The sequence below is a fragment of the Lissotriton helveticus genome, chromosome 2_2 (genome assembly GCF_964261635.1).
Source record: "Lissotriton helveticus chromosome 2_2, aLisHel1.1, whole genome shotgun sequence".
In the NCBI taxonomy this organism is placed as follows: domain Eukaryota; kingdom Metazoa; phylum Chordata; class Amphibia; order Caudata; family Salamandridae; genus Lissotriton; species Lissotriton helveticus.
The window spans coordinates 370,986,256-371,130,434 of NC_136060.1; positions in this window are offsets into that span (position 1 = coordinate 370,986,256).

Below are 144,179 nucleotides of genomic sequence, written 5' to 3' on the forward strand. Positions count from 1 at the left end.
AAAAGTCACCTGTGGTGATCGAAGGAGGTCGCCGTCATGAGATGAAGGAAAATGGCATCAGAAATGTTCCATGAGAGCCGGTGATATTACATGCGGCAAAACGCACACCTGAGAGAAGCGCCGGAAAGAAAACAAAATGGCGGTCGCGGCCGGGAAGAGCCGCGACCGGAGTTAAATCGGGCGCTTATGGGCAATGTCGGCTCTGTTGAGGAGCGGAATACTGCTCGGGTGCTGCCTGATTAGTTCCGCCGTCGGGAACAGGTCTCCATGATTCGCTGGAGTGACGCGAACCGCCGGTAATCTCCGGTAGGGACGGAGCTCCTACCACTGTGCTGCCATCCGCGTCGGGCGCTTAGCCACGCCTTCCCCCCCACATCATTGTCTCTTAATCATTTCTAAACATCATCCTGTGGCACCCTCCTCCATTTATAACAACTTTTATTTCTCCATTTATTTATTCTCTGTTGCACTTGCACGCCTTATTATGCCCTGTATGAAAAAAAAATATATATATATATATATATATATATATACACACACACAAAAAAGGAGAGAACTCTGGGTAGTTCTCAAGTTTAGGTGGAAAGCAGCTCTTGTTAGAGCACTCTCAACACCACCGACACTCTAGATCTGCTCACTTCAAATGTCTGTTTTTCTATCAAAGTCTTTAAGCATAGGATTTAGCACAGTGCCATCCACGCCGAGATAGAAAAGGACGAAGACTTTTGCCATTTCTACAGCAAAGTCTTTAAGCATAGGACTAGCACAGTGCTGTCCTTGCCGAGCTGTAAAATGACAAAAGCCATTTATCACTCCAGGCACAGTATTACAGCTTTGAATTGGTAAAGTACCAACTCAAGCCAACCTGAAATGAGAAAAAGCAACCCCTGACAGTGTTGGCGCTCCGTCCGCATTCCAAGATATCACTGAGGAGGCCGGCCCGACTCAAAGGTGTAGGCTGCAGGGGGGAGAAGAGGGGCTGGACACTCGGAGCCCTACGTGCCAATTGTTGAGGCAAGCCTGGACTTGGCGGCAGATGCGGCCTGCCCCTCCCCCCCACCCGAGGCTCTGCCATCTTTTGCTGACACTTGCTAGAAGGTGTGGCTGGGGGCCCCCTACGCAGTGGAATTGTTGGGGTGCCCGGAGGTCCTACCTGCCGCAGGGCCGCTGCAGCCACCACGGCCCTGCTGGCGTCCTGAGACTGGCTGTGTGTGACCTTGCTGAGCTCCGCCGGGACTGGCCTTCGAAGGGTGACACATCAGGAGGTGCTGGGGCTGGGCCACAGCCCCCAGAGGTGGGCGCTTGGCGGTGGTGATAGCCTGCACAGTCATCAGCTGTCCTCCTACCCATACCGGCCTGCGGTGCTTCCCCCGTCCCCCTACCTCGTAGTTGCATTTGTGTAGCCAGATGGGCCCAGACCGGAGCCTCCCACAGTATCCTGCACCCGAATCTCCTGGCACGGCCGGCTGAGTCTCACCTGGACCCGGGGGGAGAGGGGGGGGCTAGACTAAGGTGTATGCAACCTGGTTGCCACCTGATCGGGCGAAGGGACCTCAGCCTGCCCGGAATCCCCTGGGTACTGCGCCCGGCGGGTGGTGGCCTGGAGGGGACTCTACTAGACTGGCATTTTCTACAGCGTGGTGCCCTCTGTTGGACGCCCTCACGCCAAGGCATACGACCCCGCATGTCTCGTAGTCTTTCCATATGTTGGGATCGTCAGGTGCGCCCATCGCGGCCCTCACTGAGTAGGTGGTTGCTTCTTCGTTGGCCGGTACCTATTGCTAGAGGAGTGAGTGTGCAGTGATAGCTTTGGGGGCTTGTACCCCTCTTCTGCAGCATCAGGCCTGGGGCGAGACATACCCCGATCTAACAGATTTTCTCCTACACTGTGGCAGTACTTCCCGGGCTACGCGTACGGCCCTGCTTTACCGGTCCATATCCCTTGAGCGACTGAAACAAATGTGGACTTCCTCCACGATGGGCAAAGATAAGCCCAATACACCTGGGCCAAGCAGGGCACCCTGGACCAGTACACTAGGCCCACTGGGGGCACCACGGGCGGCGAGCAGACCAGTTCGGCACCTGACAATGCAGCCCTCCTAGCAGCGATAAACAGTGCTAGAGATATGCTGAATGCCAAGATCGGAGCAGTAGGGTCGAACGTCTCATTCCTACATCATGATCTCCGTAAGGCTGTTGATCGCATCACAGGGGTGGAAACGAGGGACTTGACAGTGGAAGATACGGTTTCCACCCTCCAGAAAAAGGTAAACAAACTCACTGTGGTGTTGCAGGAGCTTGCCTCCAGGGTGGAGGATGCGGAGGGCCGAGCGAGACGCAACAACTTACGCTTTGTGGGCCTGCCGGATGGCTGTGATGGTGCTTCCATGACCGGCTTCATCACTCTGTAGCTCACGGACCTCATGCCAAAAGATCTCCTGTCCTCGTCCTTCCTGGTGGAATGTGCCCACAAGGCCTTCTCAAAAACCTCCTGGAGCAAATCCCAGGCCGGTGATCGCCAAAATCCTGAACTACGCCAACCAAGATGTAATCTTGCGCTGTGCCATGACACATAAGGACACAGTGTCCAACACGAGTCTCGGTCCATCAGGGTGTTTCCGGATAATAAGCACTTGGTACAGCAGCAACGACAGTCTTTCACCGCTGTGAAGGGCAGGCTGCGAGACTTCAACATACATTACATGCTGCTATATCCAGCCAGGATGCGAGTGATCTACAACTGCAAGTCGTTCTTCTTCGACATCCAGAGGCCGTCTTTTTACTTGGACAGACGAGCGCCTCCAGCTCCGGTCAGGTTCACCACCATTAGTGGATTCAGACTCTTGACGCAGCTCACAAAGTTATCGGCAAAAGAGAACCAAATCCAAGAAACTGCAGGGTTCCGGATCGGACAGGATGTCTGCGAGCCCAGAGCAGCACCCCTGAACTTTTTGGAGCATTGCAGGTAGCCAACAGCAAGTTGACATTGATTGTTGTTTATTAAGCCTCTCTGTAGGAATCTTCCTCTGGGGGGGGTGGATGCTAGGCTATGGGACTACCGAGCCACAGTCTTATTGTACCCCTCTTGTTCTCCTGTTTCTTGGGTGGGTAGGGTCCTTTTGGTGTGAGGGCTTAGGGTTCCCCTGTTGGGAGCCTGGTGTGCCTCCCACCACGACAGATACTCCTAGTTTCTGGCAGTGTCCGGGTGGTGGTGGGGTTTTAGGGGAACATAGATTTAGGATGTTGGGGTTTTTATGTCATATGCAAACAGCCCATTCAGGTTTTGATCTCTTTGCTGCTATTGTATTCAAGTCAAGAGAAAATGGTGCTAGGTGATGTATCCCCTCTCGGGGACCTTACTGTGGTCTCATCGAACGTCAGGGGCCTCCTAAACAAAGTGACACGAGGTGCTGTTTTGCGTCCGGCAAAGAGGTATGGGGCAGATATTCTACTCTTGCAGGAAAACCACCTCCTGGGTACCAAATCCCTAATATCTAGCCCACTTTGGCTTTTATCATGTGTATCATGCCGGGGTTCCAGGGGGGGTGGCCATCTTAATACATCGCAGGGTCCAGTTTCAGCACGTAGTACACAAGACAGATCCTGGGGGTCAATTCCTCTTTGTCATGGGCACGCTGTACAGGAAACGGGTTACCATAGGTAGCATTTACGCCCCTCCCCCGCTAGGGACAGCCTTCATTGATAAGTTTTCGGGAGTCTGGGGCGATATGCCTGAGAGTTTCACCCTTCTAGAGGGAGACTGGAACAATACAGTTGGACCGGCAACGCAGTACTGACAGCCCACCACTACTGGGCCCTACTAAATTGAACACATTGGTTTCTTCCCTGGGTTGGGCTGACGTCTGGCGAGAATACCATCCAGCAGAACATAGCTACACATATTTATCCGCAGTCCATGGGTCACAGTCCCGTTTGGACTATTTCTTTGCCCCTCGCATATTCCTTCACAGATTCTCACAAGTCCCCGGTGCCCCTACAATTCCACACATGCTACAGCAAACCCCCGCCCCCTTCCTTTGGCGCATGTCTCCCTGGCATCTCCGGTGCTCAGATTATCAGGATATTGTTTGCACGGTGATCACCACGTACCTAGACGATAATGGCCCCTCCGCCCCATCCCGATGTACCCTATGAGAAGCCCACAAGCCTACTGTTCGTGGTACCGAAATCTGCTCTTGCACCAAAGAAAAACGCTCACGGCGGGAGCAACTGGAGGCATTAGAGTTCCGCCAGACCGCCCTGGTTTCGCAGCTTAACCTAGAACCTAGCGCTATTATACGGCACAATCTGATACAGGTGCAACAAGAATGCAGCAATATCTCATGGGTGAAGCCAAGGAGATTTAGGAGGCGTCACAACATCTGATTTATCAATGGGGCGACAAGTCAAGCAGAATGCTCCACCGGCTCTGCCAGGCAGATGACTCCCCGGCGATTGTCCCCACTATTCGCACTGTAGATGGGTCCTTTATATACGTCACTGGAGGGCGTTGCCAGGGAATTTGCGCACATTTTACAACTCTATGCACGACATGAACAGATCTCGGCTGAACTAATAGCGAATTCCTTATAGACATTCTGCAGCGGAAGCTCCCTGATAATTTACACAATTGGAGCCCCCAATTACAGTCGACGATCTGACAAGTGCCCTCAACGCGATACACTGCGGGCGCGCCCCCGGTCATAATGGATTCCCTATGGAATTCCTACGGCCGAACGTACACCTCTTAGGCCCCCATCTGTTGGCGGCAATCCAGGAGGCCACGGAACAAACCATTTTGCCCCAGGATTGGCGACACGCGGAAATATTGTTATTTCTCAAGCCCGACTGCCCTCCAGACGATCCCTCCTCTTACCGGCCCATCTCACTGTTGGGGAAAGTCCTTGACGATCGTCTACAGGCGTGTCTCATAGATCTGATACATCCCAGCCAGTCAGGTTTCATGCCTCAAAGAGCTACCCGCCAACAATATCTGGAGGGTACATAATGCTATGGCAGCGGCCCCAGCACTCGGCCTGCCGGCCGCCCCGTTCTTGGCTGATATTGACAAAGCTTTCGACTCGCTGAGTTGGGTATACCTCTTCCAATTGCTCGAAGCAATCAATTTTGGGACAGGCTTCATTGCGTATGTGCACCTGCTCTGCACCGACCTCACGGCGTCAGTGCGCATTGCGGGGTGCCGCTCCCACCCCTTCCCTATCCAAAGAGGCCCTCGACAGTGCTACCCACTGTCCCCTTTATTGTTTACCCTTGCGGTTGAGCCCTTAGCTGTGTGGGTTAGAAGCGACCCGGTAATCCGTGATTTTCACTGGTCTCAGTCGAGATCGGACCGTATCGCATTATACACAGACACTGTCCTCTTTTTTATAACAGATGCCTGGTACTCTGGGCCCCATATACTGAAAATCCTCAGGGTGTTTGGGGAAACTACAGTCTTACACCCGAATCCTGCCAAATCCGTGCTGTTTCCGGTGTGCGGTCAACCGGGTCGAAATACGTGGACTTTACAACTCTCCCAGGCAACTGATGATACATTTTGGTGTCCCTGTGCCCCAGTCTCCTGGGCACATAATATGACCCCATTGCTAACCTTTCTCAATGGGAAAACGGCAATATGGTCTTCTCTTGCCCTGTCCTTATATAGGCGCTCAGCCATCTTTTAAGATGGTGTCACTACCCTGGGTCTTGTATCGCCTCCAAAACTTTCCTTACCCTATTCCATGCTCCTGGTTCGCACAAGTCGACGGCATACAAAACAAATTTCTATGAAACAGTGGCGCAGTTAGGGTCACTCTCCGCACGTGTGCACATTCCACATACTGTGGGGAGATCGCAGCAGCAGACATCTACTCATATTATGTAGCGTCTCATATACTCGTGAATGAATGGTGGAATAACTCCCCCACAGACCCGGCATACGCGATCGAGCACGCAGCGATGAAACTGGCTCCCCTCCTTCACCTTCTATATAGTACCATATGCCTGGATTTTATGCCACCTGCCAGCAAAGTCGTGATACAGCTGGGGGAGGGGGATCTCTATCCTCGGCGATGTGATATGGGGCACCACACTGAAATCCTCCCAGCAATTACAGGCTGAATTTGACCTACATAAAACACAATTCTATAAATTCCTTCAACTTCGACATGCACTCACTTCTCTGATTCGCACGCTGGAGGCCCTTCCAGAGTTCCACCCCCTGGAGCGCCGCCTATTAATGGGCGACCTTGGCCTCTACAAGATCAGGTCCTGACGACCCACACAACGACAACACTTGACAAGACATGACTTGCGTGGCAGGCCGACATTCCAGACTTGACAGATGACTGGGCTGAAGCCATCGCTAGCCCGCGGGGTTCAGCAGTCTCCACGCGATACCGCCTGATACAGTTCAAATACCTGCACCGGGCTTACTATACTCGGAGTAGACTGGCGGATGGGCGTTATCCAGTTCCCTACATGTTTGCGGTGTGACCGGGAAGAGGGTACATTCTTGCACACAGTATGGAGTTGCACGGCGTTGCAACCCTTTTGGAGCAGAATTCGGTCCTGCCTAAATGAGGTGTTATCGTGGGTGCTCCCGCTTGACCTGCTACTATGGAAAGCGACATCTCCCCAGACCCTAGGCAAATGGAAGACCAAACTAGATAGATGTATGGGGCCAAAATAGCTGTATTTCTAGCTCGGGGTTGCCCTACAAAACATCGGAAAATCTGGACTCAATGGGCGTCATATCGAGGAATCGAGCTTTCCCCCCTGCCGTCAGCAGACCCCTGAGTGGTGCCCCATACTCTCAACTACACCTTGACCAGACTTTCGTGCACCGTATGTATATGAATACCTATGCCAATGGCCGTGTTTTCTTGTCTTGAGATCGAGAACTGTCTGCATTTTGATTCTGTTGTTTGGCAGGTGTTTGTCAATTGTAGAAATACGATTATTTACATGAGTTTAATCCTTTTTCTCCTACAGGTCATTGTAAGGCTATCGCCCATCCTCTCGACAAATAACCCAATAACATTTGTTGTTAATAAAAAAAAAAATTAAAAAGAGAATATATCATAAAGTGCTTTTTGTGGGCCAAGATCACGGAGCATGTCCCAAAAATGTTTTTTAACAGGTCACATGGCATCTCTTGTGTGTGTGTGTGTGTGTATGTATGTGTGTGTATAGATATATATTGTTTTAATTGTGACAACACAGTCGAATGTACAGTTGGCTAAGTTAATTGGTCACAAAGATGCTGAATTTGAAAGTATCTCATGGGGTTATGGCACCTGCAGCAGCAAACTTTGTGTGCTAGCAATTTTTTAGAGGACAGTAATAAGGCTTAGATAACTAATGGTCAGAGGCAACCAGAGCTGAACTTCGGGGGGGGGGAGGCGGGGGGGGGTACACAAAGCAGGAGGAAATCGCTAACACGCCAAGGAATAAGGCAGAGCCAACAATCCTAGGAATTGGAAATGGTTACCCATTGCATATCTGATAAGGAGTGAGAATGCATCCGTTTATCCACTGCTGAGTCAGTCTTACATTCACCTATTTACCCCTTTGTAATAAAACAGACACAAACTCAGCAAGCAAAGGAAGAATATAAAAAAGAATGTCAGTAAGGTGAGCAACCATGTCGGACTACCTGGGGAGCTGCCATACACCAAAATACTTGTCTATTACAGTAATCTGGAGATTCTGTGTTCCACAAAAACTGTGTACAGGCTTTAACGCAGAAGAATCTACCTTTAAAGGTCTATGGGCTTTAGCATTTAAGTTGCATCTGTTGTCATTTTTCATAATAAACAGATTGAACCTATGGCACTGGGCATTACGTTTTCTTAATGAACCAATCAGGCCTATAACCTTTATCATTGGGTCATCACCAAAACCAACTCTGACCCACCATAACAACCATAAATAACCCATCTCACTAGGCAGCCATCAGGCAGAGTCAGCAAAATCCACCCTAAAGGCATATTTGCTTTGATAAAAGTATTTCACGTTAGGTACGTCAGGTCTCATTCCTTTAGAATATGTTTAACATGCTTTTTGCAATAAGTAAATCAGGCATACTGTCTTTGTTGTACCTTAATAAACAGATCAACTCACACCAGATAATTTCTCAATGAAACATAAGGGATCTTCACCCACCGGCAGTGTGGGGATTCCCCTCCGTAGGAAGTAGCGCTGTGGATGGGGTGTTGCTTCGGCCCGCCAACTCTGCCCAGCCTCTGTAACCCAGGGGGGACCTTCCGCTCCAGGTGGGAGGCTCTCACTGGCACTGAGGAGGGTTGTCTAGGGAGCAGGGCTCAACATGGCTGAGCAGCGTGTGCGGACCTCTTCATCCCAAGTCGGGACGGTGGCGTCACCATCAGGAGGGTTGAGAGATCCAGGGACCCCCTCTTTGCTGGCTAGATTCTCTAGGAGTGCATAGGGCGCCCCTCTTTGTTTCATCAGGGGTGCAGCTCTTCCCCCCCAAGCCCCAGTGGACCCTCGTTGCTTGGTGTCGCAGCACTTTCCTGCTCTAAGGCTGGAGAGTCTCTCCTGTCTTAGGTCAAGCCGGTATTGCCATCGCTGGATGCGTTGTGTGCTGTATTGTGGTCCCCCTAGTAGTGCCAGCTGGTCGTCGGGTCTGGGAAGGACAGCGAGAGCTAAGAGCCTCCAGTCTCGGCCCCCTCACCACGTGCAAAGCAGGTCCCTGGCTGCCGCCATCTTAAGGTCAGGCAACCTGTGGTTTAGCTTTATTCGGTGGGGCCCCCCCCTCCTCACTGCATCAGCCGCATGCCCTCTACTGGTTGTTCACTCCGGATTGCGGTGTCAGAGTACAGGTTCCCTCGTGGCCGGTGCTGGTGGATCCGGGTAACGCCACTCCACGGGTGCGCTTTGCTCTCGGGAGTAGACTTGCATACTCCCTGCAATCCTTGTTAGACTTAGTACCCGTGAGGGCTGTCGCTGAGTACTCCGCTTCACTTTTTGTCTCCGCGGGCGAGCGGGGAGGACTTCGCCATTTTGGAGAGCATTGCAGGCTCCGGCGCACCGAGTCTTAGATCCCTCATAGCATATCTCTCCGAAGCCGCTCTCGCCCCTCATCATACACTGCAGCTCTCAGGAGTCTCGGGCAGGTAGGCGCCCCGAGTTTGGGGCATTTAAACTCCTCTAAGCTACTAGTTTAGCTGGGCCTGTCGCGGAGCCGAACAAAATTACTTTCATTCAGCCATGTTGGTTAGCCACGCCCCCCCATATTGACAATTTTTAACATTACTGCTGGCAACCATGTCTGATTCACTCAGGTGATCGCTAGTAGTAATCCTGCATATGGTGGCAACTAATGAAATCTTGCCTGATGTGGTCACTATTAGAACACAAATAATATTAGTAGCTCTCTGTGAGTTTCATTGAACATAGGTAGCACTTATTAAAGAAAATATTGGCAACCCCTGCACTAAACCATATCTAGCATTCATAGATTTGAGTTGCGGGTGAAATACAAAAAGTTGTTTCCTTATAAGTGCTGTAGCATTGGAGACATCTTGGGAAAAGGAGATTTTGCTCTGTGACCAGTACAAATCAATGTCAGGACCCGGAGGCGAGGATTAGGCTTTTCTTTCTTTAATTTTAACCAGCAGCCTTTTAAACAAACAGTAAATCATCAAAAGGAATTCATTTCCCATTAAGACTAGAGACAAAACCATCAAGTTCATAACAAGTCCATCAGCCAAACCGGCGCTTCCTGGGACGATTACAGTCAACGATCCCTGCTGGACCTCCTCTTTTTTCGGTGCTGGCTGCCTACGTCAGTTAAGTACACTTCCCTCAGTATTTTTGCTGTGTGGGATTTAGTTTGCTTTTATTAAGTTACCTTGGTTTGTTTATTGCCTTTGTATCACGTTTTTCTCATCAGAGCCTCAGCTCCTTGTACGCGGCCGCAGGAACACTCTGTTGCTCCTACGCGGCCGCGATCATTTGTTTACCTTCCCGGCGGGAGTGCGCAGCGGTCCGCCGACCGCCACAGGGTTGAAGGCACCTCTGTGCCAGGTCTATTAATCTCTTCTCCACAGGGGCCACCACCACTGATGCGGTCCTGACAATGGAGGTCCTATCTAGTTGGGTCCAATGGGCGATTATGTTTCTAGGGAATGCGAACTGCGCCATCTCTATGGAGAGGTGCAGGTCGCTTCTCATCAAACTGGACCCGAAACTCTGCAAGGTCAGGTGGCTCAGGGCAGCCTGTTCGGGGACACATTTGTGAAGGAGCTGAGCTAATTTGTCTCCACGTTCAACTCCTTGAACTAAGCACAATCCACCGTTAAGCGTATTGTCAATGCGCGGGTTTTCGGCGGGGCCAGTCATGGCAGGGGGCGCTCGGCTGGCCACTTCTCACAGACAGCCTCCGGTAGAGGACAGCAGTCGCAGAGGAGAAAATATCAGTACTGCTCGCGCTTCAGTGGGTTCTATCCCACCAGGGGTCATTCACGCTGCAGAGGCTAGCGCAACGTAGCACACGGTGGAGGTGCTCCCCCTGCTCACGGTGAGTTCTTTTATCATCTAATGTCATTGGTTGGGGGGGGGTAGATTGGCCCACTTTATAGACAGTTGGCGGGCCCTTACAAGCTCCGCATGGGTTCTCTAATCTGTGCAGGGTTTCCACATAGAGTTTTTTTGCCTCCCCTGTCCAGGTCTCCTGTAGACACCAATCTGTTTCTCAGACAGGGAGGCGGTACTGATACAGCAGGAGGTCCAGGAACTCCTAGACAAACGGGCAATTTGCTACGTTTCCCCCCGCTCAGGGGCTTTCTTAAGCAATCTTTTCCTGATCCAGAAACAGAACGGGCGTCAGCGACCAGTGATAAACCTCAGAGACTTCAACGAGTGGCTGGTCTATCGCCACTTCAAGATGGAGGGCATTCACCTTCTGCGAGATCTGTTGCGTCCCAACGACTGGATGGTCAGCTTGGATCTCAAGGACGCCTACCTGACAGTCCCCATTTTTCCTCCTCACCATCGTTTCCTGCAGTTCTAGTGGCAGGGCCAAACTTTCGAGTTCACCTCTCTTCCCTTTGGCCTGTCATTAGCACCCTGGTGCTTCACCAGGTCCTGCACCCGGTGGTTGAGAGTTTAAGGTCGCAAGGCGTCAAGATGATTGTATATCTGGGCGACATGCTGTTCATGCATCAGTGTCCGCGTACGTTGTCGCAATAACTCCAGTCGGCAGTACTTCTTCTTCAGTCACTGGGTTTTGTAATCAACCAGACAAAGTCTTGCCTCCTTCCCACTCCCTCGATCACCTTCCTAGTGTTCGTGATCAACTCTGGAAGCAAGCTTAAGTCTCCCTTCCAGGAAGATGGCGAAGATTCGCCACGAGATACGGCAAATTCTTCGGAAGTCTGACTTCTCTGCAAAGCATTGCCAGTGTGGTCGGGTTGTTGTCAGCCTCGATCCAGGCCATCTTTCCGGGTACGCTACACTTCCGGGCCCTCCAGAGACTCTAAGTGTTTCACCTGCGCAGGAGTTTGTCCTATGCTCAGCGAGAAACTCTGAGGAGGCCAAGGAGGAGCTCCAGTGGTGGCTTTCCTACATGGAGGCATGGAACAGGCGGGCAATCTTCGGATCCCTCCCGAACCTAGTGATTGAGTCGGATGGCAGTGGTTCAGGCTGGGGGGCACGTTGTGGGGAGTTCCCCACAGGAGGAGGTTGGTCCGCCGCAGAGCGAACCCTTCACATCAACCGCCTAGAGATCATGACGGGGTCCTTCGCGGTCCGTTGTTGGACCAGGGACAGAGCTCACTCATGCGTCCTTCTGAAGATGGACAACGCGGCAGCTGTGCACTACATAAACCACCTGGGCGGGACCCACTCCAAGGCACTAGTGGATTTGGCTAAAGACTTTTGGGAATACTGCCTGTCTCACCAGGTGTCGGTGATAGCAGAACACCTTCCGGGAGTTGCCAACCAGGTGGCAGATTGGCAATCCAGACATCTTTGATACTCAAGTCTATGGAAGCCGTTTCCCCCGATGTTCCGAGCCTTTCAGGTTCGGTGGAGACCTTTATCTGTCAACCTATTTGGCTCTCGTCTCGACCACCAGCTTCCCAGGTACTTCGGCTGGAGACTGGACCCGGGGGCGACAGCCACCGACGCATTCCTCCAGGATTGGTCGCTTTCCCCCCTTCGCCATGATAACGCGGTTGACAATGCAGGTCCGGTGGCAGAATTGGTGGTGATCACCCCGGTCTGGAGAGCGCAAGCTTGGGTTCCAGTTCTGATGGAACTTCTTGGGCTTCTCCAATCCGTCTACCCCAGCTCCCTCATCTCCTGCTCGATCCAGCGGGCAACCCACATCCCCTGATGGTATACAGGATTGCTGGACTCAATGGAAGGTCCTGGTACTTTCGGGACACGCTGCGGAGCTCCTCTTCCGGGTATGGGCAGACGGTACTGATAAACGCTACCGGTCAGCCTGGTCTCGATGGATGAATGGGTTGGTGTCTGCAGCGGAGTCTGGATCCCGTAGGGGCAGATGTTGTCCACATCCTCAACTTCCTAGCCCATCTGGCTTCAGTGGGCCTTGCTTACAGAACAATTAATACCTTCCGGTCCGCAATCTCGGCCAACCATACAGTCGTTACAGATCATCCGGTGGGAGATCATCCGCTGGTAAGGAAACTTCTTCGCTGTATCCAACTTTCTCTTCCCTAAGAACCGCGATATTGGGATGTAAATAAGGTCTTGCGCCTACTATCTGAATGGCCCAGTAACAAGTACTTGACGCGCAAGCAGCTTTCTTCGAAGCTGGCGATGTTGCTATGCTTGGTGTCCTTATACGGGTCTCGGATGTCAGGGCTCTGGACATCTCTGGGAGGTCCTTCACCCCGGACGGGGTCACCTTCCATGTGTCCCGACGTACCAAATGTCAGCCACGGGTTATTTCCTATCCGGCCTTTCCTGACTCACCCAAGCTCTGCTTTGTCAGATGCATCATGATTACGAGGCCATGACGGCGGAGGTACGCCCGCATGGAGAACTTCTACTCCTAATTGCCTTGAGGAAACAGTTTCGAGCGTTCTCATCCCCAACCATTGCACGAAGGGTCTGTTGGGTGAGGCTGGAGGCCGGCATCAATACAAGAGTTTTCGGGGCAGACTCAGCAAGAGGTGCCATGGCATACAAGATTTTCATGCTGCAGGCTCGCTTGGAGGACATTTTGAATGCGGCAAACTGGTCGTCGGACTCAACCTTCAAGAGGTTTTACTTCAAACCAGTCTCCTCCATAGCGGCCCAGATAGTAGATAAGCTTTGAACTAGCCTAATCCTCACCTCTGGGTCCTGACATAGAATGAAACATGTCCTAGCTCTCGTAACGGAAAGTTTCAATTATATTAAGGACACAGAGGTGAGGATTAGCCCTCCCTCAGTAAGCACCTGGACCTGTCCGGGTTGATCAGACATGCATCAGACGTAAGTTAAGCATTTTCCTGGTCGGTATGTGTGTTGCTATAACGATATGTTCGATAGCCTTTTCGCATGCAGGTTATTATGACTCCTGTTTCTGCCCGCAGGGACAGAGTCTTCGAAGCAGGATTAAGGATCTTCCGCAGTCTGCTTTGTCGCAGGAAGAAAGAGGAGGTCCACAGGGATCGTTGACTGTTATTGTTCCAGGAAGCAGCTAATTGGCTGATGGACTTGTTATGAACTTGATGGTTTTGTATCTAGGGCTCATGGGAAATGAAGTTCTTTTGGTGATTTACTGTTTGTTTAAAATTGGTTCAAATTAAAGAAGAAAGAAAAGCCTAATCCTCTCCTCCGTGTCCTTAATAGAATTTAAACTTTCTGTTACGAAAGCTAGGAAGTTTTTCATTCTCTGATTACTTTGAGTTGCTGAAAGAACATCTGTCAATTTTGTGAACTTCAGAGAGAAAATGATGATGCCCGTAGGCCTCATGTTAGACAAGAGATTTTAGGGCCCAAGCGATGAGCCCTTTTGATGCGGAGTGGACCATGATCTCCCAGGTGAACAATTTAGGGTATAGCTTTTTGTAAAAATGATATCATGTTGAAACCTTCAAATCCCTTTGGTATACTATACAGACGAAGACTATTTCTCCAGTTTCTGTTTTCCAATTATTCAGTTTTTTCGTTTAAGTAAGTTGTTTAGTTTCTTTGCCCATAAGGGAAACATCTGGTATGGAATCTTAAACATCACTCACTCTCTTTTCAATGGCTGATATTCTCTTATTGCGAGAAGACCATTTTTCCTCAATGCTTTGAAAAGCTGAATCGGTTTTTCAACAAAAAAAGGTTTCAGAGCTCTAAGGTGGAAAGTGATTTGGAGGGAGAGTCCACATCCTTTTTGGGGCTTTTAACAGAAGTAAAGCCTCAGGCTTTTTTGAAGCTGCCCCTGAAACTCTAGAAGTAGAGCAGCTAAGGACAGAGAAAGGAAAAATGAAATAGTGCCAGCTCTCCCGTTACGATCTCTCTGTACAATCACAGGAGGGAACAGCATGTGCCAAACCCCTAAAATATTAACAGGTAAATAGTGAAGCCAAAAAGATTCAAGGTAAGGGCTCTCAACCTGGATTTGATAACCGTTGTCAATAGAAGAGACAGGATCAGTCTTAGGAGGGAGTGGTATCCAGTAACATATAGGACCATAAATGACTTCTCAATCCGGAAATAAAACTGCTGTAAGGATAACCCTTGCAGGGGAAACAGCATTTTATGTCTCCTTTTTTCCTTATTTTGCTCCTATATTCTGCTTTGGTTTGTATTGTAATGTCTATCTCTCATATGACCTCATCGGTGTAGTCTGTTATTTGGGATGGTTTCTTATTTGCTTCTTATCTTTTACTTGTTTGTTTTTTCTTGTTATTTGTATATTCAATAAACAGATTCGAAAATAAAAAAACTGCTGCCAGGTAAGCACAAATATTCCTCAAACTGTTGCCAAGTAGATGTCAGACGAAGTCTTCCTCAGGATCTGATGTGATGATATAAGGGCCCACCTCTCGATACCTCCAATTCTGATTGTAATAAATACACAGAATATTGAAGTGATCAAGCGGGGGGGGAAGGGAATTAGGAAGGGAACAGCTGGGAAGGAGATCTGAAAAGGAAAAGTTATTGTTGCACGAATTCTATAACTTCTTTTGAATCCAAGAAATTATATTAACACAAAAATTATACCAGTTCTAAAATGAAATCTACTTAGTTTTCAGTAGAAAAAGACTAATCACATATTTTTGCATACGTATTATTATTCCTTTCTTTCTTATCTTGTAAACCTTCTCAAACAAAGATATTTTCTGAAGTAGACTCCCAAGAATTAACTCACACGAAATTAGCGACTTTAGAATCTGTAAATATCCTCTTTACATTAGTCACCATCACTTGAAGCTTGCGTTTTAATTGTATCAGTAAATGTATTCTTTACATAATACTCTATACTTCGGAAATATTTCACTTTGCAACAATGTCAAGATAAATCAAAATGCTCAGCGATATTATTGGTAACCTTGAAGGTTTAATGCACCACAAATATTCAAAAGTCATTGAATTGTAGCAAAATGCGGTTTAAACCTGTGCACAATTCCTAGAGTTTAGCAATATCTTTCAACTTTAGATTTTTTAACTTTGAATTCTATTTTTTAACTGGAGTTCCTCCTACCTGTAGAGTGCGACCTACTCTACAATACTGAAAGGGCGTGACAGCAATTCTGGACTCTTGAGATGTTTCTCCTTGAAGAAATTTGACCCGAATCAGCTTCTCCGCCTAGAAACTCGAAGAACACGAAACGAACACGCCCACTGGAATGGCCTGCTCACCGTTGGGACTCCGTTCTGAAATAAAGGCAAAAGAACCCAAACCAAACTGGAGCAACTGGAACAGCCTGCTACTCCCTCGAAGGATTCAGAATAGTGAGCACGGACAATAGGGCGCGGTCGCGTACATTGACGTGACTGCGCCCTTGCTAAATCCCACGCATGCGACCAATATGTTAAACCTCACGCATCCGGCGGACGCAGCAAGGATGCAAAACCTCACGCATCCGGCGGACAGTACATAAATAGGTGTTTGAACACATACTAGAACAAAAGGCTTTTGGACAACATCACAATTAAAGCCCCTTTGTACATTTATGCCACCAACGTCCTCCCAGATCAAACTGGTGCATTTTCCCACATAAAGGCACCAGACATGGCGGAAGATAGTTACTTCTGCTGAGTGGGGCGGGCCCTAGACCGCAAGCCACCCTAGTCCTGACAGTACTCCCCCCTCCCTGGAGCGGTCTAGGGCCCGGCTTCGAAGGGTGAAGGAGGTGGAATCGTCGCAACAAACGAAAGGCATGAATGTTTTCAGCTGGTTCCCAAGAGTCATTCTCGGAACCATATCCCTTCCAAGACACAAGATACCACAGTTTTGTACCTCTCCGTTTAGAATCCAATATGTTCCGTACTTCGTATTGCCATGGACCAGGACCGGAGCCGGTCTGGGCGCTAAGTTTTGTCTAGCTGGTTTCAACAAGGAAGTATGAAACACGGGATGAATTCGCAAGGTTTTGGGAAGCTGTAATTTGTATGTCACTGGATTGACTTGACGGAGTACTGGATATGGGCCGATAAATTTGGGATGAAACATGTTTTTGTGTTTGAAATGTAAGTTCTTTGTAGACAACCATACCTTATCACCTGGAACATACATTGGTCCTGATCGATGATGTTTATCATATTGCTGTTTGTATTTTTCTTTACTTTGCAATAAACGTTTGAGGATTTGTTGGTGAACAATTTGCGTAAGTTGAACAGTGTCTTGCACAGCAGGTGCGTTACTCTCAATTTTGGGCAAAGTTAAAGGAATAGTATTAGGCAAGTAACCATAAAGAGCTTCGAAAGGAGAAGATCCTGTAGATGGATGAGGTGATGTATTGTAAGCTATCTCAGCAATCCAAAGCAAATCTAACCAGGATCTTTTGGAATCCGCAACATAACATCTCAAGTACTGCTTCAATGTCTGGTTTAACCGTTCAGTTTGACCATCCGTTTGTGGATGATAACTAGTTGACATATTTGAAGTAATTTGCAAGCTCTGACACCATTGTTGCCAAAATTTGGATGAAAATTGAGAACCACGATCTGACAGTAGTACTGAAGGCAATCCATGTAGACGTACTATATTTTTCAGAAATATTAGTGCTAATTGACCATCTGTTGGCAATTTTTTACATGCAATGAAATTAGCATATTTTGTTAGGCTATCTACCACAACTAAAATCACTGAATGTAGATTGATTGGTGGTAAGTTTGTAATGAAATCCAAAGAGATATGCTCCCAGGGTCTAATCGGTGTTGGTAAAGCTTGTAATAAACCTTTTGGTTTACTATGATCAGTCTTAAATCTTGCACAAGTTTCACAATTTTGAGCCATCATCGAAACATCTTTCTGCAGAGTTGGCCACCAGAATCATTTTTGTACTTTTTCTACAGTCTTTTTTGAGCCTGGATGTCCTACCATTGGATGGGAGTGTAACCAATCAAACACAGTTTCTTGTAATTGTTTGGTAGGAAGATAAACTTGCTTTCCATGGAATGGTATTCCTTCTTTGATTGTTTGATTTTCTTCTTTGTTCTCCCATCGTTTCCATTGAGATGGAGGAAAATTTTCATGAATGTTATCTAAAAATTGGTCTGCAGTCAATAAACAGATTACTTTGTCTGGATCTATTATTGCTTGTGGAGCTCCTTCAAATCGGTGCAATGAAGAGTCTTTTCTAGAAAGAGCATCAGCCTTTTTATTATCTTGTCCTGGACGGTAAGTTACTACGAAATCATATTCTGCAAAGAACATCATCCATCTTAACTGTCGAGGAGTTAACATTCTGGCAGAACTCATGAATTGCAAATTCCTATGATCCGTATATACAGCCACAGTAAATTTTGCTCCCATTATATAATGTCTCCATTCCTTGAAGGCTTCTAGTATAGCAAGCAATTCTTTCTCTGCGATGATATAATTTTGTTCTGCTGAGTTCAGTTTTCGAGACATAATAGCAACTGGATGCATTTGACCCGTTTTGTGGTGTCTTTGAGATAAGATGGCTGCTATGGCTACATCTGATGCATCAGCTTCGATTATGAAAGGTTCATTTACATCTGGATGCATTAAAATCGGAGCTTCTGTAAAGGCTTTCTTCAAACTCTGAAACGCATCATTGGCTTCTGAAGACCATTCAAATTTCACTTTTTTTCTTAACAGACGAGTGATGGGAGCTACCACTGCTGAAAAATGGTCAATAAACCGACAATAAAAATTCGCAAAGCCTAAAAAACATTGTACATCTCGAACTGAATTTGGAATGGGCCATTATGCTACTGCCTGGATTTTTCTTTCAGTCATTTTCATGCCAGATGGTGTGCGTAAGACTCCCAGGAATTCAACTTCAAAAACATGAAAGTCACATTTAGATAGTTTGCAGTACAGATTATGCGATTGTAGGGTTCTTAGGACCTCTTTGACATGTCCCTCGTGCTTTGCCACGGAATCTGAATAAATTAAAATATCGTCTATGTAGACGATAACAAAAAGATCCAGAAATTCTCTTAAAACGTCATTTAGAAAAAACTGAAAAGCCGCTGGTGCATTACAAAGGCCAAATGGCATTACTAAATATTCAAATAGTCCATATCGAGTCTTGAATGCAGTTTTCCATTCATCTCCATGTCTAATGCGCACCAAATGATAAGCTCCTCTAAGATCAAGTTTTGTGTAGATTGCAGCTGTTTTTACTTGATCCAAAAGGACTGGGATCAGCGGCAAAGGATATTTATTCTTGATTGTAATTTTATTCAACGCCCTGTAATCAATACAAGTTCTTAGTTCCCCATTTGCTTTTGGAAGAAAAAACAAAGGGGAGGCGGCTGGTGACTTAGAAGGGCGGATAAAACCATTCTCCAAATATTGATTCAGGTACTGCCTCAAATGTTGGTTTTCCTTTTCGGACAGGGCATATATTCTGCAATTTGGTACACAAGAACCTGGTATGAGATCAATTTGACAATCATAACTACGATGAGGAGGAAGAACAGCTGCTTTTTTATTTCACTGAATACCTCTTGATACATTTCGTAATATGTGGGTAAAATTGTTTCCTTTTCCTCTGCAGTTGCTATTTGACTAACTGTTGATGTGAAAGACTTTAAACAGGATGAATGACAAAAATCAGAGAGGAATACAAGTTCTCTTTTTTGCCAATCAATTAAAGGATTGTGCAAACAAAGCCATGGCATACCAAGAATAAATCCATACTGAGGTGCTTGGATTACATCAAACTGAATTTCTTCCTTAGGTTTTTTCTTTTTAGAATCTTCACAAAGCATAGTCACTTTTGTAGTTTGCATAGTTACAGGGCCTCCAGACAATATTTTTCCATCTACTGCTTGAACAATTTCTGGAGTTTCTTTATTTTCACAGATTATACATAATCGTTGTGTGGTTTCCAAATCTACAAAATTTCCTGTGGCACCTGAATCAATTAGAACTTCCATTTGCCAAATCTTTTGAGTTAACTGTATTTGAACTGCTAAACGAAAATGAGCTTTGTAATTGGTCACACAAGAGTTTATTGAAGGGAAGGCGATGGTTCCCAAGAGGTCTCCCTCTAAACATCTTGGGCATGTTAGTTTCCCGACGTTTGCTCTGTTTTTTTCGATAACTACTGCCTTGTTGACATTTGGAGACTTGCCTTTTGGTTTCATCATACAGTCTTTTACAAAATGTCCTTTACGACCACAATAGAGACATTGTCCACTTTTACGTCTGTTGTCTTTTTCTTCTTTAGACAATGGCTGTCTAAGAGTTCCAATTTCCATTGGTTCAGAGTTTGATTCGGAATGGGCAAATTGAGTTCGAGATCTTTTTTCGATTTTCCAATTTGGTTTATCACTTCTTTTTTTGTCCGTTCTTCTCTCAGAAAGCCTGTGATCTAAACGTAAGGTTAGATTTATCAAATCCGAACAAGCTGTCGGTTGAGGGTCAATTTGAGCTAAAACATCTTTTAAATCGTCTTTCAGTCCCTGATAAAAAAGAGTCGCTCTCTTCTCTTCCGGCCAAGAGGTTTCTGCAACAAGTCTATTGAAATATGATAGGTATGTAATAAAATCTCTATTTCCTTGTTTTAACTGTAACAACTCACGATCTGCAGATAAAGTTATTGTTCGTCTATCAAAAACTTTCTCGAATTCCTCAACAAAGCGTCGCCAGTTATACAATAGAGCGCTGTCTTGTCTTACAAACGGGACTGCCCAATTTGCAGCATCTCCAGACAGATAAGAAATTAAAAACGCTATTTTAGACTGGGGAGTAGGAAAAGCTGCTGGTCTACAAGAAAGATGTAACTCTATTTGTGTTAAAAAGATTTGCACCTTAGTAGGATCCCCTGAAAAACGCTCTGGTGAAGCCAAAGGAATTTGTGGTGGAACAGTGACTGCAATATTTGTGGATGTCCTAGCGCCAGTGTCCTGAGCGTCATCAGGAAGAGGAGTGTTCAATAGCTGAATATGATCTACCTTATCAGACAGTAATGCGGTAGCATTCATAGTTTCATTTAAATCAGCCTTCATCTGAACAATTACCGTCATCAAATCATCGATGGTAGCCATTATGACAGCACAATCAGATCGGGAAGAAAATGATTCGTGGGCTCACTATTCTGTCAGACGAAGTCTTCCTCAGGATCTGATGTGATGATATAAGGGCCCACCTCTCGATACCTCCAATTCTGATTGTAATAAATACACAGAATATTGAAGTGATCAAGCGGGGGGGAAAAGGGAATTAGGAAGGGAACAGCTGGGAAGGAGATCTGAAAAGGAAAAGTTATTGTTGCACGAATTCTATAACTTCTTTTGAATCCAAGAAATTATATTAACACAAAAATTATACCAGTTCTAAAATGAAATCTACTTAGTTTTCAGTAGAAAAAGACTAATCACATATTTTTGCATACATATTATTATTCCTTTCTTTCTTATCTTGTAAACCTTCTCAAACAAAGATATTTTCTGAAGTAGACTCCCAAGAATTAACTCACACGAAATTAGCGACTTTAGAATCTGTAAATATCCTCTTGACATTAGTCACCATCCCTTGAAGCTTGCGTTTTAATTGTATCAGTAAATGTATTCTTTACATAATACTCTATACTTCGGAAATATTTCACTTTGCAACAATGTCAAGATAAATCAAAATGCTCAGCGATATTATTGGTAACCTTGAATATCAAAGAACCACAAATATTCAAAGGTCATTGAAATGTAGCAAAATGCGGTTTAAACCTATGCACAATTCCTAAAGTTTAGTAATATCTTTCAACTTTAGATTTTTTAACTTTGAATTCTATTTTTTAACTGGAGTTTCTCCTACCTGTAGAGTACGACCTACTCTACAATACTGAAAGGGCGTGACAGCAATTCTGGACTCTTGAGATGTTTCTCCTTGAAGAAATTCGACCCGAATCAGCTTCTCCGCCTAGAAACTCGAAGAACACGAAACGAACACGCCCACTGGAATGGCCTGCTCACCGTTGGGATTCCGTTCTGAAATAAAGGCAAAAGAACCCAAACCAAACCGGAGCAACTGGAACAGCCTGCTACTCCCTCGAAGGATTCAGAATAGTGAGCACGGACAATAGGGCGCGGTCGCGTACATTGACGTGACTGCGCCCTTGCTAAATCCCACGCATGCGACCAATATGTTAAACCTCACGCATCCGGCGGACGCGGCAAGGATGCAAAACCTCACGCATCCAGCAGACAGTACATAAATAGGTGTTTGAACACATACTAGAACAAAAGGCTTTTGGACAACTTCACAATTAAAGCCCCTTTGTACATTTCTGCCACCAACGTCCTCCCAGATCAAACTGGTGCATTTTCCCACATAAAGGCACCAGACATGGCGGAAGATAGTTACTTCTGCTGAGTGGGGCGGGCCCTAGACCGCAAGCCACCCTAGTCCTGACAGTAGGTAAAGGAGTCAAAAAACCCACACCCTACTGTGAAGATAGAGCCTTAAAGAGAGGGCATGTCAGGCCATGCACTGAGGTAAAACCACACCATTGCAGGAGCTTCATTGAAAATAGGCAGAGCAGTATTTTTTCAGTTATAAATAAGCAAATAACAGTGTTGGCCTTGAGCGCATAAAGAATCCTAAGAAGAAAAATAAGCAAGCTTCAAGATTTTTTTCCCATTTATCAAATGACCTTATCCAAAGTATGCTGCATATATAAATGTTCTTGTACCTTTCAGAAGGGAAACAGCAACTACAACGCGGCCGTTTTCATGCTATACTTAACCACGCATGCTTTACAAGTACAACGCATGCGTGGTTACCACGTAAAGCCTTTACCACGCATTCCTTTACTACGAAATACGTAGTGAAGGAATGTGTGGTACAGGTAGAATTAAAAAAGGGGGCTGGGGCGTTTGGGGGGGCCTCCCCCCCCCAAAAAAGTGAGTTTAAAAAAACAAAAGATCTCTTACCATAAAGACGATCATCTGTGCCTCGTGTACTTCCTGAAATAAGCCTCCCTAACGACGTAATAACGTACGTGCGTCTACGTACTGCCATTTCACAAAAAAAGAAAAAGGACCACTTAACTTTGAAGAAGAAGTCCGTCCATAAACTGAGTATTTTTTTTTAATATACTAACTTTTAATGAATTTAGAGAACATATAAGGAATTGGGGCAGGGATCGAAAAAAGGATTTACAATGAAAATGCCATTATCATACATAGTTATACAACGAAAAATGTTGCAAAGGTATGCGTGGTAAAGGCATTTTCGTTGTAAAGCATATTCGTGGTAGTGGCATTCACGTTGTAACGCATGCATGGAAAAGGCATGCGTTGCAACGGAATGCGTAGTAACATCATACAACCCTTTCAGAATTGGTTCAGTGTGCTCCTTGTAATAAAAACCTCCTCCAGTATCAGAAAAAGAGCTTTTCATTCATTTCAGAAATGGTTTCAAGTGCTATGCTTACTTAGCAGATGCATTTAGTTGAGGGGCGGAGCAGTATTAATTTAAGTAATTATTATCCCTGTCCTGCTATACAGCAAATTTAATCTGTGTTAATGAAGCCATTTACATCAAGTGAGAGCGTGAAAAGCACACAAATCACCTCAGCACTTATTCCAAAATATGGCAGGGTTTGAGGCACTCATAAAAAGAAACACATAGCTTCTCCATAAAAGTATTTCACATTTCTGTAGAATAAATAAACTTGTGCCGCCTTTAGTAAATCAACCACTACATGTTTATTTTAATTGTTAAGTCATAAATCTTCTCCGCATGTCTTGAAATGCAGACTGGAGTAATGTTTGTACCTTATTAAAAGGAAAACATCCTGTCTCTTCTTACATCTCACCTAAAAGGCTCGAAAAGAATCATTTTGTTTAAGGAAACTGCTGCTACAAGTTGCCTTGTTATCTCGTTCCATTATGTGCAGTCACAAATCATTCTAATGCCACTTTATTCAGAAGGTCCTCTCCAATCAATCAATCAATCATGCTATTTGTATAGCGCACTACTCACCCGGGAGGGTCTCAAGGCGCTTGGGGGGAGGGGTATGCTACTGCTCGAACAGCCAGGTCTTGAGTTGTTTCCTGAAGGCGAGATGGTCCTGGGTCAGCCGAAGGTGGATGGGGAGGGAGTTCCAAGTCTTGGCAGCCAGGTAAGAGAAGGATCTTCCTCCGGCGGTGGCTCTTCGGATGCGTGGTACGGCTGCGAGGGCGAGGCTGGTGGACCGTAGCTGGCGGGTGGGCGTGTAGAAGGTCAGGCGGTCGTTGAGGTACTTGGGGCCCAGGCTCCCTCACAGCTGGAGCCTCACAGAGCTGCGTCCGCCTTATTGGGCTCCCAATCCATAGTCTTCAGTATACGGTATTTTGATCCTAAAAAGTCGCTGAAGACACAGGTAGCAAATAGAAAGGTAAATGATCTGGGGCTCTCCTGGTCAATAAAGACGACTAAGTCTGCACATAATTATTTGACATGAAATACACCTTAAAAACAATTGATGGCAAAATAGACATACCTACTGTCTGACTAGACCACATGAAGAAGCAACTAGATAAGTGTGTTTTATGGCGTCATGAAGTCAAACGCTGGATATTGAATATGAAACATGATGCCTCACCCCCATTCAAGAAAATGAAGAAAGCGACAGAAGTTGTCCATAGCAGAAGTGAGGACCTAGGGGAGAGGTCTAGGCAAAACAATGTCTGAATTGTAGGTGTATCAGGTTTGTCCCACAAATATGGACAGGCTGGAAACTTTTGTAAATGATAAACTGACAGAACTATTTGGAGGGATAACTTCTCTCTTCTACTGGCTGTGAAGACAGCTAACATACGCTGGGCTCCTGACTAGCCTCCACTCCCGCCAGATAATTGTCATACTACTAAACTATATAGACCTCAACATGATTTCTACTGGCCAGAGAAAAGATCTGGACTGTTCCTATTGGAGCCAGGTAAGAACTGATTTGCATATGGCTGAGTCCCAACTGAGGTGACATGGTGTGCAAAAGAATGATGGGTTGGAATGCTACCCCAGCGATTGCCAGTGGTAAGACTTATTGCAAGCATGCCTTCCATCACCTTTTGTGGGTCAGAGAAAACGGTAGCTAGGTGTACAAGTGCCAAGATGGTCTTCTATCAAGATTTTGTGATGACAACTTAGAATGCAAGGAAAGCATTCTCATAAGTCATGAAGAAAAACAGGTCCAGGTGATCCCATATCCCATATGCCATGCTTTAACCTGCTCGACTGCAAATAACAATGGAAGGCAAACAACATCTGTTTACTAACCCAGTGTATGTAGCTACATTCATAAAAGCCTTACATCAATGTAGCAAAAGCAACCAGGACACTCGAGAGAATCATGGGAAGGCACTAGACCCCGAGACAATGACGAAGGTGACAGATACTGATCAGTACAGCATTATGGTTGTAAGTTGGTGGGCACCATACCACACTCTATTGTATAAAACACAAGTTAAATGTTCTTGTTTTGGGAGGTTTGAATTAATTGGCACTCGGGTCGATGTGGGTGGTGGAGTGGTAGCAGGAACTTTATCCTAAAAGGTTACAAATCAAGAACAGAATGAACAGACAGTGATTAGTACACTTGATTATACGGGAAAATGTGTTTGGCAAGTTTATTACATACACAATACACATGCCTAGATGGAAGTACATGGACAAATGGTAAGAAGTAATGCTTTTCCACCTGATGAGCTGGAATGTAAATGGCTTAGTAAGCCAAAAAAAATTAAGGCCTGTCCTAGCCTTCTTAGAAAGGCATAAAATAGCAATATCACTGTGACCGGAAGCACAGCTGCACCCCAAATTGATTTTTTCTTGATTGTCCTTAAGAGCCCTAACTTGAGATAACTGACTCAGTTTTAAGTCTTCCTCGTGACAATTTAAGAACATCTACCACAGTTCTGAAGAAACATTATCGGCCACATGCATCAAGCGATTTTGGAGTCGCAAACGGTGCGAATCGCAAAATTCGGCCGTTTGCGATTCCAAAATCACTTTTTGGGACGCATGAAACAATTGTGTGAAAATCACAATTTTTTGCGATTTCTAAAAATGCGATTGCATTTAAGGAATCGCATTTTTGCGATTCCTTAAATGCAATGCATGAATGTTTTAAAAATTGCGAATTCGCAAATAGGGGGAGCAAATTAACACAAGGTTGAACCTCGTGTTAATTTGCGAAATCTTTCAAAAATGCTCAAAAATGCCTTTTTGAAAGTGTCATGTTACACACACACATGTCCTTTGGACATATGCGTGTGAAACTTGCATTTACAAAAACATTTCAAGGGTGCGGGGGGGGGTCCTTTGGACCCCCCTCAGCACCCTTATAATGCATTAACAAATTGCGATTCGCAAAATGAAATTCGCAAAATGTTAATGCCTTCCCATTGATTCCTATGGGCCTTTTGGCCCATAGGAATCAATTGGAAGGTTTTCCTTATTTGCGATTCGCAAAATGTGAATCGCAATTAAGGAAAATTACCGAATCGCTAAAAATATGCGAATTAATCATGCATTGCCGTTTGCGAATCCTTAATTGCGATTCCTTAATTTTCGCAATTAAGGATTCGCAAACGGCAACATTGATGCATGTGGCCGTATGTTACTGTACTTTCTGTTTTTCAAATTAGTTATTAACTCAATATCAAAAATAAGTTTTTCTGGAAAATGCTTTATTCCTGCCAAACGGTGTATACATAAAGTGGACAGGTAGACAGCACCACAGTAAAGAGAATAGGTGGTCTGACAGATACTCTGATGGCTCATGCATTGAGGGAGGGTGATAAGTAAACATTCATACCTGTTTAACCATCATGTATACTGCCCCCTGCTAATCAGGATATCTCAAGCCACAGCTGAGTGGGATTAACAGAAGGTCGAGCGCAGCTGAACTAGTGTCCCATTATAAGCAGCAATCATCCAGTACGGTCTAAACTGGTGACCTTGACATCCATTTCATCAACTCCTACCCAGATGTACTTATCCCAGTGCCTATGGTAACAAAAAAGGACCTTATGTTTAACTAGCATATACAAAACAGACTCTTATTCAATGTTACAATTGTGAAATTTGGCTATCCTTGTCCTCATCCCACTTATGGCACTCCTTGTGAGGTAGAGTGGAGAACCAGTCCTGCCCCAGCTACTGCTCTCAGTCATATTGTTGCAATTCCTAGTTAATGCACTAAAAATGTGGAGGAAAGCTTCAAATTCAGACTACGGTTGAGCTTGAAAAAACTAGTGTAAAGCACGGAAAAATTGAAGAAATTCAATTTATCTTTATTTGATCACATCATTGATCATATATATATTTTATTTTGAGTTTTGTAAAGCGCATAGCTGCCCCAGTGACGGGGCGTCCCTGCGCTACCTAAGCAAGGGTAAGACCACTCGAAAGATGGAGAGCATCCTACGCTGGAAAGAGCCAGGTCTTTAAAGCCTTTCGAAAAGCCAGGTGGTTCAGAAGTCCTCTAATAGGGATCAGAAGAGAGTTCCAGAGGCGCGCCGCCTGAACTTTGAAGGAGCGACCGCCTGTTCTGGCTCTGTGAAAACGGGGAGTACAGACCAAGCCAGAGTTAGCCGAACGCAAAGGGCGATTCGGTACATATTGGACCAGCAGGTCCGCTAAAATCGGCTGTCCTTGAAGAGTCAAGATTTTATGGGCCACACACAAAGACTTAAAATTAATTGTTTTCGCTATCGGCAGCCAGTGCAGCTTAGGCAAAAGGTGCGCAACCAAACATGATTTAGGCAGTGCTAGCAGGGCGCGAGCCGTCGCATTCTGGATTTTTGGGAGGCGAGCAATACAGGATTTGTCGGTGCCTAGATGGAAGGAGTTACCATAGTCCAACCTCCATAAAATTGTGGCCTGAAGGATGGTTTGGCGGACTTTTGGTGCAAAATAGCCCAGTAAAGGTCTCAGCCCTCGTAGGAGACCAAAGCAAGATCCGGCTAAGGCCTTGGATTGTGCATCGAGTGAAAGTTCACTGTCAATCCATAAGCCTAGATTTTTTAATGCCTTTTTTGGCAGGGGCACAGGTTTTAGTTTGTCAGGCCCCCACTGTTCAGACCAAAGGGCACTGTCTCTCCCCATTACTAGAATTTCTGACTTGGCCGCATTCAGCTGTAAACAATTTGCTGCCATCCAGAGATGGCTACCAGGTCCTCTTTAAATTTAAAAAGATTTTCTTGGCATTTTATTGAGAACGCGATGACTAGCTGGGTGTCATCGGCGTAAGAAACCAATGACCATCCGCTACTTTTTGCCAGCGTAATAGAGGCAAACAAAAACACATGGCAAATAAAGGATTGAAAACCATTGCATCACATCATAAAATTAGACAAAAAGTTTCATGATTACCATACATCAAAGTAAAAACACACCGTACACAGGTTCATGTTCCTTATACAGACACAGAGGACCTCTGCCTAATAGCCCTTTGAATGTAGGTTGAAGTTAAATGCGATATCTGCAAATTTGGCAGTGACTGTAGTTAGATAAAAGCTGCCTTAGTCAGGCGACCATTAGCCTGATTTAAAATAGGTACAAGAGGAAACTTCACCAAAGGAGCATAAAATGTACAATAATAACATAAAGTGCAATATGCTTTGCTTCTAGAAGCCATCACAGGGACATGCAGATACATTTTTAAAATTGAAACCCTGAGTGGGAAAGGCCACCAAGAAATGAACCTTTGCCAAGCCTGAGTCTGACCAGAAGAAAGATATGGCTTTGATTTCCCACCCACATTATATATGTACCAGGATTGGAATGGATCTCTAGGACTGCCTGACACTTTGCCTATTGACCTCCCTCTGCAGTTTGTGTTCCCCACTGTATGTGAGAAATTTAGTCTCAGTGTGGTAGCAAAATTTGCTGTAACTGGGGGACCAAAGAATTCATCTAACTCCAGGCCCAGGAACATTTGGTGGCTGTACTTCAGCCAGGGGATGTCCAAACAGTGTTCAGTTGCAAAGTCTGTAAGGATTGCCCTTATAAAGGCAGTGTGCTCCTGTGTCCATAAACAGAGCTACACTGGCCGCATTTTAATGATCTCTACTATGTGATCCATTTCCACCTCTAGGTGGCAAGTAAAATAACTTTTTGCTCATAGGAACAGGCAAAAGCCTTTTCAGGAAGCCGTTCTCCACAACATCAGGTCCACGTGGATCACCAATGCCCCAGGACCCTGTCCCATAAAATGCAACCACACAAAACATTCCCTATGAATTGCTATGAGTTCTTTGACTGGATTCCGTCCCACTCTGCTGGAAAGACTGCCTCCACCGTTCTAGAGAAGGTGGCAGCTCTACTGGTCTTCAGAGGTCTCCTTGAGAGATGTTTATTAAAGAGAACCCCTAGATAAGCAAACGAGGGAACAGTACAAACTCTGTCGCTGTTAACTATGAACTTCCTTTTCGCCACATAGACCATGATGTGAGTTTTTGTCTGATATACCTTTAGATCAAGGCTCGTCATGAATTTACAAAAACAGTCCAATAAACGCTGCAGGGCATTTGCGGTCCTAGCAATTAAAGCAGTGTTGTCTGTATAAATTAGAGCAGGGACACTGCAATGACCTACCTATGGGCAATCTGCCCCACAGATCCACCAACTGCTTCTTTAAGCCGTTAACATATAAAGAAACCAGGAAGAGAACAGAGCTCCGGCAAGGCTAAAGGATGCCATAATTTCGTCCCCAGGCCATATCTCTCGCTAGCCGTGACTTTGTTATGTAGCTGCCTCAGGAAATCAACTATGCACAGTTCCACTCCAGTGTCTAACGAGATGTCCCACAATTTCACTCGGTTGACAGTCAAATGCGGAGCTTAAGTACATAAATGGAAGGTAAATTCTGCACTTCTGAGCCAGAGCATACTTGCTGAATAAAAGATAGAGACTTAAGGCCGGCTCCAATGTTCCCAAGCCAATCCTGAAGCCAAAGTGCAGGTCAGATAGCACATCATGTTCCTCGGCCCATGTCTGCAGTCTTTCCAGCAGAATTCTCCCCATGACTTTAGTGGTGTAATTAATCAAAGATATTGGACGGTGCTGCGTGAGTTACTCTTGGAGTCCTTTTTAGGTTTCGCCTGGCGATCCGCTGCGCAGCAGCGTTCGCGCAGGCGAAATCTTTTGAGAACAGTCTGTGGGCTTTGTCCCGCCTCTCTGTTCCATTGGCTGGCTCCATAAATGGAGGCTAGCCATTGGAACAGAGATGCGTCAGTCATTGTGGGAGCAGATTCGTGGGCGTTCCAGCGATTTTTACTCATCCCGCCCCTTTTAGAACAACATTGCGGCGGTGGGCGGTGGTTTATTTTTTTTTCTGCAAAGGTTTCTTTTTGTCATTCCTCCAGGCCGACCGCCGCCGGAAGAAGTCCAGGTGAGTGCTGCCTTTTGATTGTGCCCGTTCCCGCCCCCCCTCCCGCTGTCCGTGTGCCCGTTCCAGCCACCCTCCCGCTGTCCGTGTCTCCGGCCCCTTGTAAATGCTTGTTATGTTTGTTGACGCTTCAAGTCATGGGAGGAGGTGTGGTGTCTTTTCCCCACTCGTCTACGGAATGTTGTCTCTGTTTCCTTGAATCCTTCGTCTGTTTGCATTTGTCAGTTTATTTATGTATGTTTTAGAAAAGGGCCATTCAGCGCCGACATACCACTTCCACCGCACGGTGAGTAGATTGTAAACCAAGTTCCTGCCCCCCCCCCCTCCCGCTGTCCCTGTGCCGTTCCCGCCCCCCCTCCCGCTGTCCGTGTCTCCGGCCCCTTGTAAATGCTTGTTATGTTTGTTGACGCTTCAAGTCATGGGAGGAGGTGTGGTGTCTTTTCCCCACTCGTCTACGGAATGTTGTCTCTGTTTCCTTGAATCCTTCATCTGTTTGCATTCGTCAGTTTATTTATGTATGTTTTAGTAAAGGGCCATTCAGCGCCGACATACCACTTCCAACGCACGGTGAGTAGATTGTAAACCAAGGCAAATATTCACATTGCAGGGCAAACCCCCTGCTTTCCTGTCCTCTCTTCCTCCTTTGCTGATCCTTCACCCTAACCAAACTATCAAACGTTTGTTGTCTCCCTGTCCCCCCTGCTGCTCCTGGCCTTTCTGCCTCGTTGTAAATCTGCATTACAGTAAAACAAAGTAAGGTGTTAAGTACACCCACTTTATCAGACAAAGCTGCTGACATTGGATCCGGGTAACAGGATCCTCAGCCTGTGAATCTGGAAAACTCACTTACTCTCTCTCCATCACCCGCCCCACCTCCCCTTCCCCCCCCCTGCCTAAAAAAAATAAATTTGTCCTTGTGCAATGTAACTGGCCTTAGCGTCGAGTTCGCGCTGTCTAAAACTGAAAAAAAAAATAACTTTTCACTCTGAAATCTAATAATACCTAGTCCATTTAGCCCCTCCGTTCATCTCTTCATAAAACTGTATGATGCCATAAGGCCCCTACTGTCATATAATTCCTTTTCATTTATCTCAAGAAAACAGAAGAAAAAGCATATAATTACTTCCAGGGCTTTACGTGGGATGACAAAACTGGGGGAGTGTGTGTGTGTGTGTGTGTGGGGGGGTATTTTTCTTGCCTCCCGCTGTCTGTGTGCCCGTTCCCGCCCCTTCTCCCGCTGTCCCTGTGCCCGTTCCCGCCCCCCCTCCCGCTGTCTGTGTCTCCGGCCCCTTGTAAATGCTTGTTATGTTTGTTGACGCTTCAAGTCATGGGAGGAGGTGTGGTGTCTTTTCCCCACTCGTCTACAGAATATTGTCTCTGATTCCTTGAATCCTTCGTCTGTTTGCATTCGTCAGTTTATTTATGTATGTTTTAGTAAAGGGCCATTCAGCGCCGACATACCACTTCCACCGCACGGTGAGTAGATTGTAAACCAAGTTTCCGCCCCCCCCCCCTCCCGCTGTCCCTGTGCCCATTCCCGCCCCCCCCCGCTGTCCCTGTGCCCGTTCCCGCCCCCCCTCCCGCTGTCCGTGTCTCCGGCCCCTTGTAAATGCTTGTTATGTTTGTTGACGCTTCAAGTCATGGGAGGAGGTGTGGTGTCTTTTCCCCACTCGTCTACGGAATGTTGTCTCTGTTTCCTTGAATCCTTCATCTGTTTGCATTCGTCAGTTTATTTATGTATGTTTTAGTAAAGGGCCATTCAGCGCCGACATACCACTTCCAACGCACGGCGAGTAGATTGTAAACCAAGGCAAATATTCACATTGCAGGGCAAACCCCCTGCTTTACTGTCCTCTCTTCCTCCTTTGCTGATCCTTCACCCTAACCAAACTATCAAACGTTTGTTGTCTCCCCGTCCCCCCTGCTGCTCCTGGCCTTTCTGCCTCGTTGTAAATCTGCATTACAGTAAAACAAAGTAAGGTGTTAAGTACACCCACTTTAACAGATAAAGCTGCTGACATTGGATCTGGGTAACAGGTTCCTCAGCCTGTGAATATGGGAAACTCACGTACTCTCTTTCCATCACCCCCCCACCTCCGTCCCCCCCCCGCCTAAAAAAAAATTTGTCCTTGTGCAATGTAACTGGCCTTAGCGTCGAGTTCGCGCTGTCTAAAACTGAAAAAAAATAACTTTTCACTCTAAAATCTTATAATACCTAGTCCATTTAGCCCCTCTGTTCATCTCTTCATAAACCGGTATGATGCCATAAGGCCCCTACTGTCATATAATTCCTTTTCATTTATCTCAAGAAAACAGAAGAAAAAGCATATAATGACTTCCAGGGCTTTACGTGGGATGACAAAACTGGGGGAGTGTGTGTGTGGGGGGTCTCTCAAAGGCGCGTGACCAATGTAATTAAGGGCATGGCTTAAAACACGTAAGCTAAAAATCTGTGCTTAGCATAGTGTGCCGCCCAACTTGAATTTTGCTGTTTCTGTCATTGCATCCAGATATATGATACAACAATTAACAACAGACCTACAAGAAGTCAGGACTATTGGTTTTGTCAATACTTGTTTGTTGCATACGATGAATAAGCAGCAACTATGGCTTGTATATAATATTGAAAAAGCTTCCACTTAAAGCCCTGGTGACCTCATGACAATATTGCTGCTCTTGACTTTCAAAAAGAGAAGGGAAATCCAGAGAGAAAATGACTCTTGTTAAAGGATTTCCCTTCCCCTACAACGCTCACCTGGCATGAGGTCATGCCGTAGCTTCTACACTAGTGAGAAGTGAGCAGTGTGAGCACGCGCACATCTATGTGCCTACTGTCACTGCAGTCCGGGAAAAAACGTACCACCTGTGCTAGGACACAACATGAAGCCCAATAGAGACCCGTTTCGAGGCCCCCTTTAAAAAAAACTGCCGGTAATCAGCACCGGTGAGACACGGGCTACTTAAAGCCCTGATTACTTCCTTGAAAGCACAAGGCTAATCCTAATGACCAATAATGTACTCGGCTAACCAACAACCTTGGTTTCCAGTAGAACTGCGTAATTCAGCTGAAGACCTCATCAGGGGTAGTAGGCACTATATAAATGCAATACAATACATTTGTTTCATCAAAAAAAGTGTCAATGATACAATTTTGAGACGAAAAAGGTTAAAAAGCACTGAAACAATTTTTAAAATGCTTTTTTATTTTAAAGACCTAGAGCTATACAAACCATAACTTTTCCTAAATAATGTATGATGTCATGTTACTTGTTGTGAATATTCAACTGAAATGTGTTTATTCAAATGCACCATAAGTGGTGTGCTACTGTCTTACTGCACTACCAGGAATAGGGCTCAAACAGTCCCATATTGCAGCAGGAAGCTGAAAATATACCCGTCTTGAGGAGTCCACATCCACAAAACGTTTGCCAGTGGGTCCAAAAATCCTTGCACTATGCCTTTCTCTTAATAGAAACTTTGGGCCTTATTTATGAAAACTGTTGCTCCACGCTGCCCACCGACTACTGGAAGGTGTCGAGCATCGACTGCTCGGTCATCACCACGGCCTCCTTCTGGTCCAACTTGTGGAAGATCTGCATCACCGACTCCACCGGCATCTCCAACTACAAGGACTTCCCGTCCATGCTGGCCCTGGAGGGTGCGTCCCGACGGGGCTGTTTGTGTCTGTGGCTCTGTGTATGTGTGTGTGTGGCTCTGCGTGTGGCTCTGCAGGTATGTATGTGTGTGGGACTCTGTGGGTCTTTGTGTTTGTGTGTGGCATTTGCGAAAGATTAAGCTATTGGCATTGTAAATGACAGTGCCATTTATTTATCTGTTTTGAAAACCAACACATAAATAAAAATGTTGTCATTTACAATGCCAATAGCTCTAACTTTTTCAAAGGCGAAACCGTTGCATTGTAAATGCTTGTTAAATATGGGAACAATGGTGGCATGGGCCCAAGTTTGTGTCTAGAAACACATGAAAAACGTTTGTCAAGAGAGGGCCCCACAAATCAGTACTAGCCTTGAACAGGTCTATGGGGATCCCATCTGAAACTGGCGGCCTCCCACCTGGGCAGCTATTTAGAGCCACCAAGACTTCACTAAGCCTAATCTTTGGACCAGCATGGGGTGCCAACCAAGGCAGATTCCATGAGAGGGACCTGGTTTGGCTGCCTGCTGCCACCTTACGTGTGGCTTGGGCCCCGTCATCCGGGTTCGCATACAATCCTGCGAAACGAGCAATCCAGGTGTCAGGGGGATTCACATAAATCCCTGTGGCATTGGTGCTACAGGAATAGGTGCGATTTACTGTCACCCAAAAAGCCTTAGTATCCTGTGACTCGCTAGCCTGGAGCAGGAAAGAGAAAGCTTTCTCACTAATAGTAGCTTCCTTACTCTCAGAACATGCTTGTAGCAGGCCCTATGTTTCTGCTCTTTCTCTTGATCTCCTGGCTCTCTACCCAATGAGTTTACTTGCCGGAGTTTGAGTAAATCACACATTTTTCCCCAAATACTGAAGTTTCTGGAATGGGTCTCAAGTCAAAGAGTTTCAATGCTACAACAAGCAGGTAGTTAGCTCATGAGAATGAGGGCAGGCCACCTTCAACAATATCAACATATCATCATCATTTCTGCAGAAGCGGGAACATTTTTTAAATACTCATCAAGGGTGCAAGGGATGCTTCACATCTTGGAGCGGAGATGGGGGCCTATAATCAAGCATTATACATTGAAATGTCACAATTATTTCAATGACGTTAATGATCGGATATGGCTAGGACTTCTACCTTTGCACTTAGAAATTATTTGGGAAGAAGAAAAATGCAGGCTATGCCAACATGGAGGCTGTATCTGGCTGTCTTCTAGGGATGGTCGAAACCAGAAAGGGAAACACTGAGAGAGTGCTGGTTGTTGTGTGGGAAATTCTCTGAGTGTGACAAAGAGACCAAGTTACGTCATCTGGTTGGATCAGATGTTAGTTTGTCCCAGGAGTTGATTGCAACATTCTTAATGAAGTGACATTTTGGAACCTCTAAAATGTTACACTTTCAGACACAAACTTTGTACGCTGCAAGGGCTCCTGGGGGTCATCTTGGCTTGGAACGAGACTTTGGTGACCTGATTTGCAAAGAAAAAGGTACTGCTATTGGTATGGGGCAGTGTAACTAGCTGACTATATTGCATCTTGGACATACAGATGTAGCTGTTTCTTCCCCTTCTTCTGAACTCCAGAATTGTTCAGTCTTTGGCAAATTTAAGTCCCTGAAAAGGGCTTATTCTGCAGTGCTTTCAGTAGCCACTTTTCTCCTGAGATTAGTTGAAGAGGCCTGCCCACAATTATTGCCAGACTTCCAATCTTCCCAAAAGTTAATTGGGATCCTGTGAACTGGCCATCAGCCTGCTCTGGTTCAGAATCTTCTCCAATATCTTAAGCATCTGGCTGTCCAAAAGCAAGTGCCCTCCTGTGGTAGTCTGCTGTGCCCAGCAAGGTTGATCTAAATAGTGTTGAAGCCCAGGTAAATAATCCATGTCTGCCAGTTCTTGAAATCAGGGAAATTTAAGGAGGGGCAATGTACCAAACCACGCAGCAAAAAGTCTTCTTGCAGCCGGTTCTTGTTTTTGAAGATGTTTAAGAAGTACAGCAGGCCAATGATTGATGTTTAACAGAACTAGCTTGAAAGTTCTAGGTAATTCTAATTCAACCCACACATTTTTTCCAGTTTACCACAAGAGCATGATGTAGGTCCCATTGTGGGAGTCTGCTGTGTGACACAAAAATCCCCTGTAAGTAAAAATACAACTCTGAGTGCATGAATAGGGCTAAGACGCTACCTTCTACCCACTTAAAAAAAACTCAGCCTAGTGCAAACTAAAAGCATTTGAGCACAGTTCAGAGGAAGAGGAGGAGCAAGCTGAGAGCGAGGAGCAAGCTGATACCGCAGAGGCCCCCGACGCCGCAGACCGTAGCAGACCGCAGCCGGGGGAGAAGCCGGGGGCTAGCTGACACGGCTGGACAACCAAGCGAGCAGCCTGCAAGCACCCCGCTGCCGAGGCAAGGCAGACACCGGTTGCTAGTAGACGCCGCGGACAGAAAAACATACAGCAAACTGAGCCGCAGCCTGTTGCAGAGGACGTTGGGAGCCCCCGGGGTGCTGACGAGGAGCTCCGTACTCGCTACCATTTTTTTTCAAAACGCTTCCTCCGTGCCCCGTACCCCCGTGCCACATTAGTTCTGGGCTGCCGACGAGCAGTGTGGGCTGCGGCAAGTAGTGACTAACAAGCAGTGATTAACAAAGGAGTCACAGAGTGGGACCCAGCGAGACTCAGCAAGCCGTGCTGCAGAGAGGCTGGGCAGGGTGAGTACCTGCCTAGTGGGGGTTTAGGAGCGCTGGGCGCAGTGTGCCGCCTACGCCTCCCCCACACGCCACAGCAAAAGAGGAGAGGGGATGCAGCGGTGAGCAGAGGAGACAAGTGGCGGAAGTGCGCTGGGAGCCCGCAGAGAGCCAGGAGCACAAGGAGCCAGGAGCAAGGAAACTGGGCCCAGATCGCCAGAGAGCCAGAGTATCCAGAGCTCTGAGTGCCCGAGAGAGTCCGTTGGAGCCCGTGTACCGAGCCAAGGAAGGCCGCCTGGGGCAACGTGGTAAGGAGAGGCATCGTAATTCTTGTTACCTTGGAGGGGGCACACACATGACTTGTATGACTGGCCGTACTCTTTCTCCTCCCCCCCGATGACCCCCCTCCCGATAGCCGGCTGGGCCGTCCGCACAGCTACGTACAGCCACGCACTCTCCACACCTGTCTACACTGTCTACATCAGTCCACCCTGTTTGCATCCTAGCCGACCACGACCAGTTCCTGCCTGAGCCCATGCACATCCCCGTTGAAGACAGTTACAAATTAGCACGATCAGATCCTCAAGACAGGGTCTAAAGGATCTAAAGGAGTGCAAGATCTCGACCAGGGAAATGAGATCGGGGGAAATGCGCCAACCTGCGGAAAGTAAAAATTCCACCAAAAAAACGAGAAAGCCAACCTTGGAAGCCGAAAAGCCACCGGAAACAGGGCCAGAATCAAATTCCAGGGAGAGGTTGGTATCGGCACCAACCCCCGAGTTAACATCAGACTCCAGACGGAAACCCGGACTCCTAAAATTCTTTTACCTTAAGGACCCAATGGCGACGATCTACGCACCAACTGTGGAGGCTTCTAAAGTAAAACTACCAAGCCCCATTGTGCCACTAAACATGCCAAGCACCAAACCAGAGTGTCTAACCCCTCCGTTGTGTTCGGGCCCCTCACTCCAAGGCAAACTGGCGTTGGCAACCCCACAGGTGCACCGTCCTAATACTCCCGCAGCTACAAACGAAATCAAGGGAGGCAGAGCCGTAAAGGACATTTCAGAAAATTGCCCCGCAAAGGGCATCAGGGCGTGCCAGAGTAAAAGTGCGACATGTGCGGAACTAGTCTAACTCAGGGACCATGCAACAGCAACCGAGAACGTCCAGGAGGGAAATATAGGTCACAAAAATCCACTCACCACTTCAGAGCAAGAAGGGGACTCATGGCTAAAACCCCTCTTCCTATCAAATGACTCCCAACTCGAGGAACTTACCGAGAGGATTACAAAGTACATCGACTCACAAGGGAGAGTACCACGAGCAGAACACTGCTTTGGCGATCAACATCTGAGTCCGGTTATGCTGGTCTCAACACCTCGTGGCCCCGAGCCAAAAAGAGACAAACAAAAAGCAAGCATAAACAACACCATGTTTATGCAGGCAAGCCAACCACACCCCCCCCGTTCTGCGCCAATCACAATCTCATCGGGGAGCACGTTGAATCTAGAACCCAAGGACCTGAGCAAAATCGAAAAAGACGAGCCCTCCACGCCATGGACCCAATCTCTGTTAAGCACTCTAGAGCAAGCAATAAGGGTGCTGAACTACCAATCCAATAAAATGGAAGTCCAGATCGACCTTATCACACTAGTGGCTGGGCACATCTCGGGTATAAACGCAAAACTTGACTCCCTATCAATGCTCTTATCAACTCAAGGGAAATTAGAGCCCAACACAAGTGGGAGTAATCCAAAACAAAACTGCAGATGTGGAAGTATTATTGAAAAGCTAGCAAGCCTCCCGGCCATTTTGATGGACATCCTAGGGGAGGTAAAACAATCACGCAGTCACAGTCAGGCGATAGAAACTAAGCCTACTCCTGAGAAATCACAAACTCCTAAGCAAAAGCCTATTAATGGCCCCACAACAAGCAAACAAACAACGGACCGGGATCAACCATCAAAGGAATGCGGTCCAGGTAAAACAGACTCAGACACTGAAGAAATACAACTTATCCACCAATCCATTACCGAGGACAAACCAACAAAGAGAGAAAGGAAAAGGGCAAGGAAGGCCAGGCTTAAGTACAAGAAACGATCAAATGTAGACCCGGACAAAATCTTCCCCATATTTAATACAAACACCCATCACGAAAACAAATCAAATCCTTTGAATGGGTCGACTGCGGGCGAGGACACTTCTGCAGACCCACTCGATAAATTAAATCCATCGAATACATCAAGCGGCGAAGGCCCCAGGACAGGAGTCAAGCCTAGCCCATCTCCACCCATCACAGTCAATTGGACACACGTTTGAACCAGCAATCACAAGTACAAGTGCTGGGAAGTGAAATAACAAAGCCAACACAAGCAGGCGAATATGGAGTTTGTGAGCAACACGACCCGACACCAGCCCTGGAAAATAACAGTTTGGGCACAAAATACAGCCACAAAGGCTCTAACCCTGCTATAAATTTTTTTATCGCGCAACAACCATCCGCAGCATCTGAAAGAAATGTATACAAATCGTGTGGTCCAGCAGTAGCATTCGAAACCAAATCTGCGCCAACCCCCATGAGAATCACTGTCCTGGATAGGGACCACAAATGTTCGCCATTGCAAAGGGAGCAAAGTACGGCCCAAGCGAAGTTAACGATCATAGCCCCAACCTAGAAAAATAAAACAATAATCGAGGCAGTACAGAAAGAGCAAGAAGAACAATCAACCTACCCCGGTTGTGACAGGATTCAATCTCACAACCTGTCTTCTCGTAAAGCAGGATCAATACATAATGAGCTGAGGAAAAATTCAGATTCATATGACCTAAAATTAACATTTATCCCCGAATATCCAACAAGGGGGACGCAGGACATTCTGAACCAAGGCAACTTGTTAAAACTCTTTAACGAAGTACCGGACCTAAAATAAATCACTTCCCCGGACCTCTACTCTGTCGTATTCCAACAAAACATAAACAATGCGGCCATAGAAGAAACAGTTACAACTTGGGCCTCAAAGGACCTGGTAGAAAGGATATACCTCGCCAGACCTCAGTTTGAAACATGGGGAATATCCATAATGCGACATACGCGTCCGAGGTACGCATATCCCTTACTATCTAATACACGTGACCAAATAAAGGGGAAAGAGAGCAGAGGTCAACGTATCTCTTGTCTACGTGGCACCCGGGCCACCACGCCAGGGCACTCAAGCGCAAGTCGCAACCTACAAACAACTGGTCTCCATCACGCAGACAGAACGAACTGGTCTTGGATACCTAATGTCCTGAGCAAGAAAGCTACCTAACCCAGACTTGAACCCCTTCGCAACACCTTGGAACGAGACGCCCCCCCAGAACCTAACAAAGAAATCTACAGTCGCAATCTGCTCGTGGAACGTGCACGGCTTTCGAGAAATGGCCCATGATTACGAAACCCAAGCATTCTTTCTACGCCAAGATATAATTCTGATCCAGGAGTCATGGAAATTACAATCGACTCCAATTCTAGGCTTCAAAGAACATCAAATATATGTAGAAAGCTTCTCCACGCATGGCCATCCCCGTGGCGGATTATCGACATACGTTACCCATAAACATAACTGGGCATCTGAGGAGATAGATGTGGGCCTGAAGTGGATCCAAGTGACCAGAATCATCGGACACCCATCACCGGGGACAGAACCGTGGAAAATGATAATACTTAACATGTACATCCATCCAGACAGGAAGTCACAAAAATAAAAACACGTGATCCTGCTGTCACTCATTAAGGTCATGCAAAGAATCTATTCGCAATACCCATTGGTCATCTCCGGGGACTTCAACAACGCCCTCATTGACCAAAACAAGGCGAAGGTGAAGGTGAAAGCAATCAGCGGCGGAAAAAAGTTAGTATCCAGCTTAAATGATTACGGCCTGTCAATCCTGAATGGCAACACAAAGTGGGATAGCCCGGCAGCCGTCACATATCTGAGCGGCAGGGTACACTCTATAATCGACTACTCTATAGTAAGTGACAAATTAATCTCTAGCATTGAATCATTTGGTATAGAACATCGAGTAAAAAGCGACCATTTCCCCCAAATAAGTCTGAAAATTGCACCAAGCATTGCGCCAACAACGACCTCACTACTGCAACACGCATCTAAGTTCAACCTGAGAAAACTAAAATGGCGCGGAGAGGGGCTGGGCAAAATCATGAACTTAGTTAAAGCACATATGGCTAACTTAGGAACACAAAAGGAGGAGGACCGTGTTCCCAACTAGGAGCAAATGATTCAGGTCCTGCAGCAAAAGTTCCCAGCAAGGTCAGGGAACCACAGACACTTTTACAACAAGAAGGAGCCATGGTTCAGCATGGACCTAAGCGCTAAAAAAAGAAAGGTTGCCAAGGAGGTCCGGGCCCTCGCAAGCCAAAAAACATCGGGGTCAGCGGCAAACAAATCTAATCTGAGGAGAGCCAGGAGCACCTACAGGAAGGCATTGAGGGCCGCACAACACTTATATAAAGAAACCATCTGGAACAAACTGCTAATCGCAGGAAAACATCCTAACACCCGGGACTTCTGGGGTATCATAAATGAGCTCAACCAAGGGGCAAAACTCCAACAAGAAGCAGGGGTTGGCGCAGAAACCTGGATCAGACATGTGCGAACCCTATACAGTAACACAGATCCAAGCCACGCAAAAGGCTCAGGGGTAGCCAAGGACAACACGGAGGAACCAAAAGGAGTGAAGAACGAGGAATACTGGGATTTCGAGCAGGAAAAACATCAGGAGGGGCCAATAGAGCCAGACGACCTAACCTCCAAAAATGAACTGCGGACGATAATCTCAAGACTAAAGTCAGAGGGTGCAGCAGGGCCGAACGGGTTGCCAAACGCGATCTTTAAGCATGACCCGGATCTGTGGTCAAAGACCCTAACACCTCTGTTCAATCGAATATACATACAAGCAGAGTTACCCGCCTCCTGGAAAGGCAGTATCATCCACCCAGTATTCAAGCACGGCGATCACTGCAATCCAACAAATTTCAGACTGATATCGTTAATAGATGTAGGGGCCAAACTCTACGCGTCCTGTATCCTACTGGAACTACAAGCCTGGATAACAGAAACAAAGATTATGCTAAAATTTCAAACAGGATTCAGGCAAGGAATGGGAACAATAACTAACCTAACTTGCCTGGCTATCCTAACAGATCAAGCGGTAGCAAAGGGCACCCGCCTGTATGCTTGCTTCATAGACATCAAGTCTGCCTTTGATCGGGTGAATAGAAAGCGCCTGTGGTGAAAATTGGAGAGCTGGGGGTGGCCACATCAACTTCTAATAGCTATCAAAGCCCTACATTACCACACCTAGGCAAAAGTGAAATTGGGAAATGGAGGCAGTACTACCAGGAGCATCCAAACGCACCAAGGCCTAAAACAAGGCTGCGTATTAGCCCCCACCCTCTTTAATCTTTTCCTTTCCGACCTCACAAGCGCGATTGAATCAGCAGACAGTCACCCACCACACCTGGTAAATAACCCAATACACTACCTACAATATGCCAACGACATTGTACTGTTGAGTAAAACCCCAATCAGCTTACAAAGAACTATCAATAAATTAACATCGTACTTAGAGCGGGAAAGCCTGGACCTAAACAAAAAACCAAAGTGGTCCGTCTAGTTGACCCTCAAAAATTAAAGTACAAATGGATGGCCCAAGGGACAACAGTGAAAGAACAAGAGTATTATAAGTATTTGGGAATAACAATCACAAAAGGAGTAAATCACAAGGACCACAAAACAGCATTAAAAGCAAAGGCACAATATTTAATTTTTGCATACCGTTCCCTTAAAGGAAAAATGGACTGCCCCAACTATAACCATCTATTAAAGTAATGGCAGCGCAGATAATGCCCACCCTATCTTATGGTCTAGTTACATGGTGTGGCAAGGAGGCCGATCTTTTAAACGACTTACAGATTAAAATTTACAAAGCGGTCTTCAATCTGCCAAAATCTGCCTCAGCCTCACAAGTCAGGCTTGAATTCGGCCTGCAAAATCAGAAGTTCTGGAGCATGAGCAGCTTCGTGAAACTCTGTTACAAACTTCGATCTGCAGACCCAGACACACTGGACCGGCTAAGTTGAGAGGAAATTATAAAACGGGGGAAACCGAAACCCCGAACAGCTGGGGACAGTATTTGAAATTGTGTGTGGAAAAATTGGAGCTGGAATCAGCATGGAATCCAGGGACAGATAAGGCAACGCTAAGCAAACGAGCCAACATGGTAGCAAAAAGAAAATCCTTTCTGGAGGATAAAGACACTGGCAAAACGACGGCACGGCTGGACCATCATGAACTCCTTTACAACCCTAAAACCACTGGCATATCTAGTATCCCACTTTAGCGGTTATCTCAAAAAGGCTTTCATAGCCTATCGGATGGGGATGCATGTCTCAAAAGATCTACTACCATCCTGGAAACCGTCCCACCAGACGAAACAATGTCGCCTATGTGGGTATAAAACAGAAACCCTTGTCCACCTCTTCTGTATATGCCCGGCCCTGATAAACCAGAGACGACTCTTATTGAAACTCATCCTCAACGCGCTAAACATTCGTTCTTGCAGACATCCAGTCACAAGCTGGCTCGGAGGTTCCTCCATAATCTTGGCATGCCGTGTAGTCAAATTCCTGGAAGAAGCAAGGAAATGTTTAGAACAAACTGAACAGGAGGGCTACCCAGGTGGCGGGCCAGCAGGGACACTCTAATCCCCGGATTTATACACATTGTCTCAAATAGAAATGGAGGCCGAGAGACAATCACTCCAGCATTTTAACAAATTTTGCATTGTAATTTTGTCATGAGAATTTTGTAACAATTTTAACTAATTATGCAAATAAAACCCTTTGAGTGAGTGAGGGCATTTGAGCACCTTTTACTGGCAGGTTCCCTCAAAACAGTGGCGGCAGAAACTTTCTTGAAAAGAACAAGATCATAGCAGTGCTACTCACTGCATATTTTCAAGGTAGAAATCCAGTAATAGACTATAAGGTAAATGAACAGGATATGAGTTGGAGAGGCTGCACATCATCACTGACAACTTGATGGTTAAGCTAAATGACAGACCCATCATCCACATATGTGACATCGAAGTTTTCAATTCAGTTACAACTTGTCAATATAATGCTCTGGAATGAGACAGAGACTACATAAATGGCATCACCCTGAAATACAAGTGGTCATCAGGAGTTTAAATATTGAATATTGGCATCTTCAGGGAGAGAAATCTCTCTGTAGCCTGAACGCTTAATCCAATGTACTCATAAACGTATAGCATTTGCAAAAGGTAAGGGCCACCTTGGTATCCCAGCTGAAGCCTATTTAATTGTCACATCACCTGAGTTCTGCTCTACCTACTTTAGGAGGGGGTCTTTGACGCCAGAACCACTGACCACAATCACTCCTAGGTCATACATCTTTAATATTTTCTCCTCTACACAAGACCTAACATGCTCTAACATTCTGTACAGATACTTTTTACCAGGCAACCTTATACAAATATATAGTATCGTAGACACTATTTCTTTTAAAGTTTAGAATGCTTTATTTTAGATTAAATACGAAGTAGAACATCTATTGTACAAGCAGAGGTAAAAAAGTAACATTAGTGGAAAAAGGAATAACAAATTAGAACTATAATAGGAAATATGCAATTAAAACTATTTTTAGTGCCAGCCTGAGGAACAGACAAACACTGAGGACAATTCAGAAAAGGGGGTGGTGATGAACAGAGTGTCTGAATTAAGCAGACCACTCTTACCCAGTCCAAAGATCAGGGCTTGATCCATCACCGTTATTTATCTCACTGCCCCATCCCAGCTCAGAACCTGGCTATATGCAAATTAGTCTGTCCCTGGCCCAGTGCATCATGGGAACAGGGCAGACCAAACTACCAAGCCAATTCTTCACCAGAAAGGAGACAAGCTACCGGGGACCGGTTTCTGGCATTTCAGCCTCTTCGGCCCGGCTTGCTTGAATCCTGATGGAGCAGTGAGAAAGGGACTCATGTCTGAGTATACCCTGCCACACCTATAGTGGCCAAAAACAATTCAGAAAAGAGGGTGGTGATGAACAGAGTGTCTGAATTAAGCAGACCACTCTTACCCAGTCCAAAGATCAGGGCTTGATCCATCACCGTTATTTATCTCACTGCCCCATCCCAGCTCAGAACCTGGCTATATGCAAATTAGTCTGTCCCTGGCCCAGTGCATCATGGGAACAGGGCAGACCAAACTACCAAGCCAATTCTTCACCAGAAAGGAGACAAGCTACCGGGGACCGGTTTCTGGCATTTCAGCCTCTTCGGCCCGGCTTGCTTGAATCCTGATGGAGCAGTGAGAAAGGGACTCATGTCTGAGTATACCCTGCCACACCTATAGTGGCCAAAAACGATTCAGAAAAGGGGGTGGTGATGAACAGAGTGTCTGAATTAAGCAGACCACTCTTACCCAGTCCAAAGATCAGGGCTTGATCCATCACCGTTATTTATCTCACTGCCCCATCCCAGCTCAGAACCTGGCTATATGCAAATTAGTCTGTCCCTGACCCAGTGCATCATGGGAACAGGGCAGACCAAACTACCAAGCCAATTCTTCACCAGAAAGGAGACAAGCTACCGGGGACCGGTTTCTGGCATTTCAGCCTCTTCGGCCCGGCTTGCTTGAATCCTGATGGAGCAGTGAGAAAGGGACTCATGTCTGAGTATACCCTGCCACACCTATAGTGGCCAAAAACGATTCAGAAAAGGGGGTGGTGATGAACAGAGTGTCTGAATTAAGCAGACCACTCTTACCCAGTCAAAAGATCAGGGCTTGATCCATCACCGTTATTTATCTCACTGCCCCATCCCAGCTCAGAACCTGGCTATATGCAAATTAGTCTGTCCCTGGCCCAGTGCATCATGGGAACAGGGCAGACCAAACTACCAAGCCAATTCTTCACCAGAAAGGAGACAAGCTACCGGGGACCGGTTTCTGGCATTTGAGCCTCTTCGGCCCGGCTTGCTTGAATCCTGATGGAGCAGTGAGAAAGGGACTCATGTCTGAGTATACCCTGCCACACCTATAGTGGCCAAAAACGATTCAGAAAAGGGGGTGGTGATGAACAGAGTGTCTGAATTAAGCAGACCACTCTTACCCAGTCCAAAGATCAGGGCTTGATCCATCACCGTTATTTATCTCACTGAAATGGCAGAAACCGGTCCCCGGAAGCTTGTTTCCTTCCCAGTATAAGAATTGGCTTGGTAGTTTGATTTGCCCTGTTCCCATCATGCACTGGGACAGGAACAGACTAATTTGCATATAGCCAAGTTCTGAGCTGGGATGGTGCAGTGAGCTAAAAAACGGTGATGGATCAAGCCCTGATCTTTGGACTGGGTAAGAGTGGTCTGCTTAATTCAGGCACTCTGTTCATCACCACCCCCTTTTCTGAATCATTTTGTCCACCATAAGCGTGGAAGGGTATACTCAGATGTGAGTCCCTTGCTCATTGCACCATCAGGATTCAAGCAAGCCGGGCCGACGACGCCTGAAATGGCAGAAACCGGTCCCCGGAAGCTTGTTTCCTTCCCAGTATAAGAATTGGCTTGGTAGTTTGGTTTGCCCTGTTCCCATCATGCACTGGGACAGGAACAGACTAATTTGCATATAGCCAAGTTCTGAGCTGGGATGGTGCAGTGAGCTAAAAAACGGTGATGGATCAAGCCCTGATCTTTGGACTGGGTAAGAGTGGTCTGCTTAATTCAGGCACTCTGTTCATCACCACCCCCTTTTCTGAATCATTATGTCCACCATAAGCGTGGAAGGGTATACTCAGATGTGAGTCCCTTGCTCATTGCACCATCAGGATTCAAGCAAGCCGGGCCGACGACGCCTGAAATGGCAGAAACCGGTCCCCGGAAGCTTGTTTCCTTCCCAGTATAAGAATTGGCTTGGTAGTTTGGTTTGCCCTGTTCCCATCATGCACTGGGACAGGAACAGACTAATTTGCATATAGCCAAGTTCTGAGCTGGGATGGTGCAGTGAGCTAAAAAACGGTGATGGATCAAGCCCTGATCTTTGGACTGGGTAAGAGTGGTCTGCTTAATTCAGGCACTCTGTTCATCACCACCCCCTTTTCTGAATCATTTTGTCCACCATAAGCGTGGAAGGGTATACTCAGATGTGAGTCCCTTGCTCATTGCACCATCAGGATTCAAGCAAGCCGGGCCGACGACGCCTGAAATGGCAGAAACCGGTCCCCGGAAGCTTGTTTCCTTCCCAGTATAAGAATTGGCTTGGTAGTTTGGTTTGCCCTGTTCCCATCATGCACTGGGACAGGAACAGACTAATTTGCATATAGCCAAGTTCTGAGCTGGGATGGTGCAGTGAGCTAAAAAACGGTGATGGATCAAGCCCTGATCTTTGGACTGGGTAAGAGTGGTCTGCTTAATTCAGGCACTCTGTTCATCACCACCCCCTTTTCTGAATCATTTTGTCCACCATAAGCGTGGAAGGGTATACTCAGATGTGAGTCCCTTGCTCATTGCACCATCAGGATTCAAGCAAGCCGGGCCGACGACGCCTGAAATGGCAGAAACCGGTCCCCGGAAGCTTGTTTCCTTCCCAGTATAAGAATTGGCTTGGTAGTTTGGTTTGCCCTGTTCCCATCATGCACTGGGACAGGAACAGACTAATTTGCATATAGCCAAGTTCTGAGCTGGGATGGTGCAGCGAGCTAAAAAACGGTGATGGATCAAGCCCTGATCTTTGCACTGGGTAAGAGTGGTCTGCTTAATTCAGGCACTCTGTTCATCACCACCCCCTTTTCTGAATCATTTTGTCCACCATAAGCGTGGAAGGGTATACTCAGATGTGAGTCCCTTGCTCATTGCACCATCAGGATTCAAGCAAGCCGGGCCGACGACGCCTGAAATGGCAGAAACCGGTCCCCGGAAGCTTGTTTCCTTCCCAGTATAAGAATTGGCTTGGTAGTTTGGTTTGCCCTGTTCCCATCATGCACTGGGACAGGAACAGACTAATTTGCATATAGCCAAGTTCTGAGCTGGGATGGTGCAGTGAGCTAAAAAACGGTGATGGATCAAGCCCTGATCTTTGGACTGGGTAAGAGTGGTCTGCTTAATTCAGGCACTCTGTTCATCACCACCCCCTTTTCTGAATCATTTTGTCCACCATAAGCGTGGAAGGGTATACTCAGATGTGAGTCCCTTGCTCATTGCACCATCAGGATTCAAGCAAGCCGGGCCGACGACGCCTGAAATGGCAGAAACCGGTCCCCGGAAGCTTGCTTCCTTCCCAGTATAAGAATTGGCTTGGTAGTTTGGTTTGCCCTGTTCCCATCATGCACTGGGACAGGAACAGACTAATTTGCATATAGCCAAGTTCTGAGCTGGGATGGTGCAGTGAGCTAAAAAACGGTGATGGATCAAGCCCTGATCTTTGGACTGGGTAAGAGTGGTCTGCTTAATTCAGGCACTCTGTTCATCACCACCCCCTTTTCTGAATCATTTTGTCCACCATAAGCGTGGAAGGGTATACTCAGATGTGAGTCCCTTGCTCATTGCACCATCAGGATTCAAGCAAGCCGGGCCGACGACGCCTGAAATGGCAGAAACCGGTCCCCGGAAGCTTGTTTCCTTCCCAGTATAAGAATTGGCTTGGTAGTTTGGTTTGCCCTGTTCCCATCATGCACTGGGACAGGAACGACTAATTTGCATATAGCCAAGTTCTGAGCTGGGATGGTGCAGTGAGCTAAAAAACGGTGATGGATCAAGCCCTGATCTTTGGACTGGGTAAGAGTGGTCTGCTTAATTCAGGCACTCTGTTCATCACCACCCCCTTTTCTGAATCATTTTGTCCACCATAAGCGTGGAAGGGTATACTCAGATGTGAGTCCCTTGCTCATTGCACCATCAGGATTCAAGCAAGCCGGGCCGACGACGCCTGAAATGGCAGAAACCGGTCCCCGGAAGCTTGTTTCCTTCCCAGTATAAGAATTGGCTTGGTAGTTTGGTTTGCCCTGTTCCCATCATGCACTGGGACAGGAACAGACTAATTTGCATATAGCCAAGTTCTGAGCTGGGATGGTGCAGTGAGCTAAAAAACGGTGATGGATCAAGCCCTGATCTTTGGACTGGGTAAGAGTGGTCTGCTTAATTCAGGCACTCTGTTCATCACCACCCCCTTTTCTGAATCATTTTGTCCACCATAAGCGTGGAAGGGTATACTCAGATGTGAGTCCCTTGCTCATTGCACCATCAGGATTCAAGCAAGCCGGGCCGACGACGCCTGAAATGGCAGAAACCGGTCCCCGGAAGCTTGTTTCCTTCCCAGTATAAGAATTGGCTTGGTAGTTTGGTTTGCCCTGTTCCCATCATGCACTGGGACAGGAACAGACTAATTTGCATATAGCCAAGTTCTGAGCTGGGATGGTGCAGTGAGCTAAAAAACGGTGATGGATCAAGCCCTGATCTTTGGACTGGGTAAGAGTGGTCTGCTTAATTCAGGCACTCTGTTCATCACCACCCCCTTTTCTGAATCATTTTGTCCACCATAAGCGTGGAAGGGTATACTCAGATGTGAGTCCCTTGCTCATTGCACCATCAGGATTCAAGCAATCCGGGCCGACGACGCCTGAAATGGCAGAAACCGGTCCCCGGAAGCTTGTTTCCTTCCCAGTATAAGAATTGGCTTGGTAGTTTGGTTTGCCCTGTTCCCATCATGCACTGGGACAGGAACGACTAATTTGCATATAGCCAAGTTCTGAGCTGGGATGGTGCAGTGAGCTAAAAAACGGTGATGGATCAAGCCCTGATCTTTGGACTGGGTAAGAGTGGTCTGCTTAATTCAGGCACTCTGTTCATCACCACCCCCTTTTCTGAATCATTTTGTCCACCATAAGCGTGGAAGGGTATACTCAGATGTGAGTCCCTTGCTCATTGCACCATCAGGATTCAAGCAAGCCGGGCCGACGACGCCTGAAATGGCAGAAACCGGTCCCCGGAAGCTTGTTTCCTTCCCAGTATAAGAATTGGCTTGGTAGTTTGGTTTGCCCTGTTCCCATCATGCACTGGGACAGGAACAGACTAATTTGCACATAGCCAAGTTCAGAGCTGGGATGGTGCAGTGAGCTAAAAAACGGTGATGGATCAAGCCCTGATCTTTGGACTGGGTAAGAGTGGTCTGCTTAATTCAGGTACTCTGTTCATCACCACCCCCTTTTCTGAATCATTTTGTCCACCATAAGCGTGGAAGGGTATACTCAGATGTGAGTCCCTTGCTCATTGCACCATCAGGATTCAAGCAAGCCGGGCCGACGACGCCTGAAATGGCAGAAACCGGTCCCCGGAAGCTTGTTTCCTTCCCAGTATAAGAATTGGCTTGGTAGTTTGGTTTGCCCTGTTCCCATCATGCACTGGGACAGGAACAGACTAATTTGCATATAGCCAAGTTCTGAGCTGGGATGGTGCAGTGAGCTAAAAAACGGTGATGGATCAAGCCCTGATCTTTGGACTGGGTAAGAGTGGTCTGCTTAATTCAGGCACTCTGTTCATCACCACCCCCTTTTCTGAATCAAACACTGAGGACAGGCCCACAATCACAGTGGATGCAATAGGAGAACAAAGGCACACTGTTTTAAGGCAGTATATAGGACTGAGGCCTGCTCAGCAGTGTTTGTGGAGGTCATTCTGCCGCGTGGTTTACTTTCCAAGGTGAAAATGAAGATAAACTGATGGAGTCCAGCTATGCCAATGGGATTTTATACAAATTTGATAAAGAATTAATTAAGAGAATTGCTTTATGGTTGGTAATACAATTTTCACATAAATAAAACTGACAAACATTGTTATCTCTGTCATGCCAGTTGTGTAAATTGGGAGATGTATCAATCAAAGGTTCAGATTGGAGTGCTTTTTCACAAGAGAATAATTTTTAAACACCCTCTTTTGGTCAAAGTATTTAGTTCTATCTCATCTTCAATGTCTTTGTATGTTACAAGAGTTAGAAGAATCAGGCGCATGTTGGGTCAGTGTAGACAGTGGTTTTATTAAATACTAGAACATGGATTTTGGCAAGTCGTTTTACCTGTCTATTCACAGGGTCACGTCTGATAGACTACTATTGACCTTTTCTCTCTTCAGGAGCAGTTCAGTCATCAGTGTCTTACCAAGGACCCCTCATTTCTCAAAGAATATATCAAATATACGTATTAAGGTCTTGCTTTCTCCCTCAAAGAAGCAATTGGAGATGACAATTACTGTAGCAGAGCAGCTTCCCTTTCCGTTGTGGTATGAAACATGAATAGTGGTAATGAAAGGAAAATCTGTTAGATCCGCTTCCTGGTCTAACACATTTTCTTTCCACATTTATGGACCTCAAGTCCATAAATGCAGAGCGGAAAATTAATAGCCATGTTTGCATGCAGTTTCGGGCAACAGTACTTAAGTAGAACCAGTGAAGTGATGCAGTGTGTTGGTGACAGGGGAACTCACGGTGTTGTGAGGTGGGTTTGTGGTGGGATGACAACTGTGTAGTGGGGTTGGAAGTGTGCTGCCGTGCAACGCTATAGGAGGTGTTTTGCATGCACTGTGGTATAGTAGAGGGATGGTACTTACATCATGTAATTGGTAGTATGATTGTATGTAGCGGTCGTTGAGTGCTAAGAGTTGGTAGGCTTATGGGGGTAGAGTGGTGCTATGCAGTGGGAGTGTGATACTCTGATGGGGTGGTAGAGCAGTACATTCAGGTGCTAATGTATGGAGAGTAGAGGATAGTACAGTATTGTGTGGCAGCCTCAGGGTGTTGGGTGGAAGTGTGCTGCTCAGAGATATGTTTGTAGGGCACGTGGATTGTAGTGTAAGGGTGCTGAGTTACTGTGAGGTGGAGGGCTGGGTCAGGGTAGTAGTAATATATTTTTGAAGGGGTCATATTTATTTATTTATAAAGCACACCTATTGCCAGGGACATCTTGACAGTAGGACAGCAGCAGACAGAAGCGCGAAAGAAACAGGAAAAGAAATGATCCACAAAATAGCTTAGCAGAAAAGGTGGATTAGCAAATGTTTATGGAAACGTGAGTGCGAGGTAGTCTTTTCAATTTCAAGAGGCACCTTGTTTCACAGAGTAGGGGCCAGGGAGCTGAAAGAACTGCCAACTATTCAGGTCTGGCGAAATGGGGCACCTGATGAAGTGCCAGAGAATAGCTAATGTGATTTGACCGGGTTGTGATAAGAAATCAGGAAGGACACCATATGGGCCCAGAGTTATAAAAGGCTCTATGGGTAGTACACACAGCTTTGGGATGGCAGAATGGTAATATGAGGTGTCAGCATGATAGCATTGGGTGGCAGTGCATTGGTCGTAAGGTAATACCACAGTGAGATTAGTAATGCTGACCTTTGCAGTAATAATATAGTGGACTGAATGCCACACAGTGTAAGGATTCAGTATACTTTGGACTTGTAAACTAGTTCATGTCTCTGCATTAAGCATTGCAATGGAAGTACTCAAAGCAGACTGATATACCTAACAGTAAGTAGCATGTATTGAGAGGGACGTACTCCTCCGAAACCCACTTATAAAAAGCTAATAGCTGTAGCAAACAGCTAATGCTGCCTGTAGCGCGACCTAAAAACACAGCTGGAAATTCAGTGAACAAACATCACCAGAGGGAAAAATACTATTAAAGCCCTTATGGGAGATAAGCAAGTGCGCTAAATACTGACAGCTCTCTCAAACCCCTCACAGGTTACCAGTACTAACGGAAGCATTCTTACACCCCTCACATCTTAGTAGTCTTGCATTACTGACAGCCCACGTATCAGAGTAGGAGCTGCACTCTACCAGCAGCACTCTCACGCACCTTACATGTTTGCAGTCATGCACAACTAAAATCACTCTCGCATCCCTCATTGTAGCACTGCAGCCCCTCACCAGCGACAGCATTCTCACACCTCTCACATACGTTATGTTATAAAGAATTTGTATCGCGCACTAATACTCTGGAGTGTCCTGGCGCGAAAGTGAACTGGGGTAAGGGTGGGAGCCAATCAGACGGTCTGACTAAACAGATGTATTTTTTATTGTTTTTTAAAGAGTTGAAAATCTTGAATAAGCTGAAGGTCCGCGGGGAGCGAAATCCAGGCCACTGCTGCTTTAACAGAAAGTGACTGGCCTCCCAAGCGAGCTCTGTAGAAACGCGGAGTTGTCATCCGGCGGAAAGAAGCAGACTGCAGAGGTCGATTCGGCACATAGAAAGTAAAGCGCTTCCTAAGATAAATGGGCCCCAGGCCATGAAGGGCCCTGTGAGCTAGGGTAATGGCTTTGAACTGTACTCGCTGAGCCACCGGCAGCCAATGCAGATCCCGCAGATATTGCCGATCACTGGATCTCCTCGAGGCGTTAAAAAGGAGTCTGGCCATGGCCTTCTGTATAATTTGTAGTTTTTGTAGCAAAAAGCCAGGCATGCCGATGAACAGAGCATTGGCATAGTCTAGCCGAGAGAGAATCAGAGTACGGGCAACCGTCTCTTTGGCCACTCTTGAAAGCAGAGGAAAGATCTTTCTAAGTGCTTTGAGGGTGCCAAAGCAGACCCCCGTCAGTTTTTTTACATGGTCAGTAAACCGTAGATCCTCGCTAAACCACACCCCCAAGTTTTTTGCTGGTCCTCCCTCAGAGTAAGGGCAGGGGAAGTTTGGCAGCCATAAACATTGTCTGAAGTCCAAAGGGAACTGGCCGTACAGGAGAACCTCCAATTTATCCTCATTGCACTTCAGAGAGGCCTGGGCCAGCCAGCAGAATACTGATGCTAGGCACATCTGGACGATGTTAGTGTCCAGATCCGAGCACCTCCAGGTAAATAGCAGCTGGATGTACTCAGCATACGCTATAACTTTTGCTCCAAGCTCCTCTGCCAGATAAACCAAAGGGGTTAAATAAATATTAAATAGCAGAGGGCTCAGAGTGGAGTCCTGAGGAACCCCCGTAGCGAGGTTCCTAACAGAGGATGACCAGGAAGCCATGCAAACCTGCTGCAAGCGGGAATCCAGAAAAGATTTAACCCACTCCCAAACCGGGCGCGAAATGCCAATCACAGATAGCCGGGCCAGGAGCAACTGGTGGGGCATCGTATCGAAGGCGGCAGAGAGGTCAAGTAAAATCAGGGCCGCCCTGCCGTCCCCGTCTAGACACTCCTTGATTGCCTCCGACATCTCCACCAGAGCGGTCTCCATGATGTAAGCAGATCTAAACCCCGACTAAGCTGGATGCAAAGCACCTGATGATATACAAGCAGCCATACACTAGTGGAAGCACACTAACATCCCCACAAACATTCAACAAAGCCATTGGGCCCGGCTAGTGAAATAAGTGTTGCTTCATTGACTCATGAGTTTGTGTGTGGATAGGTGAATACAACAATCTGTCAGTGGGTGGATAAACAGATGCATGAGCACAAGACTGAGTGACTGATGAGTGATTGAGTACATGAATGGATAGAGGAGTTACTCAAGGGATCGAGGCATCAATGCACTTTCAGTTATAATGGAATTGCCATTGATTGTTTTCTGTTGCCTTCCAATCAGATCACCACTGATGGAGCCCACGTTGAAGCAGTTTTTTGTTACCCGAATGCCTATGTCCTCGTAGATATATTCTGACTTTGAGTGCATGGCCCTTGAAAAGCCAGATTGGGACAGTGCAGTCTCAAACACATATTGATCCTGCTCTGAATGCCAACCATCCTACAAGGGAGACGGATACCTGGGAAGCCTTAAAATACAAACTCACAGAGGCGGCCCTTCTACTGAGCTGCTCGCCGATGGCAGTTTTCATCTTCCGACGAAGCAAAAGAAGAAAGGATTTCTGCATTGATTGCCATCACCCCCTATGCCGCTTATTGGCTGCCACATTTGACACATTGTGGGCGGTCTTCAACCACCAGCCTAGGAGTCCTCTGCCTCTAGAAATGATTCAGTCCAGATTCCAGGCTTGCAGTCTGATTGACAACTGCTGGTTGATTTTATTGAAGGGCCACAATAAAGTGGCTGATACATCCATTAGAAGATGCAAAAAAAGATAGACGCCTATGCAAATTGGCAACTCCTACAGCTGTAGTACAATCGATGGTTATTTGTAATGTGGGCAACTAGTGCCAGAGAATAAATGCCATTTTAAAAGCTTCCTTAATGATAACTAGAAAGGGCAGTGAGGTTACGCCCATAAAGATGCACTGTCATGTGTTAGAACATTCATTTATTTATTAGCCTAAGGCTACTAGTGACAATCAATGTTGTAATGGTCGCCACATAAATAAGGTAAATATTATAAAGACCCAGCATTGTCGAAAGGACACATATCCCCACGTGCTCAGGTACCAAGGCTCTCAGACTTTCGCCGAGGCTCTGCTCTGGCAGTCTGTGCACCATTATGCATGAAGATTATCAGTGTTACTTGCACTGTTGGAACTAGAGAATGAGGTCTGAAAGACAAGTATTCTAAACGTGCCATCTGTGCTAGCATTTATGTAAACAAGAACACCCATAAATAGAAGCCGAATACAACCATTAGTGAATGCACTCCAGATGCTGCTATATAAGCTTTATTTTGTCTTCAGCAGCATTTTCTACTTTAGCCCTGATTTTAATAAAAACAAGCTTAGCAGGTGGCTGCTGTGCAAAGATATTTACTTCTTTATAATTCCAAGTAATGGGAAATGGCCTTCACAGCTTGATTGTGTCTTGTTTTCTTTGCAAATACTGTAAATGGAAGTACAGCATGCGGCTGTTCTGCGTGCTATGAAGGGAGAGGATTATCTTTTGTGCGCTGAAATAGCTGCAGCTACGGCATCAAAGAGGCATTGTTGGATCCAGTGTATTCAAAGGACTGAGAGAGGAGGCACATGTTTCAATAATTTAGTGAAAGAACAAAACGGACTGAAGAGCAAACATGCTACAGTTCACAGGGCTCAACCAAGAGACCCTCGATTCCACAGTGCTTCTTGAAACACCTTTTTTAGATGTTGGCTGCAGACCGCTTTAGCTGTCTGTTGACAGACATAGATGTTTTCAATGTATAGCATACTTTTAGAGTGAACGTTAAATCAGTCCCTTGCTCACGTTGGGATGGATGTGGCGTCTATCTAAGTTGCCTAATCTTGATTCAATGGCTTTCCTTCCTGTTCATGTTTGATCCACACAGGAGCATTTTGGCCTCACAGTGTTCTGACTGTATGAGTTGTACACTTCCTCTGCATAAGTGAAATGACTTTTTTAGGTCGAGCCTACCAGACAGGGCAGAATGTCTGTTGGAAAATACCTTTTGTGAGCTTACCAATAACTTACACGGGCACAACCACCCACTGCTTACCATTGGCTGGCTTTTATCATCACTCTCATTTGCTTGCTTCTTATTCAGTGGCTTTCCTTATCTAAGCTTGTCCATCTAGAGTTTGTCCCTCCCCTGCTGCATAGTCTCTTTACCCTCTCTCGGATTGGCTGGCTTCCACTGCTGCTTTTTATGTCACTACTTTTTTCTTTTTACTCAATCACTCCATGAGACTGCATGTGTTGTCCAGTCCTTTTCACTGTGTGCTTTCCCCCTACCAAATACCCACTCGCCTGTGATTGATTGGACTCTCATTTTAGTTATACCTCTTGAACAGTTTTGTTTTTTGTACAAACAAATGACACCTTCACCATTTTCTAGGCGTGCACATGACATTACGTATGTGTGGGCCTACAAAATGATGAGGCTACTACTGCCTCTTCATTGCGCCTTTTTTGTTTGTTTTTTGAAAACGTTCGGCCTTATTGCATGACATCTTGCCGATGCTGTATAGCATTGCTAACAGGCGATGGTAAAGCAAATATGGGCCACGGTTTAGAAATACTGCTATTTCCAATGCTTGTTTTGCGCACTCCTTAGGAGTTGATGGAGCAATGGAGTGACAAAAAGTTTTGCGTACCCCTTGTAAAGTTAATTTCTCATAACTATAACATGTATTAATCGAGTGGAGTGTTAAAACTAATCAACAAAAAGAAAAGCACACTCTGAAAAGTACACGTGGGATACTAATTTGCTTATGTTGCAAACTGTAATACATTAATCCTGTGAAATCGTCATACTAATATAGTGCAATAATGCTTTTAAGTAAGCAGAGCTATGCATGTATGCTTATTATAAGTATTTTTTGTGGCAAAACGAACAAAATTGGTAAGAAAACAATGCATTTTTGTGGCTTTCTGCTAGGTAACCACTAACAGGGTAAAACTTAGAAGAGTGGGAGGTAAACAGAAGGTCTTTACTTCAAAATCTAACGTTTTTTGTGTTTGTTTCTGTATTAGTTCCCATTGAGGCCCGTGCGACCTAAAAGAAAATGGAGGTTTTGCGAGACTCAGAGAGAGTATGGCTCTACGCATGCGTGACTGTGCTCGAGAGATGTATGAGTGGCCTGAGCCTGGGCTACTGGTGAAAAGTTCAGCGTGGCCCGGAAAAGCGGATTGATGCCAAAGAGATGCTCGAGTTTGTGAGCCTGGGAAAATTGAGTGAAGTATCGACATAGATGACAGGATAATGAGTATCGGAAAATGAACTATTATGACCACATAAGAAATATGGAAGTGACTGCAAAATTTGGACAATGAGAAGATGAGGTGATCTTCACCACCCCTCGAATGGAACAATGAGAAATGAGTATGGACCCTAAAGTTTCAAATTTTAATTAGATAGTTAGTAAAAAAGGGTATCAAAGAACCAGTACGGAAGAGAGAAAAAAGCTGTTCCTGAATTTATTTTTCACACCACGACATGCTGTCGGACTGAATGATTTTGGGTGCAAAAGACTTTGACATTTTTCCTGACTATAACTTTTGATGGGGTATAGAATTGAATGCGGAGTCCTGATGGGAGGTAGAGATCGAGGAAGATAGAGAGGCAGATTTGGGAACCTGTGTCGTTTTATTCCTGTTCTTTTCTTTAATATGACATTAAAATTTCTTATTTCTAAATAGTTTACTAATAAATGGCGCATTTATTGAAATCATTTTTCTTTGAATGTATTTTATAGTAATGTTTTAATAAACCTATAAATAAAAGTTAGAAATCTAAAATTAAAAGTCATAACAAAATAACTGAAATAATAAGAGAAATAAAGATAACTCAGTAATAGTAAATTAAACTGGTCTTGATTTCCATCAACTAACTTCTACTAGCTGGTCTATCGACCAAAACAGTGGGGTGCCTTGATGTTATTTCTTGTGGATCTAAAGAGAATGGGGACGTCCATAAAATGCATATGTATATAATGTATAGAAATTTAAAATTGTAGATTAATTAGGGTACTCCGCTGTTCAGCAACTCGTCCTCCAGTTTTCACTGATCTTGGGAGCAGTGTGATTTGTGTGAATGAGTGGCTTGCGGTGTTATGGGCCCCACCAACGAGTGAAGTGTGATAGCTCCTGAGTATTCCGTGATGGTTTGGAGGGTTGTTTGAGAGCAGCGCTGGATCAGTTTTCTTGGTAGCAGGAGTCTGGTTGCTATAGGTTAGTTTGGATAAGCAATGTATAGATTGACAAGGTTAATGTATATAGAATTCTGATGTACAGAAATTATGACTAACATTATATGTTGAGTCTGTATTACATTATGTGTTGTTGGAATTTTGGAACCACAGTGGAGGCAAGAGGGCGGCCGGTCACTTGGCTGTGTGAACTGGTGGTGCGACCTCTCCTGGTTAATTCACCCTATTTGAGACTGCTAAAGCTACTGGGATGTTGGAGATTTGAAGCAAGTGCTGTATGCTGATCTGAATTATAATTCAATGACTGTCATGCTGAGGGGTTTGACACAATTACAGACCACTCTTACCAGCAAACTATTCTGACTCTGGTTCGGGTCATCTTCATACTGCCGTGGGCTCCCTCGTTTTTCCCATCCGCCGAGGTGCACATCTGGAATTATGGCTCCGAAACTACCGGCAAAGAACCTCACTGCGAAGGCTTGAGCATCGGCAGCGCGAGCAACTAGCCCTGGAAAGCCCGCTAGCACAGGGAAGGAGTTGCAGGCTGCCCGCGGGGGTGATGTGACGGCTGCGGGAGAAACCGGCAATAATCAGGTGGCGCCCGCTGTGGTCAGTAAGGCGAAGCAGACTTTGCCCGCGTTATTCAAACTTCAGGCAGGGAAATTGAAGACCCCTGTGGGCACGGGAACAGTAAGCGTGAGCAGCTGAGTGCAATCAAAACGGCGAACGACAAGGTCTTGAAGCCGGTAGGTGCTGCCTCCATTCTTGCGGACTCTGCGCTGACTTCAACTGCTTTTGCTGCATGTGGGGATGAAACTCTGCCTCTTCCTCTTGAGTGAAATCAATCCCATTCTCAGGAACACAGTGCGCTCAGTTCATTGGACTCTAATGGGGCTGGTGTTACTAGTAGTACGGTGCTGGTCGGTGGCAATGGGGAAAACTCTGCAGCCTGTGGTGCAGTGTCTAGCGAACTCCAGTCAATTGTTTCTCTCCCGGGCAATGGGACTATGGGAGTTGTAGTTCCGCGTGTCACAGGCATTGCTACTTCTGTTCAACATACCCCTGAAACATCTGCCTCAAGTGTTCCTATTGTAAGTACAGTGGATCAAGCGGTGTGTCCCAATAGTTCTGCTGATGTTAATGAATCTATAAGGGAGCCTGAAGGGGGCTATACATTTTTTTCACTGCCAGAACATACTGGTTCATCAGAGGACGAAGGTCCAGATAGAGAGTGGACAGATGATGACAGCGATCTAGGTGACTGGCGATCTAATGAAGTACTAAAGGATGAAGTTTCGCCCGAGGTCCTCGAACGGTCCGTAAAGCCATGAAAATCGAAAGATCAAGGGGCTCTCTTGTTAAGTAAGGACCCGGGGTCACTAGGATCAATGGTTTGGGATTATTCCTTCTCCACGCAGCCTGGCTCAGTGGATAATGCTATTGCCTCGGGTGGAGGCACTGTGACCAACCCTCCTCAGGTTCCTCCTGGAGAGATGACACTCTCAATCATTTATCAGACTATCATGGCTCTCGCGAAGAAACGCGTCAGGAGAGTGCTCGCATGCAGCCCATTCCATCACAAGAACTATGGTCCTGTTGCCTTATTAAGGGGGTGTAGGGGTTGTGGGGGTATGGGGTGGGGGGGTCTAGGGGTCAAGGGTCGGGCAGAAGTGGGATGAAGGGGAGGTTGTGGGGCGGTCACTATGGTTCTGGATTTAAGTTTTAGTCGTGGTATTGTCATCAGCAGGTTGTGTGCTATTTTAGAATTTGTGATTAAAAAGGACAATGGTCTGCAGTGGAGATTAGGTTTTCTTTTGTGTCTAAATCGGGCAGAGTAAAGTGCGCTTAAGTTCATGGAATATATGCGGTCTAAAAAACGGGCTTTGTTTGCTAAAATTGTTCTAACTATGCAATTAGACGTTCTGTGTTTACAAGGGAAGCGGGAGTGGTTGAAAGTCCCTGGTTATGATCTGAATGCCTGTTCTCAACAGACACACATGATTAGAGGGGTGGCTATTTTTCTGAAGCGAGGGGTGGGGTTTTGTAAAATAGTTAGAGAGGATAGGGCAGGCAGATGGGCTTAGCTGAAATTGTGGTGGATAACATACTTATCCATCTGCACGATATACGGGTCAAATGTAGGTGACCCAGAAGTGATAAAAGACCTAAATCTAGCATTAGCAACATGGCCGCAGCCAATGTTTCTTTGTGGGGATTTGAATATTAATTTGGCTGGTAATTTTAATCCTACAAGTGCTCAAATGTTTTCTGGTAGGAAGCCCAGGGTCTTTAAGGCCCTCCAGACTTTAGTTCAAGAGCATGGACTGGTTGACATCTGGTATAGGCATAACAAAGATAAAGATGGTTACACATATTATTCTGCCCCCCATAATAAAATGGTCTGGCTAGATTATTTCTTTATGTCTGATCAGGTGGCAGAGGCGACTTCCGTTGCAGATTCCCCAAGAATTCTATCCGCACATAACCCATTGATAGTGGAATGTCCTTGGGCTCGGCCGGCTAGAGCTCCCAGGACATGGACATTCGAAAGAAAACTATTGTCGGATCAATGTTATGAGGAAAATCGAATTTTGCCCTGTTATGTATCCCTACGTGTTCCCTATCATATGTTATATGTGCATGATCGCTATGCATATTTCCCCTATGACCGAATAAAGACGCATTTACAGTTGCGTCCAACGTTATTATGTCAGTTATCTAGTCCTCCTGAAAGCAACGTGAATTAGGCATTTAGGCCTATGTTGCCAACGTCTTTACATTGTGCACGTTAAATCATCGAGATACACCAGTTTCTAGGCCTCACAGGGCCCGGACACTAGATTCATGCTTCAAGTCTCCTGAACCACTCCGAGGAGAGATGCAGCCCCGCCCGCATCCCTGACCCTTCACTTACTTCCTGCCAAGCAACGCGGTGCCCGGCTTGGCCTAGCCTGCCTGCCTGCCAAGAATATGTTATGCCTACAGTTATCTGTTCAGCTCCCCGGCTTCACATTCCTAGCTAACGAACCGCATAAACATCTTCATCTATAGTCTAGTCTTCCTGTCTCCATGCAAGTGAATTACTGAATTAGTACCCATAGAAGATCCATAGCACACGCAATACATGAAGAAATATATGCATGCACTAGCCTTAGTGACAAGTAGCCTTTGCCCTGATGACTTTTAGATTCAAGCAACATGTACTCCAAACACAAGATATCAGATATGCTATAGGTACAGGTCGTTCTGACATCCCAGACTTTAGTCTCCTCTTCTAGCGCTAGAAGTCAGAGCCCCCAGCTCTCCCCAGTTACACGTCATGACTCGTTTGCGCGCACCAGTAGGTTAAAGGTTCCAGCTGCCCATGAAGCCCCCTCCATGTATCCACCCACTTATGACACTTCTGTGACGTCTACATCACACACCTCCGTGCACTCCCTGTGCACGCCTTCTTTTCACGCCCATATGTTCTTATCTTCCGTTTGTCACTTGTTACGCCTACTGTATTCAATGCAACTGTATGGTTTCACTATATATATGTTGTATGATGTTAATGAGATATTGGCTGTCCCCTCTTTTTCCTGAGATTGTCCCTCCCTGAGCCTTAGCAGGTGATGGAACCCGATGGTCCATTGGCTCGAGCCACTTAATTAAAGCCCGTATTACTCAGATACCACGGATTTTGCCTCTTATTTATTGAGCTATCCTTTTCAGTTAATGCATAGAAAAATAGTACCGGTAATTATTTATTTATTTACCACATAATGGCGCCCGAATAGGCGAGCCCCTTCCCCACGCGCCGGCGATGTAACGCAGGCCCCCTGACCCTTCTACAGCCGTGACGGACCCCTACTGTGCACCTGCAGGTTTTCCTGCCCAAATCTCCCTCAGGCCCACGGAGGAGACGGAGACTGCGGTCCGGCATCCAGACGAGGCGGTGAGGAAGGCGGAACGTCCCGACCAGAGCCCAAGCTGAGAGAGCAAGGTCCGAGGTATCCCGAGGCCCACCTGTTTCCGAAGCCCGAGGCGCATGCGTAGTGCGTAGCAGTAACCCGACGTCGTAGCAGTCCAGTCCAGTCCGAGGCCTTCAGTTTTGCTTCCCGGTGAGTACCGTTGCTGGGAACGTATCTAGACAGGTTCATTAATTTGTGCCCGGTCCGACGGGTTTGGGTACACAGATCCGGTCCGACGTGTTCACCTAGGTGGATACGGTATGACGTGTCTCTTTATGAGACCGGTATGTTCTGTACTGTTTTAGCAGTGCATCCAGTAATTCTAGTAATTCTGTTTTGTAGTATCGTTTCTCGAGAAGTTCCAGTATTATGTTTTCGATGTGTTATGTTTTCAATGTACTAGGTAGTATCTGTTCGAACTGTTATTAATGTGTATTGATGTCGTGGTATGAGTGATTTGTTCGCTATTGCATTACTGTGTTCATGGTGTATTGTGTTCAAGTTCAGGTACGTTCAAATATGCCTCTGTTTTCAAAGTTACGTCAGATAGGGACCAGAAAAGCATTACTCGAAGAATCAGTTCCTGTCCCTCCTAGGGACAGTCCTGGACATTTCATGTATCATAAACATGGCTTAGATGCCATACTGTACTTAGACTTATGGGTAGACTATACCAAGGATCTCTAAGAGAAATATAGATGGCCTGTTTCAGGAACATGGGATGCCGAGTGCATCATGAGAGTAGAGGAAGCACTATGGAAAAAGAAAGCCAGACAATCCCAGAAGGATGCCATAGAATTGTGGCGTAAAGAATCGCATAAAAGAACAGAAAAGGAATTCAGGAAAGCAGAATTAAGTAGGGAATCCTCAGAAAAAGCCCAAGAAAGGGAACTACTAGAAGAAGGTGAACGAGTTAGAGCAGAACAGTCAGACAGACAAAGAAATGCCCTTATTAAAGGTATGTATCCCCTTCTCGCCGAGGGTCTGCCTAAGGCGACCCCGGAAACACCCTGTAACTTACCGCCACCATTGGTCCCGACTAAGCTACGTCATAAACCGACCACAGCTGAAATTTTCCTTTCTTCCTATTTAGACGACACTGTCCCAGAATATGCAAATCCGAATCCTACTCCGCCTATTCAACCTCAGCACCCTGTTAATAACGTAATTACTGTTCCTCCAGTCATTGGTCCCGGGAATCCTTCTAATCCGCCAGTACCCCAGGACCAACCCACATTACGTACGTCTACTTTACCAGTCACTTTACCAGCAGTTGCACATTCAGTATTAATTGACGATTCTAGTTCAGGAGGAGCAGGGGGAGGTATTCCTATCACCCCGCCTCAAACAAAACGAATGACGCTGAGAGACGCAGCATTACAGCGTACGCCAAAAGTGGCTACATACGAAGCCCTCAAAAAGTACCTGACTGATTGTAGATATGATCCAGTGCCAGGCGAAGATCACATGATATTATATTCCGTACGTTTACGACGAGTTGCAAACTTTTTGACTACCATGCCAGATATGAAGGAACATTTAGACAGAATATATCATTTCATCCGAACAGGGGAGAAACCAGAAAGTATTCACAAGGCTATGACACACAGGAAAGTCGAGATTCAAAGTATGATTTTGCAGTTTTTGATAAATTGTTTAATAAGAGAACAAGATCATCCTGATAAAAACAAAGATGAGATGAAAGTCCTGACAAGATGGAGTGACAATATAGCAGAAGGAAAACACAGTAAACAAAATTGTATAGAAACCATGTACAGAAAGATTCGTAAAGAAATTCTAGACATACACGAAAGGGAGAAAGCAATGAGAGTAGCCGAGAAAGAGAATGACACTTCAGACGAAGATGTAGACACCGAGAATCCAAACAGAATAGCGTACGTAGGTAGGACGAGACCTTTTGACAGACACACACGCCTAGAATACAAGAAAGCTTTTCTTCCTCCTGTACCAGAACAGTGTTCTTTTGAGCATTTATTCCAGGCTACCGATAAAGTTCTGAAACTACGAATAGGTTACAGTGAGCTTAGTACCATGCATAAACAGGAACTAGCCCAGTCAGCAGTTCGATGGACTAGTGATTCTAGCACGTTTTCAGACGAAGTAGTGGCCCAAATGTTTCTGAAGCTTCCCCCAGACGAACAGCGGCTGGTGGGTATGTACATGATCCAGCACCTCATTACACTGTACGAAAGTCAGCATTCTGATCCAGGTCCTTTATATAATGTATTGGACGAGTTACTCCTAAACCGATGGAAAGGTCTAGGTACCGACTTGATTAATGTCATCTTAGAACAACGTCATAAATACAGAACGTTCCCGACTCCACATTTTGTTCCTGTTCCACCCCCATTCTACATAGATAGACAGAATCCTTTGCGAGAAGTGCATCCTGTTAAGGGAACGGGGGGTGAGCTCGAACGAGTATTTGTTTACACCCCTTTAACGAAAATAGAACTACTGGAAATGAAAAAGTTAGTGCCCTGTCACGATAAAGATCCAGCAGGGTTCCATCGTGAATTAAAAGACATGCTCCGTATGGGAGAATACACGTATCCTGATATCATCAAAATGTTAAAGGTTCTGCTGCCTGCGGGCATATATGAAAAACTCAAAGAAAAAGAATGGGAGGTGGGGGAGAAAAAGATTGACTGGACAGCATTAGAGAACGAAGATAACACACGAGTTCCTGGTACCGGTCTCGGGGAAAAAGCCAAAGCATTGCCCGAGTTGTTAATACAAGTCTTGCCAAGATTATTAAGCACGAAAAAGGAAGACTGGGATGCCATCTCAGCCTGCAAACAGAAACAAGACGAAGACACTAGTGATTTTTATTCCAGATTTGAGAAATGTTTTATTATTAATAGCGGCTTGAAAACAAGTAGTGAGTCGTATCCACATCTTTTTGTTACCAAACTAGTTGAGAATTCTTTACCACAAGTTAAAAATCGAGTACTGAAAGTCGAGAGTACCTGGCAAGCTAATACCCCGTCCCAAATGCTACAGATGTTACAGTATCACCAGTACCGAATCAGAGAAGAGCAAGAACACGAAAGGAGACGTATGAAAGACACGAAAATGAAAGTACTAGTGGCACAGTCTGTTCCAGCAGATAGTCAAAAGAGGGGTACGAATCAAACTAGTCATTCTGCAGCTCCCGTTAAAGGGACATGCAATTACTGTAAACAGCCAGGTCATTATATAAACGAATGTGCAGTTCTGAAACACAACATAGCTACTGGTAAGACGAAAGAGAGACCGCGTCCTCCAAGACAGGAACATGTTCCGCAGAATACGCAACCACCGCAGAACGCACAACAGACAGTAGCAGTACCGCAGCCTATAGCTGCCACACAACACGTTACACAGCAGATGTACCAGTACGCACAGTCAGATTATCCAGAATATCAGCAGTATTCATGAAACAGCCTAGAGAGGGAGGTTGGCTTGCCTCTCATCGAGGTTCCTGTAGATCAAGAGGGTCCCTATGTACACAGTCAAGTATTAGGGAAAGACAGAAAATTTCTGATCGATACAGGGGCAAGTAGGACTACCATCAGTCATGACGAGGTTCCAGGGGCTCCTCTCTCAGGCTCAAGAAATGTTTCCCTGGGATTTTCAGGAAAGCCTATTGTTACGAAATATCGAAACCAGTTTCCCTAGAAGTTGGTCCATTGTCCCGAACTACAGATTTGTTACTTACGAAATCATGTCCTGAGAACTTACTTGGTATTAAAACATTGAAAGAATTAGGTGCCGTAATTTGTTGTTCTCCGGAAGGAGTGAGATTGTTTTTACGTGATTTTAAAGGACATTATGTGTTAAGAGATTTTGATCCAAGATTATTGAATGTACCACAGCATTTATGGGCGCAAGGTCCAACTGATGTAGGTTGTATGCACATTACACCATATCGTGTGACCCTGAAACAAGGAGTTGTATTACCCCGAATCCGACAATACAAGTTGCCACCTGAGGCAGTAGCAGCCTTATCGAAAATTATTGACGAGCTCATCGCTCAAGGAGTAGTTGTAGAAACTGACTCCAATGTATGTAATTCTCCTATCATTCCGATTCTTAAACGTACTGACCCAAATGCACCTCCAGTTTATCGATTAGTGATTGACCTTCGAGAACTTAATAAATGTATCATACCCCAGTACCCAGTGGTTCCAGATATCTCTTCCCTATTGACTGCCATTGATTCCGAAGCTGCATTCTTTACTGTTATCGATCTCAAGAACGCTTTCTTTAGTGTCCCCATCCATCCAGACAGCCAGTTCCTTTTCGGATTCTGTTTAAAGGGACGTAGCTATAAATTCACACGTGCACCTCAAGGTTTCACAGAAAGTCCTAGTATTTACAGTCAAGCACTGAAACGACAACTAGACAGTATTCACATGCCAACTGACACTGCCCTGCTCCAGTATGTCGATGACCTATTGATCACAGCCCGTACTGAACTTGACTGCGAACGTGCGTCACTGACAGTCTTGTATTTTCTGGCAGAAATGGGGCACAAGGTGTCCCCTTCGAAACTGCAATTCTGTGTCCAGCAAGTGGTATACCTTGGACACTTGCTGTCCAAGAGGGGTAGACAGTTGACACCTGACCGTATCCAGTTAATAGCACATCTTCCACAGCCCAAGACACAGAAGGAGGTACGAGCTTTTATCGGCCTCACTTCTTACTGCAGACAATGGATCCCTCAGTACGCATATCTAGCCAACCCACTGATACAGTTAACAACACAGGAGGCAGCAACATCGACTGTCCTCCCTTGGACCCAGGAACATACACTTGTTTTCGATGAGTTAAAGAAAGCTTTATGTAATGCACCTGTGTTAGCGACACCAAACTACAGTAAACCTTTTACACTTTTTGTCACTGAACGTGATGGTACAGCATTATCTGTTCTCACACAAGACTAAGCAGGACAACACAAGCCTTGTGCTTATTTTTCTAGCACATTAGATCCAGTAGCCCAGGCTTTGCCTGCGTGCCTCAAATCAGTTGCAGCCACAGCTCTAGCTATTAGACAAAGTTATTCCATAGTGTTAGGACACTCCCTGACAGTACAGGTTCCACACTCCGTGGAAGTTCTTTTAAACCGAACACAGACTCAGCACTTGACAATTGCACGATTAACAGGATATGAACTGACACTGTTCCAGCCACACATAGAAATCAGACGCTGCAACATATTAAATCCTGCTACACTGTTACCCTCGATTACCTCAAATCCTGCCACACATGACTGTGTGGAAGTTATTAACACCATGACGAAGCCAAGACAAGACTTGACGGACATTGCATTACCTGACCCAGACCTGACACTTTATGTGGATGGTTCATGTATGAGAACAAGTACAGGAGAGTTAGTAGCTGCATATGCAGTGACTACTGAAACTGAAGTTATAGAAACACATCGTATTGACACCCTGTCTGCTCAAGCAGCAGAGCTCATCGCTCTGACCCAAGCCTGCATACGAGCCAAGAACCTGAAAGTAAACATATATACAGATTCACGTTATGCATTCGGAGTCGTTCACGACTTTGGAGTCCTCTGGCAAGAAAGAGGTTTCATGACCTCTCATGGAGCCAAGATTCAGCATGGCCCCCTCATTCAAGCTCTGTTAGAAGCAATACATTTACCGACAGCTATAGCCATTATGAAGTGCAAAGCACATACGAAAGCCACTGACACCATTTCCCAGGGTAACGATCTGGCAGATCGAACAGCCAAGCTTACAGCTCAGACTCCAGACACTCCAGTTAACATGACAAAGACAGACGTTCCAGTCCAGACGACTTGTATGACAGTTAAGGACACTACACAAGACGTACTAGACATACAGACACATGCTACCCCAGACGAAATCAAGAAATGGTCTGAACAAGGAGGGGTCCAGACAGATCAGGGATGGTTGACGAAGGGAAAAGCCACATGGTTTCTCCCCGACTCTATGGTTCAAGTCATTATTAATACAGCACACAGTCCAGCACACTTAGGAGAAAAAGCCATGTTAGACAGCATCCAGAACCTCTGGTTTAACAAGCATTTACGAGCAGCAGCGAAGCAGAAAGTGCGTACCTGCATGATCTGTTGTCAGTTCAATCCAGGTAAAGGTGTTCCCGTGGAACAAGGTGGATTCCATCCTCCTGACCACCCTTTTGAAGTCCTCCAGATGGATTATATCCAGATGGATCGATGTCGAGGTTTCAAGTATGTCCTCGTAGTTGTATGCGCTTTGTCCAGATGGACAGAAGCATATCCAGTCCCAGATTACACTGCCGCGACCACTGCCAAGCAGTTGGTTCGTGAGTTCTTCCCTCGCTATGGTTTACCTCGGGTCGTGTATTCAGATAACGGACAGCCATTCTCGTCCGAACTCATGAAACAAGTGTCACTTCTGTTAGGGTACCAGTGGAAGTTCCACTGCGTACGACATCCCGAGGCAGCTGGCCTCGTCGAGAGACACAATCAAACTCTGAAAATACGAATAGCGAAGGTCTGTGCAGAGAAAGGTGTAGATTGGATGGTAGCCCTGCCGGTTGCCCTCTTCTATATGAGAATGGTCGCTCACTCCCGATCTGGTTTGTCACCTTACGAAGTAGTGTTCGGTCGTCCCCCAAACATGTGGGGTACACCTATGCCTCGTAAAATCACCGATGTTGACAGTAACATGCTGACAGATTACCTAGCTTCCTTGATGTCTGCACTACTCTCTTGTCGTTCACAGGTCGCGGCTGCCTTTCCAGACAACACCCAGGTGAAACCGCACAAGGTCGTTCCAGGTGACCTTGTTTTGATCCGCAACTTTGATCGTTCAAGCCCTCTGGAGCCCCGCTGGAAGGAGCCAAAACTTGTTCTGATGACCACAAGGACCGGCGTAAAGCTGGAAGGACGTAAAGGCTGGCTCCACTCCAGTCACATCAAGCGTTTCCATGGACTGCGTCCAAAGACTTTTTTCAAGGACTGCCCCGATACTGACTCTAAACTTCCCCTGTTAGAGAAAACTCCGCAGCAGGAGTATAAACTTAAATTACGGTCTAGTAAGTCAGAAGCGTTTAATTGTTTAAGTCCCTCTCGGGTGAAGCGGTTAGACAGGTTCCTGACATGTATGAGATAGACCCACATAGTGAGAGAGATAGACGAAACTTCAAGAAAATGAAATACTGTAAAACTCTCCGAAGCAGATGCGTCGTTATGTTATTGTTTATGTTATTTCTGAGTCTTACGATCACATGTATAAGTTATATGCTACATGTATTTTTTCCTCCTCTTGATTCACATTCACACCTTTCTTCTAATAATACTGTAGAGCACACATTTAGTGAACTACCCCCTCACGAGTTATCCTACCGACTTGCAATGCGCAACAATACTTTTATTCGTATGTTACACTATTCACATCAGACCAGCAATGCCACTAATTGCTGGGTATGTGGTTGACTCCCCCCTTACCAGACAGTGAAGGGAGCTCTGCCACTCTTTCCCTATCCGTTTTCACACAATGGCTCGTGTGGAGCATGGTTTACGTTAACATCCTCTTTAGACGATAAGTCCCTTCTGAATAGAACATGTTTCCCAGACAAGGACGGTCTTTCCCATAGGACAGGGTTAGATCTCGAAAATGAAGTATATGATCTAGGTAACTTTTCCTCCAACCTTATGGTTTTGAATGTTCAGTCCGAGACCACTCCAGACTTGCCTTCTATAACAGTTCTACCAGTGAAAGGCGAATTATGTGTTAGAAAGAATGGTTCAGTACATCTAGGACACAGTGATTGTACTACTGTGGTCGAGTATAGTGACAGTGGGAAATCTACTTTCAAAGCCTCACGTCATTCTTATTTTGTATGTGGTCAGACCGCATATGTACGTTTGCCCCTAGATTGGGATGGAACATGTTACATTGCCTTCCTACTGCCACCAGTTTTCCTAGCCCCATTTGATTATCACCGAAATACACATCTAGTACACGTCAGACATAGAAGGGAGATTGAGTCCCCAATTGTCGATCAGACTGAAACTGCATTAGAACAGTATACGGATTTCAATAAAGGTTTCTTTTTCTTCATAGGTCCTGTCCAGAATTGTAAATTAATACGCAGGTTAACCAGAACCCTTGAAGCAGTAGTGAATGAGACTACTTCCGCTCTAGGTAACTTAACAGAAGAGCAGTCTGCTATGAGATTTGTTGTCCTTCAGAACCGCCTTGTTCTTGACGTCATACTGGCCGATAGGGGCGGAGCTTGTAGAGTCATCGGATCTAGTTGTTGCGTTTACATTCCTAATAACGCACCGTCTGTGTATTCAGCAATAACTAGACTTCATAAAATAGCCCATCAGCTACACCAGAATCCAGGCACCTGGACTTGGTCCGGTTGGCTCTGGAGTGTAATATCTGCCTGGGGATGGAAAGTACTGTCATTCCTAGGAGTAGTAGTAATGATCATATTCAGTTGTTGTCTCTGTTTACAATGTGGCCCAGCGATTTGCGGCTTGTGCGCTACATCTTGTATTCCACGTCCAAAGTCCTATTCCCAAAAGATAAAAGACGAGCAAATGATGCTGTATGAACAGATAGATGGTCTCATGAATATTGATGTTTCCTGATGGAAACGTAGGGAACAAGGAGGGAATGAGGAAAATCGAATTTTGCCCTGTTATGTATCCCTACGTGTTCCCTATCATATGTTATATGTGCATGATCGCTATGCATATTTCCCCTATGACCGAATAAAGACGCATTTACAGTTGCGTCCAACGTTATTATGTCAGTTATCTAGTCCTCCTGAAAGCAACGTGAATTAGGCTTTTAGGCCTATGTTGCCAACGTCTTTACATTGTGCACGTTAAATCATCGAGATACACCCGTTTCTAGGTCTCACAGGGCCCGGACACTAGATTCATGCTTCAAGTCTCCTGAACCACTCCGAGGAGAGATGCAGCCCCGCCCGCATCCCTGACCCTTCACTTACTTCCTGCCAAGCAACGCGGTGCCCGGCTTGGCCTAGCCTGCCTGCCTGTCAAGAATATGTTATGCCTACAGTTATCTGTTCAGCTCCCCGGCTTCACATTCCTAGCTAACGAACCGCATTAACATCTTCATCTATAGTCTAGTCTTCCTGTCTCCATGCAAGTGAATTACTGAATTAGTACCCATAGAAGATCCATAGCACACGCAATACATGAAGAAATATATGCATGCACTAGCCTTAGTGACAAGTAGCCTTTGCCCTGATGACTTTTAGATTCAAGCAACATGTACTCCAAACACAAGATATCAGATATGCTATAGGTACAGGTCGTTCTGACATCCCAGACTTTAGTCTCCTCTTCTAGTGCTAGAAGTCAGAGCCCCCAGCTCTCCCCAGTTACACGTCATGACTCGTTTGCGCGCACCAGTAGGTTAAAGGTTCCAGCTGCCCATGAAGCCCCCTCCATGTATCCACCCACTTATGACACTTCTGTGACGTCTACATCACACACCTCCGTGCACTCCCTGTGCATGCCTTCTTTTCACGCCCATATGTTCTTATCTTCCGTTTGTCACTTGTTACGCCTACTGTATTCAATGCAACTGTATGGTTTCACTATATATATATTGTATGATGTTAATGAGATATTGTCTGTCCCCTCTTTTTCCTGAGATTGTCCCTTCCTGAGCCTTAGCAGGTGATGGAACCCGATGGTCCATTGGCTCGAGCCACTTAATTAAAGCCCGTATGACTCAGATACCACGGATTTTGCCTCTTATTTATTGAGCTATCCTTTTCAGTTAATGCATAGAAAAATAGTACCGGTAATTATTTATTTATTTACCACAGTTATCTGGATCATATGCGAAAGTGAATAACCGAATTTCTAAACATTAATAGAAGAACTGCCTCTGACTGCATAGTCTGGGACACACTTAAGGCTGCAGTGCGGGGGAGGCCAAAAGCTTTGCAGCCTTTCATTGGAAGTCTGTTCAAGAGCAGATTAAGTGCCGTGTGGAGGAGCTGCATGTGGCAGAGATGGAATTAACACGCAGCATCAAAGATGGCCTCAACATAGTTCAGAGTTAGCAGACTGTGGCCATAATTAGGTCAAAATTACTGGAATTCTTTGGACAGGATCTGGCCGCTAAGTATTTGCAATATCATACAATGATGTATGAATTTGGGGAAAATTCGGGTAGAATTCTTGCCAAAAGACTACAACAGAACAGTTTGTCAAACCGAATTATTAGAATTCAGGATCAGCAGGGCAACATTCAGGACACGCAGGAGGGGGTCATGGATGTGTTTCAGAAGTTTTATACTTTGCCGTATACAGAAGATCGTGCTAGAATCCAGACCGAGTCTCTAGTCGAGGGATTTCTTCAGGATATTGATACTTTTAAAGTCAAAACTGGACAAAATTCTACCCAATTACGTGGGAGGAGGTTATGTTGGCAATAAAATCTCTGGCCAACGGAAAGGCGGCTGGTCCTGATGCCATTCCTCTAGAATTTTACAGGGCGTTTTGTATAGAGATCCGCCAGGACATGTTATCAGTTTTTGGGCCGCACAGGGGGGTTTATACCGGATTCTTGGCGGCAAACTACGATTGTTCTTTTCAAGAAAAAAGACAAGCCCGAGCTAAACCCCTTATCTTATCGACCTATCTCTCTGATAAACACCAATAGCAAAATACATTAAAAAATTCTATCTGCCAGACTTGCTGAGGTTATTAACCCACTAGTTTCTCTGGGCCAGCACGGGTTTATCCCGGGCAGGGATACGGCCGACCATGTTCGGCGGGTCATTGCCTTATTGGACTGGGCTCAGGCTACTGGCTCTCCCCTCGGTGGGATCCTGTTGGACGCCGAGAAGGCGTTCAACAGGGTCTCCTGGGGGTTCCTATGGGCAGTGCTTCGCTGGAAGTGCTTTAGCATAGAGTTTGTTCAGGCTGTTCAGTCACTGTATATCTCTCCAGCTGCAACACTCCGCATCTCTGGTTGGGAGTCAGGGCCCTTCAACATCAGCAGGGACACCAGGCAAGGGTGCCCCTGCTCTTTACTCTGTACATTGATTCTTTTCTCTGTAAAATCAAAGGGAATGTGGATATCTTGCCAATTAGGATAAATGATACATAGTATAAGACGCTGGCCTATGCGGATGACATTGTGTTCTTATCCAGTGATGTCGGTCTTGCCTTTGCAGCTTTAAAGACTCTTGCCGAACAATATGGCTCGCTATCAGGATATAAGCTGAATGTATTAAAAATTAAGTTTGCAAGTGAGCTTGGTCCGGGCTGAAAGGATCTGCCAAAGGTTTCCTTGGGGATATCGTCGCTTACGCAGGGCAGCTAAGTGGATGTGTCTTCCTAGGGATCGTGGCGGCTGGGCGGTTCCAAATCTTTTATTATATTATTGGTCTGCCATGTTGCAACACTTTGGGGTACCGCTGTTGGGAGATAGGGCAGAGGTTCCGGTCTCCAATAGACCCACCATTTATGAGATAGGCTTGGGAGATGCTGCTAAGGGTGTTCTAACCCGAATCCTTGAGCCAAGCTATTTCAAGAAAACAAGGTTTAAAGTTATTGTGGCATTGTTTTCAGTTTGGCGGAAAATTCGATACAAATGGGCAATTCCGAATATCCATCTTTATACGCCTTTTACAGCTGTCGGAGTGTTGCCTCCTATTTTTCAGGATCAGGTTATCTTTAGATGGCAGCTACTGGGTTTGAAGGATATAGGTGCTCTAGGTCTTGATGGGCAAATGGCCTCTTTTTCCTATTTAAGGGATAAGTTTCATCTAAATATTCACGACTTCAAATATATTTAGATTAGAAGTTTTATTGAGAAACACCTACATGACACCCCAACAATGTTTGACAAGGTTACTGTTATCAAATTAGTCCAAAGGAGGGCTAGAATATATACAATCTATCAACATCTGTTATCTGATCTTCCAGATGATCTCGATTTACAGAACCTTAAGTGGGAGGGGAAACTCGGTTAGACTGGGGTGGATATAAAGCCCGCACTCGAATTAGCAAGCTATGTTTTAATCTCCGGTAGCCTTCGGACTCAAAGCTATATGGCAATGTTTGACCTATACTATACACCAGCTAAAATCGCAAAGTGGGGGGGCCGAAGGGTGATTGCTCTGCTAGGTGTGGGTTTCAAGCAGCTGATACCAAACACATGTTTTACTTGTGTCCAAATTTGGGGGGATTTCTTCATGAAGTGGAGTGTTTTATCATTTTGACGCTTAATATCCCGGTCACTATCTCTCCAGAGATGGTGATAATGGGGTGTGAAGGCACTCGGATGGTTGAAAGAACTAGATATGTCTCTTCTTTTTTGTTTGTACTAATGGCTATGATTCAGCTCTGTATCACCTCCCAATGGTTAAGTCCTGAAGCACCCACTTTCTTTAATTGGAGAGCTAGGATGCCGGCTTTGTATATTTTGGAGGCTTCCGTGTTTCTATTAAGGGGGAGAAGGAGGCGCGAGTTGGCCCTTAAGATGTGGGCCCCACTAGTGGAATGGGTAAAGCCTTGATTATTAATTTACGGAAAAGGCCCAAATGTATATTCAATGTGCAATGCTGTTTTCTTTTTAGATATGGCTGCTGTGTTTTTTTTATCCTGCCTATTAGGCTTTAGAATTGATCCTTATTGTTGTGGGATGCATTTTTCTTTTTACTCTCCGCTGTATTTCTTGTGTATCATGTTCTCTCTTTTCATATGTTTTTTGGTTTTGCATATCTCTGTAAATAGTGCTTGCCACGACTGGTTTTGATTCTCAAATCAAGAAAATAAGGAGAAAATAAAGTGAAACACTTTTGTGCTTTGAAGCTGGAAGTGAACGCAAGCAAGACACAAACACGCACTAACAGCAAGTTTAACTGTTTAAAAAATGCACCCAGTATATTTGGTCTACTCACTGAATATAGTTTAAAATGTACTCACCAAGTTCTACAGGTCTGTTTAAAATATCAGTATATTCAGCCTTTTCAGAGTTCAGTTACACATTAAGTGCAAAACATACCTGTGATTTATATAAAGAAAAAAACATGTGTAGTTGGAATTTTGAAGCTTCTGGTAAGTAGGAAGCTGGTGACACTGTTTGCAGGCAGAGGGAAACTTGTGGCAAGTGAAGTCGCACATTACATAGTCTGTTTCAAAGTGGTAACATCGTCTTGTGTTACAAAGTTAGGGACATTTTACGTGTGAAAGTGGTGAATGTATAGCGAAATACATCTGTAAAATCTTGGCTCTGAGCACAGGAGTCACATGTACTCTGACTAAAACGTAGCCCTAAGAGAGTAGCAGAGTTGTTACCTAAGCTTGAGAGAAGGGTAAGGTAGAGGGAAGTGCTACTTTATCGGCAAAACTAAAATTCTGTGGTAGAGAAGAGGTAAGCGCTGTCTACTAGAAATACAGAATTCTTGCAAATTTGAGGAAACTATCACTTTGATTTTAGCGAAACAGACGAATGAAAATATTTTATGTGGTTACTAACTGGTTTTAGTTGTATAAAGTATAAATACAGTGTGCCGATACATTTTGTAAAGGAGGGGTCAGCAGAAGCCGGAGCAGAGCTGACGTCAAAAAGTGTTGCGCTTGGATAGGTCCACGTGACTAAGACACTTTGAGTACTGATTGGTGTTTTAGCAAGAACTGTGCAACCATAGGTTGAAATAACTGAAGTATTCTATTCTGATTGGTGCATTAGTGTGAATCGCACTGTGATAGGTTGGTGTAGCGAAGCAGTTTGAGGAAGAGCATACGGTTGTTTTGTAGCAAGAACTCTTTGGAAAATGGAATTTTATTACGGAGAAGAAAAAGAGAAACCTACATGGTTTAAGAAAATTAAGAACATGTTTAAAAAGGACAAGGAAATAGTTACTAGAAAGAGAAAATAGCTTCCTTCGCCTAAAACGCATGCATCATAGCCATATTTTGTCATTATATATCACACTTGTATTTGGTTAGAGAATTGGGCAAAGTATATATACTAAAAACGATGGAGTATTGGCATTTCCAGAAGTAGGTTCATTAGTAAAGCGGTTTTGCGAAACTTGAGAGAAAAGATGACAAAGCTTGAACCAAGACCTAGCCGACTCAATTTGAGGCATTGACAGAATGGGAAGATGAGATGCATGAGTTAGAGCTAGAAAGATTTGATGGTTTTAGATAACCTAGGTGTAATGTGAGCGGTCTATAGGGAACAACTCATGAGAGTAGAATGAGAAGATGGAGAAATGCTGATATATCGGACGGAATGTATCCGGTAAGAACAGTTGATGAGATGGTAGGACGGAAATGTACGGAGAAAAGGAAAAATGTGGAAACGGAGAGAAAGAGTTGTGGGATCAGTGACACGGAGGGTGAGGTGATGGAGGAGATTTTAAATAGAAGACCCCCTCCATATCAGCCAAATTCTGTAGTAGTGACCCCAAATGCTCCGCCAATGGAGACTAGATTTACTGGTACTCCAAAACAATATTCTGAAATAAGATGTACTCCAGATAAAAGAGAGCAGAAACCTGAGGAAAATCCAAGTACCTCTGTATTAATGCGATCCACAAATAAATGAACTGAGAAAATACAAGAACTTACTAAAAACATAGAAGCTGTGACTGTGCCAGTAACAATAGGTCCCGTAATTCTTGTTTTCGAAAATCAGAGGATAAAAGAACCATCGTTAACAATCCCTTTGAACCCGAGTTTACAAAAAGTAAGAGAAAAGGTTTACCCAGATTTGTCTGAAGTTAGGAATACTAGTTGTATGACACCACCTGAATTAACTATAAATTAAAGTCCTGTGTATAGGATTCCTATGGGTGCGGAATCAGAATCCGTAACTTCCGAAAGGAGGATAGATAAAATTGATCTGACAAAAACTCCGATAGGGCCAACCGCAGAGGAATTAAGTGATTGGGTTAAAACTTTGCAATTAAAGGATCAGGAACCTAAACTTTTGGATGTGGTCAGATTGAAAATAGACATGGAAGAATTGATTATTATAACAATTGGAACTGAAAGGCTAAAAACTTATCAAGATGATGAACTCATGTTTATGTGTAAAAGCATTACATGGAGGGCTAAAAATCTGCATGACAGATTGGAAGAAACAGCAAATGAACTAGGAATAGAATTTGTAAAAATTAAAATGGTACACAAACCCTATAGAGTAGACTTTACTGAGAAGGATATAAATAATCTAAATACTTCAGGAAGATTGACCCAAATAAAAGAATTAATTGTGTTACTGAGAAATTGGGGAGATGTGGAACGATGGAGAAGCAAATGGGTAAAGAAAAGGGAAGAAAATAGTGATAAAATGTCATTAGCATTTCCAGTTAAAGAAAAGGAACCTGTAGCGAATGAATTCCCCATGAGAGAAATACCGGGAGGAGGTTATGTACATGTACCTTGGACTAGACAGGATATATTGTCATTTACTAATGATTTTCCCAGATTGCAAGAAAAACCAGTAGAATGGTACAGGCAAGTAGATCGATTTGTGAAAGTTTCAAAAGTGTTATGGGAAGATTTGGATGGATTGTTTGACATAGTTGTACCAGAAGATTTGTGGTCAGAATGTAAAATTACTGTTAACTGGCCAAAAGCAGAATATGCAAGGGATACTAAAACAGGCGTTCCAAGACCTGAAGTGATGCGGAAATATGACAAGGTAATAACGTTCTTGAAAAATAAAATTCCTCCAAAAGAAACAGATTAGGTAAAGATTGACAGAACATTGCAAGAACCTAAAGAATCTGTACATTCATATTATGAGAGATTACTTTTGATGTTTAAACAATACAGTGGATATGAAGAACTGAGTGAAAAGGATATGAATCATTTTGTGTACTGATTTGTGTTTGGTTTAAGACCAGAAATAAGTGACATGATTTTTAACTAAATCACTTTTCGGATCGCTTTTAAAACGGTATAATTGCACGTGTGCTCTACTGGCACTCTGAAGGAAGCTGCGCTGATCATATCCGCACTTCACCTTGTAAAACTTAATCCAAAGTCACAGCGTATTGTGTATTGTGATTCGCTGTGCTTCCTACCTGCATTTGCCACCTCCACCGCCGCTGCGCTGCCCCACACACCCCGGTCCGCCACGGCAAGTGCCGATTGAGCGGAGGGTGCAAACGGGGTCAGACGCTCCTACTTCCGGCAGGGGGCACTTCCGGTCCTCGAGCGCTCTGCGGTCTAGTTGACCCGAGGCACGAGACTACATAAGATCCAAGACTCGAGGCACTGGTCTGACTAATAGATCGACTGCACGAGTGGAGTAAGGCTGCTTTTTGGAAATTGCATGCTGCGCTTATTTTAGCTTGGTACCCGACTATAAGGTGCGCTGATTAAGATTGCACCCACTTTTTAACTAAATCACTTTGCGGATCGCTTTTAAAACTGTATAATTGCACGTGTGCTCTACTGGCACTCTGAAGGAAGCTGCGCTGATCATACCCGCACTTCACCTTGAAAAACTTAATCCAAAGTCACAGCGTATTGTGTATTGTGATTCGCTGTGCTTCCTACCTGCATTTGCCACCTCCACCGCCGCTGCGCTGCCCCACACACCCCGGTCCGCCACTGCAAGTGCCGATTGAGCGGAGGGTGCAAACGGGGTCAGACGCTCCTACTTCCGGCAGGGGGCACTTCCGGTTCTCGAGCGCTCTGCGGTCTAGTTGACCCGAGGCACGAGACTACATAAGACAATGTCAGGTCGAACGCACAGCGGGCGCGCGCAGCGGGCACGCTCTCAGCACGCCGAAGACTCGCCTAAGACAAGCCCGTCTGCGCGAGTCTGCGCCCGCACGTCGCCTCTCGCCAGGGACCCTGATGATACCATGAGTGGCATGGTAACCTACTCTAGGCGGGATTTACTGATTCTCAATTGTCTGGATGGTACGTGCAAAACATTCTCCCTCTCACGTAGGAAAGGGCACTTTAAATGTTCACGTGGTTTCTCTCTTCCTAAATCCTCAATGTCACCACCCCTCGTGAACTCTAATCCTCAACAAATTAAGGTTGGCCAGCTCAACATAAGATCCCTACAAAAGCATCATATGGAAGTTCACGAGCTACTCACAAGCTATGCCTTAGACATCCTATTCCTTACGGAAACATGGTTTCTAGACGACATGGAGTCGGTTGTCAACTTAGCCACCCCTACAGGCTACTCCATATTCACTCTAAATAGACAAACCAGAGGAGGCGGAATTCCAATGATTGTTAAATCTCATTACACCTGCCTATTCACCAAACTGGATTTAGAAGGCAGCGAATGTGCCCGCTATAATATCAAAATCAACCCCCAATTCACCTTTGTGGGTATTCTGATCTATAGACCACCAGGTCCAGACACTGTCTTTATAAAATCGCTCCTTGATAATGTGTGTTCACTGGTCACTGAAACAGCTAATTTTCATATAGTGGACGATCTAAATATTCATTTCGAACTCACGACTGACAACAAGACTAACACCTTGTTAGCTGACCTTGCTGCTTTTCAGCTCAGCCAGCTCGTTAGATGCCCTACACATAGAGGCGGCCACCTTTTAGACCCCATCTTTTCTAATCTGCCCAATGTGAAAGTAGAGGCCCCCATTCCTATGACCTGGACAGATCACTCATGTATAATCATGACAATACCCACTGGGAGCACTCCCAATACAAGATGCGCCCTGCAAGTGTTGAAGCGGCCATGGAAGAAGCTCCGTCTTGAAGACTTTCACACACACTTCTGATAGCTGACCCCCCTAAAACTAGTGAGGACCCCGATTTAGGGTACAATGGCTTTTGTGACTGGATTAATCAGGCCCTTGATGCACTGATACCAGCTAAATGGATCAGGGCACGTACACAGGAATTCAGCCCATGGTACAACGAAGAGCTAACCGCCCTTAAGAAAGAGTGTAAAAGAGCAGAGCGCAAATGGAGGAGAGACTATGATCCTTCGCTCAAAACCCTCTATGCCCAGGCACAAAAAAACTATCATCGCAACATTTGCAGGACCCGAGCCACTTACTATGCTACCGAGATTAGCAATAGTCAGAACGCCTCAAAAACCATCTTCAGAATAGTAAAAGAGCTCAGCACCAGAAAAACAGTAGAAAACTCTAACATCCCTCCTATATTATGCGAGAATTTGGCATCATTCTTTATAGACAAGATTCAGAAAATATACAATGCCTTTCCTACCACACCACATCTCACACCCTCAGTTACTACGGACAGGCCTAAACTTACCAACATTCCTGCGATCAGTCAAGAAGATTTTCTTAAACTTTGCAACAAAATCAAGTCAGGCTCACCGGCAGACCCCCTTAAACCTGCACAATTCAGAGAAGCAGACTGGATAATACTTGGTCCACTTCGAAATATTAACGAGTCCTTCTCTACTGCCAACATCCCTTCCAGATGGAAACAAGCCTGGGTCACCCCCATTATAAAAAAACCCACGTTAGACCCCCAGTCTACCCGAAAACTTCAGGCCCATTTCGCTTCTCCCTTGGCCAGCTAAAGTGGCAGAGTCCTATGTCAATACCATCTTCACCAAATTCCTGGTGGCTAATTCCACTCTAGACAGGTCCCAACACGGATTCCGTGCTGGACACCGCACCGAAACTGCCCTCCTGAGTGTGACGGAACAGCTCCGGACCATACTTGATTCCGGCGGGACGGCAGCACTGATTCTATTAGACCTCAGTGCTGCCTTCGACACAGTCTCACACGAGGTGCTGTTGCTCAGGCTTGAGGAGGCAGGAATATCAGGACAGGCCCTAAACTGGCTTAAGGCTTTTCTATCCGGGAGATCTTTCAGGGTCTCTACCCCGCCGTTTCTTTCTAAAGAGTGTCCCATCAAGCAAGGAGTGCCCCAGGGGTCGGCACTCAGTCCCACCTTATTTAATATTTATGTCCAACCCCTGGCGGAGGTGGCCAGGAGGCATGGGTTGTCATTGGTGTCTTATGCCGATGACACCCAGTTAGTGGTGGCACTGAAGGACGAGGGCGGTTTGAGCGTGCAGAACTTCAAACAGACCCTCGCCGACATCACTAGCTGGATGACCTCTAACTACCTTCAGCTTAACGCCAGCAAGACGGAGGTCCTGCTGGTGGGCAAAGAGATAGCAGCTTGGGGGCAACAAATGGTGGCCTTAGTCATTGAGCCAACCACCTGAGCTTAAAAACGGTGGACTCTGCTCTGAATTTTACCCATCAGACAAACAAAGTTGCTGCCACCTGCTTTGGGATCCTTTGGAACCTTAAACCAATCCTAAAATTCTTTGACCATCAGACAAGCCAGCTTGTGGTACAATCAGCCATTCTTTCGCGGTTGGACTACGCCAGCTCCCTACTGTTAGGGGCAAACGTAGCGGAGAAAACTAGACTGCAACGTGTCCAGAATGCCGCAGCCAGAGCACTGATTGGCCTTCTCCGGCATCAGTCAGTGACAAACACTCTAGCAAAGCTCCACTGGCTTCCGGTAGAGAAGAGGATTCACTTTAAGACCCTGTGTCTTGCATTTAAAATCTTGAAAATGGCCTCACCACCCATGCTAAGTCCACTTCTCACAGCATATGTGCCCGGTCGTACTTTGCGCTCAGAGGGACAGAACCTGGCAGTTGTCCCCCGTATCAAACTTGCCCGGACAGAGGGCCGCTCCTTCCAGTATCTTGCAGCTAAGCTCTGGAACGCCCTGCCGTCCCGGATTCGTGGACTGAATGACCTACTATCCTTCAGAAAGGCTATAAAAACCCACCTCTTCTGCTAAGTTCTGCTAAGTTACTGCAAATTCCATCTACAGCGGTCCTCCCTCCTTTTCAGGCAGAAAGCGCCGGGACGCCCCTTTGCTGGGGCAGCCGTGCGCTATACAAGTTTCTGTAACATAACATAACATGATAAAACACCACATGATGTGCTGGCAATCCAGCTCAGTGGATGAAGTTTTAAGATATGCAAAATATTGTAGTGATGAACTATATGCCATACAAAAAAGGCTTAAAGAGAAAGCTATGTGTGCACAAGTGTAAGGAGCCGTTCAACAGTGAGCTCAATTTGGTAACCAAAATAATGACGGAAGTCAAGCAAAAATGAAAGCTAATCCAAACAAGGGAAAGGGACAATTACATTTAGATGAGGCAAAGAAGTGGCCATGTCACAACTGCGGCAAATTAGGGCATTGGAAGAACGAGTGTAAGTTACCTCAAAAGGTTAATCCCGCAACTAAATCTTTGAATCCACAGGTGCTGAATGAGGTAAATCAACATTCATCGCCACAACAGCAGGTGGTTAACCAGCAGAGTCAGGTGCCTCAACCACCACTCCCACACAGTGTAAATCTGAAGAAATACAGTGCAGAGATAGAATTATATGGAGGAGAACAGGTAACAAGATCACCACGTGTAAATGCAATCCCACAGTATTGGTTGAGGTCGGATGGAAATGAGTCAGATGAGAGTTGTTGACGGTGCCGAGGAGAGGAAGTGGAGTACATGCTTTGCGCAACTCTGGAGGTAGATCAATCTGGTCCTTTTGTGAATGGAAAGGTGAATGGTGTAAATATTACCTTTATAGTGGATACAGGTGCTACCCGTTCTACCGTTAGATCAGTAGAAATTCAAAACCTTCCTCTCTCAGGTGAGTACATCAAGTTGTAGGAATAGCGAATAGGTAGATTAAAACACCCCTTACCAAACCAGTAGAAGTTGAAATTAGTAACTTTAAGGAGATGCATCGATTTGTGGTCTGTCACAGTAGTCCTGTTAATTTGCTTGGGCTGAAAATACTTTGCAAAATGAACTGTGCCATTTATTGTTCACCAGATGGCATTGAGTTTCAAACTGCAGATGAAGACAGGTTTTATAAAAATTACCATGTCAATGGTAGATTCAGAATGAAATGAAATGTTTCCTATGTTTGACAGAGAAAAGATAACTAGTGAACTTAAAGAAACAGTCAGAGAGGAAGTATGGGATTTTTCAGGAGAAGAGATAGGGCTAATGAGAGATGTAAGTCCTGTTGAAATTTCTGTAAAAGAAGGAGCTATATATCCATATATCCCCCAGTACAAATTGACACCAGAAATAATTGAAGGAATAATTCCTGTTATTGACAAAATGATTGAGCAGGGAATTCCGTGAGAAATAATGAGCAATCCATGTAATTCACCTATAATGGGACTGAAAAAACAAACGGACGTTCAGAATAGTGCAGGATTTGAGAAAGGTAAATACAATCGTTGTTCCATGTTGTCCAATTGTACCAAACCCAGCAGTAATATTGTATCCAAAACCCACATGATGCAGAATGGTATACAGTTATCGATTTGTGTAACACGTTCTTCACAGTTCCATTACACCCTGACAGCCAACCGATATTTGCATTCCAGTTTAGAGAGCGTATTTTGGCATGGTGCCAAATTCCTCAAGGGTATACTGAAAGTCCTATCTTTAATCAGTTGTTAAAGAAGTCACTAGAGAGTCTAGAAATGCTAGGAAAATCTGTGTTGGTTCAATATATTGATGACCTACTGGTTTTGCATCAAGAACCAAGGATGCATGTGTTTCTGACACAATCGCATTGCTAAATCATTTGGCAGGAGGAGGACACAAGGTGTCTCCATCAAAATTACAATTTTGCCAGAAAGAAGTGCAGTATTTAGGTCACACGATTGGAAAAGGAATAAGACAAGTTACCATAGAGAGAATAAGAATTATTCAAGGAATGAAATCCCCGAATACACAGAAACAGGCGAGAATGTTCCTAGGAATGGTAGGAATGGTTGGTTACTGTCGACAATGGATAAGTGGATTCTCATTGATTGCAAAGCCCTTACAGAGACTGACCAGAGGAGATGTAAAAGACCCCACAGTATTGAATGAGAAAGAAATGGCAGCATTTAAACAGCTGAAAACCTGTCTGTGTGAAGCACCAGCACTAGGTATGCCTGATTATGAGAAAGAATTCGAACTATATAGCAGTGAGAGAGAAGGATGTGCATTTTCAGTTCTAATTCAGAGACATGGAAAAATTAGAAGACCGATTGCATATTTTTCATATTTTTCAGCAGTGTTGGATCCAGTTGCTAAGGCATTGCCAGGATGTCTGAAAGCAGTTGCTGCTACAAGTGTGAGCTTAAAGCAGAGTGAGGGTATAGTGATGGGATACCCAGTGAAGGTATATGTACGACACTCAGTTGAAATTCTCCTCACTAGAACCAAAACACAGTTTTTAACATACAACAGATTAACCAGATATGAGAAAGTAATTCTAGGAGCAGACAATGTGACAGTGGCAAGATGTATAAATGTGTATCCTTCTACATTCTTAACTGACACCTTGGATGTGGAAGTGAAAGATGAAATTGATCACAAGTGTTCGGATGTGCTTGAATACTGTACCAAACCAAGACCTGACATTAAGGATGAACCATTGGAAGAATCTGACTATTTGATGTTTGTGGATGGTTCATGTTTGAGAACTGATGAAGGTGCTTTGAGTGCTGCATATGCTGTATGTACAGTGGCAGATGTCCTGTAAGCATCTTGTTTGAAAGGAATTCGTTCTGCTCAAGTAGCAGAATTGATTGCTTTGAATCGAGCATGTGAACTGGGAAAAGAGATTCGAGTAACCATAGTGACAGACAGTCAATATGGCTTTGCGGTTGTTCATGACTATGGACACCTGTGGTCCCAAAGAGGATAATTGACCTCTGCAGGATCCCCATTAGAAATGCTGAATTTGTAAAAATGTTGATTAATGCAATTGAGTTGCCTGAGAAAATTGCTGTTGTGAAGTGTGTGGCTCACAAGAATGGAGATGACTACATCCCTGGAGGTAACTGATTTGTCGATTGATTGCTAAATATTGTGCTAAAAATGTATCTTCTATCAATCGGGGCAGGGAAGAAGAACATGTTTTAAGTCCTTTGATGCTAACTAATGTTGTTGAGACTTGGCAGGAAGTAAAACAATTGCAAGAAGAGGCAGGTGATGAGGAAAAAGACATATGGTTAAAAGCAGGTTGCAGACAAAGAGAAGAAGATGAAATTTGGGTATACAAAGATGAACAAGCATTTACAATGCAACGGTTTTGCCTTTGCAATGCCTCGGCACTGCCAGGTCGTGCATCTAAGGATGGAACGAGTAGTAAAGAAGAATTCACTTTAATAAACTACCACGTTTACTTCGACTCAAGGTGAAGATTTTAGATGCAGTTGAGGGGCACTGGTCATGGTCCCCACGCAAGAAGACAAACTAACCTCCTACCTCTGGTTTTAGCTACAGGCGGCCATAAATGCCAGTACCTGCTGTGCTTATAACAGCTACGTCCCTAAACATTTGATTTAATGGCCACACTCAGCTTGATTGATGTGGTTCCCCTACTCATTTTCAAATGCCTTTCCGCCACGTGTGATCCTCGACCAATAAAGCGGATTACGCGCTCAGTGTCTTGCTGCATGTGTGTCGTTTTCTTGCGGGTCACTCTTTGATGTTGGTTGCCCTTATGGTAAATGGTTCTCGCGTCTTTGGTGCATTTGTGCATATTTATCAACACTTAATTAGCAACACGACCCTGAGGGGAAAGGGTTCAGATATATATGCGTGTCAAAGTTGTAAAGGCCGGTGCACGAAGGGGCAGGGAAGGGTACCGAAGATACAGGTGCGTCCGTGCCTGTGACACCTGTTGCAGCAGTGACATGGGAGGCTGTCGGAAAAGTTGCACTGTGCCCAGATAGAAGCTGTGTGTCACCTTCCCTCTAAAGGACGGTGGGGGGTGGGGCGGTGCTGTCACTAGCACAATGTGACCGCTGTCACTGTAAACAACGTGTTCACACACCCGATGCGCTCCATCCCTCTCGGCGCAGATGTTCCTTCCATAGTACAAGACAGTATGAACATAGAGCTGTTCGTCGCCGCGATCCATTGGTGCAGCAGGTGCAGTGGCACCGAGGCCCAGTGCCTTAGTGTGGGGGGGGTGCATTTCCTCTCTAGCACTAGGGCTCGTGACACACTGGGTGCTCTAATGAGTGCACGCATGTTTATTCCACCTCAACCATGAGCGTAGTGGAACAGGTATGTGGCTACTGTCACCCAGAAGTGTGAGAGGCCGACACTACTCAACCAGGAGGCAGGGGGAAAATGTACCTCTTTTGCCCTGGGACTCAAGGAACCCTTGCTACTCCAAAGCACCTGTCCTACGCATGGGTAGTAAAATATATCAATAAGTGGGGTACAGAGGGCCCATCACACGTGCCCCCCGCTCCGTGACACACTAATGATGTCGCCGGCCAAGAAGAGCCATGTAGAAGCGACGGGGGGGGGGGTATTGGGGTGGCTCTTCAGTGCCAATCCAAACGCATTGGAAAACCCCCTGTAACCAGGCGGCCGCAGAGGGACTTCGATGGGGCCATACTGTTTCTGGTAGAACCGTGTTAATGATGACAGTGAACTGCACAGCGCTGCCTGTGCCGCTATAACGACTTGAAGGGTAGCGATGACGTCACGTCTACCTCCCAATGCCAGCTGTGGTACATCCATAAGGACTGGCAGCGATTCCACCATCACACTGGCTCAAGGCGCTCCAACTCTCAAGGCGGCCACCAGTCCCCCTTCACCGCCTCACTCATTCTGTCACCCCTGTTCTGAGAAACAAACTGTAGCGGCTGAATGGGCACGCGCCCGCTTAAGCGGCGTCTCCCTGGTTCCACAGAGAAGGGCGTCTTGGCGCTATGTGTGTCAAGGGGCATCCAAACGTGTGAAAAGACAAGCAGCGAGTGAACTTGGTTTCCCAAATACTCTTGAGGTGAGTTTTGGGAAAGTGGCGACCGTTCTCGCTCAACAGGGTCACACAGGGTTCCACAGTGGTAAATACGACAAACAACAGCCGGAATAGCCAGGCACCCTGAAGATGGCTTGCACGTGCACAATGCATCCCTTTCCATAGAGGGAACATTGAATGACAATTAATAATACGTCTAAAGACTCACTTTTAAATTTAATCCCCCTAAATGTGTGTGCATTGGTTACGTTAATTTCACAGTCTGCACTTGCGGTAAAACCAGAAAGCAAGCAGCGAGAGGAGCGCGCAGCGCCCAAAGGTTTTGGAAACACTTACCAGGCTTTGAGTACTGACAGTAAGAAGAAAGCAACCAGGAGCTTAGCTGACATGATGAGAGCAGAGATAACCGGGCAAAGGGCAGGCGGCGCACCTCCAGGCTGCCTCCCGTCTCCGGTCCTCTGTATTCTTCTTGGACTTGTGGGACGAAAATAGGTCTGAGCTCAGCCGGCCAATAATGGCTGAAAGCGCATAATACTTGAAAGTCCTGCCTAAAAGCATCCAGAGTGGGTTTTTCCACTGGACTCTGGTCTGCAGTTACACAGTCTCAGAGAGGGCACGCCGTCGGGGCCCAGGAACATGGCCTGCTTCCAAGTAGCAAAGTAATGAGACCCCGCCGTAGTTGTACATTTTCTGCCTCGAGGAGGTATGGGGCTCCGGGCCATTTATTATCTGTCCCCCTTGCGATCTTGTCGGAGTGCTGTGCGGCAGGGCATAAGTCCTAAAACAAGCTGGAGCAAGGGTCAGTCGGGAGAGCCAACCACATTGGCTCTCCCGACCACGAACAACGTAGGAAAAAAAATAAAAGGCCACGGACAGTGGGCAGGGAGGAGGCACGGACAGTGGGCGGGCGGGAGGGAGAGCTTAGAGAAGGCATGGACAACGGGACGGCGAGAGGGAGGGTGTGGGGGGCGGGACTTAAAAAAAGAGTCAGAAACGCCCACGATTCGCGTTCTGACGGGGAAAGAGTGATGGACAACCATGTCTTCCAATGGCTAGCCTCCATTTATGGAGCTAGCCAATGGAAGAAGGGGCGGTTTCAAGTCCCCACTACTGAGATAACATTAGATTTCGCCCTGCGCGAGCACTGCTGCGCAGTGCTACCGCCAGGGCGAAACCTAAAAAACAGTAATGCCTGATAGCATGATCTCTAACATGGCCCGAATGTATCATGGTCAGGCCCATATTGGTAGAGACGCGATGATTCGCCTTTTCAGACAGACTTGGTATAATCCCAAGTTCAGAATGATCGCAGAAAGTTTGTGTCAGCGATGTTTGTTTTGTCAACAATTGAATCCTGGAAGAAAAACTGTTGTAAGTTTGGGAACCATAGGACGGGAGGGAGGTCCTTTTACTAGAATGCAGTTGGACTTTATTGAATTACCACCATGCAATCGACTCAGAAGAAACTGTCTAGTTCCTCGCTGGGATAAGCCGAGGCAAGTCATCCTAGTTAGCACCACTGCAGTCAAGTGTGCTGGAATAAAGAGATGGGTTCATGCCAGCCACACAATTTGAGTTCCTGAACCTGAAAATCAGCAATCAGAAGAGACAGAAAGTAGTACTGACTCTGATTCTGAAGGTGAACAAGACCAAAATCCAGATCTTGAAGCTCGACCTGGAAGTCGACATCTGGAAATATCAGATACTAGTTCAGCATCTAAAGGAGAAAGTACCAGATTCTGAAGATTGACCTGTAAGTCGACATCTGGTAAACCCCAGTACCAGTTTAAACACTGATCAAAGTAAAGAGAAAATTGGTAAAGGTATCAGTTCTAAAGGACAAGTTAAAAGCTCTGAAAGGAGGAATGTGAATCTTGAAACTGGCGAGAAGGAAAGAACTCACGAAAAGGATGAGCTTCCAAGTACCACCTATGGAGAAGTTCCTAACAGAGTAACTGAACTGATAAGAGAAAGCACAGATTCAGTGGCTGAATCAGACATCATACAATTCAAAATAAGAGGAAGTGATGAAAAGTCTGAAACTGAGTCTGAAGACAGTGATGATGAAACAAAGTTAAGGAGAAGTTCACGGAAAAGATCTTGAAAATTGGAACGTGGAACAATAGACCCTGAAAGTAAAAAAACACCTAAAGGAGACAATTGGCCTAAAGGAAATTATGGACTAAATTTTAAATTGATTAATAAAATCAGAAATCAAGAAGAACAAGTAAATGAGATAACAAGTGTTATGTTATGTTATAGATTTTTATTATGCGCGCAGCTACTCCAGCTAAGGAGAGTCCTGGCGCATTGACGAGGAATAGCATGAGAAACATAACACAGCTAAAAGAGCCAAAAGGACCACCTTAAATACATAGCACATACTGAGGGTAAAAAACTAAAACAGGAATGTTTTCAAGGCTTTCCTAAAAGCCATAAGATCTTCTAACAGGCGCAGTTCCACCGGGAGGGAGTTCCAAGCTGATGCCGCCTTTACTCCAAAGGAACGGCCACCCATACGGCAGAGCCTATATCTAGGAACTACCGCCAGGGCCTGGCCCTGGGAGCGAAGAGTGCGCGTAGGGACATAAAAGAGAAGAGAGCCAGACAAAAATTCAGGACCCATGCCTCTCAAGATCTTAAAGGCGAGGCAGAGTATTTTAAAAAGAATCCGCTTCCGTATTGGGAGCCAGTGTAGGGAACGGAGAACATTTGCGACCGAACAGAATTTAGGGAGGCCGACGATTGCCCTGGCTGCGGCGTTTTGTACTCGTTGTAATCGAGTAAGTTCGGCCTGATTGGCCCCGGCGAGAAGGGAACTCGCGTAATCCAGGCGAGAGATGACAGTAGCCTGGATTACAAGCTGTCTAGTTGGGGCATCAAAGTACTTAAGAACAGGTCTTAAGCCTCTCAACAGACCGAAACAACAAGCCGCTGTTCTTTTAGTGTGCCCTACAAAAGTCAGGCCCGAATCTATCCACACGCCCAGGTTTTTCAGCTCCAGAACCGGCGCCGGGGATGGTCCCAGCTCACGTGGCCACCATTGGTCACCCCAAAGTTCCGCTCCCCTACCGACAACCATAACCTCTGTTTTAGTGGCATTCAGCTGGAGACAGTTTCCTGTCAGCCAGCTTGCCACCGCCTTCAATCCATCCTGAAACCTGGGGGCATCCACTTCTGCGTCCCCGCTGAGAGTAGCCGCCAGCTGTGTGTCATCGGCATATGAGACCAATGTTAGGCCCCACTGCCTCGCGACATCAGCTAGCGGTCTCACGTAAAGATTAAACAACGTGGGGCTCAGCGAGGACCCCTGTGGGACCCCCATGGCCAGTGGTTGGAAGTTGGACTTGAAGGGAGAGATGGAAACACAGAAGGAACGATCGCCAAGGTAGGAGCGGAACCATTGCAGGGCCAGTCCACCGACACCTATCTCCTCGAGCCGATGCAGGAGGATGCTGTGCGAGACGGTATCGAAAGCGGCGCTGAGATCTAACAGTATCAGCGCCGCCGTCTGTCCAGCATCCAACACCGCACGGAGATGTTCCACCATCACAAGAAGGGCGGTCTCCGTGCTGTGGCCAGCACGGAAGCCGTTCTGTGTGGGGTCGAGGGCATTAGTTCGTGTGAGGTACTCCGACAGGGCCAAGTTGACATGGGCCTCTGTGATTTTCGCCGGCCAAGGCAGCAGCGAGATGGGTCGATAGTTCTCGGGCTTGGAAGGGTCAAGGGAAGACTTCTTGAGGATGGGAGACACCACCGCCTGTTTCCACTTAGTTGGAACCACCCCTGTCTCCAAAGATAGGTTGACAAGGGAACACACCGCAGTGCGCCCCATAAAGGCCTGCTCTCTAAACAGAGCAGACCTAACTGGGTCGGATGGAGAGCCAGATTTAACTCAAAAGGAGTTGTTGAAAGAAAATAAAGAGACTTTGCAAAGGCCAAAAAGAGTAAGAAGACCAAATCAGAAGTATAAATCACCTGAGTGGACATATGTTGCATTGCCCTCAATAGAGGAAGTCAACAGTAGTCCAGAAAATGTGAGTTACCAAAGTGAGTAAAAGATTGATAAAAGACAAAGAATTGTGTAAAACTGGGAACCAGAAAGGAGGACAAAAGAAAATAAATAGAGAAACAAATTTGAACATTGATATTAAAGACACTTTCCTAAATGCAAAGGAGTTAAAAGACACTTTAGTGGTGATAAAATGACTGTGAATAAGATGTTGTGTTTGATTTATTCAAGAAAACAAAAAAAATGCCTACTAATGATGTACAAAAGTCAAAATGTGCTATTTTTCGAAAATGGTGTAGAATGTGGTTAATATGTACAGGGTTATTAATGGTAATATGGCTAATATTAGCAATTGTGATTCCTTTCAGACCTGAATTTGAACATGCAAAGACAAATAAGAGTATAAAAGAAAAGGTTCATGAGTTAAAGAGTGATGTGAAACATGTATATAATTCTGACTTACTTAGAGATAATCCATTAGTGATTTTTCAAAAAACACTTTTTCTAAACTTCTGTATGAATATGTGAAAACTACGGATACAAGTGACTGCTACGTCTTTATGAAATTACCTGCATCTGTATCAGAGGGTGTGACTTACCATTATCTCCCTTTGACGTATGGGGTTACTTGTAATGTGTTATCTAGTTTATTTTACAAAACAGGTAAATTGGAATACTATTATTCTAATTTTGATGACACTTTTGCAACATTGAAAATTTTACCAGAACTGAACAGAATTAAACCAGGTAGAGTTTTTGGTGAATATGTTTTAGAGACACAAGAAGTGACTTTTGTTTATGCTTTCAAACACAATTTGACATGTAAAATGCGTAATGAGGAGAACGTTTTCTTGTACTTCGTAGAGGAAAGGAGAATCCAATACAAAAGAAAATCGACTGCAAATAAAGCAAAATCCACAATGTGGACTTTTGAAGATGAGAATATTGAGGGAAATGTGAATGTGGCAATTAATATAGATACACCACAAATAGGGAAATTATGTATTCGGGGAGATAACACTTTATATGACAATTATTTTGTGGGTGCAAGTCAGTGTGAAGATACCTATACTATAAAAGGATGATTTGGATTTAAAGGTGGAAATGATCCTGTTTTTCCTGGAATTTACTTTTTATGTGGTAATAAGGCTTATTATAGATTACCGGGCCACTGGTATGGATTTTGTTTTGTAGGTTTGGTCTTCCCTAAAATATTTCACGTAGCTAGAGGAACTAATGGAATTCATGAAATAGGTAAAGCCTTAACGCGGTGGAGAAGGGAAAGTGAATTTGAAATAATAGGTGACGTGTTTGGAGCATTGATACCAGCAGTGGGCATATCTTTTAAAATCAAACAAAATTTGAAAATTGTCGACGATAGTAGATCGTTTATCCACAGATACGGCTGGAGGATTTTTAATGGTAAATACTGAAATGTTTGCTATGGTGATGCAAAATCGACTTGCTCTTGACATAATATTGGCAAAGGAAGGAGGAGTCTGTGGAATTTTGAAAGTACAGCACTGTTGTACTTAAATCCCAGACAAGAGTCAAAATATTCAAAGGTATATTACAAATATTACTGAAGTGCATAAAGAAATTTCTCCACTGGAGGTTGACGGTGTTCTGGAGAAACTTGGTAATAGTTTTCCAGCTGTAAGGAAATGGTATCTTGAAATAGGTAGATCAAAAATAGGGAAAGTGTTAATTCCACTGACTTTAGTAAAAATTGTGATGTTAATACTAAGATTAGTTTGTAAGTGTAGAAGAAGGAGAAACATTAAAAAGTCTATAAAAAATAAAATTGAAGAAAGTAAAGAAAGAGAACATGAGAAAGGAGAAATAGAATTGGAGGAGTTCAAAGAAAAAATGTACAATGATAGAAAGAAAATGGAAGATACAAGAGTTTAAGCTAACTAACTGAGAAGAACCTGAAACATAACATTTTTTGGTGTTGTGTGGTGATAAAATCACCAAAGGGGGGAATTGATGGAGCAAGGGAGTGACAAAAATGTTTGTGTACCCCTTGTAAAGTTAATTTCCCATAACTATAACATGTATTAATCAAGTGTAGTGTTAAAACTAATCAACAAAAAGAAAAGCACAAACAGAAAAGTACACGTGGGATTCTAATTTGCTTATGTTGCAAACCGTTTTACATTAATCCTGTGAAATCGTCATACTAATATAGTGCAAAAATAATAATACTTTTAAGTGAGCAGAGCTATGCATGAGTGCTTATTATAAGTATTTTTTGTGGCAAAACAAACAAAATTGGTAAGTAAACTATGCATTTTTGTGGCTTTCTGCTAGGTAACCACTTACGAGGTAAAACTTAGACGGTGGGAGGTAAACAGAAGGGCTTTACTTCAAAATCTAAAGTTTTTTGTGTTCGTTTCTGTATTAGTATAAAATGGTGGTTTTGCGAGACTCCGAGAGAGTATGGCTCTACGCATGCGCGACTGTGCTCGAGAGATGTATTAGCAGCCTGTGCCTGGGCTACTGGTGTCAAGGTCAGCGTGGTCCGGAAAAGCGGATTGATGCCAAAGAGATGCTCGAGTTTGTGAGCCTGGGAAAATTGAGTGACGTATCGACATAAAGGACAGGATGATGAGTATCGAAAAATGAACTATTATGACCACATGAGAAATATGGAAGTGACTGTGCAAAATTTGGACAGTGAGGAGATGAGGTGATCTTCACCACCCCTCGAATGGACCAATGAGAAATGAGTATGGACCCTAAAGTTTCAAACATTAGTTAGATAGTTAGTAAAAAAGGGTATAAAAGAATCAGTACGGCAGAGAGAAAAAGTTGTTCCTGAATTTATTTTTCGCACCACGACATGCTGTCAGACTGAATGATTTTGGGTGCAAAAGACTTATAGAATTGAATGCGGAGTCCTGATGGGAGGTAGACATAGAGGAAGATAGAGAGGCAGATTTGGGAACCTGTGTCGTTTTAGTCCTGTTCTTTTCTTCTTCCAAAGAAGATCGGTAATATGACATTCAAATTTCTTATTTCGAAATTGTTTACTAATAAATGTTGCATTTATTGAAATCATTTTTCTTTTAATGTATTTTATAGAAATGTTTTAATAATCCTATAAATACAAGTTAGAAATTTAAAATGAAAAGTCATGACAAAATAATTGAAATAATAAGAGAAATAAAGATAAATGAGATTGCTTAATTTAAGCTTGCTGCAGTACTAATGCTTAATTTAAGCTTGCTGCAGTACTAATATTTAATTTAAGCTTGCTGCAGTACCAAGGCTTAATTTAAGCTTGCTGCAGTACCAATGCTTAATTTAAGCTTGCTGCAGTACCAATGCTTAATTTAAGCTTGCTGCAGTACCAATGCTTAATTTAAGCTTGCTGCAGTACTAATGCTTAATTTAAGCTTGCTGCAGTACCAATGCTTAATTTAAGCTTGCTGCAGTACTAATGCTTAATTTAAGCTTGCTGCAGTACCAATACTTAATTTAAACTTGCTGCAGTACCAATGCTTAATTTAAGCTTGCTGCAGTACCAATGCTTAATTTAAGCTTGCTGCAGTAGCAATGCTTAATTTAAGCTTGCTGCAGTACTAATGCTTAATTTAAGCTTGCTGCAGTACCAATGCTTAATTTAAGCTTGCTGCAGTACCAATGCTTAATTTAAGCTTGCTGCAGTAGCAATGCTTAATTTAAGCTTGCTGCAGTACCAATGCTTATTTTAAGCTTGCTGCAGTACCAATGCTTAATTTAAGCTTGTGATTGCCGGTGGGGCCCACCCGCACTCATGTTTGGGAACCATCGCTTATTAGTCTTACCGGACATTTCCCGAATGCAGGAGGGGGACAAACAAACAAAGGGGAAAGAAAGAGAATGTCGGAAAACATCACAAAAGGAGAACTCAGGACCCTGCAAGATTGAGGTAAAGGGACAGGGAGTGTCTGGTAGCTAATTAAAGAGGCAAGAGTGGGTTGGTGGATTCCTAGCAGCCTTGGTATTTGGCGCACCAACATGTAATAGGACTGGCCACGGGATTCTGAACAGAGCTTCAGTAGGAGGAGAAGCAGTGACTACAGGGCATCTGCATAGCTTGAGGCACTGACAAGAATTCTCATGCTGATGCAGATAACACCCCCCACTCCTAATCCTCAGAGGCAAAATGGGTGATGTGCGCACAGCAATAGTGCATCAATAATCCAATTAGTGCTGTCCATTGAGTCCATAGACAGTTTCAGAGGAGAAAGGGAAATGCCCTAAAGACCAAACAGGCAAGGCACCAATATAAGATGCTGCTAATGCATGTTCCGGGGATACACACACCTACTCTATTATAGGAAAGGGTATAATATAGAGGATTACCATTTATAGATAAGCAAATAAAAAAATGATGTGTTCCATTATTAACATATATCAGGTCCTTTCTACTGTTGGAGAAATATTATACTTATAAATTCACAGTTGTGGGCTTGTTCGTCCCTTACTCCCTACTGGGAGGCCATACTCGCTTGCCTAAGCGAAGCTTCAAGTTTGGTGATTCCCATGGAGTTTCGACAAGTGTTGCTCGGTCTACTGTAAATCCCAAAAAGCAAGAAACTAAGTAGAAGGTTTGTTTTTCTAGGATTGGTACAAGCAAAGAGGCGCATTGTTATCGCGTGGCTTCGGCCTACGCCCCACTTGTTGAGGCATGGTTGAGAGATGTGCAAATGGGCAACTACAGAAGCAGTGCGAATGAGACACATTCGGAAGGATGAAAAACTTGAGGCCAATCTTCAGGCATGGTCCTATATTTTATCTGACTTGCGAGAATCACAGAGCCAAAGGGTGCCTGGTACTGCTAGTTAGGGGGAGACCTTGATGCCCCCCGAATGGGGATCGTTTGATGGCAGATGAGAGGCAAGAAATGAGGACACATTGGGATACCTAAGACACATCTATACATGTCATTCTTTTTGTTGACATGATGACCTGATGGTAGTAAGGTGGGTGGGGGGAGATAATTTGTTAAATGTTGACATGGAGCTTCCTAGATAGTATGGAGGGGTTCCTTACTTTTTGTGCATTGTAATTGCAATTAATCCTATTTAATAACCTTACTGTTCCTAGATGAGAACTGGGGTATTTATTTGCCTGGTTAAAATGATTCTGCCCGCCCTCTTTGTCTCCTTCTTTAATATCATGAGAATTACTGATGTTGCCACGTGCTGTTCATTTGTATTTCTGTGGAGATGGTGGGATGGGACGATAAACTCATATGGAAAAGAGCTGTTTAAGTGATTCTAAAAATGCCAATAAAGTTATTAAAAAAAAAAGTTCATAGTTATCAATACTTCACCACGGGAGGAAAGTCTAGAATAAGCGTAAAAGAGAGACATAAAACAATTATACTTGGATTTTGGAAACATGAAAATGAACAGGGTACGGAGGTACATATTTCTTGGGAGAGAGAAACCTCTTCATGTGTCTTTTGACTCCTATTTGACAGCATTGAGAGCCTTGGCTGCAAAGGCTAACAATCAGATGTTTCATAGCCAAAAACTGTGGTATCACTTAGAGCACAGGATGAGCACTGGTAAACTGCGTGAGAAATTGAAATTGTTTATGTTTTTACTTCTGATATGGCCATTGCTACTACACATCAATTCAAGGAAGTAAACCTGGGCGTGAAATAGTTAATCATGGCGCTTAGGACGGCGCTGCCATGTAATTTGTGAACCAACAGAAGGACCACAGAGTAAGTGTTAGATGGGTTGGATGGGTTTATGAACAACCCGGTGGAGTGATACCAGGACAGGGGCCCAGGTATAACGAGTAATGTTTTATTAATTGTGCCATTGCAAAGTGTATGGCTGCTAATAATACATGCTCAGCTACTGGACAAATATATTAACATGCAAGAAAAAAAGGCAATTTTGTGAATGGGTTCGAAAGCAAGTATTAAACATAATGGAGACATAGGAAGTACATGTAGAAATGGACAAGTACGGGAACTTATACAAAAAGATGTGCCAGAAGAGTTTATCTTAAAACAACGAGTAGACGAATCCCACAGAGATGCCTCATTTTGTATGATAAAGATAGGGAGGCAAGACTTTTCAATAATGGCAGATGTTGGGGCCAGGTACACACTATTCGAGGATGACATGTTACCAAAACACAAGGGCATAAAGGTGCATGTCTCAGACATTAAACTGAGAGGCTATGGTAATGAACTAATTTATGAGGTATGTTATTTTTAAACCCCTTTTGGAAATTAAGAGGGTGGCAATTCAGACCAAGGTTTATGGGGACAAATATGGGTCATGTAGAGCAATAATAATACTTTATTGTTAGGTTAAAAACCATGACAATTTAAAAACTTGTTCAATTCCGTCATAAAAAGGACCGCTGAGTAAAAACCCTCAATAGCATTGTAGACAGATAGTGGTCAACTTAGGAAACACAGTCAATTTGTTTAAAGATACAACCGCTGATTAAAAAGAAATGCATAACTTGTAGATTGCTTAAAACCTTCAAATACATTGTGGGCAGATAATGTTCAGCTGGGAGGCCAGGAACGTACCGGCTAATAGTAGCAGTCTTGGGTTCTGTTGTTAAGCCGGCAGGCTGAATGCCGCCCTGCTGGGGTAAGGGAGATTTGGCGGCACTAGTGTCTCCCAACAGTTTTTACGCCTTGTTGACCAGTTTGGTAAGCCCAATGTTCATCTTGTTAAAGTCTGGGTTTAGGGCAGCTATTATAGCCTGGCTGCATGATCGAACTCCTAGCCTGGTCCATTCATGCCGCAATAGTAGCCGTCTGTCTGTAAGCATAGCGGGGCATGCACAAACTATGTGTTCCATTGCTTCCGAGTAATAGCCACACATCCTGCATTCAATGCTATTGCCTGCGTGGTGCCATTCAAGCAGTTTCTTTCAAAATGGCCAGTGACCCATCCTCAACGCGCCAAATGTGCTTGATAAGTAGGGCAACTCAACGCCTGGTTTAAAATTGGAAATTACTGTCCAGACGTGTTTCCTTTTTGACAGAGTTGCCCTATCTGAAAAAAAAGACCACAATCTGACATTCTTCTTGATGACAACCTTTAGCACCGGCTGGGAGGGGTTTGTTCCCCAGAGTTCTTTGACTCCTAGTAGTTATAGGCTGTGATCCAGGTGTTGCCGATACTTCTGGCTGGTCTGGTATTTCGATATTTCTTGCCAAAGTCTGGCCTATAGGGAGCCCTCCCTGGCATGGCCCAGTCTGTTACAGAACTTTATGAACGCGCCAGGCTCTACGCCGTGATGATCCAGTAGGCCCAGTTCGAGTCAAACTTGGGCTGGCAAAGCTGATTTTGGCAGGTGAAAAGCACGTTTAAAAATGTTGATTGTTAGTTTGTTTAGTAGAGTATTTGTTGTGCCCTTCATGATCTCTTGTCCCCGTACGGCAGAGAGTTGAGTATCGTCGCCTTCATCACTTTCAGCTTGGGGGTTAGGCTTGGGCCAAGTAGCTATTTTGACAGTTTCGCTGCCACGGCCTCTAATGACAAGGCTTTGGTCCTTAATGTTTCTTTTTTCTTGACGAATGAACATCTGCGGTCGAGAAAGATTCCCAAATATTTGTAGTAAGATGTTGATTCGAGTTTTGCATTATTAAAGTACCACCCTCCGCGTGGCCTCTTTTGCTTCCTGAAAGATATTGTTTTATTTTTTTGCAGATTCAGTTCTAAGGAATTTCTTATAGTGTAGGGTACCAGTTCATCGAGAAGCCTCTGTAGGCCCACTTTTGTGTGACTTAGCAACACCAAGTTGTCAGCGTACAACAGATTGCTGATGCGGGTACCATCTAGTTGAGGGGGGTGGCAGTTGACACTATCGAGTGATGGTGATAGGTCTGATATAAACAAGTTAAAAAGGAGTGGAGCCGGGGGGAGGAGCCAAGATGGCGGACGGACCGGACGGGTGAGCTCCCGGCTCCGTAAACCGTCTGCTGATTTTAAGACATCCTGGCATTTATATTCGCCCACAACGTGCGCAACTAGGGCCAAGAGCGAGTTGATGTTACCCGCGTTCCTCCGACATCCCCGCCGGCTGTTTTGGCTGCGGATTTGCGAGGTTTGCCGACTTCCGACTCTGCCCCCTGACTCAGCCCCGATCGTCACCGCCGGACGCTGCTGGTCCTGTTCGGTGGGACAAGTTGGGACAGGGCTGGAGTGTAATATACCGTGACCGGCTGCGGAGGTAGGCTGGCTGGCTTAACTTTCCTCGGCGACGGAGTGGATCCCTGCGAGGCTGTGGCCGTGCAACCGACGCTTCCTTTGTTCTGCGGCCGGCAGTCTGATCTGCCTCCATCTTGGAGCGCCCCCTTTGCCGTGTACCATCTACATTGATAGAAAACGAGGGGGCTTTCACGCCGCGCTGGCCTCAGACTATGAGCCGTGTTTCCCTTGGGGGCCCTGCCTGACGTCCCTCCTGATTATGGAGTCGCCCCCCCCTCTCCGCCGTGAGCTCATTGCGGGGGTGAACTTGGCGCCTGACTACCGACCCGACACAGTGTTCGCTCCCGTATCCCCAGTCCTTGCTGCCCTGTCTCTTTGCGTACTGGAGGATGCTAAGGGGGCGTCGCTGCGCACTGCTACCCGGCCGAAGCCGGGGACCGATCTGAATTGTGGCGATATCCTGGCAGCCCTTGCAGACCTGGGTGCGACTTGGTGCCGATATGCCCGTGAGCTGGAGCGGAGGATTGACGGTGTGGTGCCTGACAGGGAACGACTGTGGCTGGCTGGCCCCCTAATACCTCTCATTTCTCCTGTGGTGGATACAATGTTGCGCAATGAGGCTACTGTAGGGCGTTCTGTCCTTTGCTACAGTGTCGGGAGTGCCCTTCTTGGCGAGGCTTCAGTTGCGAAGTCTCCTTCCACTCCGAAACCTGAGACTTTACCGCTGCAAATGCTACCGGGACTTTTTCTACATTGCTGGACTGTTCGCCTACAACTAGTGCTCGTCAACTTGGACACGGTGATGATCGGTGATTGGGGACACTTCTTTCCTCTTCCTCTGCTTCTTCTATGCCGAGGGCGGCCATCTTGCTCCTTTGTTCCGCCTGCGGTGCACTCGCAGCGGCGGCCATGCATGGAGGGGTTTCAGCGCTCCGGCCAGGGCTGATATTGTCTCTCTCTCTGATTTGGCCTGATCGACTGGCTGTGCCCGGACTATAACACTTGTCGATATATTGCTTATCCTGCATGTGTGTGCTTCCCTCTTTTAGAATGCAATTGCTACTAATTTCCATGGTCCTTTTTATTTTGGGTTGCACTTGCTATGCTTGATTTTTGTCCCTTCCTAACGGGATGGATGTACTTGCGGGCTGGGTGTCTGGGGGTGCTTGATATTGCTGGGGGTCCTGAATTTTGTTTCTGTTCGGCTAGAGGGGTCTCGGGTTGGAGCGCTGTCTTGATGTACGCAGGGGCTCTATTTGGGATATCACTCCGTATTAGTGGCGATGACTTTGTATTCGCCTTGGCATAATTTATGTGTTTTAGGTCTGTGTTGGTATGGAGGCCGGGACTCGGACATTGGGCCCTCCTCCGGGGCTGCTCCTTTTGATTGATGGCGCTGTTTAGGACTGGCGCAGTCCAACTTGTCTCTGGGTATCTTCTTTTGGTCGTGTGCGGCCATTTTGTCTCTTTGTTTTGATTGGGGCGGGCCCTCCGAGGGAGCCATGTTCTGGGATACGTTTTCGGACTGGCAGGGGCTAGGGAAATTTTTTCTCTGTGGCCATGTGCTTGATTGGCAGGTGGGACTTTGAGATGGGGCGCTTCTTCATTGTATGTTACGGTTGTGAGATGACTCTCCCCATTCTCTCCTGTGTTTCATGCTGTACAGTTGTGTTCGGGGTGGAGGGTTTACTTGTGGTTGGGGAGACCGGGAATGTATTGAATTGCCCCTCTTCTCAGCGATGGCCATGCCTGGTGGGATTTTGACGTTCGGACTGGGCTGTGGGTGTTTCCCTCATTAGTATTGTTTGCTTGGCTGGCGGGGTCCCGGATTGCACTGTTTTCTGCTATGTTGTTTTGTGCTGGCCCGGGGCTCTGGGTGTGCCTGATTCTGATACTCTCCTGTTTCTCGGTCCTCCAAATCTCCTGTTGCGCGGCGTAACGGTTGTGTATGCCTGGAAAGTCCGGGAGCTCTGATATTGGGTGGGCTCCTCCCCACCTTCCTTCCTTTTTCTGGGAGTTATGGATTAGTTTAATCTTTTCTTACTCCCTATATTTCAAGTGTGAGGGGTCTTCTTTCCTTTTTCTTTTTCGATTCCTTTTTCCTTCCTTTTCTTTGTCTGTATTTCGGGTTCTTTAATGGGCGACAGACACACTGCCGGGGGGGGGTAGGCCGTAGCCTCCGCATTGGTGTAGGGTGGGGGGTGGGACTTATTTTACTTCGTTTAGTTTCTATGGGCCTAATTTTTCCTATTTTTCTGCGCTTTCTTAATCTGTTTCTGTTCTGGGTCCGCGATAGGGGTTAATGGGGAGGGGGTGGCGCTGTGTATGGTGTGTAAATGATGTCTGATGATTTGATTGTATTACTTTGTGCCGCCATATTGCTCTAGGTCTTCACTTCCATTGTTGTTTCCAGTGGTGAGGCCACCTGCCCATACCGTGATGCTATAATATGGACTCAGTTCTCTTTATTTCTTATTCTTCATTGCTTTGTATTTAGATTGAAAAACCTTAAAACTTAACCTTTGATGCTCCTTCTCCTCAGCGACACGATTCTGTTCAGTGTAATGTACATTGCTTGTTGCTATGTCGTCCGCTGCCGCTGGGGTACTGTATTGCTTGCACTTGTGCTTCAAAGTATTGTGGCCGGCCGGACGGTTGTGGGCCCGTATTTGTTCTTTACTTCTTGCACAATAAAGGTTTTAAAAAAATAAAAATTAAAAAAAAACAAAAAAAAAAAAGGAGTGGAGCCAGCGCACAGCCCTGTTTAAGTCCGGATTTAGTTCCGATATTCCTGGACACGTGGGAGCCTTCGCCCAGCTTGATTCTGATCCATGTTTCTGAATGGAGTTGGACGATAGTGTGTAAGAGGGTCGGAGGTATGCCCCAGTACTCTATATTTGCCATAGTAGGCCCTGGGGTACACGGTCAAAGGCCGCTTTATGGGTCATGTTTGTTTCAATGTTCACACCAGAGAGTGCTTATGATGATCCTGGATCCAAAACACACAGACCAACTGCTTGGTATAGCAATTTGGTTTCAGAGGTTCAAAATGAGAAACTAGTTGAAAGGTGGGGGAACTTTTTTTCCAAGGTTTTCTTGGTATAGCTATGTGTTTTTAAGAGATTTGTTCACAAAATAATCAACAAAGGTACTACTGCCAATGTACACAAAGTAAGACATGTGCCTGTTTCTGTAAGGAACATCTAGATAGATTTTGTAAATATGATATTATAGAAGACATAGAATCCTCTGAGGAGATTTCATCTGTGACACAGAAAATAAGACTCTGTATAGACCCAAGAGTTATAAATGAGTGGCTCTTGGTGAATCACAACCACCTCCCTTCATTCTGGAAATATTGATAATTAAAGGTGCTACGGTTTTCGCCATGTTGGACCCCACGTCTGCCTACCGTATAGCAGGTGGCACTCCATGAAGATTCTAGGCTTCTAAGATCTGTTATATAATGCCAGAAGAGGCATATAGGTACACAATAATCCCATTTGAGCTAATGCCAGCTTCTGCTGTTTTTAAAAGAATTATACATAGATTTTTAAAGATGAATTAAAGATGGTTCACATTAAAGATAACATCATAAAGGGAAAACAAAAAAAAACAATGATACTCAATACAAGGTTCTGAGTATATTGGAAGAAACTGGATTAACCATCACTAAATAAAAAGGCAAATTTGAGATATCTTTTGTAGACTACCTAGGCCATTAAATTAGTGGGGATAATTTGGCCACCAAGAAAAGTTTGGTGAAGTCCATAGACAAGCATTTACAATGCAATGGTCTTGCCTTTGCAAAAGTTAAAGCCATTGGCATTGTAAATGGTTAATATTTTTTTATGTTTTTGTTTTGAAAGTATATAAATAAATGGCATTGTTATTTACAATGCCAATAGTTTTTTTGTGCAAATGCGAGACTTAATAGTAGAGTGAGTAATAGTGAGTAGTAGAGAGTGCGTAGTACAGGAGTATAGTGTGTGTATTAGAGGAGTAGATAGTGTGTACTAGAGTAGTAAAGTGAGTACTAGAGAGCAATAGAGTGATTAATAGTGAATAGTAGTGAGTTGTAGAGAGGACTACAGTGAGTAGTAGTGAGCATAGTGAGTAATAGAGATTTAGTAGAGTGAGTAGTAGTGAGAGTATTCGAGCACGAGTAGTATTGAGTGAAAGAGTAAGCAGCAGAGTGTAAGAGTGAGTAGTAAAGAGTTACAGAGGCACACACATGTCGTCACACATACACACAAAGGGGTCGATTAGGATGGCGGACGGAAACGTCTACCGTCCGCCGCGGAAGGTGGCAAGATACTCCGGACCTGTCCGCGGATAATCCGCAACAGCAATTAGGATAAAACATGCAAAAAACGCCGACCGCGGCGTACGGAGCACACCAATCCCCGTCCGCGGCGGTCGGAGTACACCTGAGTCCGCGGCAGGCGGACGGAACAGTAAAAACACCGACCGCCGCGTACGCACATGACCGCGAATACATCCACCACCCCCGCGATACCTGCGCAATGTCCGTGTCCGCAATTAGGATAACTCCGCAAGTACCCCGGTAGTCACCGCCATCCACGTCCGCAGCGGTACAAATGCACCGAGAATCCGTGCACCACAGCGGAACGACAACACAAACAACATCCCTACTGTCAAACCAATGCCATACATTGCCACGGAAGTTTATCACCAAACACACGAAAAAAAACGCCCACCCACCGAAAACATCCAAACCAATCACAACACACAATGATCCACCGCCAAGCACCACACAATCCACACCTGGCAACACTCCCACCTAGCACCTGACTGCCAATAACCATTCAGACACGGTCTAGACACACACCATAAAAGAACTCCCACCCACTCCACAACTCCTCTGCATCACAGCATAGCTGCTAGCAGGACACACCACTGAACTGAGACCAAAGAGAAATAGCATTCACACAACCCACACCCAAACACACCCACCACACAAACACCCACCACACCATTCTTACACACCACACACCTGCACCTCCCCATCCACGCAAACCCACACCCCGAGCACCACACACCATGGCACCAAAAAAAAAACCAAAATTCACTGACACCGAGTTGAAGGTTATGGTAGATGAGATTATCCGTGTGGAACCCCACTTATTCGGGGCCCTAGTGCAGCAGACCAGCATAGCCAGGAGAAACAGCATGTGGGACCGGATAGTCACCAGGGTGAATGCCTCCGGGAGCGTCCCGAGGACGAAGCAGGACATCCAGAGGCGGTGGCACGATCTAAAGACCCGAGTCAAAGCCATACGAGCCAAGAACTATCTCCGGGCTAATCACACAGGCGGTGGAACCCCTCCGGAGCCCTTACCCTACACCGAGTGGGAGGACAAGGTGATGACCATCATCCACCCTGAGAGCCTTGATGGACTTCCTGAGGGAGAAGAGGCTGGTAAGTACAAACCAAGCACCACGAGCACTACTACATGGTGTGCCTCACACAACTGTGAAGACACATCTCCCAGACCCCAACCCATGCATGCAGTCCACATACTCACCAACGTCGAAATCACTCCAACAGGCCCCCATGTCCATAGGGATGGCGGTGGTGGTGGGTGTGAGGGGATGGAACCACAACACCCAACAGGCCCCCATGTCCATAGGGATGGCGGTGGTGGTGGGTGTGAGGGGATGGAACTACAACACCCAACAGGCCCCCATGTCCATAGGGATGGCGGTGGTGGTGGTGGTGGTGGGTGGTGGTGGGTGTGAGGGGATATAACTACAACTCCCAACAGGCCCCCATGTCCATAGGGATGGCGGTGGTGGTGGGTGTGAGGGGATGGAACCACAACTCCCAACAGGCCCCCATGTCCATAGGGATGGCGGTGGTGGTGGTGGTGGTGGGTGGTGGTGGGTGTGAGGGGATATAACTACAACTCCCAACAGGCCCCCATGTCCATAGGGATGGCGGTGGTGGTGGTGGGTGGGGTGAGTACCAGTGCAGACAGAATCGGCAAAAAAAGTGAAAACAACCTGTCAAGTCCACATTACTCATCCTCACATTTTTGTTTTGCAGGTCATCCTAATCTGACAGCTGGAAGCAACACCCGCCCTCCAGACTCGCCAATCACAGACGTCTCAGGGGACGATTGGCCAGCCACCTCCGGGGCAGAGGATGATCCCGGCACAAGCAGCCAGCCAGGGCCATCTGGCTCCCAGGTCACCCCTGCACCAACAACTACGGCCTCTGCCATTGTGACAACACCGGCCACTGTGACCTGCACAGCCACCACCAGCACCACCTCCACCACCACCACCACTACTACCACCACTCCTGCCCCTGCCACCCTGCCCAACCCAACGGCCAACGCCGTGCCAGCGCCATCCCAGCCACGCAGGGAGAGTGTGAGGCAAGGCAGAGATGCAAGGCCAGATCCGGCAGGCAGGAGCATACGCCAAAGAAGACGGGAGGATACCAACACACCCAATCCAGTGCAACAGTCATTGGAGGCACTGGGCAGGGTGGAGGTGAGCTACCAACGTGGTCAGGCACAGGCAGACCGGGCCCACCAGGACTTTGTAGATAACACTGCAATGTTGGGGGCCATTGAGAGGCGGCTTGGCCAACTAGTGGACATCTTCACCAGGACAATCAGGCCACAAACAACGCCACCGCCACCGCCAACGCCAACGCCACCGCCACCTGCGGCGGATGTGGTACCCGATGCCCCAGCGCAACCAGCTGACTCCGTACCGGCACAAAGACGGAGGGGCCGTCCGAGGCTGGAAGTGGGCGACAGCAGTGTGGAAGCAGCTGCCACACGCTCCAAGAGGAACAGAAAATGACTGTACCAGTACCTGCGCATGCCATTCACCCTGCCAACTATCCGGTCCCACCTGCCACAGGCCTGCTGTACTAGGCAGACACCACCCTATGTGGTGTCCGCACGGACAATTCATCTGCCATAACCTTCTACTCTCACTCCCCCACCCCTTCACTCATTTGTAAATATGCACCTACACCCATGCACAATTTGTAAATAAAAGCCACTTACTCACTCAATCATGTGTTGCCTCCATGTTTATTCACATGAATGCATCAGAAACAGATGTTACTAGGTACAGGTATCCAACTGGTACAGAATCATGGCGCTGCGGGAGTGACCTAGGGAAAATAGAAACCGCAAAGACACGTCAGGAAACATGATCACACTCATCAGAACACACTGCAGTGCAACATTTAACAACCCACACGCATCACAACAGTAATGGATGAGACGACATACATCATGGAGACGTGCATTGGCCACAATTTTGCACACACACACACATGCATGCATCACATAGCAGAACACAGAGATGAAGCACACCACTATGCCACAACACCAGCACACATTCACAGGGCATACCCAAGCAGCACAAGAGGAGCACACTCACAATCAAGGGAAGTAGCGATCAATGATCTGGCGCCTCTGGTCCACACCTTCCTCCTCACCACTATCCTCATCAGTTGACATGGGTGGGTCGGGAGGGCGAGGAACTTGCAGTTCATCCGGGTCCAAGAGCAGTTCAATGTTATAGCGCACAGCCAGGTTGTGAAGCATGCAGCACGCTATCACGATCTTGCATACTTTGCCTGGTGAGTAAGGCAGGGCCCCTCCAGTCTTATCCAGGCACCGAAACCTAGACTTGAGCAGGCCAAATGTCCGTTCTACCACTCGACGTGTCCTACCATGGGCATCATTGTATCTCATTTCTCCAGCTGTAGTGGGATTGCGTAAGGGACTGAGCAGCCAAGGCCTGTTTGGGTAAGCCGAGTCGCCTGTGTTGGTGGAAGAGAGAGAGAGAGAAACATCACAACCTGCATTGTGGGGCACACCATGCCACACAGATATCACTCCTGTCACCACAGCATACTCACCAACAAGCCACGCTTGTGCCGGACGCAGATTAGCCATCAGTTGGGGGACCATGCTGCTCCGCATGATGTGGGCGTCATGTGCAGAGCCAGGGAATCTTGCACACACATGTGAGATGATGTTGTCGGCCTGGCACACCACCTGCACGTTCAGGGAATGGAAGTGTTTCCGATTCCTATACACCTGCTCACGTGCCCGTGGTGCAATGAGAGCGATATGCGTGCCATCAATGGAACCCACAACGTGTGGTATACGACCCAGGGCATAGAAGTCAGCTTTGACCGCTGCCAACTCCGCCGCCTGAGGGAAATGTATATAGTCATGCTTGTACAGCATCATGGCTGTCAGTACATCCCGGAGTACCGTGCTGAACATGGCCTGTGACATTCCCCCGGCATCTCCAACTGTGTACTGGAATGTGCCTGTTGCAAAGAAATGGAGTGCCGCCATCACCTTTTGCGTGGGTGTCATGGAACCTGGATAGGTTCTTCGCGGCTGCAGGTGAGGAGACAATAGGGTCACAAGTTCCAACAATCGACGGCGATCCAGCCTGAATTTCCGGATCACCTCCTCGTCCACCATATCCTCCAGCACAGTGTATGGGCGATGGACATTTGGAGCCCTCCTGTGTGGGAGTAGATGGAATGGAAGTCAAATCACATACAACGCATGTGTGTGCACCTCAATCACATGTCAACGCCCTCTACCAACATGTAGTATCCAGTGTATGCTTGTCATATGTGTGACTCCTCTGATTGTCAGGACAACATGGATCGACGTAGCAACAATGTGCATCCACTAGCAACATGATGTTTAGCAACATGTGCAATGCACACTGTCTCACCTCAACATCACTGCCAACCAGACATGTGACATGACCCACATGTGTAGGCCCAACATCACATGCACACATGCAAGTACATGCACACATACTAAATTAAACACCCCCCCACCCCCCCATATCATGATGCACCAATGGCAACACCAGGAATGGTGGGCATACGGACATCACATGCATGGGGACACAATAGGCAACACACATGTACAGTACACAACAGAACCCCCACCATAGTCATCATCTGACACATACCACTCACTGACAACTGATTCACAGGTGCCCATACATACGGGATCTACTGTGTACATGTGAGGTACGACAAAATTGTGTAGGGTACTACCCGATGTGGACATGCACACGTGATGGACACTTGTGGCTCACCGATGGCCATGGTATGGACACACATGGGATGGAGCATGACATGTGTAGCCACGCAATCACGCACACAACCGTGAGCAGGCAGCTGCAGACAATGGTACAAGGTGCATCATCGGCTAAGATGCAAACATTGACCACGCCATGGCGGTGCACTGCATCCGCTGTTTACGTCTGGGCATACGCGGGCCGCCTTCGACATTCACATTGTCTGCACGTGCACAGACCGTCACGCCCACACACCGGCAAGTGCATGTGCAAGGTTCCGGGACGGATGGTCGATTTGCAACAATGTTGTATCACTGGCGCCTCCATGGCGGTGCACGTACACAGCGGGGGAGGTGCAGGCCTATACACCCTGTAGATGTACTCAATGGACATGCCAGTTCATGACCCCCCTTACAGTCACCTTGCATCATCCACCGTACACCGGCCGGAGCGGCCGGCCCATGAACAACCGCCGTGCCAGGCCCTGCCCAGGACCGCCGTGCCGGCCATGGCAACAACCGCCATTGCACGGCCCTTCCACTACCGGCGTTCCCTGGCGGTCCGTGCAATGGCGGTTGTTGCCATGGCCGGCACGGCGGTCCTGGGCAGGGCCTGGCACGGCGGTAGTGGAAGGGCCGTGCAATGGCGGTTGTTGCCATGGCCGGCACGGCGGTCCTGGGCAGGGCCTGGCACGGCGGTAGTGGAAGGGCCGTGCAATGGCGGTTGTTGCCATGGCCGGCACGGCGGTCCTGGGCAGGGCCTGGCACGGCGGTTGTTCATGGGCCGGCCGCTCCGGCCGGTGTACGGTGGATGATGCAAGGTGACTGTAAGGGGGGTCATGAACTGGCATGTCCATTGAGTACATCTACAGGGTGTATAGGCCTGCACCTCCCCCGCTGTGTACGTGCACCGCCATGGAGGCGCCAGTGATAGTACATTGTTGCAACTGAAGCATCCGTGCCTGAGGCTTGCACGTGCGGTTGCCGATGTGTGCCCGTGACGGTCCCTGCATATGCAGCCAATGGGAAGAGGGACGCTGGCCGCATACGGCCAATCGCAAGTAGCGGAAGCTGTGCACCGCAACAACAGGGCCAGTCATTGGCCCATTTCACGATCACGCTTCCAGGGCTGACCAATTGCTGGCGACGTATGCCACTGACACGTGCTGAGGGCCCTATATATGTGTGTTGGCCAAAATGAAACTTCCTACCCTGGGGACCATTGCTGCCTGTGACCATCACCTCGACCTGCTGCTGCTGCTGAGCTGACCACCGACTGCTGCCTGTGACCATCACCTCGACCTGCTGCTGCTGCTGAGCTGACCACCGACTGCTGCCTGTGACCATCACCTCGACCTGCTGCTGCTGCTGAGCTGACCACCGACTGCTGCCTGTGACCATCACCTCGACCTGCTGCTGCTGCTGAGCTGACCACCGACTGCTGCCTGTGACCATCACCTCGACCTGCTGCTGCTGCTGAGCTGACCACCGACTGCTGCCTGTGACCATCACCTCGACCTGCTGCTGCTGCTGAGCTGACCACCGACTGCTGCTCTAGTGCCATACTCTGTGATCTTGCCATGTCGAGAGGCAAAGAGATCCGGTCTCGACCCTTCACCGCCGCGGAGCTTGATGTCCTCGTGGACGGTGTACTCCGCAACTATGGACGCCTCTACGGCGCACCGGGACGGGTGGTAAGTGCAGTGTGGGACATGTTGGTGTGCATGAGGGGGCCAAATGATCAGGCCTATTTCTATCTTAGCTGTGTAGTGTGGGCTAGACATATGTTCCTGATTGTGCATGGCTGCTGACAGTAACGTCTTGCCCCTATGTGTGTGACAGGCCACCTGTCCACTGACTTACACCCTTTTGTCTCCCATCATGGTAGGTCAAGCTGCACCTTCGCAAGGACCTGTGGAGGAGCATAGCACGGGAAGTACGGGCATTGGGGGTGTGCAACAGACGACATACACACTGCCACAAACGCTGGGACGACATTTCCAGGCTGAGCAAGAATGTAGCGGAAGTAACACTGGGCCTGATTCCAAGGACGCCCCGTCTGGCCCGACGCTCCATGACCCCTCTCATGCACCGTATCATTGCAGTGACGCATCCTGAACTGGCCGAACGTCTGAGTGCCGATCAACAGCAAACTAGCGGTGAGCATACTGTCTGTGTAGGAAACTTGTGAGTGCTATGCATGTATTGGTGCACAGACACACTATTGAGTTCCGTGTTGCGTATGTATGCCTGTGATGCCATTTTGGTCCCATTGGGTGGTACTCATTTGACATCCAGGTCCGCCATGTTGACACGCCACTTGCTTAGTAGTTGAGTGTAAAAGCACATCCCCTAGTGGTCCATGGCCCCATGGCAGAAAATGTGAGGATGACTGGTAGGGGTGGGCCATGTGCAGGATGAGGGCTCCTAAACCTTTGTCTGCTATGTGATTTGGCTATCCTGTTCCTTCTGTACGTGAGTGTGCCCATGACTCACACATCTTTTCTGTGCATTTCAGCTTTGACAGAGGACACTCAGCCACAGACGGTGGAGAGTAGCCGAGGAAATGAGTCCGGCTCAGACTTCGCACACACGCAGACTGACACGGAGGAGGCCAGCGCCGGAGAGGGGGACAGGACCGTCCCTGAGGACTCGCATGTGGAGACACCATCGTCCTCCTCGTCGGACACTCTTGGTGAGCCTGCACTGTTGTCACAGACTGGGAGTGGGCACTCATCACCTTCTGTCGTAAGACAGCACACAGGGCCCACACTTCCGCCAACTGCACCATGTACTGTTCGTGGCCGGAGGAGTAGGGGGAGCAGAGTGGCGTTCGGTGCAGGCACCGCTGCCCCAGCCACGGTGAGCCAAAATGCACTGTGTGCTGAGGCCGTTGATCTGCTGCGACAGCTGTGTGTGGGGCAGACCAATATGACAAATGCTTTCCAGGACCATGATAGGAAGTTGGGGCAGGTGGTGGCATTCATGGAAGGGATGCATGGCGATCTTGCAGGTCTACACAGGACAGTGCAGTCATTGGCAAGCAGTGTGTCGTCTGCAATAGTACAGTCGAACGAACAGGGTGCTACTTCTGTTTCACCATCTACACCGCTGGATGTCTCAGGGGGTAGTGATTATTCTGAGCAGGACTCAAATACAGGTTATTGCACTAGAAGCAGCGTCAGACAGCACGTCAGGGCACGCAGGGCACAGACCCCATCCCCTAGATCAGCTAAATCTGTTCACGTAGACGACGTCAGATGCACTGGAGTACACACACAGGATCCACAAGTGTTGTTGGGGGACATGCCTTCCGGAGCTACACAGGCATTCAACACGAAAGGTACTCCCAAGGCAAGGGATACTCACATGTCCATGGACTGTTCCTTGGACAAGGCCAGTCAGAAGACAAAGGCACCTACTAGGAGCAGGGAGACTCCCAAGGGCAGGCCCACAGCAGAGGTAAGGGACACTCCCAAGGACAGTGAGAAGACTAAGGCACCTACTGAGAGCAGGGAGACTCCCAAGAGCAGGCCCACAGCAGAGGTAAGGGACACTCCCAAGGACAGTGAGAAGACTAAGGCACCTACTAAGAGCAGGGAGACTCCCAAGAGCAGGCCCACAGCAGAGGTAAGGGACACTCCCAAGGACAGTGAGAAGACTAAGGCACCTACTAAGAGCAGGGAGACTCCCAAGAGCAGGCCCACAGCAGTGGATAGGACCACTCCCAAGGGCAGGGACACACACAGAGAGCAGGTGTCTGCTGGAGACAGGTGCACCACAGACGACAAGTCTGCTGGCAGGAACAGGGCGGCGAGCAGGGCACAGGCTACATCCAGAGACAACACTCCACCTAAGGATAAGGCACATCCTACGGACAAGGCATCTAGCATGGACAATGGCGCTATCAAGGACAGGCATACTTCACCCCTGGCTGCACTGAGGCTGATGTTTTCTACTAAACGCCAAACTGATGTCTCCGCGGCGGAGTCCCCCCATACCTCCACTCCCATCCAGGCCAGTCAGAAGCAGAGGAGGGTGTCCCCTGTTGTTGCATCCCCCATTACACATCATTCCGAGTCCAGGCGGCAGGCACAGAGCAAACGACAAGCAGGCTCCAGCACGTCCCCCGAAACCAGATCCCCGGCAGCAGTTGCTCCACCTATGCTGGGTGGTGATTCTTTGGAGTCCCCACCACTTGGCAGTCCTGTCCTGTCCAGGGTGCACTCACACCTCCCTAAGAAACGCAGACACACACCATTGACACCTGCCAACCCCGATTTGGCTCTAGGTGAGCTATCCCCAGCTCCCAGGCCCACCCTGCCTCCTGGCCCATACAGCCCTGTGGCTCATCATTTCAGTTGTCCCAGTGGCGCTGGTGCAGTTGACTCTCATGTATCAGATGGTGGCACAGTGTCAGTTGTGCCCTCTCCTGTTGCAGATCCTGGCAGGGTATGTGGGTCTATGGCTCACGTGTCAGTTAGGAGATCTGTGGCTGTGTTGCACACTCCTGTTTCTGGTGCTGGCAGTCTGTCTGGGTCAGTGGCTCACATGTCAGTGACTACATCTGTGGCTGTGTCTCACACTCCTGTTGCTGGTGCTGCCAGTGTGTCTGGGTCCGTGGCCCCTGTGTGTGTCACTCGGGCTGTGGCTGTGTCTCACACTCCTGTTGCTGGTGCTGCCAGTGTGTCTGGGTCCGTGGCCCATGTGTGTGTCACTCGGGCTGTGGCTGTGTCTCACACTCCTGTTGCTGGTGCTGCCAGTGTGTCTGGGTCCGTGGCCCATGTGTGTGTCACTCGGGCTGTGGCTGTGTCTCACACTCCTGTTGCTGGTGCTGCCAGTGTGTCTGGGTTCGTGGCCCATGTGTGTGTCACTCGGGCTTTGGCTGTGTCTCACACTCCTGTTGCTGGTGCTGCCAGTGTGTCCGAGGCAGGTAGTTCACGCAGTCCCCCTGATTCTGTGATGTGAGGTGCTGTACACTTCACTCAAATGTTAGTTCACATGGTGTGTCCATTGAGAACTGCGTGGCACTCTTGTGGTCCCTGTGACGGTTTGGTAGGGACACGTAGTTGTGCTGCCTCTGATGTACCTGCTCTGTACTGCACAATGCCCTGTTGATGCTCTGATACTGCATTCTGCCCTCTCGTTTACTGCCTATGATGTACCTGCTCTGTACTGCACAATGCCCTGTTGATGCTCTGATACTGCATTCTGCCCTCTCGTTTACTGCCTATGATGTACCTGCTCTGTACTGCACAATGCCCTGTTGATGCTCTGATACTGCATTCTGCCCTCTCGTTACCTGCTATGATGTACCTGCTCTGTACTGCACAATGCCCTGTTGGTGCTCTGATACTGCATGCTGCCCTCTCGTTACGTGCTCTGATGTACCTGCTCTGTACTGCACAATGCCCTGTTGTTGCTCTGATACTGCATACTGCCCCTCTCACGTGCTGCCTCTGATGGGCCTGTTCTGTGCAATGGACTGTTGATGCACTTAGCCCCTCTCACGTGCTGCCTCTGATGTACCTGCTCTGTACTGCACAATGCCCTGTTGATGCTCTGATACTGCATGCTGCCCTCTCGTTACCTGCTCTGATGTACCTGCTCTGTACTGCACAATGCCCTGTTGTTGCTCTGATACTGCATACTGCCCCTCTCACGTGCTGCCTCTGATGGGCCTGTTCTGTGCAATGGACTGTTGATGCACTTAGCCCCTCTCACGTGCTGCCTCTGATGGGCCTGTTCTGTGCAATGGACTGTTGATGCACTTAGCCCCTCTCACGTGCTGCCTCTGATGGGCCTGTTCTGTGCAATGGACTGTTGATGCACTTAGCCCCTCTCACGTGCTGCCTCTGATGGGCCTGTTCTGTGCAATGGACTGTTGATGCACTTAGCCCCTCTCACGTGCTGCCTCTGATGGACCTGTTCTGTACTGCACAATGCCCTGTTGATGCTCTGATACTGCATGCTGCCCTCTCGTTACCTGCTCTGATGTACCTGCTCTGTACTGCACAATGCCCTGTTGATGCTCTGATACTGCATGCTGCCCTCTCGTTACCTGCTCTGATGTACCTGCTCTGTACTGCACAATGCCCTGTTGATGCTCTGATACTGCATTCTGCCCTCTCGTTTACTGCCTATGATGTACCTGCTCTGTACTGCACAATGCCCTGTTGATGCTCTGATACTGCATTCTGCCCTCTCGTTTACTGCCTATGATGTACCTGCTCTGTACTGCACAATGCCCTGTTGATGCTCTGATACTGCATGCTGCCCTCTCGTTACCTGCTCTGATGTACCTGCTCTGTACTGCACAATGCCCTGTTGATGCTCTGATACTGCATGCTGCCCTCTCGTTACCTGCTCTGATGTACCTGCTCTGTACTGCACAATGCCCTGTTGATGCTCTGATACTGCATTCTGCCCTCTCGTTTACTGCCTATGATGTACCTGCTCTGTACTCCACAATGCCCTGTTGATGCTCTGATACTGCATTCTGCCCTCTCGTTGACTGCCAATGATGTAGCTGCTGTGGTGCCCACTTTGCCCATGCTCACGCATACACTGTGATTTAACCCCTATTTTGTACAATAAAGGTAGTCTATCAGGTCTCGTGGTCTGTCGTTGTCATTCCTGCTTGCGTACTACTAATGTGTATTTGTATTTGCTTCTCATCAGTGGTTTCGGTAACATGACACTCCCCCTCCCTACGTCACGTCCCTTACTGGTATTTCCCTGCAGACAGCCAATGGTTTGTGCCTTACCTGCGTCGTCGTCCATGGTGGGCCATGACTAGGACGTGGTGGATCGCGAAGAGCATCGGGAAAGCGTGTAGCGCTGGGTCCATGGTGTTGGTCAGCTTGCGGTGGGTATCTCTGCTATGTCACCTGTCTTCGCAGTGGGGATTCCGCCGTGTTCAGACAGGTTGTTTTTCCGCTGCGGATTTATGTGTATTTTCCGCCATCTTGATTTGGGGGACGGTCTTCGACGTCAGTACGTACGGCGGGGCCTCCGGATGTGTTCCGTCCGCCACGGTCTCGTGTGTAGTTCGGCGGCGGAGCGTGCTTTTCCGTCACGGACGGAAATTTGACACGTTTTCCTATCCTGATATGGCGGACGGAGTATCCGCGGCAGGCGGACACGGAAAAGGCTTTTTCCGCCTACTCCAGGGCCGCGGTGGCTCTTCCGTCCGCCATCCTAATGAGCCCCAAAGTGTGGTTTGTAAAGTTTGAGTAATAAAGAGCGAGTATTAAAGAGTTAGTAAAGAGTGAGTAGTGTAGTGAGTAAAGTTGAGTAGTAGAGTGTAGTAGAGTTTGACAGTGAGTACTATAGAGTAGTTGCTATTAAGTACTACAGTGAGTATGGAATAGTAGATATTTGTAGAGTAAGTAGTAGAGTGAGTAAGAGTGAGTAGTGAGAGACCGTGATTAGTAGAGAGTGAGTAGAAGAGAGTGAGTAGCAGAGTTATAAAGTGAGTATTAGGGTGTAAGAGTTATTGACAGTGAGTAGTACTTATTAGTACAGTTATTAGTGAGTATTAAAGAGTTGTAGAGTGAGTAGTGAGAATATTAGAGAGTGAGTAGCGAGGGAGTAATTGTGAGTAGTAGAGTGTAGTAAAGAGTGCGTAGTATAGAGTGTTTAGTATATTTTTAAAGTGAGTACTAGAGAGTAGTTGTTATTGAGTACTAAAGTGAGTGGGGAGTATTATAGAGTTGTTGAGTAAGTAGTAGAGTAGTATAGTGAGTATGAGGGAGTACTAGAGAGCGATTAGTATAGTGCGTAGTAGAGTTTAAAAGTGAATAGTAGATTAAGTATTAAGAGTGAGTAGTAGACTATTTTTTAGTAGTAGAGAGTGAGCATAGTAGTATAGTGAGTAATAGAGTAGGTGATATTGATTATTATTTTATTTACAGTGTTATAGTCTTTTAGAGTTAGTACAGTGAGTAGTGAGAGTATTAGAGTGACTAGTAAAGAGTGAGTACTAGTGAGTGAGTAGTCGAGAGTAGTCGAGTTGAGTACTAGATAGTGTAAGTAGAGTATTCGTGTATTATATAGTTGTAAGTAGTATTTCTTTGAGTAATATTTTTTATTGTTAGTAGTAGTTAGTGAGAAGAGAGTAGTAGAGTGTGTGGTATAGTTATTTGTAAGTATTCTAGAGTTGTATAGTAGTGGAGTTATTTTATATTACTGAAGTATTATTACAAAGTGAGTACTAAAGTGTTATTTGTAGTAAAGTTTTTTTTGTAGAGTGTTATTAGTATAGTTCTTTGTAAAGATTGAGTAGTGGAGTAGTGTAGTGTTAATAGAGTTAATAGAGTGAGTATTAGAGTGAGTTGTAGAAATTGCGTTGAATATTAGTGTTATTATTAGAGTATGAGATAGTATTATATTTTTATAGTGTTGTAGAATAAGTAGTATAGTAGTAATGTTGTTGTTGGAGGGAGTATATTAGTATTAGATATAGTGTAGTAGCATGTTAGTAATAGTTGTTAATAAAGAGTGAGTTTTAGACTTTTAGTGTTAGCGTGAGTATTCGAGTGAGTAGTAGAGTACATTGAGTAGTACCTTTTCTAAAGCATAGTGATACATATTTATAAATATGTATTTATATTTGCACATATGTATGCTGCATATTGATATGGATATATATGCATATATATGTGCTACTTAGTAATATATTTGCAGAGTGCTGCATTCACATATATATGCAAGTACATAGTAATATATATTTTCCCAGTTGTTAATAATTAATAAGCAAATTGTTTTAACATCTTTTATTAACTAAGGTTTAAATATATTTTTTACACTTTGTTATTTTGCACTTTTATGGATTTTGCATATGTTTAATTTATTATTCTTCAATGATTTCAATTATGCATCCATTTTGGAAGATGACATCCAATGTTTTTGGTAGGTATGGCATGAGAGCGTCTCCAAAGTCCTCAATGTCTGCTGGTATATTTAAGTAGTCCATTAGAATTAAATTTGTTATTACTACAGATTTAAAATGTTAGTTTTTTTCAATTTGTACTGTCATAGTACTGTTCTCTTGATTTGTATTCTCCAGGCCATATTTTGTAATTGTGAGTTTTTCTTGAGGTGGTTCTATTTTCTGTGAAGGAAAAAGAAAAGTGTTACTCGAGGCATTTAAAGTGTATTTACATTTTGTTTTTTGCATTTTGGTAATTTTTCTTGTGCTAAAGAGAAAAGTGATTGTTATATATAGGGACAAAAATTGCAAAAAGATATTAAATCTAAATGCAGATAGCATAGAGAGGTAGATAAATGTATGTGTATAGAGATATAATGTTAAGAGAAATAGAGAGTTATGTAGTGAGAGTTAGTTTTTTTTATGGTAGGGGTGGATGTAGTAAAAATTATTATTGTAGTGAGGTATGTATAGAGAGTTATTGAGATCTAGAACTTGGAAGATATTGAGAGAGATAGATATAGGGATAGTAAGTGTAATAGTGATAAATATGGTGATATACATTTAGAAATGCATAGAGAGGGATTGATAAAGCTTGAATAAAGTTGAGGAGTGTTATTGAGTTAAGCAGAGAGATGTTATGTTATGTAGCGGTAATTTTTAATTGTTGTAAGATCTGAAGATATATAGTTAGGTGGCAATTGAGATATAGTTGTTGGGAAGTATAAGAAATACGTATTTGTAAATTCTAAGTGATTTATAGTGAGAAACAGTGTGAGAGATAGATTTGTTGGCTTTAGAGAGTTTTGCATGTGGTATCAGCTAAAGGGATATAACTTGAGTGAGACATAGCGATAACTGCCAATCCAATTAAAAACATGCCCCGCCCTGCCGTAGTCAAATGAAGAACTTTACACACAATACGAATAACAGCAGTTTCTTCAAAAACAACGTCTATTTGCAACACTCTAAAACATGACCTATACATATAAATAAACAGATTATTAGCTATTATAAAAAAAGCATAGTGAAATCTCGAAAAAATATAAGAAAAAACATGAACACATTTTCCTAGAAACTAAACCTAAATAAGCAAGCACTTAAATTAATAAATGTATGCGATAAAAAAATTACACTTACCTGTCAGTAGCGTTATCACGACGTCTGTATAGTTAGCAATAAAGCAATTACAAACAAACCAAAAGAAGCAAAATACAGAAAAACAATACATTCACGATGTTAATAAAATACATTTTGAAACAAAATACATATAAACATTAGACAAATATTGTACTTACCATAATGTAGCTGCGTCACGCTGTACTGTTCATTCTGGAAAAAAACCAGAACATACCGATATCCGCCGATTCAATAAAGACGTGACCCGCCCTGGTCTAGCCAAATTAGACACTTCCAACGAAATAGCAAAGACAGCAGTTTCGCCAAAACAACATAGATTAGCAACCACAGGAAAATATCACAATAGTCACACAAAATATCTAATTCTTACAAAAAGCACCCCAAAAACATTAATAAACCAACAAAAAATATTAAGCATTTACACATTTGTAATAAAAGACAGAAGACAGTTAGAATATATAATATAAACTTACCTCTAAGCGACTGCGTTTTGACCTGCTGCACGGTTAATTATGTAACAGATTTAACACCCAAACATACAAAAAGTAACAATTACCAGAATCATATTTCACGTTTTTAAAAAATAGTAATAATCTAAACACATACACATTTTAAACGTAAACAAAAGCCTAATTTATTAACAAGATATTGTTGTATAGCTCCTATATATCCCTATATCGTGTTAAGTTAGCATAGGTACGTTTGAGATTTAAACGCCATTTTTCCTTTCTTGCAACTTCTGCACACGACCCTCATTTGTTGACTTAGCTTTCAACCTAGTAGTTTGCCGTGGTGAATGTGAGAATAATATGTTATTACTCTGATATCTGCTTTGTTTAATAAAACATGTCTGCACGGAGAGTGCTGAAGTTTCAGGAGCAACACGATATGGAATTGTTATGAGGTCTGATCTCCACGCCTTCATAGTCATAACACAAGTGCAGCCTTTGCCAACTTGGGCTTGAGGCGGGATTGATATTGCTTTGCACGAGAATTGTTAACACACTTGATGCGGTGCACATGCAGAGAGAGCTGGTGTATGCTGATGTGATTCCTTCATGCTAGGACACTAAGGTATGGGCCCGCCCTAAAACAACCCAAAGAGACCTTCTTAGATAATAATATAATATATGTGTTAGGGAGGGTGAGATATAAGTGTTGTTAACTCTTATTCATTACAGCATGTTAACATGCTGTCACCATTCGCTTTTTATGTCTTAGTAACTATGCTGATAATTTTGCTACTGATAATAAGTATACTTGTATTATCAAAGATACTGCGCCTGAGAAGACGGCATTAGTAAATAAACATTTCAAATGCACATGTGTCTTCTTTACTCCATGTTCTGGTTTGTAATGATAATATAACGAAAGAGTGTTCATGAGTCCCACGTACCCTGAGGTACTGTAAGTTCATGTTCTGGTTTGTCTAAACATTGGGTGTTTGATATGTCCAATGAGACACTGTAGCTAGCTCGGTAAGGGGTGAGTTGGTTGCTAAGGTAAGTTTTGGGACATCCTAATTTGCCGAGGTTCCACTCCTCTGTGCACAGTTCTGTGTGAGTACAGAAACCCTGCAACATGGCGCCCAACGGTTTCGGTGGTCTTATATCATGACACTCGAGTAGTTTATCGTTCATGCCTTAACCCCTTCACATCCGTTTCCGGAAAACGGGGTGTCGGTGAAACCTACCTATTTTTTGAAATAGGTCTTTATTCAAGCTTGATTCTTTCTTAAAAGGTTTCTTTGAATTACTACCCAGTTGTGCTACAAAGTATTCTTTGTGTTTTCTTATTTCCAATTCTGTAATGGCGGCAGCGGTGGCTATTGCGCAGCATAGTCGCGTAGCGGTACGCAACCATCTTCAGACGTACCAAGTCCCAGTAGATGGGATGGCTGTGATTTTCGTGGTATGTGCAGATCCGGCGTTTCCTTACGAGTTGTTTTACTCTTGGGTTACGTTTCCGGCTGTGGACGCTAATTCTGGTTTGTTCCACTCCTACACCGCCTCGGATGTCCCGGCTGAATATACGCCGTACAGGGCATTGGAAATACCTATTGATCATTGGCAGCATCGAGTTTGGTTTGATGGCGCCCTCCCCCACTCTATGTCCCCTGCGAGGTTAGGTCCACTCTCAATTCCAGGTACTAATTGGCCTGCGTTGGGTGGCTTTACCCCGCACCCGAATCACGGGGCTTGCACCCTGGCTGAAATTCGCAGGCTGCATGTAGTTTCCATTTCCGTGATTCGTGCTTTAGTGCAATACATCGGTCGACATCTTCCTGGTGTTCCCCAGGGGGGTGCGGCCGCTCCCATGGAACGAGGCGGAATGCGTCTCAATCCAGTGATGGTAAATTCGGTTTTTGGTGCGCGTCCTGTTGACAACGATGACTTCCCGTTCTGGCTAGCTGAGAAGTTTGATCAACTGGAGGCGGTTTTTCCGAATTCTACTCCTGCTGATAAACATAGAATGTTAACGATTACTCTACCGAAGGATATTACTCCTGAACTTGCTGACTGTGACAGCTGGGGAAAAACATTTGCGGCAGTTTATACAAGGTGCTTCGGCACCCCGTCTATGACTGCCCTGCCTGAAATCGTTAGACGTGTTCAGAATGATCACGGTCCAGAGGCAGCGGTTGAATTGGGTATGCGCCTGTGTGGTTCTTTTGAGATTGTAAGTGATCTCATTCTCTCCAATGTTAAAGGAGATGCAGTTAACTTTCAGGTGTCGAATGCTTTGGCTGCTCTGCCCGATGCCGACAAACCCCGCCAGTTAGCAAAGATTGTGGTGGCCGCTTATAAAACAATTGGCCGCACAAGTAGAGGTCTAAAATATTTTCCAGTAAAGGAGAAAAAACAACCACAGGGACAATCTGCAGTGACAGATGCCCAGCCCAAGTCCAAGAAACAAAATTGGCCTAAAAAACAGACACAGGGGAAGCAGACAACGCAGACTCAGGGTACTTTTCCTGCAATACAAGCTCCTGCGCCACCCGAAAAAGTTTATGATTTGCGCGACCGCGCGATGATTAAATCGCCTGATCGTTTTCAGGGTTCTGATCAACGCTCTCCTCGTTCCTTTCAGGACACATCGGCCCCGAAGACCGGTGGAGGAGGAGGGGGTGGACGTGGACGTGGTGGCCAACAAGGACGTGGTCAGTCCCGCCAGACGGACGGCGCAGTGAAGCAGGAGGATTCTACGCCTAGGCGTCCGCAGTTTGCGAAAAAGAAAGTCGCAGCCTTAACAGCGCATCGATATGCCACAGATAGTGAGAACGCGGCTTCGGAATCTGACGTGGGCTCTGACCTTGCTGGACAGCGCGGCGGAGATAACCATAGTCAGAGAGGCGCTGCGTCCACTACTGAGGGTGACAGCGACTGATGTCTACGTTGTGATAGAAACAGCGGATACGAGACTTGCTCCCCCTGAAAGACTATATGAAATTGTCCTGTTAATTGAAGGTGACATACAGCGTACCGTTAAAGGTGTATTTTGGGAGAATCTGTCTTCTACATATGATATTTTACTTTCGGAGGCTGACTGGCCCCCACCTTTTGTGCTCGCGGCGCCGCGAGGGGAGGAGGTAATCCTACCCAGTTTCGCGAACACTGTCTCGAAAGAGCATGCGCAGCATTTTGCAGAAGAGTGGGCTCGGGCTCTCGCGCCGGCTCTGTACCGTAACCAATGTGGTTGGGATAAATTGTCGCCTTGCCACGAAATTCCGTTGCGGTCTCAGCCGCAGCCTCAACCTCAATATCCCATTCGGCGTGAAGCAAAATCTTCCGTCGCGGAAATCCTTGAACAATTGGAATATCAGGGAGTTATTGAAACGTGTGTGTCACCGATGAATAATCCCCTTTTTACTGTGAATAAACCTGACGGATCATATCGTTTGGTTTTGGATTACCGGCATTTGAACTCGCATTGCCGTAACTGTGCAGTACAGAATACCCACGGCTCTGCCCTAGTGGATAGTCTCGTGCGTAAGCGTTTCAAGACAACGCTTGACATATCCAATGGTTTTTATGCCCACAGATTGGACAGCTTTAGCTCCCAATGGACCAGTTTTACAAGCGCTGGAGTCCAAAAGCAATTCCGGCGTCTTCCAATGGGCTACAAGAATAGTCCTGGGGTTTTTACCGCTCGAATTGTCTCTATTCTGGAGGCACTCGACCCTGATGCTTTTTCGTATGTGGATGACATATATCTCACAGACGACGATATTTGGGAGCATCTGTGTCGTGTTAATTCTCTTGTTTGCAACTTCGCAGACATGGGTTACAAATTCAACTTTGCAAAATCGCACATTGCTGAACACACAGTGTTGTTTTTGGGCTATGAGCTCAACAATGAAGGTAGAGGTTTGGCTCCTCACTTCTTGGAGAAGTGCGCACAATTGCGCGCACCAACAACTCTGAAAAAATTACAATCCTTACTGGGCTTTTTGAATTTCGGCAGAACTTACATTCCGGAATATGCCCAGCGTATCAAGCCTTTGTATGCTTTGATACAACCAACTTTCTCAGAATCATGCTGGCTGCCTGAGCATTCAGCCATTTTGCAATCCTTGCAGGCTGATCTGCTCGCTTCTAAATATTTACTGACTCGTGATAACCACACCAACCTGGTCATAAGAATAATTCCTGGGACGGTGGGTTTCACCTACCTCACTTTTAATGAAGGTGACACAGTACCTATTGCTTACAAGTCACACTTGTACACCTCGGCTGAGATGCGGTTTCCCACCATAGAAAAGGTTTTAACTGCTGTACAGATGGCAATTCTAAAAGAACGTGCTCTGTCACAGGGGAAGCGCATGCTAGTGGTAACACCCTGTCCTCATTTAGAGGCTGTCACGAAAGCCAGTGTACCAAATTCAAAGGCTTTGCACCCTCGGTGGATTCAGTGGGCTGCGTCATTGTCATCCGCAGATGTCATGTTTATTTTTGACGCTTCCTTACGGTCGCAGGAGTACTTGCAGTATGAATTCGTTCACCCTGCTCCTCTGGCGATGCGACCTTTGGAGGACTTCCATTGCATCATTTACACTGATGGGTCGGCGCAGGTTGCGCATGGCTCTAAACATGCCTACGTTTCCGCATGCGCCATTGTGGTCGGTGCTATGTTGAATGATGAGTTCATTTCCAGGGAGGTACACACGTTGCCCCTGGGCGATTGCACCGCACAATTGGCAGAGCTTCGTGCTCTCTTACTAGCTTTGGAGTATGCAGATCCAAGTGTTACTACTCTAATTGTAAGTGATTCTTACTACTGTGTCCAGTCTTACAATGAAAACTTGTTCTTTTGGATTCAAAATGATTTTCATGATTCCAAGGGTAGCACAATAAAACATAAAATGATCTGGGTTCGAGTGGCAGAGCTTAAGGCTATGTTGCCACTCGTTTATGTGATTCATACTCTCGGTCATCAGCGCGTGGGAGTTCACGCTGTTGGCAACTCGCTTGCTGATGAAGCAGCGAAATCAGCAGTATCTACATACTTAGTTGCAGCAGTTACTAGGTCTAAAACCAAGATTGATAGCGACATCTTGGCAGCGATTGCTGCCTCTGAGAAGGGAAGTAAACATCCTTCGGGATTCCCTTCGAAGTATAAATACCACTTAAGTCCCGAAAAGGTTCCTTTTGTGACAATTCCTGATGTTGGGGAACGGCTGATTCCCAACTCGGATCGCAGAACAGACTTGATTACAGCGGCTCATGAAGGTGTGGCGTCTGCGCATGCGGGCGTCTCAGCCACTGTAACGCAACTACAACATCGTTTCTGGTGGCGGGGACTGTACAAACAGACGCGTGATTATGTCCTTCTTTGTGACATATGCCAGCAGATTAAACCTTCAACTGCTACGCGTCCGCCTCAGACTCAGTTGTACATTTCTAATAAACCACTAGGCTGTGTTTATTTAGATCACTGCGGTCCATTTTCATCTGATACTGCGTATAAATACATCTTAGTAGCAGTTGACTCATGCACACGCTTTGTGTGGTTATGGCCACATCGCAGCGCTGATTCCCGGACTGTCATCAGAGATTTGCGTATCTTTATAGGGATTTTTGCCTGTGGTACCTTCCATACGGATCAGGGTCCGGCTTTCGCCTCTAAGGCGTATAAGGATGCCATGACTTCGATGGGGGTCCAAGTCAAGTTTTCGTCACCCTACAGACCCGAGGGTAATAGTGTAGTTGAACGAATGAACCGTGATTTAAAGCAATCTTTGACAGCCCGAGTTATAGGCACTGGCAGAAATTGGCTGGCTCACCTCTATGGCGTGCAGCGTGCTCTTAATAATCTCCCTAGAAGGTCTCTGGGTGGGCGGACCCCATACGAAATGCTCTTTGGCATCAAGATGTTCGTCCCTGACCTTGACGGTCTAGACTCGGTGGTTCGCGCCACTTCCTTTGACGCAGATGAACATTGCAATGTTTTACAGAATCTACAAAAGACGAGAGACACTCTTGCAAAGGAACATTTGCCCTCCACGTCGGATGATGCGTTGCAGATCCCGGTAGTTGGCTGGCTACCCCAAGTTGGAGAACTGGTTCGAGAGAAGATCGACAACAAGAAAGAGTTTGGTCCTTCCTATCGAGCTCCGGTCCCAGTGCTTGGAGTGAAGGGCACAAGAACAGTCATTTTACCACCACTTCCAGGTCGTAAGGAAAACAGGTTTATTTCTATTGACAATGTCAAGATACACAGAGTGGCCGATTCTTCTTAGCATGACACCGGCTGTTTCCTGTCCTTCCATTGTGAGAAATTCAATTATGCCCACTGATTCTAATAATGAACCTGAGGTGGCCATCGAATTACCTGCTGTTTCCACTCCATTATTGAATAATTTACCAGGAACTAACGTTGATGAGACAGACTATACATACCCCACTGATTTGTCCATGCCTGACTTGCAAGCTCGTTTAGCCACGGAATCCAGTTTTTCATTTGACTCTGCTTCCCTTGCCTCGAAAAAACCCTCTAAAATTGCAGTATATGCTAGCCTGTTTAAAAAACATTTTTTGATACCTCCTTGGATATACATTTGGCTGGTCCTTTTTTCACTGTACCTTTTTATGTCAATTGGTTTTGTGTTTTATTTTTTCCGGATTATGAATGGACACTATGTCGAGGAGAGAACTTGCATTACTCATTTAAATGGAACTTTGGCCCCACTTTCCTCTTCACATTCTGCACATAGATTAAAAAGAGACTTGACTTTGGTTAACATCACAGCGTGGCCTGTTCTGGATGGAATCGCGTGGGATGCAGTTCGTTTTCAGATTCATGGCCCAACGGAAGTCGTTAATGTCCCTAACGTACTAAGAGTTAATATGGGGGATGTGGTGAAACAAAACATTCGTTCTGATGATTGGGATGTTAATGCTGTGGAAAGTTTGTTTTCTGATTTGAAATATTATGCTGCTTTTGATGCTGAAGATTTATATTTAGAATCTGCTAATTATGGTGAATTGTTCTGTTACCAACATTATGGCAATCACTTCTTACACAAGACATCTTCCCGGAGGGATGCGGTTAATTTTACTCAGTGGGAACATTGCCCAGCACCTACACAAGGGAGTTCAGAAACGTTTCTTAAAAAGTATACTTATTTCACTGACTTTAATCAGTCCAATCCCGAGTCCTTTTATTTTAAATTTCACAAACAGCCACTGTCCAAGGTTCGACTTACAAATACAAAATTGTTATATTCAAAGGCCTTCCTGGATCAATTAGTTACTGGAGGGTATGAGTTATGGAAGGATACTATAGACCTTAAATCAGTTTGGGGCTCAAGGGCCTGGCAGGTACAAGGCACTGAGGCTTTGCACCGTGCATGTCTCATCCCAAATCATATGTGGTTTTTAAATGAAACCATTTCCCAGACCACATGCTTTGGATTGGCTACATCTAAAAGGTTAAACACCCCGTCTTTCCCGGAGTTGGAGGAATATGAGAATTGGAGTAATTTTACTGAATTGTCCATTAGAGAAATACAGGCTCTGCTTCTGAATTCCTCCTTTAACATTTCCAGTATGAATCCCAAGGGTTGGCTGCTTTGGCACCGTAGTGCTGATTCTTGCCAAAAAAGGTTTTTAAATATAACTGACGGTTTTAAGACTGTTAGATCTGATCCCCGTTTTGATTTGAGTCATACTGTCACCTCTTACTCTGTGGGCAAGTTGTGTCAAGCTTGGCTGAAACATTCAACTTTACCTGCGGTTAAGTATCACCTTTCCAAACTGAATGCAGACGTGGATTTGAATGATTTCATTAAGGGCCCAGCTGGTGGCAGGTCGAAACGCTGGTTATATGGTGTTTACAATGAAATTTGGAAACTCTCACAGATTGAGGCTGCTTCACGCCTTAGGGCTATTGATCAGGCAAATCTTGAGAAAGTGCTTGCAGTGGTTGACAATAGCATTAACGTGCTTTCCTCTAGAATTTACACATTAGATAATATTGTGTCGTCTGTTGTTGATATTGTGCATGACGAAGTGTCTGTATTATACCATGGTCAAAATCAATTACGTTCAATCATGCAGTTTGCATGGACACTACAGACTCTAAAAATGGGTAAAGTTCCCTGGGGATACATGAACGTTTCCTCTTTATTTGCACCATTTAATTTGACAGACAAACAACGCTTGCTTTCAATGCGTGATGCTTCCTTTTCTATGCTCCATATTGAAAGATTGGAATCTTTACCTTTTTCTGTGGCAGAGACCACTGCTGCTACGTGGCTTATCCACGGTTTAATAACGCTGCCTTTTGCTTTATATAAGTTTTCAAATTGTATGAAATATGTGCCAATAGGTCGTTTTGAACCCTTAGGTAGCGGTTTTCTTCATGAGGTCTGGTCACTCCCATACACATACAGATGTTTCAAGGATGAACAAGAAGTTTATCTAACAGGGGATGAGTGTACTGAGACGCCAGATCATTCTTTAATGTGTAGACACATACAGTTACACGGTTCATGTAACAGGGACAGACCGAATATGGCTTGCGTTTTACAGGGCACGCCAGTTCCTGCTATCATCCCCACGTTTAAATTGTTAGAGAATGGTAGTTATTTAATGCTCAATAATGAAAACTGCTGTGGTTTAATTAAAGGTATAGCTTTCATAGTAACGGTTAGTGAGCGAGTTATTTGCTGCAGAAATGTTCTTTATCCTCCCACACGTGAACATAGGGAGTCTTCCATTTGGCCACAGATACCGACCTTGGGAGCAGAATTCAGCGGCATGGCTAGAATAAGAGCTCTATTGTCCCAGAAAGAGGTGGCCTTGAGCTCGGCCCGTGAAACTTTCGTGCTTCACATTGCTAACACCCGCACGGAGGTCCAGGCTCTTTTAAACACTGATTTGCCCTTGCATTTCGGAGCCATGGTCCGTTCAATCTTTAACGCATCCTCCACAACGGGCCTAGCACATTTTTTTAAAGTTGTTAGCGGTGGTCTCGTGACTTCCTTTGAGAAGATTTTTGGAGTCATCCCTGCTTTCTTCCATTCTATTTTTTCATCCTTGTTTGGAGGGTTCCCGTTTTTGCTTGCATTAGCGGCTGGCGCATTGGTGGTTTTCTGCCTTTTTAAATATGGATGCCCTTCCTGTGCAAGACCACGCACAGCTACTACTGACGCGGTTTCGCAACCGCATGCTTGATTACTATGGCACACTCCCGTTAGCGACTCTAAGCACGGCGTTTGGATTATCTTTTCGGTTCTCCTATTTCACCTGTGTCCAGCCTGTATTTCGCTGTCTGACCTGTGATTTCCTTTGGGCCATTGATTTGTGTCTCTGCGGACCAGCATCTTCTGACGTCGATTTTGATCAACTGATGAGTCCTATCATTGCTCACGAGTTGGTTTGTTCTGACGAAAGGGTTATGGCCTTGGCGGTGGCACATGGACTAATGGGTCCCTGGGATGTGTTGTCGGCAGCGCAAAATTTCTTGGAACTAAGTTTTCTTGAGAACCCACCGAGCTGTCCTCTGATGGTTATAGAGGATCCGGTGCTGGAAGATCACGTATGTTCCTTTCATCTTTTAAATTGGATGGCTGAACTGTTTTCTGATGAGGACAGTGACTTCCTCCTGGAGGCTGTTGCAGCTTACTTTTCATATACGTTCTTATCATAGACACTGCCTCAAATTGACATGCTGATTGATAGCATTTCCTTGATTTTATTGACTTTTGGTCAAGAGATTTTATTTTTTGCTTGCCTATTGGCTTGAGCCACAGTATATTTGTGGGCTATTTTTTTTTTAGCATTAATTTTTATATTCATGCTCGTTTATAAATGGATTCTGCTCTCATGTGATGGCACTTCTGTTACCTTATTTAGTCCGTTCTCGGATCATGGGGGGGTGTTGTATAGCTCCTATATATCCCTATATCGTGTTAAGTTAGCATAGGTACGTTTGAGATTTAAACGCCATTTTTCCTTTCTTGCAACTTCTGCACACGACCCTCATTTGTTGACTTAGCTTTCAACCTAGTAGTTTGCCGTGGTGAATGTGAGAATAATATGTTATTACTCTGATATCTGCTTTGTTTAATAAAACATGTCTGCACGGAGAGTGCTGAAGTTTCAGGAGCAACACGATATGGAATTGTTATGAGGTCTGATCTCCACGCCTTCATAGTCATAACACAAGTGCAGCCTTTGCCAACTTGGGCTTGAGGCGGGATTGATATTGCTTTGCACGAGAATTGTTAACACACTTGATGCGGTGCACATGCAGAGAGAGCTGGTGTATGCTGATGTGATTCCTTCATGCTAGGACACTAAGGTATGGGCCCGCCCTAAAACAACCCAAAGAGACCTTCTTAGATAATAATATAATATATGTGTTAGGGAGGGTGAGATATAAGTGTTGTTAACTCTTATTCATTACAGCATGTTAACATGCTGTCACCATTCGCTTTTTATGTCTTAGTAACTATGCTGATAATTTTGCTACTGATAATAAGTATACTTGTATTATCAAAGATACTGCGCCTGAGAAGACGGCATTAGTAAATAAACATTTCAAATGCACATGTGTCTTCTTTACTCCATGTTCTGGTTTGTAATGATAATATAACGAAAGAGTGTTCATGAGTCCCACGTACCCTGAGGTACTGTAAGTTCATGTTCTGGTTTGTCTAAACATTGGGTGTTTGATATGTCCAATGAGACACTGTAGCTAGCTCGGTAAGGGGTGAGTTGGTTGCTAAGGTAAGTTTTGGGACATCCTAATTTGCCGAGGTTCCACTCCTCTGTGCACAGTTCTGTGTGAGTACAGAAACCCTGCAACAATATATACAAACTAACTATTAAATAAACTTACTTGAAACTGCCCATTACACAAATATAACACTTACCTTAATTTTCTGTGCCATACCGTGCCTTACCGTCCATTCTAGAAGACTACCGAACATAGCGATAACCGCAGATCCAATTAAAAAGGTGTAACGCCCTGCCGTAGTCAAATGAATAACAGCAGTTTCGTTAAAAAAAAGTCTATTTGCAACACACTAAAAAATTACCTATACATGAAAGCAAACAGATTATTAACTATTATAAAAAAAACAAAGTGAAATGTAAGAAAAATAGAAGAAAAAACCTGTAAGTAGCGTTATCACGACGTCTATACAGTTAGCTCTAAAGCAATTCCAAACAAACCAAAAGAAGCAAAATACAGAAAAGACAATACCTTCATAATGCTAATAAAATAAATTTTTTAAGTAAATGCATATAAAAATTAGACAAATATTGTACTTACCATAATGTAGTTGCATCACGCTGTACTGTCCATTCTGGAAGCAAACAGAACATACCGATATCTGCTGATTCAATAAAAACGTGACCTGCCCTGCCGTACCTAAATAAGACACTTCCAACAAAATAGCAAATACAGCAGTTCCGCCAACACAACATACATTAGCAACAACTGAAAACATAATATTCACAAAAAATATAAAACTATTACCCAAAACAGCCCAAAAACATTAGAAAAATATTAAGCATTTACACATTAGTAATAAAAGACAAAGACAGTTAGAATATATAATATAAACTTACCTCTAAGTGACTGCGTTTCGACGTGCTGTACAGTTCATTATATAACAGATGAAACACCCCAAACACAAAAAGTAACAAATTACAGAAGCCTATTGTACGTCTTGAAACATAATTAGAAAAAACACATGTACTAAAACAAGTGAACTTACCTTGACACGACACGATACGATCACAGAAAGTTTAAACAAATAAAGAGCAACATTAAGAAATCAGACTTATTGTAACAAAAGCTAAATACATAAAAAGAATACAATTGTATAAGATAAACAACATAATTTATAACTAGGATATATAAAGGTATTAAACATTAAATAAACTTCAACACTTACCTTAATTTGCTGCGTCCCACCGTGCCTTACCGTCCATTCTCGGACTCTACCGACCATAGAGTTAACCACCGATCCAATTAAAAACGTGCAACGCCCTGCCGTAGTCAAATGTATAACAGCAGTTTCGTCAATAAAAGTCCATTTGCAACACACTGAAAAAAAATTACCTGTACATGAAAACAAACAGATTATTAACTATTATAAAAAAACAAAAGTGAAATGTAGAAAAAATATAAGAAAAAACATGAACACATTTTTTGTAAAAACTAAACATAAACAAGCACTTAAAATAATAACTGCATTCGATAAAAAATTACGCTTACCTGTAAGTAGCGTCACGGGCCGGGGTGGACTTGGAAACCAAACACAAAGATACATTAGATTAGCAAGTAAAACAAAGATGGCTTACCTGAAACATGAAAACAGCAGCATACATACCGTGAGAAGCACTTCGTGCATGCTGCTGCACACAGACGACACGGGCCGGGGTGGACCTGGAAAACAAACACAAAGACACATTAGATTAGCAAGCAAAACAAAGATGGCTTACCTGAAACACGAAAACAGCAGCATACATACCGTGAGAAGCACTTCGTGCACGCCGCTGCACACAGACGAGACGGGCCGGGGTGGACATGGAAAACAAACACAAAGATACATTAGATTAGCAAGCAAAACAAAGATGGCTTACCTGAAACACGAAAACAGCAGCATACATACCTTGAGAAGCACTTTGTGCACACCGCTGCACACAGACGACACGGGTCGGGGCGGACCTGGAAAACAAACAAAAAGACACAGATTAGCAAGCAAAACAAAGATGGCTTACCTGAAACACGAAAACAGCAGCATACATACCGTGAGAAGCACTTTGTGCACGCCGCTGCACACAGACGACACGGGCAAGGTGGACCTGGAAAACAAACACAAAAATACATTAGATTGGCAAGCAAAACAAAGATGGCTTACCTGAAACATGAAAACAGCAGCATACATACCGTGAGAAGCACTTCGTGCACGCCACTGCACCGAGATGACACGGGCCGGGGTGGACCTAGAAAACAAACACAAAGATACATTAGATTAACAAGCAAAACAAAGATGGCTTACCTGAAACACGAAAACAGCAGCATACATACCGTGAGAAGCACTTCGTGCACGCCGCTGCACAGAGACGACACGGGCCGGGGTGGACTTGGGAAACAAATACAAAGACACATTAGATTAGCAAGCAAAACAAAGATGGCTTACCTGAAACACGAAAACAGCAGCATTCATACCGTGAGAATCACTTAGTGCACGCCGCTGCACACAGACGACACGGGCCGGGGTGGACCTGGAAAACAAACACAATGACACATTAGATTAGCAAGCAAAACAAAGATGGCTTACCTGAAACACGAAAACAGCAGCATACATACCGTGAGAAGCACTTCGTGCACGCTGCTGCACACAGACGACACGGGCCGGGGTGGACCTGGAAAACAAACACAAAGACACATTAGATTAGCAAGCAAAACAAAGATGGCTTACCTGAAACACGAAAACAGCAGCATACATACCGAGAAAGCCGCTGCACACAGAAGACACGGGCCGGGGTGGACCTGGAAAACAAACACAAAAATACATTAGATTAGCAAGCAAAACAAAGATGGCTTACCTGAAACACGAAAACAGCAGCATACATACCGTGAGAAGCTCTTTGTGCCCGCCGCTGCACAGAGACGACATAGGCCGGGGTGGACCTGGAAAACAAACACAAAGACATATTAGATTAGCAAGCAAAACAAAGATGGCTTACCTGAAACACGAAAACAGCAGCATACATACCGTGATAAGCACTTTGTGCACGCCGCTGCACACAGACGACACGGGCCGGGGTGGACCTGGAAGACAAACACAAAGACACATTAGATTAGCAAGCAAAACAAAAATGGCTTAATTGAAACACGAAAACAGCAGCATACATAGCGTGAGAAGCACTTTGTGCACGCCGCTGCACACAGACGACACGGGCCGGGGTGGACCTGGAAAACAAACACAAAGATACATTAGATCAGCAAGCAAAGCAAGAAAACTTACCTAAGATGTTAGAAAACGCTCTGTACATCCCAGCAACAAACACAAAAACACGAGAACGTCCCTGTAAAAAAAAAAAAAACATGACCACCAGTCTAAAAACGGGGACGGGGCTTAAAAAAGAGAAAGAAACGAAAAAACACACCCCTCAATCCGGCCTTACATTAACAGACAACCCTCTTCTCCAATGGCTGCCCACCATTTACGAAGCCAGCCAATGGAGAAGAGGGCCGGCTTCAAGCCTCACCACTAAGAGACCTAAATTCTCGCCAGCGATACTGCACAAGCGCAGCCTACGCTAGTCGAGAACTAAAAAAGAACCTGAACCTAAAAATAAATATAAGCTTGATTACTTTATTGGGTAGCGGAGTATTATGAAAACTACATTCCATCATTTGATGAGAAAATAATAAACACGAGGGCATTGATGTAAAAATTTGAAGTTTTTGTAGGATGTGGAGTGCATTGACATATTTTGTATTGTAAAGAAAGCTAATGCTCAAGCTCCCTATTTCAGCCTTTTTGATACTTATGAACATCCGTTACCATGACTGATGCTAGTAATGGGGCATTGGAGCAGTGTTGCTTCAAGAGTGTGATGGAAAAATGGTGAACCTAGCATATGATTCCAGACCACTTAGAGGTGCAAACAATAAATATTCTACAATTGAAAGGAGAGGTTATCATGTTAGTGGGGTTTAGGTGGTTTCAGGAGCTATGTGTATGGTCTGAATTCATTTTTAGGACTGATTGTTGCCAGTTAGATTTGTTTACAATGAGATATTGTAGGATAACTACTCTGAGAGTAGCATGCTGACAGCAAGAATTTCATTTCTGGGTGGAATAAGTACGAGATGCAAGACATTTTCGAGCAGATTGTCTCGCTTATTCACCGGTGAATGGGGAGGTGAAGTTTGAGTATGTGGTGGTATCTATATGTGATTTTCAAAGGACTTGTCTTCAAAGAAGAGTGGTTAGTGACAGTGAACCTGGGTGTGGTTTGTCTGCACATCATGTAGTTCATTGGGTATGGGCTGCCCAACAATAAGAGGCAAGGGTAAGATATTTTACAGTTTTATAATGTTGCCATGTTGTTGCTATTTCATGATTGAGTATAAATGGGGGGGGGTTTATATGATTGAAATCTGGTTATTGTTCATGAGAGTATTGAGGTATGAGGAGCAAGAAGGGAATGGTCCCGAGTGAATTGTGTTGGTCCACTGTGGTAAGTTATGTGGAAGAAAATGTGAGATTATGCTTTGTCTGTGTATGGAGCGATAAGCTGCAAAGGAATGTGCACCAACCCTGGAAAGTTATGTCCATGCCTGGGAAGGTCTGAGAAAGAGTGATATTAGATATTGCAGGATCGATTTGTTTATATGGGAGTCCCAAGTACTTTTTGGTGCTTATCGAATCATTATTCACAGAAGCCTGAAGCTAAAGTGGTGCAGAAGACGCTATTGAAAGTGGTAATCATATTTCTATTGAAGGACTTTTGAGCATGAAGGTGTTCCTAAAGGTATTCTGACCCATAACATGGTCCAACTGACTACTAGAGAGATAAAGCTGTTCCTGTTCAGTCATGGCGTTGAACACATTTGTACCTCTGTTTACCATCCGCAAAATAATGGCATAGTGGAGGGATTGATTACAGTATTGAAGGACGAGATACCATTGGGTACTAGCAATGGAAATGATTGGAGGGAAGTGATCAAGGAATTGGTATGGGATTACTACACCACAACTTGAGACAATGCTGACAAGCCTGATTAAAAATCATGAGTTGACATATTATGATTTCCAACCTCAAACACCCAAGAATGCAAGATCTATTGAAGGATATGGGAATTAGAAGGACCCAGTTAGTCATTCTGTGAAGGACTTGAGTGATGCTAAATGGAAAGTGTAGCAATATCATTAAAAAGTGACATTCAATGTGGGCAATTGGGTAAGAGTCAAAATTGGTATGAAAGTTAGATATGGCCTGTCAAAGTTCTCAGTACTACTACAAGTTGGACTAGAGTGTGTGCTTGCTGACAGAGACATTGATATGGCATTGCAGCTAGTCTGAACCTCCTACCAAACGTGGATAGACCAATACTCTCATCCAATGTGGCCAGGAGCTAAGAGATGCCTATGTGTGAAAGTTGTAGCCGTCAGGGACAGTATTGTCCACCCTGGTAGCAAGATTATCACATATAGATTATTTCCTGTTCTGTTACAGTGAGTTTGTGTTGACCAAGATATCAGTTTAGTTAGTGTTGCTGCAGTATCTGTGTATGACCTTCTCTAATTATAAATTCTGTAGATTGTCTTTGACTTATTTTATTTTAATGTTGGAGAGGGAGGCATGGCATCCTGTGTAGAATGTCTGGAATGGAATGTTACGTTTTTATCTAGACATTCCATGTCAGCCAGTTGCTTGTACCCTCTCACAGAGGACGCTTACCTGAGCATTAAAAAAGACTTTCCTCCACACTGTGTCCACCATCCTTCACTGCTGATGGTCCTATTGTCAGCTGCAGCCAGCATGATGCACAGAAACAGAGTTGGAGATCTACATTACATCCATGTGGAGTGCCTGACCATCTTCTCAAGTGAGAAAGTGTTCAGAAAGCACCCCCAGGTACACAGCAAGAAAACCAAGCCTACCCCTGAAGTGAATATTCACTTCTGCAAAGAGTTCAGCAAATAGATTGGAAGGCTTTTCTGGACAAAGCATTGCTGCATACAGTTGCAGAATTTAACAAGGTGTATTTAAGGTAGGGCTCAGTTGTATGCAGTGGTGTAGTCCGGGTTGTGTTAATAGGCTGAATGTTTTTCCTCAGTGCTAATTTACAGATCGCCTAGACTTTAAGAGAATAAGGAGGGGGTTGTGGGTTATTGCTGTAATGAGTTAGACGTCTAGCAGTAGATCTCTGCCATTTGGTCAAAGTGTCCTTTGACTTTGGTTAGAGACCAGCACTAGCTATTGGTGGTTGAGCTGAATATGTTAAGTGATTTGAAAGGAGAAAATTATTTTGGAACACTTCTGGGACTTATGAATTTGAGCACGCTTATTGTCATGCATTCCTGTGTGTACGTTTAGACATTTGTTCTGTTAGTTTCATTTATACATCTAACAAAAGTCTTTTTTTTAAACTCAAAGTTATTACAAAATGTCCTCCTGAGAAATAGGGTCTACAATGCATCCGTAAAATTTTTTTTTTTTCACACACCTCAATTACTTAAAATTGCAATCAGTTAGTTGCTGCCATTTGTTCTCTGTGGCCTGTTTAACAGTTTTTATTAAGTGTAGCGTTGGCTTTGCCTATGCTTGTTTTTCTTGAGTTTTGTATTCAGCACTCAATGGGATTTCTTGCTGTGTCTCCCTACTATTTCCTCTCCCTCCCTCTCAACTCCTCTCGTCTCGCCCTCAGGCTCTCTTTTAAGCCCCTGCTCCTCATTCTTCTCCCTAAGTTATTTTATTTGTTTATTTTACGAGGGGCTTCACAGCTGCAGAGTTCTCTCTTTATTTTATATTTTAATTTACCATTTTGAGCATGTCTGTCCACAAGGTTAGAACAGTAAAATAAAAATGCCCGCCACGCATCAGTACGCATATGTGCATATGGATCACAACGCACATGTCACAACATCTTGGAATGGGTTTACTTCAGTAGAAACCTACAGCAAGATTACTGGAAAACCTTGTGCATGAGTCTTGCTGCATGCGTTCTCATAAAATTGGCAAAAAGCATTGGCAAAGCCAGTAGCTCAGCCTTTTAGTACTAAGACATATTGGCTTTTCCTAATGCTGGTCATTTCACTGGTTGTACATTTTGTGAAAGTAACTTTTTAACAGTTGTCCCCTTTTTCTATTGCCTCATTATTCAAAAAAATCATTCCATGGGTTTAATATGGGAATGCAAAACTGTTATGGGAAAGCCATCAGATATTTGTAGCCTAATTGTTTATAGCACACAAGTTAAAATTAAAGTGTGCCTAGGGATTTGGTAGTCATTATTGTCATGTTCTACTGTCTTATTATTGCCCTAGAAGGCCATACTACATTCCAATAAGAGCTTGACATGAATCCCATCAGAATGTATTTGCAGAATTCTAGTATAGACTGACATTTCCTAACGTTCACCTAGAAATGTTCACATTCTTTAAATATAAACCCATAGCAACCACCAGGAATCACTGGACAAAATGTATAGGGTAATGTTGTGCCAAATCACAGAGACCTTCTGCAAACATACAGAGACATTAGCCACCCCTGAGTGCCTTTCAGAGTCACAGAATTACGAGTTAACTTGCAATATCGGGGGGCGTGGCTTAAGCAAGGGAAGGAGATGGCGGACCCGGCGTGAGCTCCGTACCGACACAGAGCTTTTGTGAATTTACTGAGCCTCCAGAATCGGCTGTGGAACCTGCACAACGCCGGAAACTTCTTCTGAAGATGTGGTGCGTCTAAGGACTGATGCGTTTGCAGATTTTGGCTGTTTATCTGCATCTTTGAACTGCTGGTGATAATTGCTCTTCTACATCTTTTTGTGGAGTCTTCTAAATTGCCTCACTCACTCACTCCAAACAATATTTTCTGTTTCCCCAAACTTTTATCACCGCCATATAACAGAATACTTTCTCACTTTACAAGCGACCTTTCTTTTAAGGTTTACTGGATATTTTTATGCCTTACTATGGTCATTCAAATGGCTTTGTCTCACCTGATACTTCTGTGACTATTTGTGGTACACCTGACCTAATATAGATTTTGCGTTTTTATTTTTACTTTTCATCTTTGAAGTGCGCTTCCTGTGTCTAATGATTCGTGGAGGATTTTTCTACACATTGACTCCCTACTTACTATAATACGCCCTTTTTTGTAAAATTTTTCTTTTTTTTTTCTTCAATATGGCGAATGATTCTCATACTACGAAGGCATCCGTTTCTGGGACAAAACAGAAGAGACCCAAAAATGATCCACCATCTCCTATACTCTCATCCCAAAATCCAGTTCTGGACTCTATTCTAGATGAAGTCCGTGGCCTCCAACCTTTTATGACTGCGACCAATGAAAAACTAAGTCAAATTGAGGAAAGATGGGTCGTTATGGAAAATAAAGTTCTAGACTTGGAACAACGTGTCAGTGACATACAAGATATCTCATCAAAAATTCCGTTATTGGAACAAGAAATTCATACCCTAAAGCTGCACACTAAGGACCTTGAAAATTGTAACCGTAGAATTAACCTACGCCTTTATGGTCTTCCAGAAAATATTGAAGGATCTGATATGGTCTCATTTTTACAGAAATTCCTAACCGACCTCTTAGAACTTCAACCCACAACAAATCCTCTTAACATACAAAGTCGCCTTAACCCGAATACTACTAAACCACGTGACATTATTATGCTTTTCCTTGAATTTACAGAGTTGATGCATGTGCTGAAAGCTGCTAAACTTAAACGGCGTCTTATATGGTCTGGTCATAATCTCTTTATCTCCCAAGATGTCTCAAATTCCACTAATGCTCGTCGTAAAGAATTCCTAGCTCTCCGTCCTCAAATGCGACAGCTTCAAATCCAATATGGAATCCTCCACCCTTGTCTTTGCAAGATCACCTACAATGGTCGTACACGCTCCTTTGATGACCCGAAGAAACTTGGTTTATACCTACGCACTATTTCACCTTCTGGAATGGACACTAATATTTAATCATTTTCTTTTTTCTTTTTACTTTTCTTAATTCTCTAGGCTCATCTTTTCCTCCCATCATTGTTCATCTGTTCCATGACCATGTCAATATGTTGTTTCCTTCCTACCCTATGAGGTTCTCTCTTTTTTCTCTCTTCCTTTCTATTAATTGCTGAGGTCCGTGAACCTTTGGCGTCTCTATGCTCCCGACGCTCAGATATTTCTTTCCTTTGCAGACCTGGCTGTTCTGCCTTGATCTGTACACTTACTTTTTCTTCCTTTCCTTTTTTCTTTCTTCTTTCTTCTTTTCTACCTCCCTTTCTTCACTTTCTTCCCTACTACCCTCACTTACGTTGTTTGTTCTTTACCTAAAATGGCGTGTATCTTTATTAGTTGGTCTTTTTTTAAATATATTTTTTCTTGTTTTGCAATGATATTTCTATTTGGCTATTACCTGGATATTTGGGATGTTTTGATACTCTTTGTAACATTTTTTGTGTATTTTCTATTTATGTGGTTTATTTTTTCTTTCAGATGTTCTCCTGAAGTGTTTCTCATCCCTCCGTGTATTACCTTCCTTACCCTCCTTTATGTGTAAATTTGTTACGTGGAATGTTCGTGGTATCGGGAACCCGATTAAACGTCAAAAGGTATTGTCTCATCTTTCCAAACTTAATTCTCATATTCTTTTCCTTAAAGAAACACATTGTACTGAAGTTGAATCTCTCAAGTTAAAGAAACAATGGGTTGGTCAGGTCGTTCACTCTTCTACGTCCAACAAAAAAGGTGGTGTTGCCATAATGTTTCATAAATCTTTATCTGTACAAATTTTATCCACTCAAAATGATGAAGACGGCCGTTGGGTGATGGCAAAGACTGTGGTTCACAACAAAACTTTAACCTTATTGAATATTTATGGTCCGGTTAAACCCGACCCTCAATTCTGGAATGATATTAAAATTTTACTTTCCTCATTTGATTGTCCCATTGTTATTGTTGCTGGTGATTTTAATCATGGTCAGACCCCTTTTCTGACAGGCTATCGAAATGTAAATTCAACCCAGACAAAACGCACAAAGCCTTTCAATCTGCCATCACCTCTTGACCTATGTATGATGTTTGGAAGACATGTAACCCTTATTTGCTTGAATACACCTTTTACTCCAAAGTACATCACACGAGGTCTAGAATTGATTATATTCTGGCTAGTAAATCCTTGTTGCCATCTATTCAAGCCTCTGCTATTGGTTCCATTTTTATTTCTGACCACGCTCCAGTTCATGCTACATTAGATCTTTCCCTCACCTCTTCTCAATTTAGTCAGTGGCAATTGAACAATTTTCTATTATCCGACCCTGTTTTTGTTAAAAAGGCTACTACTTATATTAATGAATTTTTTACTTTTAACAATCCTATTGATACTACTGTTCCTAATAATTGGGATGCCTTTAAGGCTTCTTTCCGTGCATTTACCATCTCTTATGTCTCTAGCAAAAAGAAAGTGACATTGAAAAAATATGAAGATCAACTGCGTCACCTTAAAGATTTAGAACATATTTATTTCACCTCTAGATCGTCCTCTGCCCTTCATCAGTTGATTAAAGCTAAATCGGATCTCAATAAATTGGCAACGACTGAGGCCTGAAATATTTTACCTAAGATTAAATCTAAATACCATGGAGGTCAAAACAAAGCTGGTCGAATGTTAGCTAATTATCTGAAGTTCAAATCACAACGTAAAACAATCGGGCCTATCATGAATGAATCCTCTACTAAAATGGTTTCATCAGATGAAGATATTGTTGATGTTTTTCATAATTATTATCAATCTCTCTACTCTGATGACACATTTCCCTCCCCTCAGAATTTAGATACTTTTTTTCCGGTCTTCCTTCTCCACCTTCCTTGCCAGACAAATTTAATGCATTAGAAGAAGATATCTCTTCTCAAGAGATAATTAATGCTATAAAATCACTAAAAAAGTCCAAGGCCCCAGGATCTGATGGCCTTACCGCTGAGTTTTATACCACCTTTACTCCCATTTTTGTCCCAAAGCTCCTGCCGCTTTTTAATTCTTTTATTGCAGATGCAAAGGCGTCTGGATCCTTTATGGATGCATTGATTATTATAATTCCTAAACCTGACAAAGATCACTCCTACTGTAAAAATTATCGTCCCATATCTTTAATAAATTATGATTGCAAAATTTTCGCAAAAATTCTTGCAACCCGTCTTGAAACTATAATTCCCCTATTAATTAAAACCAATCAAGTAAGATTTGTCAAAGGTAGATTGGCATCAGATAATGCAAGAATGTTTGCTAATATTATCTCTTATGCCAAAAAATATAAATCCCCCCTTGCCGCCCTTTCTTTGGATGCCGAGAAGGCCTTTGACCGTATCAATTGGCAATTTATGTTTGCAACTCTCCAAAGGTTTGGTTTTGGGCCTTCTTTTATTTCTTTTGTTAAATTATTATATTCATGTCCCAGAGCTAGTATTTTTGTTAATAATCATTTTTCCAAATATTTCCCTTTGTCTAGAGGTACTCGACAAGGCTGTCCTTTCTCCCCCTTACTTTTTATCCTTTGCCTTGAACCTTTTTTAGAATGTATCCGTGTTAACACACAGCTTAAGGGTTTTCAGCATAATTCTATGGAAACAAAAATTTCTGCATATGCAGATGATATATTAATCTATATGTCCAACCCCAAAGACTCCCTTCCTCCTTTTTTGAATGAAGTACGATTATATTCCAGCATTTCTGGTTATAAATTAAATCTTTCCAAAACAGAAGTCCTGCCACTAAATTCCATTTTTTACCAGTTCATGTTTGAGAATACTGAATTTGCATGGTGTCCTTCTAAAATTAAATATCTTGGAATCTGGTTTTCCTCCTCTTTACATACTACAATTAAGCTCACACTTAATGCTTTAATCTCCAAACTCCAGTCACTTTTACTTAATTGGTCACCCTTATTTTTATCATGGTGGGGTAGATTAGACACCATAAAAATGATGAGTGCACCGCATGTTCTATACACACTTTCTATGCTTTCCTTAAAATTCCCCTTTCCTATTTTTCCCAAATCAACTATATCTGTACAAAATTCCTATGGAACAAGAAACACCCACGTATTGCCCTTTCCAAGCTCATACGCCCTAAGGGAGAAGGTGGAGTACGCTTTCCAAACTTCAAATGATATCACTCTGCTTTTTTATTCAAACAATTCTTTGCATTAGCTTATGACTTTGGTGATACTCCTCCTCCCACTTGGATTGTTTTTGAACGCTCCCTCCTTAAGGATTTTTCTTTTCAGGATGTCATTTTTATGTCCAACAGCACTTTTTTATCTGCTAACCCTATCTTAAAATATTCCCGAAACCTGTTATACAATACCTTTTTTTCTACTGGTTTTACACCGCTCCAATGTTTCCTATATTCCTCCTTATGGTTTATTAAATTTCTTAAGTATAAGGGTAAATCTTTCTATTTCAAATACTGGAAGGAAAAGGGTATCCTTTATGTACATCAGTTGGTACATCTTGGTTCTGTTCTCCCTTTTCATACCCTACAAGTTCAATATCAATTACCTGACTCCAGTCTCATTGACTATACCAATATTTCCACTGCTCTACAATCTCACCTAGCCACTCTTGTCATACCTGATGATACAACCTCTCTCACCCCTTCCTCTCCTTTATTTTCGTTTTTTCCTAAGCATAGACCTAAAGCTGCCCTTGTATATAAGTTACTGTTGTCTTATGTTGATGAAAGAGCCAAATCCCACATTGAAGCTGCTAGGGAAACTGATTTATCTGTTTCTCTCCCTATTGCGACTTGGGATAATTTGTGGTCTAAACTGTTCAATGTTTCTGCTGCTGCTCGTATTACCCAATCCCTGTATTTTATTTATAACAGAGCCGTTATTACTCCTGTTTGTATTTCTAGATTTTTCCCATCTTCTTCTCCGATGTGTTGGTCCTGTTTTAGTGTTATGGGTACACTAATTCATCAACTCTATGATTGTTCTAATATTTTCTCGTTTTGGAAATCGGTTTGGAATATTTGCATGACAGTTTTTCAATGTGCTCTTCCATTGTCATTACAAAATGTTTTTTTAGGCTCTTCTTCTCCCGATATTGTTGCAACATCCCCTATTTCCCTGTTATTTGACCTTTTTATTGCTCTTGCTTTTAAAGTTATCTTATCATCGTGGAAAGATAGCTCTAAAATATCTTTAGTAACTTGGTGGAATTTTGTTTGCGATGAACATAGAATTTCTACTGTTTCTTCTATTTCCCTCTCAAAAAATTAAATCTGACCTTTTATGGTTACCTTTTACTACGTATCTTTCTACTTCTACTCCTATTTTCTAGCTTCCCTTCTTTTTCTTTTTATCTCTCCCTTTTCTTAGACTTTTCCGCATGTGTTTTTAAGCTTCCCTTCCCTTTCTCCTCTCTTTCTCTTTCCTCTCTTTTCCCCTTTCCCCTCTTCTCTGTTTCTTTTTCTTTCTCCTTTTTCTTCTCTCTTTCGATTCATATCCTGTCATTATGTTATTTGCTTAGTTATAGTTTGTACACTACTCTCTGTATATTTTATATTTTACGCTTACACCTTGCATTTGTATTGGTTTGTATTATTTCATGTAAAACTTCAATAAAAATCTCTTAAACAAAAAAAAACTTGCAATATCCTTTTAAAGTTCATTTCAGGATATCTAAATCAATATTATAAGTGGGTGTTTCCAGTGTCATACTAGTGACTCAAAGCAGGGCATGATTAGTTTACCCAGTCCTGTTTTTTCTGTGAAGTGCTGTGGAGTAAGATGAGCTACACCAGAGTTTATTTTTGGATGTGGCCTATGATCTATGCTAAAATATGTAGAGAGTACTCACTGTACCCCTATCCAAAAGTTGTTTTTTAAAATTTCTTTTGAAACCTTTTGCTGCCAAAATTTACTGACACGAGTTTCCCCCAATTTATGGTAGTGAATTTTCAAGCATTGGGCTGTGCATAGGCTAGAAGTTAAGAAAGTTAGTTTCAGGTTGAAAAGTGTCTTAGCGATGTCTGCATACTATGTGAGATAATATAATCATGCCTGTCACGTCTGCTTTTTTGTGTGGATTTGAGAACTTACTCTTTTATCGTCTGTAAAGTAAATGCATGACAGAGTTCCAGAATGCAAAGTAAAAGACAGACATGAGTATGCTTCTCACACCACATAGCTCCCCAACCCCTTTCTCATCATCTTCTGATTGTTGCTGCTTTGCCGAGTCACTGAGTGAGAGTTTAAGTTAGGCAGTGACTTCAAATAAAGGCTCAGAATGGGTGTTAGATGTCTCCACCTGCCCAAAGTGTCCATTCTCGGCAATGCAGCAGCAAGTGGTGTAGACTTGACCAGGTGCTTGCCATGCAAATATTTTCCTCTCCCAATAGTGTCAGGGCTTCAGGAAAATGTGACAGGGCTCCCTGTTAATGCTGGTGAGGGAGCAGGGAGCCCTCAATCATAGCAGCAGTGCAGTGACATCACTACACAGTTGGAATAATTTATTAGGGGCATCATTTTCTTATTTGAGGTGCAATCTGCAATTAAAACTGGCTATAGAAAAGACAGGGCTGATTTAGAGTATGGCAGACAACGGAGATGAAGTATCATCTGCCACGCTGAAGGTGTCTCTGCCTGATATACAGTCGGGCAGACCTTATGTATGTCTGTGACAAAACCTACTCCAACTCCGTCACTGACACACTCCTACGGAGATTAAAACATGATCCCGCCCTCTGAGAACAGACTTTTCCTTTGTTTTGGGCAGGGAAACAGATGATTAAAAGATTGCTCCCTCCGGCATTCTTAGCTGCTCCCTGCGGGTGGGAGCAATGCTGGCTCCGGCTGGATGCAGGGAGCTGGCTGGGGCCACCGGGGCCTTGGGGCTCCCTCACAGCTCCCAACCATAGT